Source organism: Haliotis rubra, unplaced genomic scaffold (genome assembly GCF_003918875.1).
Source record: "Haliotis rubra isolate DU_JTF1 unplaced genomic scaffold, ASM391887v1 Scf915, whole genome shotgun sequence".
Lineage (NCBI taxonomy): Eukaryota > Metazoa > Mollusca > Gastropoda > Lepetellida > Haliotidae > Haliotis > Haliotis rubra.
Genome location: NW_025767652.1, coordinates 926 through 128,420, shown reverse-complemented (window position 1 = coordinate 128,420; position 127,495 = coordinate 926). Strand labels below are relative to the sequence as shown.

Genomic DNA, 127,495 nt, shown 5'->3' with positions numbered 1-127,495 from the left:
AACAAGAAGAGTTGCCTGTATTCTGTATTCAGTGTCCTAAGTACTTCAGTAAAACTGCGTATGAGACGCTTCATACTGGCATCATGGATCAAGGGACCCGTGAAGGTTTTCAGTAGCCCATGCTTGTCGTAAGAGGCGACTAACGGGATCGGGTGGTCAGGCTCGCTGACTTGATTTGACACATGTCATTATTGGTTCCCAATTGCACAGATTGATGCTAATGCTGTTGATCACTGGATTGTCTGGTCCAGACTCGATTATTTACAGACCGCCGCCATATAGCTGGAATAATTGCTGAGTGCGGCGTAAACAAAACTCACTCATGGAACAAGGCTTACCGATGTATAGTGAAGAAAGTGTCATAAAGGTCACATGCAACAAAAAAACAAAAACATAATTAAAACACAATTATCACTTATTCATATACATTGCTGATTATGAAAACGCAAATATACAAAATTATAAGCGTACAATCGCAAATCAAAAGGGCGATATTTTGTACCTGGGTTTACTTCCCTTGAAACGATGCACCCGGGATACCGAACCCAGTCAGAGCGGGTGGGTGTGCACTTAAGTGTAACGAAGACTTTCATTGACTGATTCATTTGCTGATACACTCAGGGCTCTTTGTGTATGTATAGAGATGTTGGGTTTTGTAAATACATGCTCATTTATTGTGTATAACATTTTGCAATCAACAGACATCATAACATGTCATGTGTACAAGAATCACACCTGCCTGTCTGTGTAATTACATAATGTGACAGACACAGAACTCGGGTGCACGAGCCATAAATCAATGCATTTTGTTTATGGTGTATAGACTGATAGGTGTTAAGTTGAAATTGCATGTGGTCAGTGATCGAAGTTGTGTATTGCATATTGTCATTAGCAGACAGGCAGGCAGACACATAGGTGTCAATAAAACAGACATTGAGTTTTGTCTGTGACAAAGGAACATCTATATCACGGTTAGACATTCTGACAATGCTAAATAATGACGTTGCTTTTAAGTATCGAACTGAGAAAATGACTCGGTAAGAAGAACATGTGGTGAAATAGTCAAATGAAATTATATAAACAGTTAAATTGGTAATCTACTGTCATAAAATAAAAAAAGCTCCTGCATGTGGGGGTGGTGGGGTAGCCTAATGGTTAAAGCGTTTGCTCGTCACGCCGAAGACCCGGGTTCGAATCCCCACATGGGTACAATGTGTGAAGACCATTTCTGGTGTCCCCCTCCGTGATGTTGCTGGAATATTGCTAAAAGCGGCGTAAAACCAAACTCAGTCAGTCAGTCAGTCCTGCATGTGGAATATCAACAAAACATTAGAAAAATAGCTGACATCAAATACAGCCGAAGGTTTCCCATTTTGAAATGTCGCCTTCCAAGCTGCGTGAACCTATTCACTGCGCATGAGCACAGTGCAGCGCAGCGCAGCACAGCTGTTGAAACCACTTTTCACCCAAGCTGTAAGTCCATACCGAAAGGTATCAGAATCTGCAAAGTTGTGTTTTACGTTGCACATGACCTTTAACAGCTTCATGTAATACATCCCAGACCTGGTGTATAATCTGGTCCAGCTAATATATATTTGAACCCAATTGAACCTTGTTCGTTATGCACATAATGTTGAAATGAAAGTGCTTTAGATCATGGCAATGTCATCTCTCCTCTCATTTCAGAAGAGATCCTTGCTTTGGGTACATATATGTATTTTCTGCTGCTGAAAATCTGTGTCAGTTGTAACAATGTTTTAATAAAAATATTGTACAAGTATAAAATCTATTTGTATTGGTTATAAGCACCCCATGATATCAGCCTCCACTCCGTGTTACCTCCCCTACTAAGGGTAGCCATAGGTACATTCTGAAGACAGTGCAGTATTAAATTTCTTAAATGTGATGTTATGATGTAGTTATTAAGCCTGGTTTGCATGTGGGGCATGTTTGACCTCCCCGCCAGTGTAACGTTAGTGTTTGACGTTTTCCTTGTGGTTCACCTTTTTGAAACTTGCGCCAAAGGTGTGCCAACTTTGTTTCAATTTGATAGTCTTAGTTTTGTCTAACTAGGTGGTATTTATAAAAAGAAACTGTGCGAAGTTGAAGGCTTATTTGGTCCAGGCAGTTGCCACTTCTGGGGTTTATGCAGGAGCCATGCCAATTAAAGAGATCTGCTGTGTTGCTATTTGCAGCAGGCCAAGCGCCTTCATCGTGTTCATTTGTCACTACCCATGTGACACACACATTCTCGGAATCATGCTCTGTTCAAACATGGGGGTGAGTTTTGATATTATGAATACAAAATATCTTACAATAGCGATGTTCATTGAAACAAAAGTAAATATCACTTTCTGATATCATTTGATCTACCTAAAGTAAGTTAATAACTTTCTTATTATACGACACAAACTACATGTAAATATAGTTAGATAAAACTACTGTGGTTTGCTTACAACCTTCTCATCTGTCATTGTATGGAAAGGGAAGCAACTCTGAATCAGTATCATCACAGGGACATAGTGAGGCCTACCTCGTACAGTTGCAACAAACACACAGTGTCCGGAGTTTATGTAATGGGTTTACCCTTCTAGTTTTAGGCAAGTGGGGTCTGCAGATTGTTATATTAACGTCATGAGGATCACACAGCGTTGTTTCAAGTGGTGCAAGTGCCAATCAAACAAATCACATGTGAAGAAATTGAGTAGTCATTTTAATGAATATTAATATGTACACATGTGAACACGACAGAATGGAAAGTGTAACTGATTGGACTAATTCATATGATGCCTACACATGAAACACTTCCCACCACAAATATGATGTTAACATACATATCAGAGCTACAGATAACTGTTTGGGTCATTGAGTTATGTACTCGCTTGTGTTCATCTCAATTGGGTATCCTGATTTTCATTTGAGTAACCAAATAAATTGTACCCACCTCACTCAAACTCAATTGGGTATTTTGCCATTTTCCATTAATTGTAAAAATATGATAAAGTTTAAATGTTGGTTTACATGTTTGTTATTTGTATTTGATCTGTAATATGATAAACAATAAGAAAGACTGCAACTTGCCAAGTTCATGTGCGGAAATAGAATCTCTCAATATACCTCAGTTATTTGATATGTCCTCGGTAATCTCTATCACATTTTTGTTTGTTCGCATGTAAGATCAAATTTATTGAGTATTTACAAAAGTTCAAGCGTACTTGTATGCAATAGACTTAACCCATTTATGCAAAGGGTCTTAGATTTTCATCAAATTTTGTGAGCTGGTTTGTTTTGGCAAGCAGTGAAAGGAATGAGGTGTCATTTTACCAGTAAATAATTTCTTCCATACTTTTTATGCCCCCGCCATATATGGCAGGGGCATATAGGGTTACCCTCGGTGTCCGTCCGAAACAGGGAATGTATTCTATCCACTTCTCCACCATAACCGCTCTGTGGAATTCAATGAACTTATACATGGGCTTTCTTGGGACTCTAATGGTGTGCATCTCATATTTTGTTTTTTTATTTTATTGTTTTTTGTAAGTTTAGAGACATTTGAACTTAGGTACATTTTGCTGAATTTCTCTATGATGATAGTGTAATAGGGGATGAAGTCTATCCACAAAAACTGCTCAACAGAATTGAATGAACTTCTACATGTCTTTTGTAGGGACTCTAAAGGTGTGCATTTCATAATTTTTTTATGCAATTTCTTACTTTTGTCACTTTTACAGATGTTTGAACTTAGTTGAATTTTGTTCTATTCAGCCAGTGTTCGTTCCATCCAACAGGGGGTGTAAGTTATCCACTTCTCAAAAACTACTTTATGGAATTCTTTTAGATTACACATGTGCTTTATAGGGACTCTAAAGGTGTGCATCTCATATTTTTATTTTAGATTTTCTTTATTTTTCCAATTTTAATGCCGTTTAAACTTGAATAAATTTTGTTGAATTTTTCTCTGAATATAGTGTTATAGGGGATGAAGTCTATCAACTTCTCCACAAAAACTGCTCAACAGAATTGATTAAGCTTATACATTTGTTTCATTGAGACTCGAAAGGTGTGCATGTCATAGTTGCATAGATGTTTATTGAACTTGTTCGTGAATTTTGTTCAATTATTGATCTTTATATGTCTTATGAATGTCAGCAGGGCATCCGTGTCCCTGGACACAATTTTTTCTTGTTTTACACTGCAATAGTGCATCCTAAAAATGGGACGATATGCAGATGACTGAACTTCAATTAGGTAATTTATAAGACTTAGGTGGGGAATTAATAGATCCTAAATCTTAAAATTGATTCTTTTCATTTGAAAGCCTTCATGGAATAAACCAAACTGATCAGGTTTCAGTAACAAATTGAAACCTGAACATTTCATGGGCATTCTTGATCCCATAAAATGTTTTCTGATGAACTAAACATCATAGCTGATGGACGTTTTTGGGACGGTACTTTGGCAGAACATTGAGTATGGAAAAAATGCAAACCATTTTCATTTCATTTATCTATTTGAACAACGAAGGTTTTAAACACATTCTAATGATCTTACATAGTTAAAATAGGGATCACTAAAAAATATCATCTTACCTCACACTTCGCCGAATTGGCGCGGGACCTGCCTTGCCACTGGAAGTGGCCATGCTTAAATAACTTAAACTCTACAAGTAATGTGAATGGTTCAATCACTAAACAATTTACTCAGCTTCTTTCACATCTAAACTGCAGATTTCTATCTTCAACAATAGGAGAGAAATGCTCTTTTGAAGTACCTGTCCCCGAAAAGGGACTATATGCATTAATGGGTTAATAGGAATTGAGTTTTCACATAAATATTTGCATTATTTACGCAGATGCTCAGCTTATCTGTACCTCCGCAAATGCAGAGATGATTGTCCACATATGACAATACTTACCCATAAGGTATCAGTGCAGTTATTTAAAGTTTTACAAACATCATGCTTAGGCAGTGATGCAATGTAGATGATGTGTCTTTGATTTAAGGAAAATATATTCCATGTTACCTGCATCCTCAATCAAAGATGCTACACTAATTCAGACATGATTGCCCAGTTGTCAACCAGGCTAACTCGTCAGTCCGCTCTGTAGAATGAGATCTGTGTCAGTGGATCCTGCTAGGTATGATGATATTCTATTTTGTCCTTCATCTGATCATCAAGGATAATTAAGATCTCAGACTCTTTTCTCCAAGAAAGTGAAGAGGCTTGGTTTGTTTTTTGGATCCTTACACCGGTATGCATCATTCTGTGGATCGGTCAACATCAGACAATGGCCATAGGGAATCAACAAATGACTGGAGAGGATCAAATTAGCAATCAAACTAGCTGTGATTGTTTCTTTTTGACATTATCAGGAGTGTCCGATAGGATCAGCGGATCTCATGAGAGAACTGAATAGTGAGGATTATTGTTTGGATTTGGTCTAATGGCACCTTAGGTCTGAGTATCATCTTCATTGTAGACATTACGATTTATTTCTCGTAAATGACTTTCTCTTGAAGGTTTCATACACGGAACTGTTCAGTGTTGTGGATTCTCGGTTCAAGCTGAAACAAATGGAAAGTTTCCACAGAGTCTAGGTTATCAAATATCATATTTCAAACATTGAAGCTACTGTATTTTTTCTGCAATGTGATTCCCTCTGTTATTTTCTACCCACAATGATCTCACTTGCTTCTCACACATAATGACCTTACAAAATCATGACACCATTTCAGGTGGATCTGACTGTACCTTGTTGTGCGTGCTGAATTTGGTAGTTTTAGGTTTATTTGTTTAAAAGATGCTGCTGACGTCATAAATCATTGTTACGATACTTACAAACTCAGGTTGGCCACAGTATTCAGTGTTCACCACAGTAAAGCTCATCCACATGCATGGCAGTACAGCTCCAACTTCAGAGTTCCCTCCCTTTGCCCTGAAGCTCAAACCTGATCACCATCTCAAATATAGTCAAATTGAAGAACACCAGGGTTTTAAGATGGGTTGACGATCAGCAATACATTGATTGGGCATGCCTGCAGAGCATAACTCACGGGACAGATGCATGTGTTTTACACTCTTCTCTGACCCTGTTGGTCAGTTAAAACTTACTGCAATAGCCACTCACATGCCCTTAGATTGTTGACAAACTGGCAACACAGAGCCTTTACTGAACAGGATTATGTAACATGCTTCTGTAGGAAAGGCACAGATTTAGCATCTTTTCCCCCTCTCCAGAAATACATTGTGTTTGACATGGTCAAGCGTTTGTACACCTGGACTTCGCTGCTGACAGATAAGGATTCTTAAGAACTAGATTTTTCTTTGTGGAGTCAGATATACAAAGTTTAGAAATCCTCTCCAATGCTCCAGAACATGATGCAGACAATCTGTCTTGATTCCTAAATGCACAGGATGAACCTTTCAGTGTTGAGGATAGAGCAGCACAGAGATTTCACAGCACTCCCAGCTATGTTGAAATCTGTACCCACCTCCTAGATGTGCTATTAATGCAATGTGTGAGATGAAATATGAATTTGTATAAGACATTCATACATTTTGAAACCTAATCTGTCTGTAATGTGTTACGCCCACCCAGCTGGCTCTGCCTCATATTCCATGCAATATTGCACTTAGCAGAGATTGACTAGATTAGTGAAGGCACATTACTCACCCGGAGGGTGCTGCTTGCTTGTAGAAGGGTGCATTATGAATGAGATGTGTCCAGGTCAGGTGTTACAAGGCTTGGAACATGAAGAATGCATATAGTTTGAGTGTTTGTTTCCTTTCAGTACAGAGAACAGTTAGCAGAAATGCAGTTCAGGAGATAAGTCTTTGAAATGTCAAATTTGTTAGAAATTCATTAATTTGTTATAACTATAAAGTATTGCATCGAATTCATGAAAGAAGTGTTACCTTTACAGACTGAGCAAGAAGGATGTTGCTGGGCAGCCAGACCATGGAGCTGTATATTACCAATCAAATAATAGATGTATTAACTAACATATGCTTATGTCCTTATTTGGGTCAAACTTTGCTACTGAAATATTCTTTAATAACAGGAACTGTGACGATCCGGGGTAGAATAGGTCTTCAGCAACCCATGCTTGCCACAAAAGGCGACCATGCTTGTTGTAAGAGGCGACTAACGGGATCGGGTGGTCAGGCTCGCCGACTTGGTTGACACATGTCATCGGTTCCCAATTGCGCAGATCAATGCTCATGCTGTTGATCACTGGATTGTCTGGTCGAGACTCGATTATTTACAGACCGCCGCCATGTAGCTGGAAGATTGCTGAGTGTGGCGTAAAACTAAACTCACTCACTTATTCTTTAATAACAGTAGATTTGCATAAATCAGAATTAAATTAAAAGCTTAAAAGACATTTGCAAGATAAACCTAATAATGACAATCCCACTTTTGATGTTTTCTGTGTTTTGATTGACATGAGACATTCATTGCTACATAGACCTTAGGGCTGCGCAATATAACCGGTTCAGACATGAAAACGATACGTATTTTCGATACGCTGATCGAAAACCGGTATTTTGTTATGCATTCGGAAAACTTCGTAACACTCGGAAATCTTCGGATATTTCCGTTTTTTTAATTGTTCTTTCCCTCTTTCATTAGTGCCAAATGTTACTTACGTTTTTATTTTGTCATGATTAAAAGTTTTTATAAAAGGTTAATCAATCATAGTGATTTTGTTGTGTTTTTGCTTTATAATCAAGCATTAACTCGATTATACGTAGTTTTGTTAAAAAAATAATCCTTGCAATATATTGCAATACATATCGCAATATATGCTTCCGCATCGCAATATATCGCAATATGAAAATTCTCTGCAATACCCACTCCTAATAGACCTAGAAATAGGTATCATGGATTCTTGGACAAGGCTCAGTGCTACTGAAGTGGGGTTTATCATTAATGTACAGTATTTTTGCATAAATCTGAATCAAATGGAAACTTAGTTGACAGGTGGATAAAACCTTGAAGTTCACCATGCATTGATTTACATGAGAGGATCCCTGTTACCATGGTTACATTGACCTTGAAATCATGTCATGGTTTCTTCGACAGGTTAAAAAATATCAAATTATCATGAAAGTCCTATCTGATAGGGTGTCATGTTGCGGTTCACCAATCTACTTTCCCATCATATAATTGCCTATTGAAAGGATAAAAAATACAATATCACAGGATTTAATGTAGTGGAGGCTCGATAAATTGAAATAATCGAAAATTGGTCGCAGTGACTAAATGACCAAGCAATTAAACATGTTTTCTCATAATCGAACACAAACAATCTTGGAACACTCAGATGTTTGTATCAACAACATTTTTCTCAAGGTTGGTTTTGTCTGTGTCATTAAATTGACATCAATAACAGATATTGGCATAAAATTGTTATTCAGAAATGATTTTGCATGTACAACCATTGTCCTAGTTTATAACATTTGCAAAATGTTATCTTGCTATCTGCATTCAGCAAGAAATGAATGTGTACATGTGCAAAAGTGCACCATTAGTGTAAATTATCACCTTCAAGCAGAAATAAGTTGAAAAGTGGTGCAGACATTTAATTTAACTGATCATGAGCCCTATCGCATTCCTCGATGCCACCTTAAGTGCTTCTACCTGACTGTATGTTTTGGTAAAGTTTTACATCAAATCCTGACAAGGAATGACCTGGGTCACATCAGTGGTATTTTGAAAGTTTGACAAATCCACAAAGCACATTGATTCTGATGTATGTGCCAATTTTGATTGACAGACTGCATCCATATAGTCAGTGCAGATGTGTATGGTAATAAATGTATGTGCAGCAGATCTTGTAAAACAATGATGTTTATGTATTAGAAATATTCCAGCGAACTGGAGCAAGTTTGTCAGATGTGAAAGTCCCCCACATGTCAATTAAAACTGATACTTTTTGGCTTGCCTTGTTGTAATCACTAAGCTCGTTATATAAGTTATATATCTATTCCCAAGTTGAAATAAAACTTAACCCAAATCTGAACATAAAAGAATTTGATGTGAAACCAAAAAAGGAAATGTTATTCAATTAAATAAGTTTACAAAACAATACAAATACAATAATACGCAGCAATACAAGAGAGAGTGGCACTACGAAGACAGTACTAGTGGCAATATGAAAACACTGATTATTAGCAATAAGACAATGGTGACAAGTCACTTCACGGCAAGAAAGCACATGGTTCTGATAGGTCTAGACTGGGTGAAACTTACATTCTTCACACAACTGCCAGTGTTCTTGTAATGCGAAGGGGCGGGGTGGTGGGGTAGCCTAGTGGTTAAAGCATTGGCTCGTCACGCCGAAGACCCGGTTCAATTCCCCACATGGGCACAATGTGTTAAGCCCATTTCTGGTGTCCCCCCGCCATGATATTGCTGGAATATTGCTAAAAGCGGCATAAAACTAAACTCAGTCAGTCAGTTGTAATGTGAGATCACCAAGAAAAGAGTGTGCACCCTTTATTCATGTATACAAAGATTGCAGAATTTTCTGTTCTAACTCCTTTGGTCAGTGTGCGCTGGAAAAATGTGTGTGCTTGAATAATGTGGATGTCTGCACTGCTGTAGAACCCCATTGTCCAACATCTACTCCCTGTCACAATGTAGCAACTGTTCTGGATGCCCCCAGTGTTGTAGAACCCCATTGTCCAGTATCTACTCCCTGTCACAATGTAGCAACTATTCTGGATGCCCCCAGTGTTGTAGAACCCCATTGTCCAACATCTACTCCCTGTCACAATGTAGCAACTGTTCTGGATGCCCCCAGTGTTGTAGAACCCCATTGTCCAACATCTACTCCCTGTCACAATGTAGCAACTATTCTGGATGCCCCCAGTGTTGTAGAACCCTCCCTGTCACAATGTCCAACATCTACTCCCTGTCACAATGTAGCAACTATTCTGATGCCCCCAGTGTTGTAGAACCCCATTGTCCAGTATCTACTCCCTGTCACAATGTATTACAACTGTTCTGGATCAGATTGCCCTAACATTTTACTGTTGGGAAACTTGCAGCCCACAATGTCACTTGGACACTAGATGACCAAGGTGCAAGATCTGTGTGGAACACCAACAAAATTATTTATGAATTTGAACTTATCTCCAAATTCAAAAGTTTCCATTTGTATAATATGCTCCCTGGATATAGATAACCTCCTTTTTAAAACAAACTATTCTGGATGAAAAGGCCAGCATTTGTCTTGCGGCTTGAAGATGTTCTGGGTATTTCTAGAACCATCCTCACTAGTTTCACCTTGTATCTCAATCCATCACATGGAAGGTACACAGATTTAATTCGAGGATGCTGTGCCTTTTGAATTTGATTCTTCCCCATTGAGAAGGCCCCGGGTGGTCAGGCTGCTGACTTGGTTGACACATGTCATCGTATCCCAATTCAGTAGATGCTCATGCTGTTGACCACTGGATTATCTGGTCCAGATTCTGACTTATTTAGAGACCGCCCTATATGGAATATTACTGAATCGGTGTAAACCCAAACTCACTCACTCACTCTTCATGCATGCTAGGTCCCTGCCATATGTTTTACTGTTAAGCAATTAGATAAAAGAGATACTCTAAACACACCAGTGTTTGCACAATAATCTTATATCAGGAATAAGAAAAAATACCTTTTTGTTTTAATTACAATTAAATCCTTAACCACATTTACAATTGGGCTGCTATGTGTGGACCCAAATCAGACAATGAAACAATACTTTTTTACAACATAACATTCAGGAGGAACCTTTCCCCAAGATTTTTGTTGATTTGTCTCTTCAAGACCAGAAACTGTATCTTCATGTCACCCAATGTAGCTTGTTAATTAAGAGTTGACAGATGAAAATGTAGAGGCAAGATTCCAGACCACTGGTGAGGATGTTGGTCCGATGGCAGTTAGATATGTTTACTTTGTATGCCCCACCCCCAAAGTGAGTTAGTTTTAGCAGATGTTAACAGACCCATTGAACCAGGGGAAATCTAGACTTGCTTTATTTAGGGCTTTAGCACTGCAGAGTGGGCTTGTAGGGAACTGTGAGACAGACTACTATTCTGGATGCCCCCAGTGTTGTAGAACCCCATTGTCCAACATCTACTCCCTGTCACAATGTAGCAACTGTTCTGGATGCCCCAGTGTTGTAGAACCCCATTGTCCAGTATCTACTCCCTGTCACAATGTAGCAACTGTTCTGGATGCCCCAGTGTTGTAGAACCCCATTGTCCAGTATCTACTCCCTGTCACAATGTAGCAACTATTCTGGATGCCCCCAGTGTTGTAGAACCCCATTGTCCAACATCTACTCCCTGTCACAATGTAGCAACTATTCTGGATGCCCCCAGTGTTGTAGAACCCCATTGTCCAGTATCTACTCCCTGTCACAATGTAGCAACTATTCTGGATGCCCCAGTGTTGTAGAACCCCATTGTCCAACATCTACTCCCTGTCACAATGTAGCAACTATTCTGGATGCCTCCAGTGTTGTAGAACCCCATTGTCCAGTATCTACTCCCTGTCACAATGTAGCAACTATTCTGGATGCCCCCAGTGTTGTAGAACCCCATTGTCCAGTATCTACTCCCTGTCACAATGTAGCAACTATTCTGGATGCCCCAGTGTTGTAGAACCCCATTGTCCAACATCTACTCCCTGTCACAATGTAGCAACTGTTCTGGATGCCTCCACTGTTGTAGAACCCCATTGTCCAACATCTACTCCCTGTCACAATGTAGCAACTGTTCTGGATGCCCCCAGTGTTGTAGAACCCCATTGTCCAGTATCTACTCCCTGTCACAATGTAGCAACTATTCTGGATGCCCCCAGTGTTGTAGAACCCCATTGTCCAGTATCTACTCCCTGTCACAATGTAGCAACTATTCTGGATGCCCCCAGTGTTGTAGAACCCCATTGTCCAACATCTACTCCCTGTCACAATGTAGCAACTGTTCTGGATGCCCCAGTGTTGTAGAACCCCATTGTCCAGTATCTACTCCCTGTCACAATGTAGCAACTGTTCTGGATGCCCCCAGTGTTGTAGAACCCCATTGTCCAGTATCTACTCCCTGTCACAATGTAGCAACTGTTCTGGATGCCCCCAGTGTTGTAGAACCCCATTGTCCAGTATCTACTCCCTGTCACAATGTAGCAACTGTTCTGGATGCCCCCAGTGTTGTAGAACCCCATTGTCCAGTATCTACTCCCTGTCACAATGTAGCAACTATTCTGGATGCCCCAGTGTTGTAGAACCCCATTGTTCAGTATCTACTCCCTGTCACAATGTAGCAACTATTCTGGATGCCCCCAGTGTTGTAGAACCCCATTGTCCAGTATCTACTCCCTGTCACAATGTAGCAACTATTCTGGATGCCCCCAGTGTTGTAGAACCCCATTGTCCAGTATCTACTCCCTGTCACAATGTAGCAACTATTCTGGATGCCCCCAGTGTTGTAGAACCCCATTGTCCAGTATCTACTCCCTGTCACAATGTAGCAACTGTTCTGGATGCCCCCAGTGTTGTAGAACCCCATTGTCCAGTATCTACTCCCTGTTACAATGTAGCAACTGTTCTGGATGCCCCCAGTGTTGTAGAACCCCATTGTCCAGTATCTACTCCCTGTCACAATGTAGCAACTATTCTGGATGCCCCCAGTGTTGTAGAACCCCATTGTCCAACATCTACTCCCTGTCACAATGTAGCAACTATTCTGGATGCCCCCAGTGTTGTAGAACCCCATTGTCCAACATCTACTCCCTGTCACAATGTAGCAACTGTTCTGGATGCCCCCAGTGTTGTAGAACCCCATTGTCCAACATCTATTCCCTGTTACTGAGCAACCAGCACACCACTTCCACAACTGGATCTCAAGAGAAACAATGTAACACAAATACAATACTGTTTTACAGTGAATAACACAGTGAAGAGTGTTCAGCCACTGTCCTCTCAGATAAAACAGACTAAACTTTTCATTTTGAAAAAAATCAAAATCAATCAGAGCAACATCTTAGAAAATGAAAGAATTAAGATGTGTCTTTTGTGGATTGATTATTGAACATTTTCACATGGTCTGTTTACAATCAATCTGATTTTTTCTACCGATGTAATAGCTTGGATAGAAATGAAATCATTGATAACTATTTTCTTCCTTATAATATATATCCATGCTGTTCAAGGACAGTCACTACCTCACAGAACCATCAGTAAGAACAGAAATACTGATAGTCCTTATGACGTGAACTTGACTGGAATCCATTGAATGTTTGGATCTCAGCAAAGATAATAAGGTAGCCATCATAAGTGTACCTTACAGTCATGCAAAGATTGGTTTATGCAAGTAGATTAACTCTGACATCAGGACAGATTGTAGAGGTGGTTGTAACTGAGGTTGTTTTGTACAAGTGGATCCTCATATCAGCATATGGTTGTCATTGTTACCTGTCTTTGGGATTAATTCTGAAAGAAAGATTCTGACAACAGCCAGAACATGTCGGCCTTTTTTTTCCTTTTTTTTTAAACATCTTTAAAAAGGTAGTTTAAAGCTGCCTTCTCAATTTGTTGTAACCTTTACGTGGCTACTTTGATTTACCTTCTCTTCAAAACACTCACCTGATATTTTAACACAAGACTCCAAGATAGCTACAGCCTCTCTGACACCGGAACTTTAACATATACACCTGTGGCATGACAAACCTCAGTGTTGGCGCCTGCGTGATCTGTGGGAGAAGTTATAGTTCAGCAGGTCTCTTGTGTTAATGTTTCATGTGAAGTCAACAAGATTACCTGTCCAGGCATATCTAAGCTGCATTCATATTGATCAGTTGAAACTTTCTGCCAACACTAATGAAAGTTGATATAAATGTCGGCCCCTTCAAGGAATTCCGCCCACTATTTGAGACAGACTTACAGTGGCGCAGTAATGTTAATTATTTATGGTTATAATATTGAGGTATGCTAAGTGTGTTTGCTAGGCAGTATATTACAGGTAATAATCGTAAACATGATCACCTAGAGATAATGGCTTTATGAGGGTTGAGGCACAGCCCACTGTGTTGCTGTGAGGAGACTTAATCGGCAGCCACCGTGCGAAACCTCTCGTCTGCTCATTGATCATGTTGACATGCATCATTGATTTTTAATCTTGCCAAGTTCTTGTGAATGGCGCGGCCGCTCAGGTGGTGTGTTATAATATTGTTCGTTTGCGGAAGATAGATATATTGGAACAGGCTCAAATTGTGCATGCAGTTCTATCTGTGCCCTGGAGTTGAGCAGTTCTATCTGTGCCCTGGAGTTGAGCAGTTCTATCTGTGCCCTGGAGTTGAGCAGTTCTATCTGTGCCCTGGAGTTGAGCAGTTCTATCTGTGCCCTGGAGTTGAGCAGTTCTATCTGTGCCCTGGAGTTGAGCAGTTCTATCTGTGCCCTGGAGTTGAGCAGTTCTATCTGTGCCCTGGAGTTGAGCAGTTCTATCTGTGCCCTGGAGTTGAGCAGTTCTCTTTGGAGATGTGTGCGTTCTCTACTGTCATGTGTTCTTGTCTGGGATGTGTCTTCTGTTACCGATGTGTGTTCTGTTACCAAGATATGTGTTCTTAACCAGAAGGTGTTCTGTTACCATGATACATGTTCTGTTACCAAGATCTGAGGTCTTTACCATGGTGTATGTTCTGTTAGCAAGATATGTGTTCTTCGCCAGAATGTGTTACATTATTGAGATGTGTTCTTTACCATGGTATATGAGAGGTGTATTCTTTAGTGAGATATGTGTTCTCTTACCAAGACATGTGTTCCTTACAGTATGTGTGTCTTTTGTGATGAGAACTATACAGGGATGTGTGTGAGCAATACAGGTATGTATGTGGGCAATACAGGGATGTGTGTTGGCAATACAGGTATGTGTGTGAGCAATACAGGTATGTGTGTGGGCAATACAGGTATGTGTGTGGGCAATACAGGGATATGTGATGGGACAATACAGGGATGTGTGTAGGGAACACAGGATGTTTGTAGGCAATACAGGGATGTTTGTAGGCAATAAAGGTATGTGTGTGGGAAATACAGTGATGTTTGTAGGCAATACAGGGATGTTTGTAGGCAATACAGTGATGTTTGTAGGCTATTGATGTGTGTAGGCAATACAGGAATGTGTGTGGGCAATACAGGAATATGTGTGGGCAATACAGTGATGTTTGTAGGCAATACAGGGATGGGTGTGGGCAATACAGGGATGGGTGTGGGCAATACAGGAATGTGTGTGGGCAATACAGGGATGGGTGTGGGCAATACAGGGATGGGTGTGGGCAATACAGGGATGGGTGTGGGCAATACAGGGATGGGTGTGGGCAATACAGGGATGTGTGTGGGTAATACAGGGATGTGTGTGGGCAATACGCGATGTTTGTAGGCAATACAGGGATGGGTGTTGGCAATACAGGGATGTGTACAGATAATATATACTGGTGTGTGTGTGGGCAATACAGGGATGTGTGTGGGCAATACAGGGGTGTGTGTGGGCGATGCAGAGATGTGTGTGGGCAATACAGGGATGTGTGTGGGCAATACAGGGATGTGTGTTGGTAATACAGGGATGTGTGTAGGCAATACAGGGATGTGTGTGGGCAATACAGGGATGTGTGGGTAATACAGGGAAGTGTGTAGTTAATACAGGGATGTGTGTAGGCAATACAGAGATGTGTGTGGGCAATGCAGTGATGTGTGTGGGCAATACAGGGATGTGTGTGGGCAATACAGGGATGTGTGTGGGCAATACAGGAATGGGTGTGGCCACTACAGGGATTGGTGTGGTCAATACAGTGATGTGTGTAGGTAATACAGGGATGTGTGTGGGCAATACAGGAATGTGTGTGGGCAATACAGGGATGTGTAGAGATAATGTATACTGGGTTTTGTGTGGGCAATACAGGGATGTTTGATGGCAATACAGAAATGTGTGTGGGCAATACAGGGAAGTGTGTAGGTAATACAAGGATGTGTGTACAAGGATGTGTGTGGTCAATACAGGGTTCTGTGTGGGCAATAAAGGATGTGTGTGGGCAATACAGTGATGTTTGTAGGCAATACAGTGATGTTTGTAGGTAATACAGGGACGTGTGTGGGCAATACAGAAATGTGTGTGGGCAATACAGGGATGTGTGTAGGTAATACAAGGATGCGTGTGGTCGATACAGGGATGTGTGTGGTCAATACAGGGTTCTGTGTGGGCAATAAAGGATGTGTCTGGGCAAAACAGGGATGTGTGTAGGTAATACAGGGATGGGTGTGGGTAATACAGGAATGGGTGTGGGCAATACAGGGATGTGTGTGGGCAATACAGGATTGGGTGTGGGCAATACAGGGATGTGTGTGGGCAATACAGGATTGGGTGTGGGCAATACAGGGATGTGTGTGGGCAATACAGGGATGTGTGTGTGGGCAATACAAGGATGGGTGTAGGCAATACAGGGATGTGTAGAGATAATATATACTGGGGTGTATGTAGGCAATACTGAGATGTGTGGAGATAATATATACTCTATCTCTCTCTCTGTGTGTGTGTGTGTGTGTGTGTGTGTGTGTGTGTGTGTGTAGGAAATACTGAGATGTGTAGAGATAATATATACTGGTGTGTGTGTGTAGGCAATACTGAGATGTGTAGGGATAAGATATACTGGGGTGTGTGTAGGCAATGCTGAGATGTGTGGAGATAATATATACTGGGGTTTGTATGTAAGCAATACTCTGATGTGTAGAGATAATATATGCTGGGGTGTATGTAGGCAATACTGCGATGTGTTGAGATAATATATACTGGGGTGTATGTGTAGGCAATACTGAGATGTGTGGAGATAATATATACTGGGGTGTGTGTGTATGCAATACTGAGATGTGTGGAGATAATATATACTGGGGTGTATGTGTAGGTAATACTGAGGTGTGTGGAGATAATATATACTGGGATGTTTGTAGGTAATACTGAGAGTGTGGAGATAATATATACTGAGATGTTTGTAGGTAATACTGAGAAGTGTGGAGAGAATATATACTGAGATGTTTGTAGGTAATACTGAGGGGTGTGGAGATAATATATACTGGGATGTGTGGAGATAATATATACTGGGGTATATGTAGGCAATACTGAGAGGTGTGGAGATAATATATACTGGGGTATATGTAGGTAATACTGAGAGGTGTGGAGATAATATATACTGGGATGTGTGGAGATAATATATACTGGGGTATATGTAGGTAATACTGAGAGGTGTGGAGATAATATATACTGGGGTATATGTAGGTAATACTGAGAGGTGTGGAGATAATATACTGAGGTATATGTAGGCAGTACTGAGAGGTGTGGAGATAATATATACTGGGATGTTTGTAGGTAATACTGAGAGGTGTGGAGATAATATATACTGGGGTATATGTAGGCAATACTGAGACTGGTGTGGAGATAATATATACTGAGGTATATGTAGGCAGTACTGAGAGATGTGGAGATAATATATACTGGGATGTTTGTAGGTAATACTGAGAAGTGTGGAGAGAATATATACTGAGATGTTTGTAGGTAATATACATAATATATACTGGGATGTGTGGAGATAATATATACTGAGAGGTGTAGAGATAATATATACTGAGGGGTGTGGAGATAATATATACTGGGATGTTTGTAGGTAATACTGAGAAATGTGGAGATAATATGTACTGAGATGTTTTGTAGGTAATACTGAGGATGTGTGGAGATAATATATACTGGGATTTTTGTAGGTAATACTGAGAAGTGTGGAGATAATATATACTGAGATGTTTGTAGGTAATACTGAGGGTGTGGAGATAATATATACAGTGAAGCCTCGTTAATCCGGACGGTTGCGTTTCTCAGCAAATTCGTCCGGATTGCGAATAGTCCAGACTACTGAATCAAGACCCAAGTTGCTTCCCTTACTATTACAAAAACGACACGAATCTGGATAAAACAAATAAGAATTTAATGTAAAGCTTATTGAATTCATCACATCAATAATTTTACCAGTGACATCCGCATGTTGATCCGACGTGTCTGATCACGTCCTTCCTTAACACAGGTGAGGTAATGGCTAACAAGCGATCTATTGTAGTATGCCTTGAATGTCCGAATTATTCCTGCATCCATCGGTTGAATATGATACGCGGTATTTGGTCACATTTCGCAAAGTTAGTGAAGCACACTTGTGACTTGCAGCGTTGTCGTAAAGCAAAAGTCCACGTGACCGCATCTGTCTGTCAAAGTACATTAACCAATCACAAAACAGCTCACTTGTCATCCACGCCTTTGTATTGTGGTGTCAATCAAAGTGTAAATGTACAGCATCTTCAGTCGGGAGCTTTTAATGTCTAATTAAAACAACAGCCCAGTTGGCCAGTTAATTAAGTAAACATCGCCGGGAAGTGTTGTTACGGTTCGTGAACACGACTTACAGCGTCCGGACTGTGAAGCAATTTACTGTTTATTTTACTGATTGGTGACAGCTACTTGCCGTCCGGTTCCGGAAACCGAATTTCCGGATTATCGAGGCAAATTATATAGGCATAGATTGGTAACAAGCTGAAATCGTCCGGGAGACGAGACATCCGGATTATCGGAGTCCGGACTAACGGGGCTTCACTGTACTGGGATGTTTTTAGGTAATACTGAGAAGTGTGGAGATAATATGTACTGGGATGTTTGTAGGTAATACTGAGAGGTGTGGAGATTATATATACTGGGATGTTTGTAGGTAATACTGAGAAGTGTGGAGATAATATCAACTGGGATGTTTGTAGGTAATACTGAGGGTGTGGAGATTATATATACTGGGATGTTTGTATGTAATACTGAGGGTGTGGAGATAATATATACTGAGATGTTTGTAGGTAATACTGAGAGGTGTGGAGATAATATATACTGAGGGGTGTGGAGATAATATATACTGAGATGTTTGTAGGTAATACTGAGAGGTGTGGAGATAATATATACTGAGATTTTTGTAGTTAATTCTGAGTGGTGTGGAGATAATATATACTGAGAGGTGTAGAGATAATATATACTGATAGATGTAGAGATAATATATACTGAGATGTTTGTAGGTAATACTGAGAGGTGTAGAGATAATATATACTGAGATGTTCGTAGGTAATCCTGAGGGGTGTGGAGATAATATATGCTGGAGATAATATATACTGAGAGGTGTAGAGATAATATATACTGAGAGGTGTAGAGATAATATATACTGAGGGGTGTGGAGATAATATATACTGGGGTATATGTAGGCAGTACTGAGAGGTGTGGAGATAATATATACTGAGAGGTGTGGAGATAATATATATTGAGATGTGTGGAGATATTATATACTGGGATGTTTGTATTTAATACTGAGATGTGTGGAGATAATATAAACTGGGATGTGTGGAGATAATATATACTGGGATGTGTGGAGATAATAATATATACTGGGATGTGTGGAGATAATATATACTGAGAGGTGTAGAGATAATATATACTGAGGGGTGTGGAGATAATATATACTGAGATGTTTGTAGTTAATACTGAGGGGTGTGGAGATAATATATACTGGGATGTGTGGAGATAATATATACTGGGGTATATGTAGGCAGTACTGAGAGGTGTGGAGATAATATATACTGGGATGTTTGTTGATCTAAGGCAATACTGAGAGGTGTGAAGATAATATATACTGAGGGATGTGGAGATAATATATACTGAGAGGTGTGGAGATAATATATACTGAGGGATGTGGAGATAATATATACTGAGAGGTGTAGAGATAATATATACTGAGAGGTGTAGAGATAATATATAAACTGAGGGGTGTGGAGATAATATATATATGAGAGGCAGTATGAGAGGTGTGGAGCAATATATATACTGAGAGGTGTGGAGATAATATATACTTGAGATGTGTGGAGATAATATATACTACTGAGATTTGTGGAGATAATATATACTGGGATGTGTGAGATAATATATATACTGAGGATGTGTGGAATAATATATACTGGGATGTGGATGTAATATAATACTGAGAGGTGTGGAGATAATATATACTGAGAGGTGTGGAGGTAATATATACTGAGATGTTTGTAGTTAATACTGAGGGGTGTGGAGATAATATATACTGGGATGTTTGTAGGCAATACTGAGAGGTGTGGAGATAATATATACTGGGATGTTTGTAGGCAGTACTGAGAGGTGTGGAGATAATATATACTGGGATGTTTGTAGGCAATACTGAGAGGTGTGGAGATAATATATACTGAGGGATGTGGAGATAATATATACTGAGAGGTGTGGAGATAATATATACTGAGGGATGTGGAGATGTGTTGCCAGGAAGTCAAGTCTCAGTCATGTTTTCTACATCATGTTCAGTGTGACTAATTATGACGGTCTAGTTTTTTGCCTAAACAGAATTTCACAAAGTGAATCCCAGAGAGAAAGTGAAAGCTGTTTAAAGTTCAATTTGCCTTAGTAATCTGGCTGTGATATTATCCAGTATTGGTTAGCTATGACTTGTACAATGACAGTCAAATACTATGAATAATCCAGAGGTTTGATGATTGAAATATTCCAGCTTTCTCCAGTGCAGGTGATACCTTCTGAACAATAACGTCTTTGTGTTCCAACAGCTCCAGCACTTCAGTAGCTATGATACTGTTTATCTCGTATTGACCGAGTTGCCTGGCAGTGTCAAGGTCTGCTTATTGATATTGTGGCCCATTGTATGATGATCATTGGTGTAGCGATAGATTCAACTCAGATGTCATCCTGTTCTCTCTAACATCACCAGAGAGACTGATTTACAATATCACCTTGACATATTAGAGACAAAAGGCATTCAGGCAGTTACAAGGTTTTTTTCCAAATGCCTCTGAGACATTCCAGTTTGTAGTCACCATTTTAATACTGGGCCACAAAGGTCTGACAGTGGCATCCCGAACTAAAGCTGTCAACATACATTTAGATATGCATCTGTTAGATTCCTCATAAAGTGAGAACCGTTTTCAGATGCGATCTTAAATGGTTTCTCGAGTCCTATTTATTGAAATTTGTTTATAATAGCTCAATATAACATGTGTGATTGCGAGCAGTATTTGTCAAATAGATCCATCTGACCATAACTATAAGTGTACGAAAGTGCATCACATTATTGTAGATATGCTCCTGAAACTTTGTGAGAGTTTGCACCACTGATTGCTATTTCGGGATTAGTTTATGAGAAAATACACGTCTCAGAGTATAAAACATTATGCTTATCAGAACAGGAAATAATAAATATGTCTTGTGATTTATCTCAAAATTTCTAATTCTTTTCGATCAAGTTTGTTGATTAATGTGTTTTGATCATTCATGAATTTGCTGAAGGGATATGATGTACAGGGCTCCAGATAATCTTTCAACATCAGGAGTACGTACTCCTTATATTTTCAACAGAGGAGTACTGAAAACCTTAAGTGAGTGAGTGAGTGAGTTTAGTTTTACGCCGCACTCAGCAATAATCCAGCTATATGGCGACGGTCTGTAAATAATCGAGTCTGGACCAGACAATCCAGTGATCAACAGCATGAGCATCGATCTGCGCAATTGGGAACGGATGACATGTGTCAGCCAAGTCAGCGAGGCTGACCACCCGATCCCGTTAGTCACCTCTTACGACAAGCATAGTCGCTTAAGAGTACATTTAGAGTGGAATGGACATGGAATTTAATGGAGTATCAGTAATCTTGTGTTTCGTTTATTATATGCACCCCAACATTGCTACACTTATGTAAACAGGTCAATAAACAATAAAATAATACTTTTTCAGATAAATGCATCTGTAAATTATTCTAAGACCGTACACCATTGCTGTGGTGCGTATCTGCTACGTTTTCTAAATTATTTCCTACCGTATAGCTAATTTTTTTATCCGTACATACATCTGGAGCCCTGATGTACATGGAAATATATTCTCGTTTAGCCATACCAAACCTTATAGTTATAAAGAGGGGAATGGTTGATCGAGTGATCCGCACTTCCTATGTCCTCAGGGCAACATATTCATGGTCATACTAATGTAAGTAAGACTTATTTTTATCAGGGACAAGGTGTTAAAATGTATTGTGCCATGTGGGATTAATTGCTCCATAAGTTGTTTTCAGTGCGCCATTTTATATTTCAATGTGTGTATAGGGCAGGGGCATGATCCAAAAGATTGTATCCTCAATCTGCCAACTCCATGTGTTGAGTTATGTGTGCCTGACCACAGTGGCAGTGTGTGTGGAGAACATCCTCAGATATGTCCCCGTAGGCTGAGACTGGTGAATGTTGCTGCTCTCTTTCAGTTATTGATATTAATTACTGTGCTCTTGTTAGCATAAGTTACCATAGCAACTGATTAAAGTCGACTGACGGACAGTACCTGTTCAACACATGGATCTGTTGTGTGTGATTCTTGCTTGAATGAGAACCAGAGGTTTTCTTTTGACCATTTTCTGTCGTGGTGACAATTTCCCAGCTTGTTTCGAATGGTGTATTGTACACCATTTGTTGTCTATGAAGATAGATCGAGGTTTGGTGTGTGCTTCCCTCACCCAAGAGAGAGAACTGCACTTACAAACCTTCAGTGAAGTCATTACATTGTTTAGTTTGGACCTTCATTTTGTTGATAAACCTTGAATGTTGACAAGATCCTGATATCCTTGGTGTTTGGATTTCAAACCGAATGTGCAGGTCGTGCCTCCGTTGGGTGCACGAACAACCAATGGAAACTCCCCCTGTGCAACTGAAGCCATGTTCAACCAATGGCCGAACTCCCCCTGTATTGCAACTGTCTAGCCATGTTCCAACTACAGCATGGCCGAGGTATCGGTCTCCCTCTGGGGTGACCACTGTAACATGTATAAATGGTTAATCTATGCATACTATGCATGATGAGTATTGAGGAGTAGAAGGAAAGAGGTCTTCCTTTGAGATCCTGCTTAGTTTAATGTCCTTGATTTGTCAATAAATGTCTTGGGAAGATTTTAAAATTTCATGATTCTCTAATTTATTTGCATAGTGGCCTTTCCAAATAACCCAGACTTTAGATTTTATCCTTTACAATAGAAGTATATGTTACTTGTAATATTGATGTGATAAAAATTACAATAAGACAAGAAATGTAGAGTCTTCATTCTGACAGCCAAATGAACAAAAAAGATTATCACAGATAAATATTTTTCAAAGCTGTGGACATGAAGGTCACTACAGCAAATTCTTTGACAAGATTGAATAATCTGGCAGAATCTTGATCTGAAGTTAGAATCAGAAAAAAATAGTATTTGCATATTTTTTTATCAGTTTTTATGTTGCTCATAGTATCTGCTCCACTACAAGCATCAGGGAGCGAATTCCAAAGATTTATCATGTCTCGAAGATAACGTTTAGTGTATATTGTTCTGCAATCGCTAGTTTGCAACTTCTTACTATTTATCTGAGGATGTAACTGATAGCTTCTGAAACCCACGGTTGTACAAAACTATTGCTCATTTATTTGAAGTTGTCAATTTTCATAAAAAGTAATTTGTCGATCTTGCAGATTCGTGCATCTTCTTTCACTTCTTTCAAGTTTGATTCTTGCTATATCTTGTTGTGACTAGTAAACTAGTAGCTCCACATATGAATCATAGGGCATCAAGATCTTGAAGTATTTGTTCCTTTGTCTCAAATACAGCCCCACCCACTTCCAACTGTCGGCAAGATAAAAGAAATATGGAGTCTCTAGTGTTTTCCTATTAGGTCCATACTGAAGACTACTAGTCAAGCAGTCTATCATCAGACTTGCTTTATTAATGACTTCTTTAACCTGTTCCATTAACAGTCACTTTGGTGTACACGGCCTGGATGTTGGTGTAACTGGACAGTAGAACATTCAAGTTGAGATCTTGTTTTTGAATGGGTGTTGTTCTTTACCATATCAAAAATAATCTGTTCTGTAAGGATTCACTTGCCACTTTCAGCTCAGGTCAATATTCTACTCAGATGATTGTATTCCTATATCTCATGTTTGACATGTTATGGTGTTACGAGGGTAGTATGGAATCCTGGTTTGACTAGTTATGATGGTGACATATCTCCTGTCTTGAATAGGCTTGGATTTGTTTGCACATTATGAGTTACACACCTTGTTTGAACTGTAGTTATCATATGTTTTGATATTGGTGTGCTGGTGATGGTGGGATATATCTTGTATTGACTATTTACAGTGTTGTGATGGTGAAATATTTTACTAGTTACATTATTATGTTGTAATGGTGGGATTATAATGATGGGATATATCTTGTATTGACTAGTTACAATATTGCGATGATGGGATATATCTTGTATTGACTAGTTACAATGTTGCGATGATAGGATATATCTTGTATTGACTAGTTACAATATTGCGATGATGGGATATATCTTGTATTGACTAGTTACATGTTGTGATGGTGGGATATATCTTGTATTGACTAGTTACAATATTGCAATGATGGGATATATCTTGTATTGACTAGTTACAATATTGCGATGATGGGATATATCTTGTATTGATTAGTTACAATGTTGCGATGATAGGATATATCTTGTATTGACTAGTTACAATATTGCGATGATGGGATATATCTTGTATTGACTAGTTACATGTTGTGATGGTGGGATATATCTTGTATTGACTAAGTTACAATGTTGCGATGATAGGATATATCTTGTATTGACTAGTTACAATATTGCGATGATGGGATATATCTTGTATTGACTAGTTACATGTTGTGATGGTGGGATATATCTTGTATTGACTAGTTACAATATTACGATGATGGGATATATCTTGTATTGACTAGTTACAATGTTGCGATGATGGGATATATCTTGTATTGACTAGTTACATGTTGTGATGGTGGGATATATCTTGTATTGACTAGTTACAATATTACGATGATGGGATATATCTTGTATTGACTAGTTACAATGTTGCGATGATGGGATATATCTTGTATTGACTAGTTCCATGTTGTGATGGTGGGATATATCTTGTATTGACTAGTTACAATATTGCGATGATGGGATATATCTTGTATTGACTAGTTACAATGTTGTGATGGTGGGATATATCTTGTATTGACTAGTTACAATGTTGTGATATAGCTTGTATTGACTAGTTTATGCAATGTTTGATGGTGAGATATATCTTGTATTGACTAGTTACAATGTTGTGATATAGCTTGTATTGACTAGTTTATGCAATGTTTGATGGTGGGATATATCTTGTATTGACTTGTTACAATGTTTTGATGGTGGGATATATCTTGTATTGACTAGTTACAATGTTGTGATGGTGGGATGTATCTTGTATTGACTTGTTACAATGTTTTGATGGTGGGATATATCTTGTATTGACTAGTTACAATGTTGTGATGGTGGGATGTATCTTGTATCGTCTGGTTATAATGTTATGATTGTGGGATACATCTTGTATTGACTAGTTACAATGTTATGGTAGTGGGATATATACATGTATCTTGTATTGACTAGTTACAATGTATTGATGGTAAAATATCTCCTTTTGTGACCAGTTACAATGATGCAATGGTGAGGTGATCTGTCTGCCAGAGTAGACCATGATGGCAGCTAAAGGTGACGAACATACCAGAACTTTGCACTTCAAGAATGAAAGCCACGATGATAGAATCAACAAAAACTCAACTAAATCCATTAAAGGGGATATAAATTACTCTGACACAAAACGCTTGAGTAGGTTGTTGTCATGGCGCTGTGTTCTGTCCCACCCAAGACCCGTCACTGGTGAGGTGAAGTTTGATGACTTAGTTCCGTTCTGTCTCAACCTGAAGAAGGTGGATGGAATTGTGAGCCCGGCGGCTGCAGCAGCGGTAAGTGGGACAACTGTCATCAGTTTAAGGTGTTGGCCATATCAGGACTGTAATGAGGCTTTGTTTAGAACCTGGAGTTGTGATCTTCACCACTGAGATCACAAGCAATGTTGGTGATTTGACTGTCGTACTCCATACTTATAACATAAAACAACATCAAGAAAGAAGGTGTGATTCTGTCAGTGTTAGTGTCATTGTTTGTTTTTGTTGCAGCTTGTGAACACCCGGGCAGAATACCAGCTGTCTGTCAGTCTCTACGATGTGGCGTTCCGGCAGTTCTGTGGCCGACAGTGGCTGGGACCCACAATGGCAGGGAGAGGGGGAGCCACCAGTCTGCCCAAGTTACAATATAACCAGGTACTCAGTCTGCCAAAGTTACAATATAACCAGGTACTCAGTCTGCCCAAGTTACAATATAACCAGGTACTCAGTCTGCCCAAGTTACAATATAACCAGGTGGATGGTCTGCCCAAGTTACAATATAACCAGGTCATTGGTTTGCCCAAGTTTCAAACTAAACAGGTCATTCGGTTGCCCAAGTTACAATCTAGCCAGGTCATTGGTTTGCCCAAGTTTCAATCAATAAAGGTCATTGGTTTGCCCAAGTTACAATATAACCAGGTCATTGGTTTGCCCAAGTTACAATATAACCAGGGCATTGGTTTGCCCAAGTTTCAAACTAAACAGGTCATTCGGTCGCCCAAGTTTCAAACTAAACAGGTCATTCGCTTTTGCCAGGTACTCAGCCAGTACTGCTGCCAAGTTACAATATAACCAGGTACTCAGTCTGCCCAAGTTACAATATAACCAGGTACTCAGTCTGCCCAAGTTACAACATAACCAGGTGGATGGTCTGCCCAAGTTACAATATCACCAGGTCATTCGGTTGCCCAAGTTACAATCTAGCCAGGTCATTGGTTTGCCCAAGTTTCAATCAATAAAGGTCATTGGTTTGCCCAAGTTACAATATAACCAGGTCATTGGTTTGCCCAAGTTACAATATAACCAGGTCATTGGTTTGCCCAAGTTTCAAACTAAACAGGTCATTCGGTTGCCCAAGTTACAATCTAGCCAGGTCATTGGTTTGCCCAAGTTTCAATCAATAAAGGTCATTGGTTTGCCCAAGTTTCAATCTACAAAGGTCATTGGTTTGCCCAAGTTACAATATAACCAGGGCATTGGTTTGCCCAAGTTACAATATAACCAGGGCATTGGTTTGCCCAAGTTACAATATAACCAGGGCATTGGTTTGCCCAAGTTACAATATAACCAGGGCATTGGTTTGCCCAAGTTACAATATAACCAGGGCATTGGTTTGCCCAAGTTACAATATAACCAGGGCATTGGTTTGCCCAAGTTACAATATAACCAGGGCATTGGTTTGCCCAAGTTTCAATATAACCAGGGCATTGGTTTGCCCAAGTTTCAATATAACCAGGGCATTGGTTTGCCCAAGTTTCAATATAACCAGGTCATTGGTTTGCCCAAGTTACAATATAACCAGGTCATTATTTGCCCAAGTTTGCCCAGGGCATTGGTTTGCCCAAGTTACAATATAACCAGGGCATTGGTTTGCCCAAGTTTCAATCTAAAAAGGGCATTGGTTACCCCAAGTTCCAATCTAATCAGGTCATTGTACAATTATTGTACAACACAGAAGTTGATCATCCTTGTCATTCCGTTTGCTCACATCTTCTAGAATGCCTCTCAAACAGCACAAATAACGGACAATTAAATGGGATTCCATGTGCTAAATATTTTTACTATGAATGTTATTTGAATAATGTTGTAACTATGGAGCAAGAAGGTACACACTCTAGTTTAATAAGGACCACATATTTTGGTCCCACAAGATGTATGAAGACCAAAGAAAGTGAAAAGTAAAGTGTGTGTTGCTCCGCTCTGTGTCAGAATATAGTCAGTGCATGTGGAGAGACTGCCACAGTATTCTCATGTGCTTTCAGCAAGGCATACATGATGCTTCCACAGGAAGTGTTCTTGCAACAGGTCATGCAGCAATTTTTCCACCACCTCTTTTCAACAGGTAGTGTCTGCAAAAGTGTGCAACAGTATGTGAAGTGATTTAGATTTGTCACTGTAAGTTTGCATTGTTTTACAGTGAATTCTATGACACTACAGTAGATTCAGTGTGTTACAGTTTGTTACAACTTGTTGCCTGTTACATTGAATGAGCTTTGTTTCAGCACGTCTACTTTCACACATGTATCACCAACATCAGCCTGGTTGCGGTGGTTGAGATTATCGCTCACACGTACGATGACTCGGGACAGCGCCAGGCTGTGGCATGTGGCTGGGGCTTCATCAGGCCCTTCAAGAACAATGATGAGCTGCCAGACTCAGCACGGAACATCCAGCTGACAACCCAGCAAAAGCACCCACATCGTTGTTTATGAAACTTCGATTCTAATGATTGTGAATTAAAATTCATGATTGGATATGGTTCATTTCCTACAGTGAGGTTTTTCACAAGGACCTGACTTATAACCAGCTTTTTCTGTACAGTGATGAATTCATTCCATATCAATCTAAGATGTAGGTTCAAATACCAAGTGATCGCCTCAGTATGTTCCGTGAAATTCAGCACCAAGTTTTCATTGCACAGTGGTAGTATGTTAGGTCAGCACCTGCAGTTGTAGGGGACTCTGTTGCAGCTTTTCTCACACATCAATCTGACTTTTGCTGACAAGCTGATTTAACTGTTAGAACCTACACCTGTAATTAGGAAGCTGTTCATCCATATATTGTTTAGATTCCTTTCGGATTTAACTGAAGTAGTGTTCAAAGCATAGACAAATGGTATAAGGGCTGCTTCTGTTTAGGCCGTGCATTTTATTTGACTGATTGTAGTTGTGGGCGTCTGTAGCATGGACTGAGGATGTACATAAGAGTGTTATGTTGCAGGATTGAGATGTATTACGGATCACCCAGAGCCCTGCTGTTCATGGACGACCCGCTGGAGAGTAAGTGTCTTTCAGTATTCTCCAACCTTTCCCAGTACTTCCCCATATTTCCCATTAATATTCCTTACATTTGCCTACATATACAGAACCACTAAAGAAATGTCGCACTGATAGCGGTTTCTTACAGAAACACACGTTAATTAACTCTAATTAACAATCAAAACAGAGGATTTAGTTCAAACTTGACAATTCTGATTACATGTGATTCCTGAAAATGTGTTAGAGTTCACACAAACAAAATCACCAAAAATGGTACCATTAAGATACCCCAAAATCAGTATTGTGTGTGGCCTCCATGAAAGTGTTGCAATGTCTGTACATAGCATGAATTAGCCGGTTGATGAAGGCCATAGTCCCTTGGATCCATACTGTGTGAAATGCCTGATCGAGGCCAGCCGCAGTTGTCGGCCTTGGATGGAGGTGATTCAGTCTTCTTTGAATCTAGTCCCAAAGGTGTTCTATTGGACTAAAATCTGGACTGAGAGCAGGCTATTGTAGGGTTTTGATGCCATGTTGTCTTCGAAAGTCTAATCTTACTCTGGCAATGTGGGATGAGCATTGTCTTGCTAGAAGATGTGATTTCTGTAACGACCAAAACGTGGTACAGCATGGGGTCAGTATAGCGAGCAGCTGCCATTTCCTCATCCTGGACCGTGGTTCTGGAACACCACGGTGTCAACTAACTGGTTTGGACCGATTGCATCCCACACCATGATGCTTGGACCATTCCACGAGTCTCTTTCAACAATACACTCATTGGAAAACAGTTCCCCACACGCTTCACTATACTCTCACTCTGCCCACAACTGTTGAAACACAATATTGGCTTTCATGAGGTAAAAGCACAGTTCTCCATTGTCGATGGCGCGAAATTTTCGATGCTGAGTTGCCCATTGCCCATTGTTTTGGCGGTTATGAGAGTTGAGGACAGGACAATGATATGGTCTGTGACAGCAGAGGCTTCTTCTGCACAGACGTTGATGCACTGTATCGGCACTGATGGGTCTGTTGTGAGTCCCAGTGGTCTGGCATGCCGTTTCCATCACTCTAGGGAAGCGATCCTTCAGATGGTTACTCAGAATCTGTCTGTCTTGACGTTATGATGTTACTGAAGGTCCATGCACCATGTCTGCCTTGTTCGGTGCGTTTGGTCGATATGGTTTTTCATCAGAAAACACACTGATGTTGGTAATAACTGTCAGTTTGGATTGAAAAACATTTTAACAAAATAGTACAATCATAATGCAAACACCACCAAAAACAAAATTTTGCATTTGGTTTTGCAAGGCGACGTTTCTTTTGTGGTTCAGTATACTTTCCCCTCATAGTCCATGATTTCACTGTTCATATCCCCTATACTCCTCCATAACTTTGCACCTGAATATCTCCATATATTCTTAATTGTATATCTCCTTACATTCTCACAGGGTCTGTATTCCTCACATTTACATCCACGCTTCTATATTTTGAAATATTCTCACCTGTGTTTTTTCCCATAATTTCACCTGTATTTCTCTCTTTACCTCACTTGTATTTCTTCATTTATTGTATCATTGTAACAGAGGTATTCGTATACACTGTATGTTGGTTCAATGAAGACGAACACTTGTGTGGGGTTTCAGGGATTTATTCGGTGCTGGTGACGGGGATAAGGAGATCCCCAGTTTACTGAACAGTAACACAAAACGCCCTGAATAATAAAATATCCATCAATTTATACATGTCTCTTGTAATGAAATGCGTATCATGTTATACATTCAATATGGTTACCACTATGCTATTAATACATCTGATAACTGTCAATCATCCAGACTCTTGCTTGACAATGGTACAAGAATCTGTATTGAAACGTCGCACTCATGAAATAAAGAAGTTGTTATCCATAAAAACTTGTTCCACATCCAGATTTAAGGAAAGACATGTACTCTGATTATTACTTACATATATAACAATTATAATTACTAATAGCTACAATCACATTCTGAAAACAATACCTCACCTCGTCTCGGGACGCAGGCAGAATAGTCCAACAGCTAATTAAACATCTGATTCTCAGTGAACCTAAATAAACAAAGTATTGCCTAAGTATACTGCTAGTATATACAGATATACATGATAAATGACATTAGCATACACATAAATAGTTATTTACCCTAATACATACATAAATATGCATATAGAAATTAAACCTTATAATAAACATGCATGATACACATTACTGTATCATGCCAATCATGAAATAGCTAATACATATACTTATACATACTACATATGCATGGTACAAATTACAGCATCATGGTAGTATAAAATACCCTACTGTTCAGTATACTAGTGTACTGGTACACAATACATCATATATTTGCCTAAATACTAAGCAAGCACATATTTATAGACAAGCACCTAACATACACTAAATATGATAAAACACTATTCCTTAAAACATGTAATCTAATACACTAAATCCTAATAGCCCTACTATACATGTAATACTAAAAGATCTAACTTAACTTACCCCATAATGTGCTGGTGCTGTGCAGGTATTGTGGTCTCAAGGAGAAAATGTATACTGCCACAAATGAAAGGCAGTAGAAGGCTTTAAATATGACGAGAAGGTGAAATCTATGAAACAAAAGGAACCTTGACAACAGGCCAATGTAGAGATTGAACCTGACACAGATCACTTAACCTTAACAATAGACCCCAAGCTAGCTTACCAGTGAGTTAGTTAAACAGTGCAGGTGTTAGTGTTAACACAGGCCAGTTTGGTAATGATTAAGTTTTATACCTAAGTTTAAAATAATGAAGTTTAACACATTAAAATGACATTTATTTACACACTGTTACATCATTCTGTCCAGTGTTACATGGAGTTGACTGTGGTGTTGTAACATTTTCCTGTGTTACATGGAGTTGGCTGTGGTGTTGTAGCATTCTCCCATGTTACATGGAGTTGACTGTGGTGTTGTAACATTTTCCTGTGTTACATGGAGTTGACTGTGGTGTTGTAACATTCTCCCGTGTTACATGGAGTTGACTGTGGTGTTGTAACATTTCCCCAAAAGCATTCTCCTGTGTTGTAACATGGATGGTGTTGACTGTGGTGTTGTAACATTCTCCCGTGTTACATGGAGTTGACTGTGGTGTTGTAACATTCTCCCTCGTTAATGTTACATGGAGTTGACTGTGGTGTTGTAACATTCTCCCGTGTTACATGGAGTTGACTGTGGTGTTGTAACATTCTCCCGTGTTACATGGAGTTGACTGTGTTGTAACATTCTCCCATGGAGTTGACTGTGGTGTTGTAACATTCTCCCGTGTTACATGGAGTTGACTGTGGTGTTGTAACATTTTCCCGTGTTACATGGAGTTGACTGTGGTGTTGTAACATTCTCCCGTTGTTACATGGAGTTGACTGTGTTGTTGTAACATTCTTCTGTGTTACATGGAGTTGACTGTGGTGTTGTAACATTCTCCCATGTTACATGGAGTTGACTGTGTTGTTGTAACATTCTTCCTGTGTTACATGGAGTTGACTGTGGTGTTGTAACATTCTCCCGTGTTACATGGAGTTGACTGTGTTGTTGTAACATTCTCCCGTGTTACATGGAGTTGACTGTGTTGTTGTAACATTCTCCCGTGTTACATGGAGTTGACTGTGATGTTGACTGTCCCCGTGTTGTAACATTTTCCTGTGTTACATGGAGTTGACTGTGGTGTTGTAACATTCTCCCGTGTTGACTGTGGTGTTGTAACATGGAGTTGACTGTGGTGTTGTAACATTCTCCCGTGTTACATGGAGTTGACTGTGGTGTTGTAACATTCTCCCGTGTTACATGGAGTTGACTGTGGTGTTGTAACATTCTCCCATGTTACATGGAGTTGACTGTGGTGTTGTAACATTCTCCCATGTTACATGGAGTTGACTACATGGAACATTCTCCGTGTTACATGGAGTTGACTGTGTTGTTGTAACATTCTCCCATGTTACATGGAGTTGACTGTGGTGTTGTAACATTCTCCCGTGTTACATGGAGTTGACTGTGGTGTTGTAACATTCTCCCGTGTTACATGGAGTTGACTGTGGTGTTGTAACATTCTCCCTTACATGGAGTACATGGAGTTGACTGTGGAGTTGACTGTGGTGTTGTAACATTCTCCCTTGTTACATGGAGTTGAATGTGGTGTTGTAATATTCTCCCGTGTTACATGGAGTTGACTGTGTTGTTGTAACATTCTTCCGTGTTACATTGAGTTGACTGTGGTGTTGTAACATTCTCCCATGTTACATGGAGTTGACTGTGTTGTTGTAACATTCTTCCGTGTTACATTGAATTGACTGTGTTGTTGTAACATTCTTCCGTGTTACATGGAGTTGACTGTGGTGTTGTAACATTCTCCCATGTTACATGGAGTTGACTGTGTTGTTGTAACATTCTCCGTGTTACATGGAGTTGACTGTGGTGTTGTAACATTCTGGAGTCGACTTTGTGTTGTAACATCCTGTGTTACATGTGTTGTGTTGTTTTAACATTCCCCCATTTAACTGTGAATTTACTGTTGTGTTTTAACATTCCCCAAGTTAACTGTGAATTATCTGTGGTGTTTTAACATTCCCCCATTTAACTGTGAATTATCTGTGGTGTTTTAACATTCCCCCATTTAACTGTGAATTAACTGTGGTGTTTTAACATTCCCCCCATTTAACTGTGAATTAACTGTGGTGTTTTAGCATTCCCCCATTTAACTGTGGATTAACTGTAGTGTTTTAACATTCCCCAATTTAACTGTGAATGAACTGTTGTGTTAAAGCATTCCCCATGTGATGTGGAGTTAACTATTTCAGGCAACCAGTTGCTGAAGCCGATCACAGGATGTCAGCTGAGCTGCACTGTTGCGACCCACAAGTCCATGCTGAGAGTCATGAACCTGATCCCAGAGAATGTCATTGTTAGCGGGAAGGATGTCATCCCTGGAGTGGTGGATGACCAAACTGCAGGTGGGATGTGGACAGTAATTCTTACAAATACGTCCCTCTAATGCTTGATTGCCTTTTTCCCTGAAAAGTGTTTCTGAATCCACAGGTTGGCTTAAATAGATTGTCCTAGGATTGTGTTGTCATTTTTCCATCATAGGTGCGAGGAAACCTCATATTCTTTTTCAGGTTTGTTTTCTGTCTCACATTCTTACTTTCTTCTAAGGTTTGGCAATTTGGTTCTCTGTCAAAGTGAGTACATTTAAAGGCACAAGCTTGTGCTGGCTGTGGCAAACTTATATCTTCCCATTATCTACATTCAAACTGTTGGAAATGCATGCCCATGTCATGTTCTTTTGTATCTCATTGTGACAACGCTTGTGTCAGACACTTTCTCCTGAAGCTTTTGATAAACATGCTATGGTCATTTAAACATTTCAAGAGGAAAAGTTCTTAAAGATTCCCCAGACTCATTCCCCTTGGAGCCACATCATTGTAATGTCATCATCTAGTCAATCGATTTATCGTTGACTGAAAGTGACGTTATGTGATGACTAATTTTAGAGTATTTTTACTACAACCAATCACAGTTTGTTTTCTGATCTGTCAAAACTTAGTCACTGTCATTTGTTGTTGTCTTCCATGCTTATGTTGGGGGTACTCTTAGCCCACCAAGCCTTACATGGGAATCGGTAGTCAAATGTTAGATAAGGATTATTAAATAATACTTAGTATACTGCCTCTAACACTGGAGGCCACCTGTCCATCCCCCTGGGGTCCTGAGTACCTTACACCTATGGTACCTGAGGAAAATTGTTAGAGGTAGTAGATTCTAGTACCTTACAAGTTGAACCTGGTTAAAGGCAGTATGTTTGTGGTAGTAGTGATCTGCTGTAAGAGTGAGTGAAGTGTAGTTAGTTCTTCCATTATCCTAAGCCTGTGTTATTGTATGGGACCTACTATCATGTCAGCTCTACCACTGACCAGTTGTCTGATGATGTTCAGGGGCAGACAAGTTGAAGCGGCCAAAGATGTTGCGCACTGTGCCGATGCAACTAGAGGGTGTGTTTGTGCACCTGCAGCCAAATATGGACATGTTCGAGACAGAACTGTGTACCCTGCTGCAGGATGATCGGGCAATCCGAGAGAAGAAGACGCTGGAAGATGCACCCCCTGTCACAGTCATAGAGAGGCGATTACAGGTAGGTGCTCTTAAAGACAAAGGTACACAACATGGCTGGTGGTGATTTGTGATGAAATATGAAAAATTCATAGAGAAAAGTAAAGGTGTCTATTGGCCATGGTTACCGTACACCTAGTTGATTATTATAGGTGTACACTACTCATGATTGTTTACCCTATAAACACCTATACCCTATATTGCAGGTTGGTGTTCACAATGGCTGGTGTTACGTGGAAAAGCCTCAGACCTTCCATCTAGAGAGTCTCAGCAGCTCATCACGGAAACCCACAGCCAGCCCTAGCTTCCGCAGCAGTAGCATGTTTACACACAGAAGAACTGGCTCTACAGGGTCAAGGTCAGTAACATAATCACACACAGGATGAATGGCCCTATAGGGTCAAGGTCAGTAGCATGTTCACACACAAGAGCAGCTCTACAGGGTCAAGGGCAGTAGCATTTACACACAGAGAAGAACTGGCTCTACATGGTCATGGTCAGTAGCATGTTCACACACAAGAGCAGCTCTACAGGGTCAAGGTCAGTAGCATGTTCACACACAGGAGCAGCTCTACAGGGTCATGGTCAGTAGCATGTTCACACACAAGAGCAGCTCTAAGGGTCAGGGTCATGGTCAGTCAGCATGTTCACACACACAGGAGCAGCTCTACAGGGTCATGGTCAGTAGCATGTTCACACACACAGGAGCAGTAGCCTCTACAGGGTCATGGTCAGTAGCATGTTCACACACAAGAGCAGCTCTACAGGGTCATGGTCAGTAGCATGTTCACACACAGGAGCAGCTCTACAGGGTCATGGTCAGTAGCATGTTCACACACAGAGCACCTCTACAGGGTCATGGTCAGTAGCATGTTCACACACACAGGGTCATGGTCAGCATCTTCACACACAAGAGGTCATGGTCAGTAGCATGTTCACACACAAGAGCAGCTCTACAGGGTCATGGTCAGTGGCATGGTCACACAGCATGTCTCACACACAGGAGCAGCTCTTCACAGGGTCACAGGTCTACAGGGTCATGGTCAGTAGCATGTTCACACACAAGAGCAGCTCTACAGGGTCATGGTCAGTAGCATGTTCACACACAGGAGCAGCTCTACAGGGTCATGGTCAGTAGCATGTTCACACACAGGAGCAGCTCTACAGGGTCATGGTCAGTAGCATGTTCACACACAGGAGAGCAGCCTCTACAGGGTCATGGTCAGTAGCATGTTCACACACAAGAGCAGCCTCTACAGGGTCATGGTCAGTAGCATGTTCACACACAGGAGAGCACCTCTACAGGGTCATGGTCAGTAGCATGTTCACACACAGGAGCAGCTCTACAGGGTCATGGTCAGTAGCATGTTCACACACAAGAGCAGCTCTACAGGGTCATGGTCAGTAGCATGTTAAGCACACACACAGGAGCACCTCTACAGGGTCATCTACATGTTCACACAGGGCTCACAGGGTCATGGTCAGTAGCATGTTCACACACAAGAGCAGCTCTACAGGGTCAAGGTCAGTAGCATGTTCACACACAGGAGCACCTCTACAGGGTCATGGTCAGTAGCATGTTCACACACAAGAGCAGCTCTACAGGGTCATGGTCAGTAGCATGTTCACACACAGGAGCACCTCTGGTCAGTAGCATGTACAGGGTCACAGGTCAGTAGCATGTTCACACACACAGGGTCATGGTCAGTAGCATGTTCTCTACAGGGTCATGGGTCATGGTCAGTAGCATGTTCACACACAAGAGCAGCTCTACAGGGTCAAGGTCAGTAGCATGTTCACACACAGGAGCACCTCTACAGGGTCATGGTCAGTAGCATGTTCACACACAAGAGCACCTCTACAGGGTCAAGGTCAGTAGCATGTTCACACACAAGAGCAGCTCTACAGGGTCATGGTCAGTAGCATGTTCACACACAGAAGCACCTCTACAGGGTCATGGTCAGTAGCATGTTCACACACAGGAGCAGCCTCTACAGGGTCATGGTCAGTAGCATGTTCACACACAGGAGCACCTCTACAGGGTCAAGGTCAGTAGCATGTTCACACACAGGAGCACCTCTACAGGGTCAAGGTCAGTAGCATGTTCACACACAGGAGCAGCTCTACAGGGTCATGGTCAGTAGCATGTTCACACACAAGAGCACCTCTACAGGGTCATGGTCAGTAGCATGTTCACACACAAGAGCACCTCTACAGGGTCAAGGTCAGTAGCATGTTCACACACAAGAGCACCTCTACAGGGTCAAGGTCAGTAGCATGTTCACAAAAATGAGTTATTGCTGTGCAGGGTCAAGGTAAGCCACATGTTTGCACACTGGAAGACAAGCTCTGCATAATATGTTGTGATACTTATTGTTTAACATTTTGTTTCAAGAAAGTTTTACTTTAAGGTTTTGTTTACAGATGTCCTTGAGCTTTGCCCGTGCACACACCCGAACTGTGTCTGTCAGATGGGCAGCAGTTAGCCCATTTCAACACCCTAACAAGCGAGACATTACAATTTCTCTAATTGGAGGACCTCACCGATCACCTGATGAAGGCTTTGTCTACAAGATGCCATCAACAGACATGCAGGACAATGAAGCTGCTAGGTTAGCTGGAGGGTACATCTTCCTGCAGTGGTCCACTGATGCAAAGGTAAGTGAATGATTATTAGGTTGGTGGGGGTAACATCATCCTGTAGTGGTCCACTGGAGCCACTTTGTTAGTGAAGGTTACATCTTCCTGTAGTGGTCTATTGGAGCCACTAGGTGGGTGGGGTTACATCTGCCTGTATTGGTCTACTGGAGCCAGTAGGTGGGTGGGGTTACATCTTCCTGCAGTGGTCCACTGGAGCCACTTTGTTGGTGAACGTTACATCTTCCTGTATTGGTCTATTGGAGCCACTAGGTGGTGGGGGGTTACATCTTCCTGTATTGGTCTATTGGAGCCACTAGGTGGTTGGGGGTTACATCTTCCTGCAGTGGTCCACTGGAGCCACTAGGTGGTTTGGGGTTACATCTTCCTGTAGTGGTCCACTGGAGCCACTAGGTGGTTTGGGGTTACATCTTCCTGTAGTGGTCCACTAGAGCCACTAGGTGGTTTGGGGTTACATCTTCCTGTAGTGGTCCACTGGAGCCACTAGGTGGTTGGGGGTTACATCTTCCTGTAGTGGTCTATTGGAGCCACTAGTGGGTGGAGGTTACATCTTCCTGCAGTGGTCCACTGGAGCCACTAGGTGGTTGGGGGTTACATCTTCCTGTAGTGGTCTATTGGAGCCACTAGTGGGTGGAGGTTACATCATCCTGCAGTGGTCCCCTGGAGCCACTAGGTGGTTGGGGGTTACATCTTCCTGTAGTGGTCTATTGGAGCCACTAGGTGGATGGGGGTTACATCCCCTGGTGCCACTTTGTTGGTGGGGGTTACATCTTCCTGCAGTGGTCCACTGGTGCCATTTTGTTGGTGGGGGTTACATCTTCCTCAAGTGGTCCACTGGTGCCACTAGGTGGGTGAAGGTTACATCTTCCTGTATTGGTCCACTGGAGCCACTAGGTGGGTGGGGGTTACATCTTCCTGGTGTAGTCCACTGGAGCCCCTTTGTTGGTGGGGGTTACATCTTCCTCCAGTGGTCCACTGGAGCCACTAGGTGGGTGGAGGTTACATCTTCCTGGTGTAGTCCACTGGAGCCCCTTTGTTGGTGGGGGTTACGTCTTCCTCCAGTGGTCCACTGTAGCCACTAGGTGGGTGGGGGTTACATCTTCCTGTAGTGGTCCACTGGTGCCCCTTTGTTGGTGGGGGTTACGTCTTCCTCCAGTGGTCCACTGTAGCCACTAGGTGGGTGGGGGTTACATCTTCCTGTAATGGTCCACTGGTGCCCCTTTGTTGGTGGGAGTTACGTCTTCCTCCAGTGGTCCACTGGAGCCACTAGGTGGGTGGGGGTTACATATTCCTGTAGTGGTCCACTGGTGCCCCTTTGTTGGTGGGGGTTACGTCTTCCTCCAGTGGTCCACTGGAGCCACTAGGTGGGTGGGGGTTACATCTTCCTGGTATAGTCCACTGGAGCCCCTTTGTTGGTGGGGGTTACGTCTTCCTCCAGTGGTCCACTGTAGCCACTAGGTGGGTGGGGGTTACATATTCCTGGTGTAGTCCACTGGTGGCCCTTTGTTGGTGGGGGTTACGTCTTCCTCCAGTGGTCCACTGTAGCCACTAGGTGGGTGGGGGTTATATCTTCCTGTAGTGGTCCACTGGAGCCACTAGGTGGGTGGAGGTTACATCTTCCTGTAGTGGTCCACTGGTGCCCCTTTGTTGGTGGGGGTTACGTCTTCCTCCAGTGGTCCACTGTAGCCACTAGGTTGGTGGGGGTTACATCTTCCTGAAGTGGTCTACTGGAGCCACTAGGTGGGTGGAGGTTACATATTCCTGTAGTGGTCCACTAGTGCCACTTTGTTGGTGAAGGTTACATCTTCCTGGTGTAGTCCACTGGAGCCCCTTTGTTGGTGGGGGTTACGTCTTCCTCCAGTGGTCCACTGTAGCCACTAGGTGGGTGGGGGTTACATCTTCCTGGTGTAGTTCACTGGAGCCCCTTTGTTGGTGGGGGTTACGTCTTCCTCCAGTGGTCCACTGTAGCCACTAGGTGGGTGGGGGTTACATCTTCCTGGTGTAGTCCACTGGAGCCCCTTTGTTGGTGGGGGTTATGTCTTCCTCCAGTGGTCCACTGTAGCCACTAGGTGGGTGGGGGTTACATCTTCCTGGTGTAGTCCACTGGTGCCCCTTTGTTGGTGGGTGGGGTTACGTCTTCCTCCAGTGGTCCACTGTAGCCACTAGGTGGGTGGGGGTTACATCTTCCTGTAGTGGTCCACTGGAGCCACTAGGTGGGTGGGGGTTACATCTTCCTGCAGTGGTCCACTGGAGCCACTAGATGGGTGGGCAGAGGCCCAGATAAGCTGCGTATCCGGGTAAAATACGCATAGAAAATTCCCAATTACGCAATAAAATTCCCAATTACGCAAAAATAATTATTACGTACTAATTACGCATTTAAAATGTTAGATACGCAAAAAGTTTAAAACAAATGCGTACGGAATATATTTATAAAAATCGCTTGCGTAATGAAAAAGAAATCGATTGCTATTAAGTTGTACTGTTAGTAAAGGACAAGTGTTGTACTGTCAGTATAGGATGAGTGATTTTTTATGAAATCATTTCCATTATATTTAAGTTGGTTTTGATTAGGTATGACATAAGGCAGAACATACTTGCTTAGTAAACTTACTCAATGACATAATACTTAGGTGAGTAAAATGACTGAAATACGCACATATTTGAAAGCAGTGGGTAACGGAAAATGAAATACCCACTCAACATTCATAATACCCACTCCAAAAAAATACAGTGGGCACAGTACCCACATGAGCTAAATCTTATCTGGAGCTCTGGGTGGGGGTTACATCTTCCTGCAGTGGTCCACTGGTGCCTCTTTGTTGGTGGGGGTTACGTCTTCCTCCAGTGGTCCACTGGAGCCACTAGGTGGGTGGGGGTTACATATTCCTGCAGTGGTCCACTGGAGCCACTAGGTGGGTGGAGGTTACATATTCCTGGTGTAGTCCACTGGTGCCACTAGGTGGTTGGGGGTTACATATTCCTGTAGTGGTCCACTGGTGTCACTTTGTTGGTGGAGGTTACATCTTCCTGGTGTAGTCCACTTGTGCCCCTTTGTTGGTGGGGGTTACGTCTTCCTGCAGTGGTCCACTGGAGCCACTAAGTTGGTGGGGGGTTACATATTCCTGCAGTGGTCCACCAATGCCTCCTGTTTGATCTTACCTTGCAGGACATGTTGATGCTGCCGACAGGTTCTCCACGAGGTATGAGTCTTCCCCTAGGCTCCATGCCATCAGTCCGTAGCCAGGACAGTGGAGGAGAGCTGGACCTGGCCTGGAAGCCGCCCACAGGGAGATCCAAGTAAGACAAGTATTGATGTTTGTGTCATCAACAAAGGAGTGCCCTATTTCGATCATTCCCACGCGTTCACTTAACTGAGTACTTATTACAGGAACCAAGTAACAGGATTAGACTTACATTGCAGCTTGATGAATGAATTTGTTTTGTGAATTTAATCTTGTTCTAATGTTGAAGTGTTTTTGTTGTTTAATCCATGTCATTAGTTTCTGATCATGATGGAATTTGTCAATACATTCCATGACCTGCATCTGTAATGTGTTGAGGGATTTCACAAAATGTGCCCAGATGTTTCAAGATATGGTACTCATTGTTATTTCAGGGATGGGTAGGGATTTGAACAGAATGTAACTGTACCAGCCATTGGCAATGCATTTGTACCTTATGTACTTTTGATGCCACTGAGAACTTGTATCGTGATTCTTGCAACGGTATCATCAGTATTACAGAATAGTGTTTCCTTAGTATGCCTGTTTCCAATCTCTGTAGTAAGAAAGGGATACGCACATGTTTATAAGTAAGGTAAACAGTTGGTGCTCTTGTGTCTGCTGCCTAACATCCCTGCTTGAAAATTCGCCAGTCCCTCATTCTCTCACGCCACATTCTCTACCACCACCTGTAGTTCCCAGGGGTATGCGAGCCAGACAGCAGGATACCAGGTGTTGCCGGGGGGACCACGCTCCTTCCCACCCAGTGAACCGGGGGCTCAACATGCAGCCCTGCCCAGAGATCATTTGCCTTATACGTAAGACATGTGTCATGCACTAACACATGTGTCTGTGTCCCCTGCCTTTGACCACTTTATATGTGTCCTGAATTAACACATTTCTGTCACAGCATGCACACCCACCCCATGTGTGTCCTACACTAACTTGTGTCTTTGTCCTCCATCCCACCACATGTTAACTTTGTGCTTGTATTGACCTCTCAGCCCTCTTGGGTCAGTTTATTCTTTTCTCTTCCTAATACCTGACATGTGTTATCCTGTTAAATGGCATCTGTTGTAGCAGCAGTTATCTGTTGGTGGATGACAAGTCAATATGGTCAGATGCAAAGAGCAAATGTGTACTCATGTGCATGTAATGCCACCTGACACCTGACACCTCTGTTAGAGGATGTGGTCAAGAGTTTGGTGCTTGTTTGTATCTAACCAGTGTTTAATGTATCCCCAGATTGTGGATTGTGTGTCTGTGACTGCTGAGTGGATTCCCAGATTGTGGATTGTGTGTCTGTGACTGCTGAGTGTATTCCCCAGATTGTGGATTGTGTGTCTGTGACTGCTGAGTGTATCCCCAGATTGTGGATTGTGTGTCTGTCACTGCTGAGTGTATCCCCAGATTGTGGATTGTGTGTCTGTCACTGCTGAGTGTATTCCCAGATTGTGGATTGTGTGTCTGTCACTGCTGAGTGTATCCCCAGATTGTGTGGATTGTGTGTCTTGTGGATTGTGTGTCTCACTGCTGAGTGTATCCCCAGATTGTGGATTGTGTGTCTGTCACTACTGAGTGTATCCCCAGATTGTGGATTGTGTGTCTGTCACTGCTGAGTGTATTCCCAGATTGTGGATTGTGTGTCTGTCACTGCTGAGTGTATCCCCAGATTGTGGATTGTGTGTCTGTCACTGCTGAGTGTATCCCCAGATTGTGGATTGTGTGTCTGTCACTACTGAGTGTATCCCCAGATTGTGGATTGTGTGTCTGTCACTGCTGAGTGTATTCCCAGATTGTTGATTGTGTGTCTGTCACTGCTGAGTGTATCCCCAGATTGTGGATTGTGTGTCTGTCACTGCTGAGTGTATCCCCAGATTGTGGATTGTGTGTCTGTCACTGCTGAGTGTATCCCCAGATTGTGGATTGTGTGTCTGTCACTGCTGAGTGTATTCCCCGATTGTGTTAACTATTGCAACCTGACTCAAGTGTTTCTTTGTTTCTGACCATTCTCAGTGTGTTTGCTTTACTGATTGTGGACATTATTGCACAGAGAGGAACAAAAGTCTTCTCTATTACATTATTGAAGAAGTAAAAATAATTTGAATATGATTTGTGAAGTAGATACAAGGGGGTTAACACCTTGGTGTCATATATTGTTGCCTATATACTGGTGCTCTGTGTACCCAATGTCATATACAGGTCTTCTATGTACTTATTGCCCTCATCCTCTGTATTCTGCAGGGACCAGACACATATCTCCTTCCAGCCCCAGCCTCAGATCCTACCCCAGCAGGCAGGGTACTCCCATGCCCAGCCCCCTGGTATGGGCGCTGTGTACTCCAACATGGCCCTGGGTCCTGGGTCAATATACGGAATGCCCATGTACCCTACTAACATCATGCAGATGACAGACGTAAGTTCATTCTTTTTCATTACAAAAAACATGCTATCTGAGAGGCAAGTTACGGTCTTCTAGAACTGCATATATCAGTCAGCTGTCCTGTCTAGACAACATCAGAGTCAGTCAACAAGTTAGTTGTTCATTTGAAATTTGAAATTTGTAAATGGCTATTTTTTCTTATCCTGACTCCTGATTATTGCTTATCTCCCTTCTCCTTCAACGGTCAAGTGGAAACCTTGAATCCTATTCAAATTCACTGAAGCGTCCGTACAATCACTCACCCTGAGTTACCTCCCTTGTTCCCACCAAAACTGGTCCGTCAGTGAGGGCGGTGAAGGAGAGAGTGATAAGAGCTAGTCTCGAGTCACGTTGGACCAGTTTTGGCGGGAACAAGGAAGGTAACTCAGGGTGAGTGATTGTACAGACGCTTCAGTGAATTTGAATAGGATTCAAGGTTTCCACTTGACCGTAGAAGGAGAAGGGAGATAAGCAATAATCAGGAGTCAGGATAAGTATAAAAATAATAATTTTATCATAAAAATTAAATTTTTAACTAATACCTGCACTACTTACTTCCTGCACTTATTGCTTCACGGCTCGAAAAGCGTGGCTTGCCAGACGATGTCAAAAAGACGTAGAACTGCAATCACTTCCTGGTCTCGGCTGCTTACTCGTCTGCGCATGCGTCACCGGAAGGTGGCGTCAGCCACCTCAGATTATTGCTTTTACGCGCCTCGTTAGGCGTGTTGTTTGCCAGCTCAACTTGTATCCTCACGGGTTATATTTTGTGAAGCATTAATAAAGACTGACTTTGTGTGTATTTTGTTTTGTACCTCTACGAGAAGTGTAGGTATTATCTTTCACTTTCTTTTTGTCATTCAGTAGTTCTGTGTAGTGATGTCGTTCGTTTATACGGGTCCGTCATCACACTTTCACTTCGCCATTAAAACACTTTGCATTATTTGATGCGTCGTTGTGTTTCATTTGGTTCAGGCTTATATACTATACCATATAATAGTGGTATATTTATTGTGCCTGTATTATGGTCTCTTAAACTTTCAGTTATTTTGAGACTTTTGTTCTCAACTTTGCTGTTATATTCATTACTTTGTAATGCGTTTACTGGGTTTTCTGCTTCATTGCAGATCTATGTACAGCGCCAGTTGTATACATTGTAGGGTGGGAAGTCTCGTAAAGACCCTCATCCCGATGTTTGAATGTACTACTCAATGTACCCTGGCCATAAATGTGCCAGCTGCTGTGCTATCACCCAAGAGTTTCTCCGTTTATCTACAGGTTGTTAAGAAGCGCCTGGGACAACAGAGGCGGAAGAGTATGTCTACTACTTGACACTGGTCTTGGCGACCACTCGTCTACATCAAGTGTTGCGGCGTCAACTGTGTCAGCGAGTCGCCTGTCACCAGCATTCAGATTATGTCTTAGCGCTTATGTCACGGGTGTTACAGCGTTTGGCGCCCTTTGGTAGCTTCTCCGGTGCTTGCAGCTTTGTTGGCGCTTGGATCGGCGGCCTGGCGCCGGTAGCAGGCACTCCTCTCACCTCCTCGCTGTTGCGATGTCATCTCCCACAGCGACCCGATGGGCCAGCAGTTTCGCCCGTTATCAGACACCCCAGCCAGTGTTCCGGGGCAGGCCTTATGCGTATCAACCACATACGGGGTTTCCAATGCCTCAGGCGTCTATGATGCAAGCGCCATCGGCCACCAGCAGTTTGATGTATCCACGCTCAGCACTCTCTTGACTTTACTATCAGGTCAAGCCGGTACATCAGCGCCTATGCGTTTATGCCACCAGCTACATCGGCCTCTCCCCTCTGGCCTCCAGCGCCTTTGCCACCTTGCCACCTCCGGCGATTCGGCACCTCTGCCTCCTCCAGCATCGGTGCCTATCCTGTCAACTTTGTCTGCTCCTGTGCCCTCGCCAACGCGTCTCCCGTTGCGTCCGCGTCTTCGGCGAGGCGAACATAGGTCGAGACCTGCGTAGTAAAGGCGTCTTCTGCTAAGGCGTCGTCTGCGCGTAACCGTTCCCCTTGCCGTTTAGTTCACCGTCCTCTGAGAGGGACTTTGCCCCAGACTATGAGGAAGACCGCGGGCTCTAATCACCTTGGCTTTGATCCGTGTTTGACTGGATTGCTGATCGTTTAATAGCCTCAGTCCCTTCACCAGGCCCTGATGTTGCAAAGTCACTTACTATTTGGGACTTCGCCTTCCTTAATGTTACCAGCACATGAAGGCGGTCAGAGAGATTCTCTCTACCCTTGATGAAGATTTGCGGGGATGTCTCTCAACCCAACTATTAAAGCCTAGAGTGCGTCGCGTGATGACTATCCTATTCATGGCTTGGACTTTGCCCAGACAGTGACTAAGGTGGATGAGGAAATGAAGCGTGTGACAGGTTCTTCCTCTGTGTCCTCCTATAAAGTTCAGGATACAAGGGTGTGGCTTTGGACTTAGAGCTTAAGCGTATGCTCCGCCCTATATCGGCATTGGCGTCAGCGACTGATGCCATCACTCAGGATCTTAAGGAAATAAATCCGGATCGACTGGATCATCTCACAACTATGATGCTATGGCGGGGTAAAGTGATCACTGACCTGCGTGAACACCTGGAGGTAAACTTGCCAACAGCGTGCGTAATCCGTCGGCAAGGCTTCCTCTCCTTTTCTTCATGGGATTGAATTTCAGCGGAAATTATTCCACCAACCCTGGTCATCGTCGTCACTGTTTAGCGATGCCATTCATGATGTTTATCGGCAGGTGTGTGATTTTGCCAAAGGGGAGACTGCCTTGAAAGCGTTTCAAAGGGACAACGTCCTGCCTCCACGTCATCCAACACCTACCAGCCTCGGCGACCGTCTGTTCAAGCGTGCCAGAAACTCAGCGCCGTCTCATGGCGGGGGCGTGGTGCCAAGCCTAGATCAGACAGGGGTGGATATCAGCGTCGCCCGTGCTCCGCCAGAGCGACGAGGCGTGGGGCAAGTGAAGTGAGGGACCGCATGCGACTGGACACTCCACCTCCAGTCGTCCCAGTTTATCCTACACCCGGTAGGTGGGAGAATAGGGATCTTTTGGGAAAATTGGTCCATCCTAGAGGATCCATCGTCACCCGATATATTGAGGCAGGGTTTTGGCTCCCCTCTCTCTCCGATCCACCTCTGACAATGTTCCGCTCAGGCACAATCACTCTCAGGTTCAACACAACCTTCTAGCGGAGAACATAGCGATTTTGTTGGAGAAAGAGCCATCGAACTCCTCCGTATCCCATCATAACACCAGGGTTTTATTCTCCAATATTCTTAGTGCCAAAGAAAGGGTCCGCGAAAATGAGGATGATTCACAATCTGTCCTATTTCAGCGAGACTTTCCTGGAGCGTCCTCCGCACTTCGAATGGCGTCCCTCGAATACCTCAAATCTATGGTATCGTCAGCGACTTCCTCATCAGCCTGGACCTACAGGATGCATACCTCCATGTTCCAATACGCCCCAGCGACAGGAAGTACCTGCGCTTTATTTTCAACAATCAACATTTCCAATGGGCTGTCCTCCCATTTGGAATTTCAAGCGGCCCGTGGTTGTTCACACATATCACAACTCCTATTTCCGGTATCTGCATTTGAGGGGCATCAATTTCGACCCGTACCTGGACGATTGCCTTATGCACCTGTTAGACCGTCTACTTCTTATACAACAACGGGTTTCACCCTTAAGTCTGTTGCGCCAACTAGGGTGGCTGGTCAACTTGGACAAATCGGGCTTGTCGACTCACACTCTGACGTTCATCGGGAGGCCATTTCCAGGCGGACAAGAACCTAGTTCAGATTCCCTGGACAGGTGGGACAAGATTCAGTCTCTGATTCCGCGTGCGCTCTCCCAACCTCTGTCCCTCAGAGAGTGGCAGTCACTTCTGGGATTGTTGGCGTCGGCGCAGGATCTTACCAGCAGAGGGCGTCTTCAACCGTCCTCTGCAGCGTTTTCTTCAACCATACATTAAATCGGGCAGACGTTCATCAACGGTTTTGCCTTCCACCTCAGTTACATCGCTATCTTCTTTGGTGGACTCACCCATTGAGCGTCTTAGGAGGAGTCTCTTTGACAGAGCAGCCTCCGGATTGCCAACTGTTCGTGGGCGCCCCTGCAGGGTTGGGGCACTCACTTACCGCGACCAGACAGCCTCCGGCCTGTGGTCGGGTCAACACATCAACTGGCATATAAACAGTCTGGAGTTGGAGGCCGTGATCCTGCTATTCATCATTGGGCACATCGACTACGAGGAACTTGTCTTCTAGTGGCTACAGACAACACCCGCGGTGGTATGGTACATCACGAAGGCAAGGAGTCAACACACTCACATCTTCTCCTCGATCAGACCTTTCGGCTCTTTCAACTGGTCGGCGATCTCCACATTCTGTTGAGAGTTCGGCATATTCCTGGTGCGCAATATACTAGCAGATGCTCTCTCGAGACCGACAGAGTTGCTCCCCACGAGTGGATGCTACACAAGGGAGGCCTTCACTCTCTTAAGTCCGCACTGGGTTCTCCAAACACAGATCTGTTTGCCACCAGCCAAAACCATCAACTGCCAGTGTATGTGTCCCCAATCCCAGATCCAGCGGCTTGGGCGGTGGATGCTCTCAACCTATCATGGGAGGGACTTCCGCGGCATATCGCGTTCCGCCACCAGTTCTATTACCCAAAGTTCGCCAAAAGTCAAGGAGACAACTTGCTTCGACTAATTTTGGTGTGCGCCTTGGTGGCCAGCCAGGAACTGGTTTCCGTTCTACAAAGTCTAGTGGTAGGAGATCCGTCCCTCTACCCGTGGAGGAGCGTTCGTGCACCCTCACAGCCGTCTTCCGCATCCGGCTCCAGACCCGATTCAATCTGCATGGACCATTTGCAGAAAGCACTGAGTGCTAAGAGTTTTCGGCTAGAGCAGCCAAAGCCATTCGACGGCGCACAGAACTTCTACTAGACATTTGTATGGCGACAAGTGGCAGTCGTTTGAGCGTTTTGTGTTACCAAGAAGCAGGATCCGCTGACTGTGTCTCCTCAGTTCATAGCAGATTTCTTACTTTATCTCCGAGCGTCCAGGCGTCTGAAGGGAGGCACCATTGCCGCGTGTTTGCGGCAATTAGCTCTGTTTTAGCGATTCCCACTGACAGAAGGATTTCCAAAATCCCAGAATTACAGGCCATGCTTCGCTCATTCCGACTTGAAGACCAGAAGTTGAAGTCCGCCGGCATGGAATCTCAACACTGTTTTAGACCATCTCCGTGGTGCACCTTATGAACCTCTTGATAACGCTTCCCTCGCTGATTTATCCAGGAAGACGGCATTTCTGTTGTCATTAGCAACTGCGGCTAGAGTGAGTGAGGTTCACGCCCTTGACGTGACTAGGATCAAGTTTGAACGTCATCGTCATGGTTCTGTGCACTTAGGTCTGTGTTGGGATTTCATCGCTAAAAACCAACTACCAGGTCAACCTGATCTCCAGTTTTCCATCCGCCATTATCATCTATTGTTGGCTCTGAAGGCGATCGCGGAATTACTGTTATGTCGATTCGATGCGCTCAAAACTTACATTGATCGCACCAAAGGCGTTCGTGGTACAAGGAAACGGTTATTTCTTCCACTGTCCCGGGCGTCGCAGTCAGATGTCAGCAAAACACTATTGCCTTATGGTTAAGAACAACCATTCTTCAGGCGTATAAAGCGGCTGGGCTGGACCCTCCCACGTCCTCTCATCCCCACGAGATTCGAGCACTTGCTTCGACTATGGCACTTCACAGTAATTGCTCTGTGTCATCCATTATGCAAGGTTGTTTTGGCGGTCGGACACAGTGTTTGCCAGTCATTACTTGCGTGACATGGCTGTCAAGGGCGTTAATGATGTCCACAGCTTCGGACCATTGGTGGCTGCTCAGCAACTTCGCCATTCCCGAAGAAAGTGACCCTCCTGCCTTGTGTTTCCTTCCACGGACCACCATGTGGGGAATGAGTTGTTTTCTTCACAAAACAACTAGGTATGTCAGTTAAGGAGTTATCCTTGTTTTTCAAGTCCATGCTTTTGCTGCATTCCTTAAGCCGCCAGCTTTAAAATTAGTGGGTTCTTTTCATTTAAGATGCAGTCTTATTTGCGAATTACCGCTACCTGATCGTCACTTTCGCTAATTAAGCTCTCTGTTATGAAGCGTTATCAACGCTTTCGAAACGGGATTAGGGATTGAGCTGGCTGCTATTACGTAAGCAAAGGCGATCCCTCAGATGACACGCCCACCTTCCAGCCTGTCGGATAAAGTGCAGGAAGTAAGTAGTGCAGGATTAGTAAAAAATTTAGTAAAATCTAAATATTTTTATATTTGTATACTTATCCTGCACTACTTATGATAAGGGCCCACCCTGTGCTATCAGCTACCTCCCCGCTTAGTTTTGCTATCTGTGGGATTTCTAAGCAATAATCTGAGGTGGCTGACGTCACCTTCCGGTGACGCATGCGCAGACGAGTAAGCAGCCGAGACCAGGAAGTGATTGCAGTTCTACGTCTTTTTGACATCGTCTGGCAAGCCACGCTTTTCGAGCCGTAAGCAATAAGTGCAGGAAGTAAGTAGTGCAGGATAAGTATACAAATATAAAAAATATTTAGATTTTACTAATTCTCCAGGATGACTGTTGTGTGTACATGTTGTCTGATACCTTTTTCAGCCTGGCTCCGTACGCTTCACTGCACCTGACCTCCACGAGCTACCATTCACCCCAGTTCACGCTCCAGTCATGGCCCAGGGACCCCAGCCTAGAGGGTTAGTAGACATATGCCCGAGCCTCAAGTTTGTTAGACATGCCCAAATATTGGTGTGGGTAAACAGGTGCCCAAGCCATTAGTGTAAGTAATCAAGTGCCTTAGTCGAGATGTTAGGTAAGTAGTCAAGTGCCCCAGTCTAGATGTTAGGTAAGTAGTCAAGTGCCCCAGTCTAGATGTTAGGTAAGTAAACAAGTACCCCAGTCTAGATGTTAGGTAAGTAGTCAAGTGCCCCAGTCTAGATGTTAGGTAAGTAGTCAAGTACCCTAGTCTAGATGTTAGGTAAGTAGTCAAGTGCCCCAGTCTTGATGTTAGGTAAGTAGTCAAGTGCCCCAGTTGAGATGTTAGGTAAGTAGTCAAGTGCCCTAGTCTAGATAGTTGGATGTTAAGTAGTAAGTACCCTAGTCTAGATGTTGGGTAAGTAGTCAAGTGCCCCAGTCTTGATGTTAGGTAAGTAGTCAAGTGCCCCAGTCTAGATGTTAGGTGAAGTAGTCAAAAGTACCCTAGTCTAGATGTTAGGGTAAAGTAGTCAAGTGCCCCAGTCTTGATGTTAGGTAAGTAGTCAAGTGCCTCAGTCTAGATGTTAGGGTAAGTAGTCAAGTGCCCCAGTCTAGATGTTAGGTAAGTAGTCAAGTACCCTAGTCTAGATGTTAGGTAAGTAGTCAAGTGCCCCAGTCTTGATGTTAGGTAAGTAGTCAAGTGCCCCAGTCTAGATGTTAGGTAAGTAGTCAAGTGCCCTAGTCTAGATGTTAGGTAAGTAGTCAAGTGCCCCACTTGATGTTAGGTAAGTAGTCAAGTGCCCCAGTCTAGATGTTAGGTAAGTAGTCAAGTGCCCCAGTCTAGATGTTAGGTAAGTAAACAAGTACCCTAGTCAAGATGTTAGGTAAGTAATCAAGTGTCCCAGTCTAGATGTTAGGTAAGTATTCAGGTGTCCTAGTCTAGATGTTAAGTAAGGAGTCAAGTGCCCCAGTCTAGATGTTAGGTAAGTAGTCAAGTGCCCTAGTCTAGATGTTAGGTAACTAATCAAGTGTCCCAGTCTAGATGTTAGGTAAGTAGTCAAGTGTCCCAGTCTAGATGTTAGGTAAGTAATCAAGTGCCCCAGTCTAGATGTTAGGTAAGTAGTCAAGTGCCCCAGTCTAGATGTTAAGTAAGTAGTCAAGTGCCCCAGTCTAGATGTTAGGTAAGTAAGTAGTCAAGTGCCCCAGTCTAGATGTTAGGTAAGTAATCAAGTGCCCCAGTCTAGATGTTAAGTAAAGCAAACAAGTACCCAAGTCTAGATGTTAAGTAAGTAATCAAGTGCCCCAGTCTAGATGTTAGGTAAGTAGTCAAGTGCCCCAGTCTAGATGTTAGGTAAGTAATCAAGTGCCCCAGTCTAGATGTTAGGTAAGTAAACAAGTACCCCAGTCTAGATGTTAGGTAAGTATCATGCCCCAGTCTAGATGTTAGGCAAGTAAACAAGTACCCAGTCTAGATGTTAGGTAAGTAGTCAAGTACCCCCAGTCTAGATGTTAAGTAAGTAGTCAAGTGCCCCAGTCTAGATGTTAGGTAAGTAGTCAAGTGCCCTAGTCTAGGTAAGTGTTACCCCAGTCTAGATGTAGTCAAGTAATCAAGTGCCCCAGTCTAGATGTTAGGTAAGTAAACAAGTACCCCAGTCTAGATGTTAGGTAAGTCAAGGCGCCCTAGTCTAGATGTTAGGTAAGTAGTCAAGTACCCAGTCTAGATGTTAGGTAAGGTGCCCTAGTCTAGATGTTAGGTAAGTAATCAAGTGCCCCAGTCTTGATGTTAGGTAAGTAATCAAGTGCCCCAGTCTAGATGTTAGGTAAGTAAACAAGTACCCCAGTCTAGATGTTAGGTAAGTAGTCAAGTGCCCCAGTCTTGATGTTAGGTAAGTAGTCAAGTGCCCTAGTCTAGATGTTAGGTAAGTAGTCAAGTGTCCCAGTCTAGATGTTAGGTAAGTAGTCAAGTGCCCCAGTCTAGATGTTAGGTAAGTAATCAAGTGCCCCAGTCTAGATGTTAGGTAAGTAAACAAGTACCCCAGTCTAGATGTTAGGTAAGTAGTCAAGTGCCCTAGTCTAGATGTTAAGTAAGGAGTCAAGTGCCCCAGTCTAGATGTTAGGTAAGTAGTCAAGTGCCCTAGTCTAGATGTTAAGTAAGTAATCAAGTGTCCCAGTCTAGATGTTAAGTAAGGAGTCAAGTGCCCCAGTCTAGATGTTAGGTAAGTAATCAAGTGCCCCAGTCTAGATGTTAGGTAAGGAGTCAAGTGCCCTAGTCTAGATGTTAAGTAAGTAAACAAGTGCCCCAGTCTAGATGTTAGGTAAGTAATCAAGTGCCCCAGTCTAGATGTTAGGTAAGTAATCAAGTGTCCCAGTCTAGATGTTAAGTAAGGAGTCAAGTACCCCAGTCTAGATGTTAGGTAAGTAGTCAAGTGCCCTAGTCTAGATGTTAAGTAAGGAGTCAAGTGCCCCAGTCTAGATGTAGGTAAGTAGTCAAGTGCCCCAGTCTAGATGTTAGGTAAGTAAACAAGTACCCCAGTCTAGATGTTAGGTAAGTAAACAAGTACCCCAGTCTAGATGTTAGGTAAGTAGTCAAGTGCCCCAGTCTAGATGTTAGGTAAGTAAACAAGTACTACAGTCTAGATGTTAGGAAAGTAATCAAGTGTCCCAGTCTAGATGTTAGGGAAGTATTCAAGTGTCCTAGTCTAGATGTTAGGTAAGTAAACAAGTACCCCAGTCTAGATGTTAGGTAAGTAGTCAAGTGCCCCAGTCTAGATGTTAGGTAAGTAGTCAAGTGCCCCAGTCTAGATGTTAGGTAAGTAAACAATGTACCCCAGTCTAGATGTTAGTGTAAGTAGTCAAGGTGTAGATGTTAGGTAAGTAAGTAAACAAGTACCCCAGTCTAGATGTTAGGTAAGTAAAGCAATCAAGTGCCCCAGTCTAGATGTTAGGTAAGTAAACAAGTACTCCCAGTCTAGATGTTAGGTAAGTAATCAAGTGTCCCAGTCTAGATGTTAGGGTAAGTAGTCAAGTGCCCCAGTCTAGATGTTAGGTAAGTAGTCAAGTGCCCCATAGTCTAGATGTTAGGTAGATGTTAGGTAAAGTAGTCAAGTGCCCCAGTCTAGATGTTAGGTAAGTAGTCAAGTGCCCCAGTCTAGATGTTAGGTAAGTAGTCAAGTGCCCCAGTCTAGATGTTAGGTAAGTAGTCAAGTGCCCCAGTCTAGATGTTAGGTAAGTAGTAGTCAAGTGCCCCAGTCTAGATGTTAGGTAAGTAGTCAAGTGCCCCAGTCTAGATGTTAGGTAAGTAAACAAGCAATTCCCAGTCTAGATGTTAGGTAAGTAGTCGTCCCCAGTCTAGATGTTAGGTAAGTAAACAAGTACCCCAGTCTAGATGTTAGGTAAGTAGTCAAGTGCCCCAGTCTAGATGCGCCCCAGTCTAGATAGGTAAGTAGTCAAGTGCCCCAGTCTAGATGTTAGGTAAGTAGTCAAGTGCCCCAGTCTAGATGTTAGGTAAGTAATCAAGTACCCCAGTCTAGATGTTAGGTAAGTAATCAAGTGCCCCAGTCTAGATGTTAGGTAAGTAAACAAGTACCCCAGTCTAGATGTTAGGTAAGTAATCAAGTGCCCCAGTCTAGATGTTAGGTAAGTAATCAAGTGCCCCAGTCTAGATGTTAGGTGTAGTAGTCAAGTTAGCCCCAGTCAAGTGCCCTAATCAAGGTGCCCCAGTCTAGATGTTAGGTAAGTAAACAAGTGCCCCAGTCTAGATGTTAGGTAAGTAGTCAAGTGCCCCAGTCTAGATGTTAGGTAAGTAAACAAGTACCCCAGTCTAGATGTTAGGTAAGTAGTCAAGTGCCCCAGTCTAGATGTTAGGTAAGTAGTCAAGTGCACCCTAGTCTAGATGTTAGGTAAGTAGTCAAGTGCCCCAGTCTAGATGTTAGGTAAGTAGTCAAGTGCCCTAGTCTAGATGTTAGGTAAGTAGTCAAGTGCCCCAGTCTAGATGTTAGGTAAGTAGTCAAGTGCCCCAGTCTAGATGTTAGGTAAGTAGTCAAGTGCCCTAGTCTAGATGTTAGGTAAGTAGTCAGTGAGTGCCCCAGTCTAGATGTTAGGTAAGTAGTCAAGTGCCCTAGTCTAGATGTTAGGTAAGTAATCAAGTGCCCCAGTCTAGATGTTAGGTAAGTAGTCAAGTGCCCTAGTCTAGATGTTAGGTAAGTAGTCAAGTGCCCTAGTCTAGATGTTAGGTAAGTAGTCAAGTGCCCCTTGTATCATTGTATCAATAGCTGAAATGTCAACACCCTGATTTCCTCTTGTCATTTGTATATTTCCCTTACATCAACAGGGCAGTTGCTGTTATGTTCATGTAACTCCATGAGTGTGATAATAGTGTACCTGACATGTCATGGAGACAAAGGAGCACCAGCACAGTTTGTTGTACCTTTTGTGAAGTTGACCTCCAATCAACAGAGAACAACACCATCTTCTGTCTTCAGGGAACCAGATGGACCCTTCTGTTTGTCATCTTGAACATTGAAGGATGTTCGTATATGACTGTACACATTCTTCTTCAGGGGAGTTGGTTTGTCCAGATCAGCCTATGCTCGACTCTACTCTGCTGGCTTTCCACCTGTCGTGGACCGTAATGGCGATCCCCCAGATGTTATTGACCCTGGCTCGACAGTCACAGTCAATGTGGCGAAGGAGCTGGCAGATCCTTTGCAATGTAACGAGATTGTCTTCCAGTTCTTAGCTTTTGCCAAGTAAGTCACAAAACATTTTACTCATTCTGCAAAAATAAATCATGTACAGGCATTTCATATTGTGGTGTTGTTCAACAAAGTGTCCTCTATGTTTACATGAGAGATATCTAGCCAGTACAGGCATTTCATATTGTGGTGGTGTTCAACAAAGTGTCCTCTATGTTTACATGAGAGATATCTAGCCAGTTTTCAGGCATCTACATTGGTGTTCAAGCAGTGATCACTCTATAGGTGGTAGGCAATCTAGCCAGTACAGGCATTTATATTCACAGGAGTAAATCTAGCCAGTTTAGATCACTCTATATTCACATGGGAGGCAATCTAGCCAGTTTAGATCACTCTTCACATGGAGGTGTTCAACAAGTTTAGATCACTCTACATTTACATAGAGCAATCTAGCCAGTTTAGATCACTCTACATTCACATAGGAGGTAATCTAGCCAGTTTAGATCACTCTATATTCACATAGGAGGTAATCTAGCCAGTTTAGATCACTCTACATTCACATAGGAGGTAATCTAGCCAGTTTAGATCACTCTACATTCACATAGGAGGTAATCTAGCCAGTTTAGATCACTCTACATTCACATAGGAGGTAATCTAGCCAGTTTAGATCACTCTACATTCACATAGGAGGTAAATCTAGGCAGCTCTAAACTCAGTTCTGAGTTCAGAATGATCTTGTCCATAAGAAGTCATTACCTAATTCTTAGCTAATTCTTGACACTATTTCATAATATAATATGATAATAGTGAAAGGAACACTGTGAAGAAGAGGTGCTTATTTCTTTGTTTCCCTAAGTGTATGTGGTGATGTGTGGTCCTGTGATAGAGTCACAAGTCAGTTAAGTTAAGCAATGTTGGGCGTGGACAGTCCTTGGATGGGGGACTGTGTTTGGCAGCTTGAACCCTGAGAGTTTCCAGGACTTCTGTCCTGCCCCACAAGGAAGCATATGTGACACATGTGGTCCTAAGGCACCTTAGGCAAAGGAGTTTGTTCATGAATTCACCCAGCAGTAAATGGGTACCCAGTGGGATAAGTCATATGACTGTTAACCTTCTATAAATGGCCATATTTATTCCCAGATTTTCACCCACGATGCAATACAATCCTTGTGAAGAAGCACATACGTTTATGAGTTACCATATTTGATTTCCTGTTTTTAAAGTATTGTTGTGTTCATGAATTTTTTTTCTCATGCAGGTTTTCCAATCAGCCCAATGGTTCCTCAAAATCTGCTGGCTCTGTGTTTTTCACATTCCAGTTCTACAGGTTCCCACAGATCACTTCAGAGAGGTAGGTAGTGTCAGAGGTCACATGAGATAGGTAGGTAGTGTAAGATCAGAGAGGTAGGTAGTGTCAGATCAGAGAGCTAGGTAGTGTCAGAGGTCACATGAGATAGGTAGGTAGTGTCAGATCAGAGAGGTAGGTAGTGTCAACAAGAGTTAACAAGATGTTATTGCAGGTTACAATGAATCCTGTGTGTAACAGAGGTATCCGTAAATGGTAGCTCAATGAAGACGAATACTTGTGTCGGTTTTCAGGGATTTATTCCGGAACTGGTAGTGTGGGATATGGAGATCCCCAGTTGGCTGAACTAAAACAAAACGCCCTGAATGATAAAATATACATCAATTAATACATGTCTCTGATATATGCAATACATATATACATTCAGTATGGCTACCACAGTACTAATCTAATAACTGCCAATCATCCAGCTTTAAGCAAAGACATGTACTCTGATTCTCACTCACATATATGACAACTATAATTACTAATATTTTGAAACATCACATTCTAACAACAATACCTCAGAATAAGCCAACAACTAGTGTAAACATGATTCTCAGTGAACCTAAATAAACAAAACATTGCCTAAGTATACTGCTAGTATATGCAGATATATATCATAAACAGCATTAGGGTATACATTAATTAGTAATCTTATTGACCCTAATATACACATAAATATGCATATAGAAACTAAACTGTATAATAAACCGCATAATGCACAATACTGTATCACACCAATCATAAAATAGCTAACACATATACATGATACATGCTAATATACATGATACAAGTTACAGCATCATAAAATAGCTAACACATATACATGATACATGCTAATATACATGATACAAATTACAGCATCATAAAATAGTGGGGCGGTGGGGTAGCCTAGTGGTTAAAGCGTTGGCTCGTCACGCCGAAGACCCGGGTTCGATTCCCCACATGGGCACAATGTGTTAAGCCCATTTCTGGTGTCCCCAGCCGTGATATTGCTGGAATATTGCTAAAAGCGGCGTAAAACCAAACTCAGTCAGTCAGTCATAAAATAGCTAACACATATACATGATACATGCTAATATACATGATACAAATTACAGCATCATAAAATAGCTAACACATATACATGATACATGCTAATATACATGATACAAATTACAGCATCATAAAATAGCTAATACATATACATGATACATGCTAATATACATGATACAAATTACAGCATCATAAAATAGCTAACACATATACATGATACATGCTAATATACATGATACAAATTACAGCATCATAAAATAGCTACCACATATACATGATACATGCTAATATACATGATACAAATTACAGCATCATAAAATAGCTAACACATATACATGATACATGCTAATATACATGATACAAATTGCAGCATCATAAAATAGCTAACACATATACATGATACATGCTAATATACATGATACAAATTACAGCATCATAAAATAGCTAACACATATACATGATACATGCTAATATACATGATACTAATTACAGCATCATAAAATAGCTAATATATATACATGATACATGCTAATATACATGATACAAATTACAGCATCATAAAATAGCTAATATATATACATGATACATGCTAATATACATGATACAAATTACAGCATCATAAAATAGCTACTACATATACATGATACATGCTAATATACATGATACAAATTACAGCATCATAAAATAGCTACCACATATACATGATACATGCTAATATACATGATACAAATTACAGCATCATAAAATAGCTAACACATATACATGATACATGCTAATATACATGATACAAATTACAGCATCATAAAATAGCTAATATATATACATGATACATGCTAATATACATGATACAAATTACAGCATCATAAAATAGCTAACACATATACATGATACATGCTATATACATGATGCTAGCATCATAAAATAGCTAACACATATACATGATACATGCTAATATACATGATACAAATTACAGCATCATAAAATAGCTAACACATATACATGATACATGCTAATATACATGATACAAATTACAGCATCATAAAATGGCTAACACATATACATGATACATGCTAATATACATGATACAAATTGCAGTATCATGGTGGTATAACTCTACATATAAACTCGTACCAGTATACTAATGTACTTGTACACAATACATCATACATATGTCTAAAATACTAGGTATGCATATGTTTGTAGACAAATACCTAACATACACTAAATGTAATAAAACACTAGTCCTTAAAACATGTAATCTAACACACTAAATCCTAATAGCCCTACTATACATATAATGCTAAAAGATCTAACTGAACTTACCCCATATAATGTGCTGGTGTTGTGCTGTGATAGTGCTCAAGGAGAAAGGTGTATACTGCCACAGGTGAAAGGCAGTGGAAAGCTTTAAATATGACAAGAAGCTATGAAACAATGCAAACAAACCTTGACAACAGACCAATGTAGAACTTGAACCTGACACAGATCACTTAACCTTAACAATAGACCCCAAACTAGCTGACCCGTGAATTAGTTAAACAGTGTTAGTGTTAACTCAGGCCAGATTGATAATGATAAAGTTTTATACCTAATTTTATAATAATGAAGTTTAACACATTAAAATGACACGTTTATTTACACACTGTTATTTTCTCCTCTCCCAACGAAAATATTGTCTCAATATTTACAGTCAGTCCATAGAGCCAGTCACAAGATCTAGCATGGCTCTGTAGGCATCTTTCGGCAGGTTTTGTAGGAGTCCATCTTCTGCCAAGTTCTTAAAAATATCTGGCTGTTGCCAGTCATCTCCTACTGATGTTGTTGGAACTTGGCTCATACAATACTCTCCGCTGGTCTGCCAAGATGGAGGCTGATGCCGTCTTCCTGAACATCTAGGCGGTGGAGTAGGTAGAACTCTCCCGGGACGTCGACGTGGGCGATGTTCTGTTCCTCATGTTCTTCATGTTCCTCAATCGCTGGTTGGGAACTTTCATCAGCTGTGGGCTCACCTCCTGTTCCCCCCTCCTGAACCATGGTATCAGTGGAATCTTCTCATTCTTCTGGTCCATTGGGAACTTCATCTTCAGGCGGTGGATCAGCATCTGTTAGAACACTGGTCACTGAAGATTCTGTGGTGAGTTCAACAGGCTGCATCTTGACCTCAATAGAATAGATCTCGGGCTCGCTGTCAGGCTCAGATAAGGTTGACTCATCAGGTTGCTCAGCGATCCAATCTTCCTTCTGTTTCTTTCCTGGTAGTGGAACAGGTGGAACATCATTTAGCTTCTCTGGTGTCTATTACATGTGCATTCTCAGAAGGCATGGGTCGGGTATGACTGGATGGCTTATTTAGCCAACTGTATGATAAGGGAATAACGGGGTCAACTAAGGAGAATAGTACAACTCTCCAATACCTCCATGAAATCATCTGTATGGTCTGAAGGATTAAGGTCTGATGTATTCTCCATAAGTCAAGAAGTGGGTCAAGGAAGGGTAATGCATGCCTGGCTTTTCATATTGTATATCAACAACCTTCTATATGAATTTGGGAACTAAGATTCTGGTTTAACCCAGGGTTCTTCTTGCCACTACTTGATGAGAGCAAGAGTGCAATGTCTAAACTTTTCACTGTGTACTCATCAACACTAATTATAACAGTGGATTGTGCTTTGGTGGTCTTATCCCCATACCTGGGAGTGGGGTGTCAGTGTCACGGGTTGGCTACCTGTGTCTTATCCCCATACCTGGGAGTGGGGTGTCAGTGTCACGGGTTGGCTACCTGTGTTTATCCCCATACCTGGGAGTGGGGTGTCAGTGTCACGGGTTGGCTACCTGTGTCTTATCCCCATACCTGGGAGTGGGGTGTCAGTGTCACGGGTTGGCTACCTGTTTAACCTAGGTCTTATCCCCATACCTGGGATTGGGGTGTCAGTGTCACGGGTTGGCTACCTGTTTAACCTAGGTCTTATCCCCATACCTGGGAGTGGGATGTCAGTGTCACGGGTTGGCTACCTGTTTAACCTAGGTCTTATCCCCATACCTGGGAGTGGGGTGTCAGTGTCACAGGTTGGCTACCTGTTTAACCTAGGGTAGCTACACAGGTGCACTCTGCCTTCTAGGAAAGCTGTGTAAGGACAAGAATATTGCTGTGTTTATTCAAGACTTAGTTTGTCAGGATACAGCAGTATAAGATCAAGGAACGAATACTGTTGTAACTAGCTGTGAAGAAGTATGACCAGTTACCCTCCACTTCCGGTCTTGTTGAAGTGTGTTTAACACTGTATGTAATGTGCTGTGGGATTTCCTGTCCATGTGAGCAGTATTTTTCCTACATAAAGGAAGCACAGTGTATGGGTGTTTGCATACCAGGAGATCTGGAGATACTGGTACAAATTACAGACTAAAGTTAAAAGGATAACAAAACACAAACCTCACATATCTTTAATTAAACAGTTTACTCGATGTTTACATCGTAGTTTCAACTGAATTACCGTTCAGGTACAGGTACCGAATTACCTGAAATACTTTTGGCTAGTATTTATATCTTTAATAATCACATGAGTAAGCCCCACTAGCCATATAATTTCTATAAACCTGTTTGGCCTACGAATCTTCAATCCTTTGTTTAACTTGTATTTTAGATGAATTGTAGTGTTCCTTGTCATCTGATTCAAAATCAAGTCAATCAGATTTAATGTGCTTAGTTAGGGCCCTTCAAAGCATTTGTTGGGCCCCTTCATGTGGACTTCATACTTTCAAGAAATTGAAAGGAGTTGAAATTACTCTGAGACAACTCCCATCTCCTCTATTCCTGAGTTAATGGCCGAAGCCTGAACTTGGTTTTGGTTTGTTCCAGATTACTTCTGTCAAAGTCCCAGAATGATTTGACCTCAGATCCACAGTCCATGCCCATTCATCCTTCACAAAATGGAAAAGGATGGGTCAGTTCAAGAGGGACAGCCACCAGGGTTTGAGGTAAAGGCTGGGGAGGGATTGAAGGATGGGTCAGTTCAAGAGGGACAGCTACCAGGGTTTGAGGTGAGGGCTGAGGAGGGATTGATGGATGGGTCAGTTCAAGAGGGACAGCTACCAGGGTTTGTGGTGAGGGCTGGGGAGGGATTGAAGGATGGGTCAGTTCAAGAGGGACAGCTACCAGGGTTTGAGGTGAGGGCTGGGGAGGGATTGAAGGATGGGTCAGTTCAAGAGGGACAGCTACCAGGGTTTGAGGTGAGGGTCTGGGGAGGGATTGAAGGATGGGTCAGTTCAAGAGGGACAGCCACCAGGGTTTGAGGTGAGGGCTGGGGAGGGATTGAAGGATGGGTCAGTTCAAGAGGGACAGCTACCAGGGTTTGAGGTGAGGGCTAGGGAGGGATTGAAGGATGGGTCAGTTCAAGAGGGACAGCCACCAGGGTTTGAGGTGAGGAGGGCTAGGGAGGGATTCAAGGATGGGTCAGTTCAAGAGGGACAGCTACCAGGGTTTGAGGTGAGGGCTGGGAGGGATTGAAGGATGGGTCAGTTCAAGAGGGACAGCCACCAGGGTTTGAGGTGAGGGCTGCTGGGAGGGATTGAAGGATGGGTCAGTTCAAGAGGGACAGCCACCAGGGTTTGAGGTGAGGGCTGGGAGGGATTGAAGGATGGGTCAGTTCAAGAGGGACAGCCACCAGGGTTTGAGGTGAGGGCTGGGAGGGATTGAAGGATGGGTCAGTTCAAGAGGGACAGCCACCAGGGTTTGAGGTGAGGGCTGGGAGGGATTGAAGGATGGGTCAGTTCAAGAGGGACAGCCACCAGGGTTTGAGGTGAGGGCTGGGAGGGATTGAAGGATGGGTCAGTTCAAGAGGGACAGCCACCAGGGTTTGAGGTGAGGGCTGGGAGGGATTGAAGGATGGGTCAGTTCAAGAGGGACAGCCACCAGGGTTTGAGGTGAGGGCTGGGAGGGATTGAAGGATGGGTCAGTTCAAGAGGGACAGCCACCAGGGTTTGAGGTGAGGGCTGGCTGAGGGAGGGATTGGATGGGTCAGTTCAAGAGGGACAGCCACCAGGGTTTGAGGTGAGGGCTGAGGAGGGATTGATGGATGGGTCAGTTCAAGAGGGACAGCTACCAGGGTTTGTGGTGAGGGCTGGGGAGGGATTGAAGGATGGGTCAGTTCAAGAGGGACAGCCACCAGGGTTTGAGGTGAGGGGCTGGGAGGGATTGAAGGATGGGTCAGTTCAAGAGGGACAGCCACCAGGGTTTGAGGTGAGGGCTGGGGAGGGATTGAAGGATGGGTCAGTTCAAGAGGGACAGCCACCAGGGTTTGAGGTGAGGGGGCTGGGGAGGGATTGAAGGATGGGTCAGTTCAAGAGGGACAGCTACCAGGGTTTGAGGTGAGGGCTAGGGAGGGATTGAAGGATGGGTCAGTTCAAGAGGGACAGCCACCAGGGTTTGAGGTGAGGGCTAGGGAGGGATTGAAGGATGGGTCAGTTCAAGAGGGACAGCTACCAGGGTTTGAGGTGAGGGCTGGGGAGGGATTGAAGGATGGGTCAGTTCAAGAGGGACAGCCACCAGGGTTTGAGGTGAGGGCTGGGAGGGATTGAAGGATGGGTCAGTTCAAGAGGGACAGCCACCAGGGTTTGAGGTGAGGGCTGGGAGGGATTGAAGGATGGGTCAGTTCAAGAGGGACAGCCACCAGGGTTTGAGGTGAGGGCTGGGAGGGATTGAAGGATGGGTCAGTTCAAGAGGGACAGCCACCAGGGTTTGAGGTGAGGGCTGGGGAGGGATTGATGGATGGGTCAGTTCAAGAGGGACAGCCACCAGGGTTTGAGGTGAGGGCTGGGAGGGATTGAAGGATGGGTCAGTTCAAGAGGGACAGCCACCAGGGTTTGAGGTGAGGGCTGGGAGGGATTGAAGGATGGGTCAGTTCAAGAGGGACAGCCACCAGGGTTTGAGGTGAGGGCTGGGGAGGGATTGAAGGATGGGTCAGTTCAAGAGGGACAGCCACCAGGGTTTGAGGTGAGGGTTGGGGAGGGATTGATGGATGGGTCAGTTCAAGAGGGACAGCCACCAGGGTTTGAGGTGAGGGCTAGGGAGGGATTGAAGGATAGGTTAGTTCAAGAGGGACAGCCACCAGGGTTTGAGGTGAGGGCTAGGGAGGGATTGAAGGATGGGTCAGTTCAAGAGGGACAGCCACCAGGGTTTGAGGTGAGGGCTGGGAGGGATTGAAGGATGGGTCAGTTCAAGAGCGACAGCCACCAGGGTTTGAGGTGAGGGCTGGGGAGGGATTGATGGATGGGACACACCGAAGACAGACACAAGGGTTACTTGCGTCACATGTGTACTTGCTCAAACCAATATAACTTCTTTTGAAGTTACCAAACAACTACAGCTATGCACATAAGTACCTTGATTTAAATCCAAAGCCAAAAATGTTTATGAAAAACTGGTTATCATAGCAATTGTGATAGTGTGTGGAATTGTCTTGTGTCTCTTTCTATGACGCCTGCTACACCTGACAGTTGTTACACGTGACACTTGTTACACATGATGACACTTGCTACACATGTCACTTGCTACACATGACAATTTTTACATGTGACACTTTTTACATGTGACACTTGCTACACGTGACGCTTGCTCCACGAGACACTTGCTACGCATGACACTTGCTACACATGACATTTGCTACACGTGACACTTGCTACACATGACATTTGCTACACATGACACTCGTTACACATGACACTTGTTACACGTGACACTTGTTACACGTGACACATGCTACACATGATGACACTTGCTACACATGTCACTTGCTACACATGACACTTGCTACACATGACACTTTTTACATGTGACACTTGCTACACGTGACACTTGCTACACATGATACTTGCTACACGTGACACTTGCTACACATGACACTTGTTACATGTTACACATGCTACACATGACACTATACATGATACTTGTTACACATGACACTTGCTACACGTGACACTATACATGACATTAGCTATATATGACACTTGCTGCTCATGACACTTACTATACATGACATTAGCTACACATGACACTTGCTACACATGACACTTGCTACACGTGACACTCGCAAACTACTTATGCCATTCACGTGAATTGAGTTTTTTCTGGCACACTGTGACATGCTGTTGTTACACATGACACTTGCTATGTATGACATTAGCTTCACATGACACTTGCTACACATGACACTTACTATACATGACATTAGCTACACATGACACTTGCTACACGTGACACTCGCAAACTACTTATGCCATTCACGTGAATTGAGTTTTTTCTGGCACACTGTGACATGCTGTTGTTACACATGACACTTGCTACACGTGACACTCGCAAACTACTTATGCCATTCACGTGAATTGAGGTTTTTCTGGCACACTGTGACATGCTGTTTCAAATGATGTTAACTATAATTACTTATTTTTGCTGCAGGTAAAATACTTCTTGGACCCAACATTCCTGAAGCCAGGAGAAAGCAGTCTGTTTTACCAGCATCTCTCTCGTCAGTCCCTCCACATTGATGTCTGGGATGGAGACTCCCTCCTCCTCATTGGATCGTCGGCTCTTGACCTCAAGGTAAGTTACAGATTAACTCTTATGTCAAGGTACCCAATAGACTAAGGCTTAGTCTCTGAATATATATAATTTTGATAGTAACAAACAAGCCCATTTATATTGAAAAGGAGCCCTAAGGAGACCAGAGATTCAGAGACCAAGAACATCTGCTTTGGGGCTACACATGCTGGGGTCATTACCAATTAGAAGTCACATCATACAACCATCAGATAACGCTATAAGTGAAAGGCATATTTATTGGCCCTCCTGTTAAGCCCTGTCCTATCTCCATGCTGTCATCACCTCATGTGGGCCGGGTCAAGTGCCCCTACTGCCTAACATTTTACTGTTGGGAAACTTGCAGCCCACAATGTCACTTGGACACTAGATGACCAAGGTGCAAGATCTGTGATTCAGGAGGAACCTTTTCCCAAGATTTTGCTTGATTTGTCTCTTCAAGATCAGAAATTGTACACAAGGCCTCCACTATAGCTTCATGTAACCCAGTGTGCTTGTTAATTAAGAGTTGACAGATGAAAATGTGAGGCAAGATTTCAGACCACTGGTGAGGATGTTGGTCCGGCCAGCCATGGTAGTTAGATATGTTTACTTTGTAACCCGACCCCCAAAGTGAGTTAGTTTGCTTGCAGATGTTAACATACCCTGAACCTGAGGAAATCTAGACTTGCTATATTTAGGGCTTTAGCATTGCAGAGAGGGCTTGGCAGTAGGGGAAATAATGTGGTTCAGGGACTGTGAGACAGACTAGGTGCCCAACTATGGCTAGGCAAAAATTAAGGTGACACCACTCACATGTTGCTGGCTTTGAGTTAGATAACCATCTGACCTGGGTATAGACCTTGACAACCACCTGTCTCTGACCTGGGTATAGACCATGGCAAACATCTGTCTCTGACCTGGGTATAGACCTTGACAACCACCTGTCTCTGACCTGGGTATAGACCATGACAAACATCTGTCTCTGACCTGGGTATAGACCTTGACAACCACCTGTCTCTGACCTGGGTATTGACCTTGACAGATATCTGTCTCTGACCTGGGTATAGACCATGACAAACATCTGTCTCTGACCTGGGTATAGACCTTGACAACCACCTGTCTCTGACCTGGGTATTGACCTTGACAGATATCTGTCTCTGACCTGGGTATAGACCATGACAAACATCTGTCTCTGACCTGGGTATAGACCTTGACAAACATCACTCTCTGACCTACAAATAGACCATGACAAACATCTGTCTCTGACCTGGGTATAGACCTTGACAAACATCACTCTCTGACCTACAAATAGACCATGACAAACATCTGTCTCTGACCTGGGTATAGACCTTGACAAACATCAGTCTCTGACCTGGGTATTGACCTTGACAGATATCTGTCTCTGACCTGGGTATAGACCATGACAAACATCTGTCTCTGACCTGGGTATAGACCTTAACAAACATCTGTCTCTGACCTGGGTATAGACCATGACAAACATCTGTCTCTGACCTGGGTATAGACCATGACAAACATCTGTCTCTGACCTGGGTATAGACCATGACAAACATCTGTCTCTGACCTGGGTATAGACCTTGACAAACATCAGTCTCTGACCTGGGTATAGACCTTGACAAACATCTGTCTCTGACCTGGGTATAGACCTTGACAAACATCTGTCTCTGACCTGGGTATAGACCTTAACAAACATCTGTCTCTGACCTGAGTATAGACCTTGACAAACATCTGTCTCTGACCTGGGTATAGACCTTAACAAACATCTGTCTCTGACCTGGGTACAGACCTTGACAAACATCTGTCTCTGACCGACATCAACACGACACTTGCATCATGCTTCACTCATTGTTTCAGTACCTGTGCCGTAACGGGAATGAAGCTGTCCAGACAACGTTTGAGCTGGACGTTGTGACAAGTGAGTACCACGAGGACACAATGTCAGGTGACAACAAACACTCTGAAGTCCGTGCTGCCAGCGTGAAGCCTCTACGCCGCGGGAAGTTACATCTGAGAATGGCCAACATCGGACATCAAGGAGAAGTGAAGAGAATAGGGCATAGAACAGGTGAAAACAGCTTAGTCCTACAGGATGTAATGTAGCTGAAACACTCATGTGTACTGCCTGGTACCGATGTGTACAGCCTGATACTGATGTGTACAGCCTGATACCGATGAGTACAGCCTGATACCGATGTGTACAGCCTGATACCGATGTGTACAGCCTGATACCGATGTGTACAGCCTGATACCGATGTGTACAGCCTGATACCGATGTGTACAGCCTGATACCGATGTGTACAGCCTGATACCGATGTGTACAGCCTGATACCGATGTGTACAGCCTGATACCGATGTGTACAGCCTGATACCGATGTGTACAGCCTGATACCGATGTGTACAGCCTGATACCGATGTGTACAGCCTGATACCGATATGTACTGATACCAATATGTACAGCCTGATACCGTATGTACAGCCTGATACCGATGTGTACAGCCTGATACCGATGTGTACTGCCTGATACATATGTGCACTGCCTGATACTGATGTGTACAGCCTGATACATATGTGTACGGCCTGATACTGATGTGTACAGCCTGATACCGATGTGTACAGCCTGATACCGATGTGTACAGCCTGATACCGATGTGTACAGCCTGATACCGATGTGTACTGCCTGATACATATGTGTACTGCCTGATACATGTGTACTGCCTGATACTGATGTGTACAGCCTGATACCGATGTGTACAGCCTGATACCGGATGTGTGTACGGCCTGATACTGATGTGTACAGCCTGATACTGATGTGTACAGCCTGATACTGATGTGTACAGCCTGATACTGATGCGTACGGCCTGATACTGATGTGTACAGCCTGATACCGATGTGTACAGCCTGATACCGATGTGTACGGCCTGATACCGATGTGTACAGCCTGATACCAATGTGTACGGCCTGATACATATGATGTGTACGGCCTGATACTGATGTGTACAGCTGATACATATGTGATGATACTGATGTGTACGGCCTGATACTGATGTGTACAGCCTGATACTGATGTGTACAGCCTGATACCGATATGTATATTATATGCTATTATTCAGGGCTTGTGTCTGTCTGGTGAAGATCAGGATGATGATTGCTTTGTTTTTTATGGTGGCCTTAACGTCCAGCATTTTATTAGGTAGCCTCCATTTTAACATAGTTTTCTGTTTTCAGAAACTATTCCGTTACCTAGCAAGACACAGGTGATTATCTCCCAGACAGCAGGGAATTCCTCCTACAAGGGTGGGAGTCTGATTAGAGGAGAGAATGGTACGTGAAACCCTGCCTGTACCTACCTACATAGTGAATCCCTGTCTGTCCCTACCTACATAGTGAAACCCTGCCTTTACCTACCTACATAGTGAAACCCTGCCTGTACCTACCTACATAATGAAACCCTGTCTGTACCTACCTACATAGTGAAACCCTGTCTGTCCCTACCTATATAGTGAAACCCTGTCTGTACCTACCTCCATAGTGAAACCCTGCCTGTACCTACCTACATAATGAAACCCTGCCTGTACCTACCTACATAATGAAACCCTGTCTGTACCTACCTACATAGTGAAACCCTGTCTGTCCCTACCTACATAGTGAAACCCTGTCTGTACCTACCTCCATAGTGAAACCCTGCCTGTACCTACCTACATAGTGAAACCCTGCCTGTACCTACCTACATAGTGAAACCCTGCCTGTACCTACCTACATAGTGAAACCCTGCCTGTACCTACCTACATAGTGAAACCCTGCCTGTACCTACCTACGAGTGAAACCCCTGCCTGTACCCTACCTATGTAGTGAAACCTGCCTGTACCTACCTACATAGTGAAAGCCTGCCTGTACCTGTGAAACCCTGCCTGTACCTACCTACATAGTGAAACCCTTGTCTGTACCCCTTACATGCCTGCCTGTACCTACCTACATAGTGAAACCCTGCCTGTACCTACCTACATAGTGAAACCCTGCCTGTACCTACCTACATAGTGAAACCCTGCCTTTACCTACCTACATAGTGAAACCCTGCCTGTACCTACCTACATAGTGAAACCCTGCCTTTACCTACCTACATAGTGAAACCTTGTCTGCACCTACCTACATAGTGAAACCCTGCCTGTACCTACCTACATAGTGAAACCCTGCCTGTACCTACCTATGTAGTGAAACCCTGCCTGCCTGTGACCTACCTACCTATGTGATGCCTGTAAACCCTGCCTGTACCTACCTACATAGGTGAAACCCTGCCTGTACCTACCTGTGACCCTACATGTGAAAGCCTGCCTGTACCTACCTACATAGTGAAACCCTGCCTGTACCTACCTACATAGTGAAACCTTGTCTGTACCTACCTACATAGTGAAACCCTGCCTGTACCTACCTACATAGTGAAACCCTGCCTGTACCTACCTACATGGTGAAACCCTGCCTATACCTACCTACATAGTGAAACCCTGCCTTTACCTACCTACATAGTGAAACCCTGCCTGTACCTACCTACATAGTGAAACCCTGCCTTTACCTACCTACATAGTGAAACCTTGTCTGCACCTACCTACATAGTGAAACCCTGCCTGTACCTACCTACATAGTGAAACCCTGCCTGTACCTACCTATGTAGTGAAACCCTGCCTTTACCTACCTACATAGTGAAACCCTGCCTGTACCCACCTACATAGTGAAAGCCTGCCTGTACCTACCTACATAGTGAAACCCTGTCTGTACCTACCTACATAGTGAAACCCTGCCTGTACCTACCCATGTAGTGAAACCCTGCCTGTACCTACCTACATTGTGAAACCCTGTCTATAACTACCTATGGAGTGAAACCCTGCCTGTACTGTAGTGAAAATCTACCTGTAGCTACATATGTAGTGAGAGCCCATCTGCACCACAGGCCCTCATGTCTTTGCAAAGATTAAAAACAAAAATTTTTCCTTATCCTGACTCATGCTTATTGCTTGTCTTCTTCTTCTTGCGAACATAGTGGAACACGTGTATCTCCCAATCGAAGTTCCCTTCAATAAAAAAATCACTAATTAGTACTCACGAGTTACCTCCCTTCCACAAGCGCGGGGACGAGGGCGCCACCTCAACCCATGTGCCTCACTCTCTCCTTCTTCGCCCAGTGAGCTGGACGCGAGAGCACCTGTGTCTCCCGACACACTATATCCTTTATTTATATTTAGTTTAGTACCTCTTATATTCATTTATAGAGGTGTTACTAGTATCCTTTTTCAACTTGCATTGATTATTAGTCGTGTTTCTGCTGTTTTATTCACGGTTCGCCGTGTTTGTTCAGCAGTTTACGTTCATGAGAATCTGCACAGGTTGTAAACTACGTTATTCAGCTACCGATCCACATTTAAAATGCCCTAGTTGCATTACTCCATGTTCTATTGTTTCTCGTTGTAAATTATGTATTAATTTACCAATTTCTGCCTTTGATAAATATCTATGTTCCGTTTTGAGACGGAAGGCAGATAAATCTCGCAAACAATCTTCAGTCATGGCTAATAGATCGGAAGCTAATATACCATGTCAACTTTTGACTGACGACCAGCCGCCACCGGCTGGTGGCATGCCTGAGTTTCCCTCGGGGGATAAGCGTGGGACACAGTCCGCTATGTCCAAGAAGCGACCTGCATCTCAAGACTTTACGTCTTCCCAGTCTAAGACTAGGAAAGCATCCACATCATCTCAACGTACGCTGCGTACCCTCAGGTCTACAGCTTCGTCAAAAGGGAAATCTACAAAAGCTACAAATAATTCTGCCTCCGATATTCTACCTGTCTCAGAATTATGTTTGTATGATGACGACATTCCGATTATCATTCCAGATGTACGTCATAAGAAACGTCCAGTATCTGCTACAGTCACCACAGCGCAGATCAATACGCAACCAGAGATGCCTATGCTGACGCCGGAGATTATGATTGAGGGTCCCGTCACTTTAACAGAGAGGCCACCCTCAACGTCAGCGCAGACTGTCCCAGACGACCTGGTCAACCAAATCATGAGACTGATGGAGGACCGTTACGGTTTACAGAGGCCCCAGAGCCACGGGCCCCAGAGCCCAACCCATAATAAGTCATACAGGGCCCCAGAGCCCGCCTTGGCTTCGCGTAGGGCCCCAGAGCCCACAAACGCGCCTCCGCGAAGGGCAACCCAGCCCGTAGCGATCACTTCGCAAAGGAAGTCCCAGGCCGCCTCCGCGAAGGAGCTAGAGCCTCACCAGTTGCGAGGGACGTCGCGGAGAAGGAGCGCTTCGCCGAGCCCACACCCTGTTGAACACAGAGGTCGTTCGCGAAGCAAGCGCTCATATGTTGATTACGGACACTGACTCGATACATTCGCGAAGGTCGCGAAGGCTAAGTGGCTCCAAATCTACCTCACCCAGAAGATTTAGAAGAGCTTCGCGAAGTCCCCAGCGTTCGCCAAGGATGTCTCCTCCAAGGTCTCCTTACACTAGCCACTCGTCAGTCCGTTCATCACAGTCCTCTCATAGATCTTCCTATAGATCTAGGACTCCGACATGTGACCCTACATCAGAAGAGGAGGAAGGTATCACTTTCTCAGATGCTGAGATTAGATACTGGATGGTGAATGAGTTACAACTTGCTTTCCCATCGAAGAACGAGAATTCAACTCAGACTTACCTCATGAAGGATGATGATGTAGATAATTTCACCTTACCTCCTATTGACCCGATTGCAGCAGTACCAGCTAATCTGGATACAGCCTGTTCCAAATCCTCGAAAGCCCATACGCAGATCTGCAGACAATTCAATTACGGAATTGAACAGCAGCCTTGTTACAGCGAGTAAAACTCTTAATCATCAACGATTTCCTGAGAAGAAATATGTACAACAAGTTCAGCTTTAATTCTACAATTATGACAATACATTCATGTATACAGTCTACAAGCTGACAACTTCCAAGTTTTATTGAACATTTATATAAGGAAGTCGGAATTATCTTCAAGACTGAAGTTACTTTCACGACAGCCAGGAAAATAACCTACCCATCATTAATATTACAGAGCGAGGTATTTCGCGCCGGAGGTTTCGCGCGTTTACCATTAACCCTTGTAACACGTGGTCACTCGGGTAACTTCGGGAAGCTACGGTGAAGACCGACGATTGTTCTAATATCAACGACGGCACTATATTATACAAGGTTCCTTTTCCTGCTACACCGGTGACATCACAGCGCGGGTACTCTACAGAATCAAAAAGCCTTGTTCTGATTGGACCATGATGGACAACGCCCTACGCAGAGGTCGAGCATAGTTCACAGTTCAAGACATAGGTTGCAAGTGACAACATTATATCAGTGAACGAGCAAGCCTCCTTACAGTCCAGCTAATCTGAACCTTCATGATTGGCCTGCCTTCTTGAGGTTAGAGACCTCCCCTGTCAAGTATGGACGAGGGCACGGCAGTCAGGCGATTTTTTACATAAAGTTCAACAATGGCAGTCACCCTTGGTTGTGCACCTACATCGTCAAGGACTTCGCAGCGAATTTACCTCGATGATGGGATACAAGTGGATCCAAATCCACAGCGTCTCAAACTACAGTTGAATTTCATCATCAAGACCAAGAGATTGAATGTTTGCGCAGGCGTCTCCCTAGTAGAGCCGGAATCGGAAACACATCTCTACGTAGACGCGTCACTACAAGGTTGGGGAGCCCTGCCTGTGCCTACCTACATTGTGAGCCCTGTCTATAACTACCTATGGAGTGAAACCCTGCCTGTACTGTAGTGAAAATCTACCTGTAGCTACATATGTAGTGAGAGCCCATCTGCACCACAGGCCCTCATGTCTTTGCAAAGATTAAAACAAAATTTTCCTTATCCTGACTCATGCTTATTGCTTGTCTTCTTCTTCTTGCGAACATAGTGGAACACGTGTATCTCCCAATTGAAGTTCCCTTCAATAAAAAAATCACTAATTAGTACTCACGAGTTACCTCCCTTCCACAAGCGCGGGAACGAGGGCGCCACCTCAACCCATGTGCCTCACTCTCTCCTTCTTCGCCCAGTGAGCTGGACGCGAGAGCACCTGTGTCTCCCGACACACTATATCCTTTATTTATATTTAGTTTAGTACCTCTTATATTCATTTATAGAGGTGTTACTAGTATCCTTATTCAACTTGCATTGATTATTAGTCGTGTTTCTGCTGTTTTATTCACGGTTCGCCGTGTTTGTTCAGCAGTTTACGTTCATGAGAATCTGCACAGGTTGTAAACTACGTTATTCAGCTACCGATCCACATTTAAAATGCCCTAGTTGCATTACTCCATGTTCTATTGTTTCTCGTTGTAAATTATGTATTAATTTACCAATTTCTGCCTTTGATAAATATCTATGTTCCGTTTTGAGACGGAAGGCAGATAAATCTCACAAACAATCTTCAGTCATGGCTAATAGATCGGAAGCTAATATACCATGTCAACTTTTGACTGACGACCATCCACCGGCTGGTGGCATGCCTGAGTTTCCCTCGGGGGATAAGCGTGGGACGCAGTCCGCTATGTCCAAGAAGCGACCTGCATCTCAAGACTTTACGTCTTCCCAGTCTAAGACTAGGAAAGCATCCACATCATCTCAACGTACGCTGCGTACCCCCAGGTCTACAGCTTCGTCAAAAGGGAAATCTACAAAAGCTACAAATAATTTTGCCTCCGATATTCTACCTGTCTCAGAATTATGTTTGTATGATGACGACATTCCGATTATCATTCCAGATGTGCGTCATAAAGAAGCGTCCAGTATCTGCTACAGTCACCACAGCGCGAGATCAATGCATAACCAGAGATGCCTATGCTGGCGCCGGAGATTATGATTGAGGGTCCGTCACTTTAACAGAGGGCCACCCTCAGCGTCAGCGCAGACCGTCCCAGACGACCTGGTCAACCAAATCATGAGACTGATGGAGGACCGTTACGGTTTACAGAGGCCCCAGAGCCACGGGCCCCAGAGCCCAACCCATAATAAGTCATACAGGGCCCCAGAGCCCGCCTTGGCTTCGCGTAGGGCCCCAGAGCCCACAAAGCGCCCTCCGCGAGAAGAAACCCAGCCCGTAGCGATCGCCGCCAAAGGAAGTCCCAGGCGTCTCTCCTCGAAGGAGCTAGAGCCTCACCAGTTGCGAGGGACATCGCGGAGAAGGAGCGCTTCGCCGAGCCCACACCCTGTTGAACACAGAGGTCGTTCGCGAAGCAAGCGCTCATATGTCGATACGGACACTGACTCGATACATTCGCGAAGGTCGCGAAGGCTAAGTGGCTCCAAATCTACCTCACCCAGAAGATTTAGAAGAGCTTCGCGAAGTCCCCAGCGTTCGCCGAGGATGTCTCCTCCAAGGTCTCCTTACACTAGCCACTCGTCAGTCCGTTCATCACAGTCCTCTCATAGATCTTCCTATAGATCTAGGACTCCGACATGTGACCCTACATCAGAAGAGGAGGAAGGTATCACTTTCTCAGATGCTGAGATTAGATACTGGATGGTGAATGAGTTACAACTTGCTTTCCCATCGAAGAACGAGAATTCAACTCAGACTTACCTCATGAAGGATGATGATGTAGATAATTTCACCTTACCTCCTATTGACCCGATTGCAGCAGTACCAGCTAATCTGGATACAGCCTGTTCCAAATCCTCGAAAGCCCATACGCAGATCTGCAGACAATTCAATTACGGAATTGAACAGCAGCCTTGTTACAGCGAGTAAAACTCTTAATCGTCAACGATTTCCTGAGAAGAAATATGTACAACAAGTTCAGCTTTAATTCTACAATTATGACGATACATTCATGTATACAGTCTACAAGCTGACAACTTCAAGTTTTATTGAACATTTATATAAGGAAGTCGAATTATCTTCAAGACTGAAGTTACTTTCCACGACAGCCAGGAAAATAACCTACCCATCATTAATATTACAGAGCGAGGTATTTGGCGCGGAGGAGTTTCAGCGGCGTTTACCATTAACCCTCGTAACCGTGGTCACTTTCGGGTAACCGGGGAAGCTTCGGTGAAGACCGGCGATTGTTCTAATATCAACAACGGCACTATATTATACAAGGTTCCTTTTCCTGCTACACGGTGACATCACAGCGCGGGTACTCTACAGAATCAAAAGCCTTGTTCTGATTGGACCATGATGGACAGCGCCCTCGCAGAGGTCGAGCATAGTTCACAGTTCAAGACATAGGTTGCAAGTGACAACATTATATCAGTGAACGAGCAAGCCTCCTTACAGTCCAGCTAATCTGAACCTTCATGATTGGCCTGCCTTCTTGAGGTTAGAGACCTCCCCTGTCAAGTATGGGACGAGGGCACGGCAGTCAGGCGATTTTTACATAAAAGTTCAACAATGGCAGTCACCCTTGGTTGTGCACCTACATCGTCAAAAGGACTTCTAAGCGAATTTACCTCGACGATGGGATACAAGTGGATCCAAATCCACAGCGTCTCAAACTACAGTTGAATTTCATCATCAAGACCAAGAGATTGAATGTTTGCGCAGGCGCGTCTCCTTAGTAGAGCCGGAATCGAAAACACATCTCTCACGTAGGCCAGCGTCACTACAAGGTTGGGGAGCCCACCTTGCCGGCAGGACAGCGTCAGGTCTATGGAGCAATCAAGAGAGCAAATGTCACATAATCTGCTAGAGATGCAAGCAGTCATAAACGCCATAAGTCACTGGAGCAACCTACTACAGAACACTCAGTTGATGGTTCACACAGACAATTCAACAGTGACGGTTTATGTGAACAAACAAGGTTCAACAAGGTCACAGAACCTAGTGACTCGATGTTTCAGACTGTTCGATTTAATCGACAATCTAAACATACACATCAGAGCTTGCCACATTCCAGGAGCAAAGAATGTATTAGCAGACGCTCTCTCTCGGCCACATCAACCGTCGCCGACAGAATGGATGCTCCACACAGAGATATTCAATCAAATAATCATGGAAATAGGATCTCCTCTGATAGACCTATTCGCCACTCGATTCAACAAGCAACTGACAACATTCGTATCGCCAGTGCCAGACCCACTAGCATGGGCAACGGACGCACTAAGCATATCGTGGGAGGGACTCAACGCGTACGCTTTCCCGCCTCCAGCATTAATCCCACAAGTTTTACAGAAAATCAGTCAAACGCAGAGCCTCCATCTGATTTGGTTGCGCCCTACTGGCCAGCGAGAACTTGGTTTCCAGATCTCGTACAAGAAATCGGAAAACCAATTCTTCAGCTCCCACAACGCACCAATCTATTGATACATCCGCACACCAAACAAGTGCACGAAACACCAGAAGCATTCCAACTTCACGTATGGATTGTATCAAGGCATGTCTGAATAAGAGAGGTTATTCTGCCAGAGCGGCTAAAGCGGTCACGCTTGCACTACGTAACTCAACTCGTAACTTATACGATGACAAATGGCACAGTTTTGTCAATTACGCTGCTAAGAAAGGATTTACAGCCAGATATGCTACACATCCTCAAGTGGCAGATTTCTTATGTTATCTACGGCAAACTAAGAATCTAAAAGGCTCAACCTTGTCCACTTATCTTGCAGCTATAAGTTCTGTCATAACTATGAGAACGGGCGTCAAGTTGACAAAAACACCAGAGTTACTTGCTTTGTTACGAGCGTTCCGATTGGAGGATCAGAAACGGAAGTTTCACGCTCCAGCCTGGGATCTAAATATAGTGCTCCAACACCTCACTAGTGAGGCTTATGAACCATTGCTATCTACTTCGTTTGAATCACTGACCCACAAAACCTTGTTCCTGTTAGCACTAGCTACGGCCACCAGGATGTCAGAGATTCACGCACTGGATTACGAGAGAACATGCTTTGATGATATTCATTACATAGCTCATCTGGGACTTCGCTGGGATTTTATAGCGAAAAACCAACTGCCAGGTCAACCAGACAGATTATTCCACGTCCCAGCTCTCTCATCCATACTTGGACCACATGATACGATGGATCTATCACTATGCCCAGTTCGAGCACTGAAAATATATCTCCAACGATCCAAACAGAGCAGAGGGATATTCAAGAGATTATTTATCCCTATATTTACAGCTACGCAGACGGAAGTCTCACGTACTACTATCTCTATCTGGATCAGAACTGTCATACTGCGTGCCTACAAGGCTGCAGGACTCGACCCTCCAAGAGCTTCTAATCCTCACGAAATTAGAGCGCTAGCCTCAACTCTCGCTCTACATGGGAATTGCTCGTTGAATACCATAATGGAGGGATGTTTCTGGAGATCCGATATGGTGTTTGCCAACCACTATCTGAGAGATATCACCACCAAGGATGTCTCAGGTATCCACCATTTCGGTCCCATGGTCCTCGCTCAACAGTTGACAGTTCCACGGAGAAGATAAGTCTATCTTACAGATTTTATACTTATCTGATAACAGTACTAATTTAATTTATTATCTTAAGCTCAGTACTATGGTTTTTATATCATACTATATATAAGCTAACAACTCTACGGAGTTGTTATTATATATTTAGCTTAAGTTAATCATATCTTAAGCTCAGTTCTATGGTTACATTATAAATGTATTAGCTAACAAACTCTACAGAGTTTTTGCTATTATCAATGTAGCTTAAGTTTATTCATATCTTAAGCTCAGTACTATGTTTATATCATATAAGTATATTAGCTAACAAACTCTGAAGAGTTTTTTGCTATTATATATTTAGCTTAAGTTTCATCACATCTTAAGCATTATGGTTACATTATAAAATGTATTAGCTAACAAACTCTACGGAGTTTTTTTTTGGCTATTTAGGTAGCTTAAGTTAATTATATCTTAAGCACAGTACTATACTCATATCATAAAATATATTAGCTAACAAACTCTACGAAGTTTTGCTATTATATATATATAGCTTAAGTTTTATTCATATCTTAAGCTTATGGTTCGCTAGTACTATGTTTACTTCATAAAAGTATATTAGCTAATAAACTCTAAGGAGTTTTTGCTATTATATATTTAGCTTAAGTTTAATCATATCTTAAGCTCAGTACTATGTTTATATCATAAAAGTATTTTAGCTAACAAACTCTAATGAGTTTATGCTATCATATTAACAAGCTTAAGTCTATTAGTCTTAAGCATTGTATTAATGTTATATATACTTTTATCATAATAAGTAAATTGTAATAACCTTTATATGGCAGCTGATAAGTTAGCAGCAGGAATTCATCAGTTCAGTGCCTTTATGAAGTTCCCATAGGGTTATTACAATCTTCACAGTTCAAATCACTAATTATTAAAATCCAAAGTATTATATATTCCCACCTCCTTTTCCGTCGGATTCTACAAGCAATAAGCTTGAGTTAGGATAAGGAAAAATATGTAATTTTTGGAGTAAAATTGATATTTTATACTTATCCTGACTCATGAGGTAAGCCCTCCCATCCTCCCCACATAACACTTTGGATTTCCCTGGAAATTCAAGTGTTGGGCTCAGTATATGAGGAGAGAGTGAGGCACATGGGTTGAGGTGGCGCCCTCGTTCCCGCGCTTGTGGAAGGGAGGTAACTCGTGAGTACTAATTAGTGATTTTTTTATTGAAGGGAACTTCAATTGGGAGATACACGTGTTCCACTATGTTCGCAAGAAGAAGAAGACAAGCAATAAGCATGAGTCAGGATAAGTATAAAATATCAATTTTACTCTAAAAATTACATTTTTGAGATGACCCCGACTCGAAATGCTACACAGTACAATACATTATGACAAGGCTGGACACTTCGGTGTACCTACCCGCCTGCTTGCCGATCGCTACGGGTACCAAATCTTTATTGTTATTTCTGCAAGTCGATTGAAACACGATTTTGACCCCCAACGAAACGATCATGACACAAATCGACGATATATCCGCACACAAGGGGGATGTGGTCGAAGCAAGCCCTCTGGTTGGTTGATGCTTGATAAGGTGACATTTTCAACTGATGCTTTCTTTTGAGAAGCCATTGCTCGAAAAATATTCTAACATTGGGCAATCGATGAAAGTAAAAATTCGCCCGAATTTATAAAGAATGTGCTGATGTGCAAGCATTGACCAACCAGAGGGCTTGCTTTGACCACACCCCAGTTGTGTCAGACACATCGTCATCCATTTGTGTCAAGATCGTTTAGTTGAGGGTCAAAATCGAGTTTAAACGATGAATCCAACTCAAGTTTACAACTATTTCTTGATTGCACATTATCCTGCACACTTTAAACATTGTCCTGGGCTGCATTTGGATTATATTAATTTTCTAGATACTTTTAACTACTAACTAGGTCCTAGTCGACAGAGCATAGCTCCTGACTGCCATCTGGAACATGGGTGTGTTTAAAGCTCAGCGACCCAAACACAATAGAAATTTGGTATCTCATTAACATATCTGCTATATGACAATTGATGGTTAATGTTGGTTTCTTGTCATGCAGGTTTGAAGAAGCTGGGCGTCTCTAGAGCTCAGCCACTGACAGATAATCGTGAAGTGGCCTCCATGATGTTCTCCAAGGAAAGACTGATTGACAAGGAAGAAACGCAAAGGGGGGGCGACTCTGAGAGGCAAAGGAAGCTTTCACGGATGAACGCAGTCCGCCAGCAAAGTGGAGAGCAGGAGAATGAAAAAACAACAACCATTATAGTAGGCAGACTTAACTGATCACTCCTCTAACTAACTTTCTCTCTAGTTTATGGTGTGTTGCCGGTGTCAGTGAATCAGTCCACTGGTTGTGTTGCCGGTGTCAGTGAATCTGTCCACTGGTTGTGTTGCTGGTGTCAGTGAATCAGTCCACTGGTTGTGTTGCTGGTGTCAGTGAATCAGTCCATGTTGTGTTGCTGGTGTCAGTGAATCAGTCCACTGGTTGTGTTGCTGGTGTCAGTGAATCAGTCCACTGGTTGTGTTGCCAGTGTCAGTGAATCAGTCCACTGATTGTGTTGCTGGTGTCAGTGAATCAGTCCACTGGTTGTGTTGCTGGTGTCAGTGAATCAGTCCACTGGTTGTGTTGCTGGTGTCAGTGAATCAGTCCACTAGTTGTGTTGCCGGTTTCAGTGAATCAGTCCACTGGTTGTGTTGCTGGTGTCAGTGAATCAGTCCACTAGTTGTGTTGCCGGTTTTGGTGAATCAGTCCACTGGTTGTGTTGCTGGTGTCAGTGAATCAGTCCACTAGTTGTGTTGCTGGTGTCAGTGAATCAGTCCATGTTGTGTTGCCGGTGTCAGTGAATCAGTCCACTGGTTGTGTTGCTGGTGTCAGTGAATCAGTCCACTGGTTGTGTTGCCAGTGTCAGTGAATCAGTCCACTGATTGTGTTGCTGGTGCCAGTGAATCAGTCCACTGGTTGTGTTGCTGGTGTCAGTGAATCAGTCCACTGGTTGTGTTGGTGTCAGTGAATCAGTCCACTAGTTGTGTTGCCGGTTTCAGTGAATCAGTCCACTGGTTGTGTTGCTGGTGTCAGTGAATCAGTCCACTAGTTGTGTTGCCGGTTTTGGTGAATCAGTCCACTGGTTGTGTTGCTGGTGTCATTGAATCTGTCCATTGGTTGTGTTGCCAGTGTCAGTTAATCAGTCCACTGGTTGTGTTGCCGGTTTCAGTGAATCAGTCCATGTTGTGTTGCCGGTGTCAGTGAATCAGTCCACTGGTTGTGTTGCCGGTGTCAGTGAATCAGTCCACTGGTTGTGTTGCTGGTGTCAGTGAATCAGTCCACTGGTTGTGTTGCGGTTTCAGTGAATCAGTCCATGTTGTGTTGCCGGTGTCAGTGAATCAGTCCACTGGTTGTGTTGCCGGTGTCAGTGAATCAGTCCACTGGTTGTGTTGCTGGTGTCAGTGAATCAGTCCACTGGTTGTGTTGCCGGTTTCAGTGAATCAGTCCATGTTGTGTTGCCGGTGTCAGTGAATCAGTCCACTGGTTGTGTTGCCGGTGTCAGTGAATCAGTCCACTGGTTGTGTTGCTGGTGTCAGTGAATCAGTCCACTGGTTGTGTTGCCGGTTTCAGTGAATCAGTCCACTGGTTGTGTTGCCGATGTCAGTGAATCAGTCCACTGGTTGTGTTGCCGGTGTCAGTGAATCAGTCCATGTTGTGTTGCCGGTTTCAGTGAATCAGTCCATGTTGTGTTGCCGGTGTCAGTGAATCAGTCCACTGGTTGTGTTGCCGGTGTCAGTGAATCAGTCCACTGGTTGTGTTGCCGGTTTCAGTGAATCAGTCCACTGGTTGTGTTGCCGATGTCAGTGAATCAGTCCACTGGTTGTGTTGCCGGTGTCAGTGAATCAGTCCATGTTGTGTTGCCGGTTTCAGTGAATCAGTCCACTGGTTGTGTTGCCGGTGTCAGTGAATCTGTCCACTGGTTGTGTTGCCGGTGTCAGTAAATCAGTCCACTAGTTGTGTTGCCGATGTCAGTGAATCAGTCCACTGGTTGTGTTGCAGGGTTATCGAAAGGAAAAGGCAGAGAGGACGAGAGACATAAAGACGATGGAGATCTACCGAATGCAGACCAAGCGAGAAGGCATCCTCACCATGCTCAGCAACACCATCACCACCGAACACACCATTTATCCTACCTTTGCCACCGCCGAATTCTTTGAGTTCGTCCTGAAGAACCCCTACAACGTCCAGCAGTCCATTTCAATGGAATGTTCTGACCCAGCTGTTGGGTAAGTATTGGGGGCAACTGTGATGTGTGTGGAATGTTCAGACCCAGCCATAGGGTAAGTATTGGGGGCAACTGTGATGTCTGTGGAATGTTTGGACCCAGCTCTAGGGAGTATTGGAGGCAACTGTGATGTGTGTGGAATGTTCGGACCCAGCTGTTGGGAGTATTGGAGGCAACTGTGATGTGAGTGGAATGTTTGGACCCAGCTGTTGGGTAAGTATTGGGGGCAACTGTGATGTCTGTGGAATGTTTGGACCTAACTGTTGGGAGTATTGGAGGCAACTGTGATGTGTGTGGAATGTTCGGACCTAGCTGTTGGGTAATTATTGGAGGCAACTGTGATGTGTGTGGAATGTTCGGACCCAGCTGTTGGGAGTATTGGAGGCAACTGTGATGTCTGTGGAATGTTCGGACCCAGCTGTTGGGAGTATTGGAGGCAACTGTGATGTCTGTGGAATGTTCGGACCCAGCTGTTGGGAGTATTGGAGGCAACTGTGATGTCTGTGTGTTCGAATGTTTGGAGGCCTGTGATGTCTGTGGAATGCCTGCTGTGGGTAAATATTGGGGGCAACTGTGATGTCTGTGGAATGTTTGGACCCAGCTGGTGATGTCTGTGGAGTTTGGACCCAGCTGCAACTGTGATGTCTGTGGAATGTTTGGACCCAGCTGTTGGGTAAGTATTGGAGGCAACTGTGATGTCTGTGGAATGTTCGGACCCAGCTGTTGGGTAGTATTGGAGGCAACTGTGATGTCTGTGGAATGTTTGGACCCAGCTGTAGGGAGTATTGGAGGCAACTGTGATGTCTGTGGAATGTTCGGACCCAGCTGTTGGGAGTATTGGAGGCAACTGTGATGTCTGTGGAATGTTCGGACCCAGCTGTTGGGAGTATTGTGATGGTGGAATGTTAGGACCCAGCTGTTGGGAGTATTGGAGGCAACTGTGATGTCTGTGGAATGTTCGGACCCAGCTGTGGGGAACTGTTCCCCCAGCTGGGGATGTATTGGAGGCAACTGTGATGTGATGTCCAGCTGTTGGGTAAGTATTGGAGGCAACTGTGATGTCTGTGGAATGTTCGGACCCAGCTGTATGGGAGTATTGGAGGCAACTGTGATGTCTGTGGAATGTTCGGACCCAGCTGTTGGGAGTATTGGAGGCAACTGTGATGTCTGTGGAATGTTCGGGACCCTGTTGGGCTGTGATGTCTGTGGAATGTATTGGAGGAGGCAACTGTGATGTCTGTGGAATGTTCGGACCCAGCTGTTGGGAGTATTGGAGGCAACTGTGATGTCTGTGGAATGTTGGGACCCAGCTGTTGGGAGGCAACTGTGTATTGTGGAATGTTGCAAGCTGTTGATGTCTGTGATGTGAGGAAATGTTGGGATGTTTGGAGGCACCCATGTCTGTGGAATGTTAGGACCCAGCTGTTGGGAGTATTGGAGGCAACTGTGATGTCTGTGGAATGTTCGACCCAGCTGTTGGGAGTATTGGACCTGTGATGTGCTGTTGTTAGGACCCTTGGAGCAACTGTGATGTCTGGTAAGATGTATTGGAGGCAACTGTGATGTGTGGAGGTAACTGTGGAATGTTCGGACCCAGCTGTTGGGAGTATTGGAGGCAACTGTGATGTGTGTGGAATGTTCGGACCCAGCTGTTGGGAGTATTGGAGGCAACTGTGATGTCTGTGGAATGTTTGGACCCAGCTGTTGGGAGTATATGGAGGCAACTGTGATGTCTGTGGAATGTTCTGTGATGTCTGTGGAATGTTCGGACCCAGCTGTTGGGAGTATTGGAGGCAACTGTGATGTCTGTGGAATGTTCGGACCCAGCTGTTGGGTAATTATTGGAGGCAACTGTGATGTCTGTGGAATGTTTGGACCCAGCTGTTCGGTAAGTACTGGAGGCAACTGTGATGTCTGTGGAATGTTCTGACCCAGCTGTTGGGAGTATTGGAGAGCAAGTAATGTTCGGACCCAGCTGGAGGCAACTGTGATGTCTGTGGAATGTTCGGACCCAGCTGTAGGGTAAGTATTTGAGACAACTGTGATGTCTGTGGAATTTTCAGACCCAGCTGTTGGGTGAGTGCTGTTGACAGTTGTCACATCTCCGGAAAGTTCCAACCTGGCATTAGGGTGAATTCTGTGGGTAGATTGTACATTCTGCTGTCCTATCCTAGTACCTGGTGAAGTTGTTTCTTATTGGTTTGAATCAAATTTGCTTGTTCAACCAAAGTACCCCCTTTGACAAGAGCATTGTTTCCTCAGAGTGATCACAGATGCACGGGAGTGGCGGCACTTCAAGCAGATAAATAACATCAACACACATGTGGAGGAGGGCATGTTCAGCAAGGAGAGCAAATCCAATGGGCCAGAGATCTTCCTGCGGCCAAAGGAAACAGTCAACATACCACTCAAGTATCAGAGCTTCCATGCCGACCAATCTGTTCAACCACAGGTGCTTGTTTAGTTTGTTAATCAAAAGTGCATATTTAGTTCAGTTGTGTTGTTCTTGTGTTCAATCTGTCCAACTAGTACATGTTTACTCCTGTCTTCTGTAATGGCAGAAAACAGATTCACTCTTTAAGAATTGAAGCTGATTGTCAAGGAACCCCTGTGACTAACAAGTCTGTTCTAAACAGGGCCCTGTTAACCCCTTCCGGAAGAAGGAGGTCAGCCACAAGCAGGGGCAGGAGGAAAGCAACATCCTCCACAGTCGCAGTGTGCGGGTGAGTATCAGAGACAAGGCCAGGGGATGGTGCCGGGGGAGGGGCAGGGAATGGTGTCGGGGGAGGGGGAGGAGATCGGTGATGAGGGCGGGTAAAGGGGAAGTGGATGGTGTTGGGGCCAGGTAAATGGGATGGTGTTGGGAGCAGGAAAAGGTGAAGGTGTTGGGGGAAGGCTAAAGGGATGGTGGAAAGGTCAGAGGAAGGGGATGATGTGGGGGACAGGTAAATGGGATGATGTTGGAGCCAAAGGGAAGGGGATGGTGTTGGGGGCAAGTAAATGGGATGGTGTTGGGGCCAAGGGTAGGGGATGGTGTTGGGGCAGGTAAATGGGATGGTGTTAAGGGCATGTAAAGATGGTGTTTGGGACAGGTAAATGGGATGCTGTTGGGCCCAAAGGGAAGGGATGGTGTTGGGGCAAAAAGGGGATGGTGTTTTTGGATGGTGTTGGGGCCAGGGAAGAGGGATGGTGTTTGGGGGCAGGTAAAGGAGATGGTGTTGGGGCAGGTAAAAACTGGATGGTGTTAGGGGCAGGTAAAGGGGGATGGTGTTTGGGGCAGGTAAATTGGGTGTTGGGGCAATAAATTGGATGGTGTTGGGGACCAGGGAAGGGATGGTGTTTGGGGCAGGTAAAGGGAGATGGTGTTGGGGCAGGTAAACTGGATGGTGTTGGGGGCAGGTAAAGGGATGGTGTTTGGGGCAGGTAAAGGGAATGGTGTTGGGGACAGGTAAAGGGGATGGTGTTAGGGCCAAAGGAAGGGGATGGTGTTGGGGAAAGTAAAGGGGATGGTGTTGGAGGCAGGTAAAGGGAATGGTGTTGGGGGCAGGTAAAGGGGATGGTGTTGGGGGCAGGTAAAGGGGATGGTGTTGGGGGCAGGTAAACTGGATGGAGATTGTCAGCTGCATGGGGAGGATATTGAGGACATGCGTAGGAGAGGTTTTCAGGCGCATGGGGAGGATGTCGAAGACAGGTGCTGGAGAGGTTGTTGGGTGCATGGGGAGGATGTCAAAGACAGGTGCTGGAGAGATTGTTGGATGCATGTAGAGAATGTTGAGGACATGCGCAGGAGAGGTTGTTGGGCACATGGGGAGGATGTTGAGCACAGATGCTGGAGAGGTTGTCGGTTGCATGGGGAGGATGTTGAAGACAGATGCTGGAGAGGTTGTCGGGTGCATGGTGAGGATGTTGAGCACAGGTGCTGGAGAGGTTGTCTGGTGCATGGTGAGGATGTCGAAGACAGATGCTGGAGAGATTGTCGGGTGCATGGCGAGGATGTTGAAGACAGATGCTGGAGAGGATGTTGAGGACATGCGCAGGAGAGGTTGTCTGGTGCATGGTGAGGATGTCGAAGACAGATGCTGGAGAGGATGTTGAGGACATGCGCAGGAGAGGTTGTCGGGTGCATGGGGAGGATGTCGGGGACAGGTGCTGGAGAGATTGTCAGGTGCATGGGGAGGATGTCGGGGACATGCGCAGGAGAGGTTGTCGGTTGCATGGGGAAGATGTTGAAGACAGGTGCTGGAGAGGTTGTCGGGTGCATTGTGAGGTGCAGGGCAAGCTGTCAGGGGCAGAATGGGGTATATGGGACAGGGGCTGGGGAGAGTGAGTGCTATGTGTTATGAAGAGTGGGTGTCAGGAAATGTTACTGTTGGGGATAGGGGAAGGTTTATTTGTTCAGGAACTAGACCAAATGTGCATAGATTATTACAATGCCACCACACAGGTTCACAGACAGTCTCTCTTCAAAAGAAAAGTTTGGTTTGAAAGTCCATTGCAGCCAGTGAACCATTGCCAGTGAACTATAACTTAACCGTTTCTTTAGACAGTTGTCACACTGGGACTGGCAAGTGCCAAGGTCATGATGCATCTGAAAATGAATACAGTGAAACCTGCCAACACCGGCACCTGTCAAAACTGTCATGAAAGTTTGGTCCCGCCATTTTACAACGATATTATGATCATTAAAGTATTGTCTAATCCGGCACCTGTCTATTCCGTATTCCAGCACGACTATGCGGCCCAACAAGCAATTTGAACTGTAATTAACACTGTCTAAACCGGCCTGGGTATGAGCAGTCCAATTAAGCACCCGTAATCCAATACACTAATTAATCCTCTTGGCACGCTAGATAATCAGGAAGTAGTGATTGCGCGGTGAATCAAAGCTCTAAGCCGGCATGGGTATGAGCAGTCCACTCAGCGTCCCTTAATCCAATACACTCCTCTTGGCACTCTAGATTGAGAGATTGACGAGTGTAAATGGCAGCCATGTTGGAAAATAATCGTCACTGTCTAATCCAGCACCCTGTCTAAAGCGGCATTTTATTTCAGTCCCGTGGTGTGCCGGTTTAGACAGGTTTCACTGTATTTAGATTTAGATATCCTGTTTTAGTCCTAAGGGGTGTATTCTATACAATTTTTCAGATTATTTTCAAATCAGAGGATGGAAAACCTATTGCTGTCTTGCACCTAAAGGTGGAACCTCAGCCTCATGTTGTTGACCAGACATTCCGCTTCTTCCACCCGGAACAGTCCTTCCTGAAGAAATCCATCCGACTGCAGGATCTCCATGCCCTGCCAGGTGAGTGATGCATGTTGTGTCTGTGTCACCATGTCCATATTACCTCACTCTCATAACTGGTTAGTGGTTAGTTGCCTATGCTACTCATCCACAGGCCCAGTATATGAGCACATATATCATTAGAGAGGGAGTCTAGCCTAGCAGAATAACATGTGTGATTAGAGAGGGAGTCTAGCTTAGCAGAATAACGTGTGTCATTAGAGAGGGAGTCTAGCCTAGCAGAATAACATGTGTCATTAGAGAGGGAGTCTAGCCTAGCAGAATAACGTGTGTCATTAGAGAGGGAGTCTAGCCTAGCAGAATACCATGTGTCATTAGAGAGGGAGTCTAGCCTAGCAGAATAACGTGTGTCATTAGAGAGGTAGTCTAGCCTAGCAGAATAACATGTGTCATTAGAGAGGGAGTCTAGCCTAGCAGAATAACATGTGTCATTTCAGAGGGAGTCTAGCCTAGCAGAATAACGTGTGTCATTAGAGAGGGAGTCTAGCCTTGCAGAATAACGTGTGTCATTAGAGAGGGAGTCTAGCCTAGCAGAATAACGTGTGTCATTAGAGAGGGAGTCTAGCCTAGCAGAATAACATATGTCATTTCAGAGGGAGTCTAGCCTAGCAGAATAACGTGTGTCATTAGAGAGGGAGTCTAGCCTAGCAGAATAACATGTGTCATTAGAGAGGGAGTCTAGCCTAGCAGAAAAACGTGTATCATTAGAGATGGAGTCCGCCTAGCACAATAATATCTGGGGTCATTAGATTGGGAGTCGATGTATATTCACTTGCTTTGCTGTGTGCAGTTTCCTGACTCTTTACTGATAATTTACAGCCAATCAGATAGGGGGGAGTGGTGTCAGCAAGGTGTATGTCCGCTGCAGTGACACCAACGTGGTCTGCGACAGTCGTGCTACACAGCCAGGGGAACCACATGATGTGTTTGTCAAGGTGAGTTGTAGATGTGAGACGTATGTCCAGGTGAGTTGTAGTTGTGAGACGTATGTCCAGGTGAGATGTAGTTGTGAGACATATGTCAAGGTGAGATGTAGTTGTGAGACGTATGTCAAGGTGAGATGTAGTTGTGAGACATATGTCAAGGTGAGATGTAGTTGTGAGACATTTGTCAAGGTGAGATGTAGTTGTGAGACATATGTCAAGGTGAGATGTAGTTGTGAGGCGTTTGTCAAGGTGAGATGTAGTTATGAAACATATGTCAAGGTGAGATGTAGTTGTGAGACGTATGTAAGGTGAGATGTAGTTGTGAGACATATGTCAAGGTGAGATGTAGTTGTGAGGCGTTTGTCAAGGTGAGATGTAGTTATGAAACATATGTCAAGGTGAGATGTAGTTGTGAGACACATGTCAAGGCGAGATGTAGTTGTGAGACATTTGTCAAGGTGACATGTAGTTGTGAGATGTATGTCAAGGTGAGATGTAGTTGTGAGACATATGTCCAGGTGAGATGTAGTTGTGAGACATATGTCCAGGTGAGATGTAGTTGTGAGACATATGTCAAGGTGAGATGTAGTTGTGAGACGTATGTCAAGGTGAGATGTAGTTGTTAGACATTTGTCCAGGTGAGATGTAGTTGTGAGACGTATGTAAGGTGAGATGTAGTTGTGAGACATATGTCAAGGTGAGATGTAGTTGTGAGACGTATGTCCAGGTGAGATGTAGTTGTGAGACGTATGTCAAAGTGAGATGTAGTTGTGAGACATTTGTCAAGGTGAGATGTAGTTGTGAGACATATGTCCAGGTGAGATGTAGTTGTGAGACGTATGTCCAGGTGAGATGTAGTTGTGAGACATATGTCAAGGTGAGATGTAGTTGTGAGACGTATGTCAAGGTGAGATGTAGTTGTGAGACGTTTGTCAAGGTGAGATGTAGTTGTGAGACGTATGTCGAGGTGAGATGTAGTTGTGAGACGTATGTCCAGGTGAGATGTAGTTGTGAGACATATGTCAAGGTGAGATGTAGTTGTGAGACGTATGTCCAGGTGAGATGTAGTTGTGAGACGTATGTCCAGGTGAGATGTAGTTGTGAGACGTTTGTCAAGGTGAGATGTAGTTGTGAGACGTTTGTCAAGGTGAGATGTAGTTGTGGGATGTAGTTGATGTAGTTTTAAGTGTTTATCAAGGTGGGATGTTGTTGGTTGACATGTCTATTTTAATGCAATATTCCTATGAAAGATGTCAAGATTCTGGTGTGTGTCCTGCAGTGTCCCTTAGGTCCATCGCCCCAGGTGAAGCGCTTCCACATGGCAGTCTACATCGACCCCTACCTGTCCCGACCCACCCAGGTGTGGCAGTTCTTCGTGCACGCCCTGCAGAGAGTGGACGTGTCCTGTATCGATGGCCAGACCAGCAGATTTGCCCTCATCCTCAGGTACAACTCAGCTAGCCTCATGTTGTTGGCAGAACTAAGTGTGTTGCCTTGGTTATTGACTAAATGCATCGTTATGTGGTTATTGAAGCACTTCATCAATATAGGTATCCGATATTTAGTATGTGGGAGATGTCTGTCTGCATACTTCCTGTCGGTGCAGCACAGCTAACGTGTGGGAGATGTCTGTCTGCATACTTCCTGGTGGTGCAGCACAGATAACGTGTGGGAGATGTGTGTCTGGATACTTCCTGGTTGTGCAGCACAGATAACGTGTGGGAGATGTCTCTCTGCATACTTCCTGGTGGTGCAGCACAGATGACGTGTGGGAGATGTATGTCTGGATACTTCCTGGTGGTGCAGCACAGCTGACATGTGTTAAGACCTGTCAGTACTTGTACCTGTAGATGTTGAAACCTTCATGTGTCACTTGCTGTTTCAGGGGGACTCAGTCCAACCGCCTGTGTTGCTGTTTCTCATCTCACCCAAATGAAATGCAACTGTCTCCCGATGACCAGTTCCTGTTAACTGCTGGAGCTGTTCATGAACTTAATGTTGCTGTCCGCCCCATGAAGACTGGCAACAGGTTCTACTATCTAAATGTGGTAGATATCGAGTACCACCAACTTATTCGTACCTGGCTTATCTGTGTCAACTGTCGGGCACCAATGGTTTCACGGGCTTTTGAGCTTTCACTGCCTGTGGGTGGAGGCAAGGGTTGCAGCAAGCGGATCAGCTACACCAACCCATACGCGGCCCAGAAGGAGTTCCATCTCAGCTGTGACCGTGACGACTTGCTCCAATTCAAGGAGAGCAAGCTGACCATCAACGGTGGGGAGCAGCACGTGATTGGGCTTCGGTTCAACCCTGTTTCCCAGCCTGGCATTGCTGAAATAATGGTCTTCATCAATGATGAGGACGATAAGAATGAAGAGACCTTCAGAATCACTGCCAACTATAAGTATCCAGGTGCATAGGAAATTAGTGTATCTCTTAGAGAATGTACATTTAATGTAGAACACTTATGTTGTATCTTCCCGAACAGAACTAAGTTTTGTCGACTCCACTGAAGACCAGCAAGGGGAGAAAGCCAGGAGATAAATTCTTCCTGGCTACGCTGAGTCTGTTGAACACCATTTGAGCAGCTCCACATGCCAGTGAGTGTCTGTTCAGGAAGAGGGGGTAGTTCTGTGTAGAGAGTGTCAAAACAGTCACATGGTGCCTCGATTCATGTCTCCTAGATCAGGATCTGTGTTACATGTCGTCCTCTGAGTCCTCATTGTAGACATTTACATCAACTTGACTACACAAGCAAATGTATTTAGGGCTGTTTGTCTTTGATACTTTGCCTATTTTAAACTTTATTGTTATGATATTGATAGCGTTCTGTGATATTACGTGCATTGTATGTCAATGCATAGTCCAAGGAATCTTAAATCTTGTCCGTCCTCTCTCGTTTCATAGTGTTGTAATTCTGTAAATGTATTGTGACAGCACACAGCTGTATACAGAAGGTATAGTGTCCTACACACTGTATACACGTCATACACACTGTATACACGTCATACACACTGTATACACGTCATACACACTCTGTACACGTCATACAGACTACATACATGTCATGTACACTATACATGTCATACACATCATATACACAGTATACATGTCATACACACTGTAGGGGCAGCGGGGTAGCCTGATGGTTAAAGCGTTCGCCCGTCACGCCGAAGACCCGGGTTCGATTCCCCACATGGGTACAATGTGTGAAGCTCATTTCTGGTGTCGCCCGCTGTGATATTGCTGGAATATTGCTAAAAGCGGCGTTAAACCAAACTCACTCACTCACTCACTCATACACACTGTATACACATCATGCACACGTTATACACATACAAACTGTATACACATCATACACACTATACATTATACAAACTGTATACATGTCATACACACTTTATACATTATACAAACTATACATGTCATACACACTTTATACATGTCATACACACTATACACTTCATACACACTGTGCATGTCATACAATTGCTGTACATAAAGTGTACACATCATATATTACATATCATACACTCTGTGTACGCATCATACACACTACATACACGTCATATACGCTGTTATTTTGGCTAAATAAACTATTTATTCCCACTGTGTTGTTCTGTCCATGTTATCATTCCGTTATTTTGACTAGTTTTAAATGTAAGTGGAATATATGCAATTTAATTATTATTATTTAATTGTCCTTTTATATTGGGCTAAATCCACACCGACTGCATGCTCATAGCACAGACAGTTCGTTATTACCCCAGATAACCCAAGCTGCCTGTGAGACGCCGGAAGGATATATATAGTCACATGACTTATCCCACTGGCTACCCATTTTCTACTGGGTGAACAGAGACAATTTTGAATAAAGTCACTTGCCTAAGGTGAGACAACATGTATCATATGTGCTTTGTTCTGGAGCTGGGGCTCCTTTCATGAAGCAACCTTTATTAAGGTTAACCTTAACTCCCATTCTTTAACATTCCACTAAGGTTCACTTAGTGACTTACGATCACCATAGTGCTTTGTGAAAGGAGGCCCAGGACAGAAGTCCTAGAAACTCTCAGGAATCAAGCTGCCAAACACGGTCACCCATCCAAGGACTCTCCACGTCCAGCATTGCTTAACTTCAACTGATTTGTGACCTGAGCTCTATGCACAGGACCACACACCACCAATAAGATGCTGAAGTATAAACATAACCATTATTTTGACTATTATTACATGTAAGTGGAATATATGGTATAAGGTATAATAGGCTGAAGTATAAACATAACCATTATTTTGACTATTATTACATGTAAGTGGAATATATGGTATAAGGTATAATAGGCTGAAGTATAAACATAACCATTATTTTGACTATTATTACATGTAAGTGGAATATATGGTATAAGGTATAATAGGCTGAAGTATAAACATAACCATTATTTTGACTATTATTACATGTAAGTGGAATATATGGTATAAGGTATAATAGGCTGAAGTATAAACATAACCATTATTTTGACTATTATTACATGTAAGTGGAATATATGGTATAAGGTATAATAGGCTGAAGTATAAACATAACCATTATTTTTTGACTATTATTACATGTAAGTGGAATATATGGTATAAGGTATAATAGGCTGAAGTATAAACATAACCATTATTTTGACTATTATTACATGTAAGTGGAATATATGGTATAAGGTATAATAGGCTGAAGTATAAACATAACCATTATTTTGACTATTATTACATGTAAGTGGAATATATGGTATAAGGTATAATAGGCTGAAGTATAAACATAACCATTATTTTGACTATTATTACATGTAAAGTGGAATATATGGTATAAGGTATAATAGGCTGAGTATAAACATAACCATTATTTTGACTATTATTACATGTAAGTGGAATATATGGTATAAGGTATAATAGGCTGAAGTATAAACATAACCATTATTTTGACTATTATTACATGTAAAGTGGAATATATGGTATAAGGTATAATAGGCTGAAGTATAAACATAACCATTATTTTGACTATTATTACATGTAAATTGGAATATATGGTATAAGGTATAATAGGCTGAGTATAAACATAACCATTATTTTGACTATTATTACATGTAAGTGGAATATATGGTATAAGGTATAATAGGCTGAAGTATAAACATAACCATTATTTTGACTATTATTACATGTAAGTGGAATATATGGTATAAGGTATAATAGGCTGAAGTATAAACATAACCATTATTTTGACTATTATTACATGTAAGTGGAATATATGGTATAAGGTATAATAGGCTGAAGTATAAACATAACCATTATTTTGACTATTATTACATGTAAGTGGAATATATGGTATAAGGTATAATAGGCTGAAGTATAAACATAACCATTATTTTGACTATTATTACATGTAAGTGGAATATATGGTATAAGGTATAATAGGCTGAAGTATAAACATAACCATTATTTTGACTATTATTACATGTAAGTGGAATATATGGTATAAGGAATAATAGGCTGAAGTATAAACATAACCATTATTTTGACTATTATTACATGTAAGTGGAATATATGGTATAAGGTATAATAGGCTGAAGTATAAACATAACCATTATTTTGACTATTATTACATGTAAATTGGAATATATGGTATATAAAATATAATAGGTTGAAGTATAAACATAACCATTATTTTGACTATTATGTATAATAGGCTGTATAATAGTGAAGTATAAACATAACCATTATTTTGACTATTATTACATGTAAGTGGAATATATGGTATAAGGTATAATAGGCTGAAGTATAAACATAACCATTATTTTGACTATTATTACATGTAAGTGGAATATATGGTATAAGGTATAATAGGCTGAAGTATAAACATAACCATTATTACTAAGTTTTAAATGTAAGTGTAAAGGTACTTAGCTAGGTAATCTTATGGCAATACAGTGACAAACCTTCCTAATTGATACTAACTCATGTTAATTAGAACCTGTATACATATTGCTATGGCAACTATAGTACTGTCGGAAATAGAAAAAAACTGTTTTTAGGCTGTTACTCTGTAGCCCTAAAATTTACACAATTGCAAATAGCATATGTCGAAATAACCCACTTCGGCCTAACTGGGCGTTCAGTGGGATGCGTAATACGATGTCCAGAAAAGCATGTTTACTCGTAAAATCGGGCAAAACTTAGAAAAAATATGAATAGCTGCTGAAAACATTAGATCAGACTATAGATGGCAATTAGGTCACTCAGCCAGGTATGACGACGGACCGTCGACTCACCTGGCATGAAATGCACTTGCTGCCTACAGCCACAAGGGGTCATCTCAAAGATATTTTGTGCTTTGTCCATGTGTGTTGACTATGTCTCATCTACTGATTAACATCTTACGTGTCTTTCTTTCATAAAGTTTATGTTGATATGTAAGAGAGTATGATACCCGAAAACCATAGAAACGCATCGTAGTATATAGGTGGCATGACCATCCGAAGATCGACAGGACTGGATATTATTTGTAAATTGTTATGACGTGCCGTGTACCTCCCCAGTATAATTGCCCTAAAGGAAGGATTATCTTATCTTAGCTGATATCTCTATCCCCAAGCCCAACCCCAGGTTTTGCTTTTGAGGCGACCCCTCCTATCTGTTTCTTTTTATAGTGACAGTGAGACTGCATGGTAGCTACATCCTTAATAGTTTCGGCATAAAAGTTATTATTTTTGACGTCAGCTATCGTTTATAATGAATCTACGTCTAATTTCAAATTGGGCATTTAAAAAGTGTCCTTTGTAATACAATATCGTCGCACACTAATTTGCATAAAGCCATGGTCTGTTTCAAATACGTCTTTTTGGACTTAGAAAAAAACCGCATTGCTCATTTCTGCACTAATTTCCCCTCAGTAAAGTCCTTTTTCTCTACCACTGAGACTGTAGTTAGGCCGAACTTAGTTTAACAGATATTTCAAACTTTCACATATCAAGTACATAATTTGTAGAGATAAATGAGAAAATACAGTTTTTTTCTATTTCCGACAGTACTATAAGATTAAATATGTAACAAACTCAAATGTCCGAGTGACCATGTCTGAAGTCAATAATTGAGTCTGGACCAGACAATCCAGTGATCAACAGCATGAGTATCAATCTACGCAATTAGGATACGATAACATGTCAACGAAGTCAGCAAGCCTGACCACCCTTTCCTGTTAGTTACTTTTTACGACACGCATGGGATCTTCACGTTTTTCAGAAGTCAGATGATCACATGAAGAATTCACTGGGATTATGAAGATAAGATGGAGCCTTCCTTCAGTGTAATCTGGCTATGATTTAATAGAGGTACACTACTGCTTAGAAGTTAATTCCCCTTGAACACATGGGCCATGCATAAAGAAACCTATCTGCATTGTGTTGGTCATTCATGTGGAATCCGTCCACCCTGCATATGACACCCGTGACATTTTGGGGGGAATGCACTTTTAAACTTGAATTCTAGGCAGTAGAAATGCAACTTGTTTTGTAGAAACACATTATTTTGTGTACTGCCTCTTTGAAGAAGTGATTGTGGAGTTGTGATCAGTCAGATCCATCTTATCTATACAACCAGCTTCTGGTTTTGTGATGATTTTACCAGGGAAAATGTTTTTGTCCTCGTAAAGTGTGATTTATGTGGGGCGTGATGGGCGAGCTGGCTAAGGTGCCAGGCTAGTGATCCAGCGAGCATGAGGTGCCGGGATCGAGCCCACCTGTGACCGGGTGTAAAATCCTTGGAGTCAACTTTGTGTGCGGACTCTTTCACTGTTGTCAGAACCCCTAGTGTACAGTACACAACCCTGTGCACTTAAAAGAACCCACAAATCCGTTGGTATATGACCAGATGGTGGCCACATGAATACGTGCAAACACCTAGTTGCGGGTACAGCAACGTGCAGTAAACTTGGACAAAGTACTGTGACTATGTGTCCCAGTCCACCCAGCTGTGAATTGGTTACCTCGTAAGGATGGGAAAGCCACAATAACTCGGTGCGCCTTGTGGCAGCAAGAGTTGTATGATCCCCAGGCAGTTGAGATGGATAATAAGATGTGCCGTTGAGATTGACGTCCAAGGATCGAGGGAAAAAATACCAGCACCTTGAGCATGCACTAGTGCATGGATATGTGTGCTATATAAATATCCTATAACGATAACAATTTATTATGAAACATCTGTATGAAGATGTCTGGTTATTGCATTAGGTTTGGAAAGGAACTATGGCCTTGGCCTCTTTGTCCCAGCTCCACGACTGGGAAAGGAACTATTCTGAAAGGGCCCTAAATGCTTCATTATGGCCTTGGCTTCTTTGTCCCAGCTCCACGACTGGGAAAGGAACTATTCTGAAAGGGCCCTAAATACTTCATTATGGCCTTGGCCTCTTTGTCTCAGCTCCATGACTGGGAAAGGAACTAGGATTTGTGATCTTATAACCATTGGGTTTGAACATGTAAACAGGATTTCATCAAGAAATGTGATTTTGACAACTGCTATGATTACTGTAATTTCAGTGAGCTGAATGTGCATTGTAAAAACTGTTATTTGTCAAAAAGCGTTATTTAGCTGCTTGTAATCAAAATCACATCTTCAAAGGGATGCTGTTTTGGCGAGAATACCCATGCGTTCAAAAGTTACTGTGATGAGAAAAGAGCCAAACTCTGACCAAACTCTGACCGTGTCTACTCTGACCGTGTCTACTCTGACCGTGTCTACTCTGACTGTGTCTACTCTGACAGCAGCAATCTCCCATACAGAATGCAGGAACTAGTGCTACTTTCCACCATCACAGATACAGGAAGGATTAAACATTCCAAAAGATATTCCATGTACATGTTTTGAATATTCACTACCAATATGTCCTGTCAACTATCACCTTTGGTGTCCCCAACATGAATACTCTGGTTGTAGATTGACCAACTGCAAAACTCACAAACCCTGAAGAGATTCTATATACGGTAGATGTCACACTTTGATTGTTCAGATAAGAAAATATTGTACATTATTTCATCTTTTGAATGTTTTAAGAAACCAAAAAGTGGGGTGTGGGAAATTGTCCTAGTTTGAGTTGGGGAACTGTACAGTGGGGGATATAAGCGAAATTCAGGGACTCCAATTCACTGCTGATTTAGTGGGTAGACCCATTTTGAATCATTCATGCATACAAGAAGAGTGACTGAACACCAGTTTATGATCTGTTGAACACAGGTAAATTGACACTCATTAACTCAAGATATGCATCTTGTAGTTTTCTTTTTAGCTGGGGGACGTTGGGGTAGCCTAGTGGTTTAAGTGTTTGCTTGTCACATCGAAGACCTGGGTTCGATTTCCTCCATGGGTACAATGTGTGAAGCCCATTTCTGGTGTCCCTGCCATGAGATTGCTGGAATATTGCTAACAGCTGTGTAAAGCCAAACTCAATCAGTCTGTTTAGCTGAATATTCACGTGATCTATTTGTCAAATTCAAGTGAAAACACCTGTTAAATGTACATGTGCTGGTCACCCGTTGTGCACCTGTGCTGGTCACCCGTTGTGCACCTGTGTTGGTCACCCGTTGTGCACCTGTGCTGGTCACCCGTTGTGCACCTGTGCTGGTCACCCGTTGTGCACCTGTGCTGGTCACCCGTTGTGCACCTGTGCACCCGTTGTGCACCTGTGTTGGTCACCCGTTGTGCACCTGTGTTGGTCACCCGTTATGCACCTGTGTTGGTCACCCGTTGTGCACCTGTGTTGGTCACCCGTTGTGCACCTGTGCTGGTCACCCGTTGCACCTGTGCTGGTCACCCGTTGTGCACCTGTGCTGGTCACCCGTTGTGCACCTGTGCTGGTCACCCGTTGTGCACCTGTGCTGGTCACCCGTTGTGCACCTGTGCTGGTCACCCGTTGTGCACCTGTGTTGGTCACCCGTTGTGCACCTGTGCTGGTCACCCGTTGTGCACCTGTGCTGGTCACCGTTGTTGCACCTGTGCTGGTCACCACAGTTGCACCTGTGCTGGTCACCCGTTGTGCACCTGTGCTGGTCACCCGTTGTGCACCTGTGCACCCGTTGTGCACCTGTGCTGGTCACCCGTTGTGCACCTGTGCTGGTCACCTGTGCTGGTCACCCGTTGTTGCACCTGTGTTGGTCACCCGTTGTGCACCTGTGCTGGTCACCCGTTGTGCACCTGTGCTGGTCACCCGTTGTGCACCTGTGCTGGTCACCCGTTGTGCACCTGTGTTGGTCACCCGTTGTGCACCTGTGCTGGTCACCCGTTGTGCACCTGTGCTGGTCACCCGTTGTGCACCTGTGCTGGTCACCCGTTGTGCACCTGTGCTGGTCACCCGTTGTGCACCTGTGCTGGTCACCCGTTGTGCACCTGTGCTGGTCACCCGTTGTGCACCTGTGCTGGTCACCCGTTGTGCACCTGTGCTGGTCACCCGTTGTGCACCTGTGTTAAGTTGTGTTATGCAGTATTCTTTATGGGAAATGAACTGGATCCTGGGCAACATTGTTGAGTATTTAGGAAGAGTCTAACAACAGTTCTCTCTGCCTTGTCATAAGAGATGACTAATCGGATTTTGTGCTCAGACTTGCTGACTTAGTTGAAATATCATCGTATCCCAATTCTGTAGATCAATGGACTCTCTGGTCCAGGCTTGATTATTTCCAGGCTGTTGCCATATAGCCATTCTCTTCCCATAGCTGGCAGGTGAGCAAATGAGGCAAATTAACATTTCATAGTCCAGCAATGAAATCCGGTAAACAAAAAAACGCACAGTCGACAAAATTTAAGTGGTAAATTTATTTGTATTGAATTCTACACATTCCCTCTAGTCATCGCTTCAGTAGAATGTGAATTAGAAGAGTTTGGCCACATTCTGATGCAGCACTCCAAGCTTGTGATACATTCCAGTCCTCCTCCTCCACCTCGAGGTGTAACACAGTCCGGCAACACAGTCCGGCTGTACAAACAATTAATATAGTTACTTGATGGGTAAATGTCAACCCATTCTGTTAATAGGATCTATCGTCAGGCAGCCATGCTGCTCCCCCCAGAACAGTGAGGTCCATATCACAGACATATATCTTAACACAACTATGTACAACAGTGGTCGTCTTGTGGTTACTTCTTGCCATCCTTCTTCTGCTGTTTCTGGGCCTTCTCCCGGGCATTGGACAGGTCGTACTTGAAGCCCTCCTTCCTGGCAGCTGACTCCCGCTTCCGTACCGTCTTCATCACCCGATCCTGCAGCTCCACACGGGTCATAGGTCGCATCTCATCATCATCAGCCTCACTTCCTTCACTCTCGTATTCATCACTACAAGAAGACAGGAAATACAAATGATCATCATAGTCTTCCAGCACCCACTGTAGCACATCTTAATTTGCTATGCTCTCTTAGCGCTAAGATAGTCGTAAGTGCCATACATTAACATTAACAACTATCTTAGCTAAAGAGCTTCGAAAATCTAGGCCCTGGCCCTTAGCAAACAATAACTGCATTTCAGGTTTGCAAGAAGAAAGACTACACTTCTGATATGAAGCTTTATTTGTGAAGCGGTCCAGGTAACGGAAGGGAGATCCCGTTCCCTCAATCACGGAGGATGATTAAGGATATTTGTGTTGGTTAGCTAACACACTTGTGTATATTATAATAACACTAATATGACAACATCTACCGACCCCAACTCAACTGACATTTTGAATATTCCCCCCGTGTTATAACATCTACTGACCCCAACTCAAACTGACATTATGAATATTCCCCCGTGTTATAACATCTACTGACCCCAATTCAACTGACATTATGAATATTCCCCCCGTGTTATAACATCTACTGACCCCAACTCAACTGACATTTTGAATATTCCCCCCGTGTTATAACATCTACTGACCCCAACTCAACTGACATTTTGAATATTCACCCCGTGTTATAACATCTACTGACCCCAACTCAACTGACATTTTGAATATTCACCCCGTGTTATAACATCTACTGACCCCAACTCAAACTGACATTATGAATATTCCCACATGTTATAACATCTACTGACCCCAATTCAAACTGACATTATGAATATTCTGACCCCAACTCAAATTCAACTGACATTATGAATATTCCCCGTGTTATAACATCTACTGACCCCAATTCAACTGACATTATGAATATTCTGACATTCTACTGAATAATTCAAACTGACATTATGAATATTCCCCCATGTTATAACATCTACTGACCCCAATTCAAACTGACATTATGAATATTCCCCATGTTATAACATCTACTGACCCCAATTCAACTGACATGAATATTCCCCCGTGTTATAACATCTACTGACCCCAATTCAACTGACATTATGAATATTCCCCGTGTTATAACATCTACTGACCCCAACTCAACTGACATTTTGAATATTCCCCCCGTGTTATAACATCTACTGACCCCAACTCAAACTGACATTATGAATATTCCTGCATGTTATAACATTTACTGACCCCAATTCAAACTGACATTATGAATATTCCCCCCGTGTTATAACATCTACTGACCCCAACTCAACTGACATTTTGAATATTCCCCCCGTGTTATAACATCTACTGACCCCAACTCAAACTGACATTATGAATATTCCTGCATGTTATAACATTTACTGACCCGACAGTGGGGGGCATGACAGGAAGTTGTTGCTGTGGCGCTGCTGGTCCCTCGCCCAGCAATCCGTGACCCTTGGTTTCATATCTGTCCTGGACCTGCAAACAGTGTCACATGTCACACTAAATGTATCACACACACACACACGTTTCTGTTTCCATGGTCTCAAGCAGTGTCACATGTCACACTAAATGTATCACACACACACGTTTCTGTTTCCATGGTCTCAAGCAGTGTCACATGTCACACTAAATGTATCACACACACACGTTTCTGTTTCCATGGTATCAATCAGTGTCACATGTCACACTAAATGTATCACACACACACACGTTTCTGTTTCCATGGTGTCAAACAGTGTCACATGTCACACTAAATGTATCAAACACACACGCACGTTTCTGTTTCCATGGTGTCAAGCAGTGTCACATGTCACACTAAATGTATCACACACACGTTTCTGTTTCCATGGTGTCAAGCACTGTCACATGTCACACTAAATGTATCACACACACACGTTTCTGTTTCCATGGTGTCAAACAGTGTCTCCTGTTATCTGATATCACAGATTGTCTGAGTTCCAGGAATGAAACTGTAGATCACTCAGACAGGTCAAATGTAAAACTGAACTGACAGGCTGGCTCACTGATTTTATCCATTTGGGATAGACAAAGACAAAGCCTGGAGAAAAAGAATATCTATGTTCTTAGCCTCAAGTATGAATCATATTTCTGAATTTAGATATGTAAACACTGTTCTTTACATTCCCTGAAAACAACATCTATCACTGAACTCCCAGACGGTCCTACATCACCTGAAGCCACAGACGGTTAATGTCACCACTCACTGATAAACTCACCTTTGTGCTGTTATAGGCCTGAACTGCCAACAGTTCATTTGTTCTCTGTTCAATGATGCCTAGGTACTGTATCATGTTGCCCTCCGTCACCCCTGTCGCCGCACCTAGCATGTCATCAATAGCTGACCTCTCACAGTTGATCTTATTGAAGAGTGAGTCGATACCTGCAAGAAGCAAGGGTGACTGTAAGAGGTGCTATGGTGTGATTAAAACCTGCACAGTGAACCAAGTGAACACACAAAACAATTCATTCAAATGGGTTCAGGTTATTGGCTGAACAAAAATTAAAGTGTCATAAACAAAATCTGCACTGCATCTCTCCTTTAGACAAAGGAGGTGGTCACCAAATTTGAAAACAATCCAACCAAACGTTTTTCAACTTATTGGTTCACTCAGAACAAATGTTTTCAGACTGACAGATGGAATTCTTGGATTAACTTTACCCCACCTTTTCAGGTTGGGGTAAAACAAATCATCACCAACCATATTCTTCGTATATTCAGAGTTGGAATATTGTTAACAGCAATATAAAAACGGAAGACTCCTCGTAACCCATGTGTCACCTGCTTTCAGTTGGTCCAGGATTTTAGACACCTCCTTGTACTTCTGCTCATTGTCATCCGCATCTTGAGAGGCTTCATTCTGTTTTTCTTCCAAGTTCTTCAGGATGTGTTTCCTCTGTGTCTCAAGGTCAATACCCTCGGCCTTGAACTTCTCAATTTCATCTTTGATCTGTAGACAGGCAGAACAGGAACTTGCAAAGACAGGCTTTAACACAGCTGATGTAAGAATGTAATTAAAACATTCCTTGTGTATAAGGATCACTTATATGTAACGCACACACCCATTTTGGGGTAGAAAGGTCATAATAAGGTGAGTGCAACAGGACATTGATAGACCCAACAGTAATTTAAGAGGACTAACTTGAGTACTTCAGTTCGAACTTGTTGACATGCTATGTCTGGTGTTACATGCACAGGCTAATATCACGGCATTGGCAGAAATAATCAAACCTCATTGTTGGTACTCAGTATGCTCACACACCTCCTCCCAGTTTGAATTAAGTTTTATAAAGGGGTAAACTACTGTCTGCATACAAAAAAGTACACTAAAACAGAAATTCCCCGAAAGCATCAATATTTAGTCTAATGATCTACTCTAAATGAGTGAATTATAACTTAGGTACTGACAATTTCACTGTCATCGTTCAGGTACTTACTAGCTGAATGTCATCGTTCAATTTCTCAATCTCATTGTTTTGTTCATTGACATAGTTGAAGAGAGCAAAGTTACGGTCTTCAATTTCAATGAATCTGTTGACGAGAAGGTCCAGGTCATCCTCCTGTGTCATCTCCTTGATGAGTTCGAAGGCTTGCTCATACGTCTCCACGGAGTCTTCCTGACTCTCTTTCTTACGCTCAGCCTCCAGCGCCTCTGTCAACACAACATTGCCACATGACGTAAGACATGTAGCCGTATTAGTTGTAGGGCTCCACAATGTTCAGGAAGGAATCACCATACACATTTCCAGGGCAGTTAACATGTATTTCTGGTATAAAATCATGGGCAAAATTATAACACTGAATATTTTCTGGGACAATATTTCACAAAACCAATTCCTGTTCAAGAAAACCTAAAGTCTAATACCAAGCTATGGGACATCATTCTAGCCATGCTGTTATAACGCAGATATAAGCTGACCTTTCTTCTGTCTCCATGCAACAAGCTGAGGATCTTCCTGTCTTTCCTGGCCCTTGATGCCCATGAATTCCTTCAGCTTGCGGTCATGGTCGATGATGCGGACCAGCTCCTTCATCTCTGCATTGTGCGTGCTGCATGTCTTTATCTGCCTTGTCCTTCAATACAAGCATCTTGGCCTGGGCGTCATCCCTGGTGAAACATACAACATTAGCATCAGCATCTTGGCCTGGGCGTCATCCCTGGTGAAACATACAACATTAGCATCAGCATCTTGGCCTGGGCGTCATCCCTGGTGAAACATACAACATTAGCATCAGCATCTTGGCCTGGGCGTCATCCCTGGTGAAACATACAACATTAGCATCAGCATCTTGGCCTGGGCGTCATCCCTGGTGAAACATACAACATTAGCATCAGCATCTTGGCCTGGGCGTCATCCCTGGTGAAACATACAACATTAGCATCAGCATCTTGGCCTGGGCGTCATCCCTGGTGAAACATACAACATTAGCATCAGCATCTTGGCCAAGGCATCATCCCTGGTGAAACATACAACATTAGCATCAGCATCTTGGCATCTTGGCCTGGGCGTCATCCCTGGTGAAACATACAACATTAGCATCAGCATCTTGGCCTAAGCATCCCTGGCATAACATGAAAGTCAGCATCATCCTGGTCCCTGGTGAAACATACAACATTAGCATCAGCATCTTGGCCTGGGCGTCATCCCTGGTGAAACATACAACATTAGCATCAGCATCTTGGCCTGGGCGTCATCCTGGTGAAACATACAACATTAGCATCAGCATCTTGGCCTGGGCGTCATCCCTGGTGAAACATACAACATTAGCATCAGCATCTTGGCCTGGTGAAACGTCATCCCCTGGTGAAACATACAACATTAGCATCAGCATCTTGGCCTGGGCGTCATCCCTGGTGAAACATACAACATTAGCATCAGCATCTTGGCCTGGGCGTCATCCCTGGTGAAACATACAACATTAGCATCAGCATCTTGGCCTGGGCGTCATCCCTGGTGAAACATACAACATTAGCATCAGCATCTTGGCCTGGGCGTCATCCCTGGTGAAACATACAACATTAGCATCAGCATCTTGGCCTGGGCAACATCATCTTAGCATCAGCATCTTGGCCCAAGGCCATCCCTGGTGTGGCCTGGCCAAACATACAACATTAGCATCAGCATCTTGGCCTGGGCGCCATCCCTGGTGAAACATACAACATTAGCATCAGCATCTTGGCCTGGGCGTCATCCCTGGTGAAACATACATTAGCATCAGCATCTTGGCCATCCCTGGTGAAACATACATTAGCATCAGCATCTTGGCCTGGGCGCCATCCCTGGTGAAACATACAACATTAGCATCACATTTGGCTCAAGGCCATCCCTGGTGAAACATACATTAGCATCAGCATCTTGGCCTGGGCGTCATCCTGGTGGTACAACATTAGCATCAGCATCTTGGCCTGGAAGGCCATCAAACATCATCAGCATCTTGGCCTGGGCGTCATCCCTGGTGAAACATACAACATTAGCATCAGCATCTTGGCCTGCATCTCATGGCAAATAACATTAGCATCAGCATCTTGGCCTGCGTCATCCCTGGTGAAACATACAACATTAGCATCAGCATCTTGGCCTGGGCGTCATCCCTGGTGAAACAAACAACATTAGCATCAGCATCTTGGCCTCCCTGGTGAAACATACAACATTAGCATCAGCATCTTGTCATCCCTGGTGAAACATACAACATTAGCATCAGCATCTTGGCCTGGGTGTCATCCCTGGTGAAACATACAACATTAGCATCAGCATCTTGGCCTCACTGGTGAAACAAACAAGGCATCATCCCTCCCTGTGAAACATACAACATTAGCATCAGCATCTTGGCCTGGGCGTCATCCCTGGTGAAACATACAACATTAGCATCAACATCTTGGCCTGGGCGTCATCACTGGTGAAACATACATTAGCATCAGCATCTTGGCCTGGGCGTCATCCCTGGTGAAACATACAATATTAGCATCTTGGCCTGGGCGTCATCCCTGGTGAAATATACAACATTACCATCAGCATCTTGGCCTTGTCATTGTGCCTGGTAACAAACATTACATTAACATCTAAGTATCTAGGCATCCTGATCTCACCTGGTATCGTAGGCCTCTGTGGAAGTCTGGATCCCCTCCCATTTCCCGCCGCAGTTGGCGCAGCTCCTTCTCTAGTTTCTTGTAGAGATTCTCAAACCTTTTGTGTTCCGTCCTCAGTCCCTGGATTTCATCCCGCAGTTTGGCGTTGTCAGACAGGGAATCATTGAATCGCTTCTTGGACTGAAGTATGAAATCAACATTCAACTCAAGTAACCTGTATATGAATCTTCACATACATCTTTCATAGGTACTGACACACTCAAGTTTCACCTTGACCTAGTTTTACCTGATTGCATACATGAAGTTATAATGAGGTTTGATGCTATGAGTCTCACCTGGTCCAATCTGTTCTCCAGCACGCGGACTGTCTTCTGTGTCTGTGTGGTGTGCTGGGCACTCATGTGAACACCCCCCATGTTCTTATGCTGGTTGCGAATCTTTTTTTCCCATTCTCGGATCTTAGCATCAAGTTCAACGTGATTTTGCTTCTCCTCCTTGATTTCTACATCACAGTCATCTGCCAGAATAAATCTAAGTCTAAAGATTATAGTTCAATACTTTCATGAAACACATCATCAGTATGTCTTACACACAATCAGTAGATCTAGCTCACTAGCACAATAAATCTTAAACATGATGGACAAGTGTTATACACCATGAATAAGTGTTATCCTCCATCGGTAAGTGTTATACACCATCAATAAGTGTTATACACCATCGGTAAGTGTTATACACCATCGGTAAGTGTTATACACCATCGGTAAGTGTTATACACCATCACTAAGTGTTATACACCATCGGTAAGTGTGCTATACACCATCACTAAGTGTTATACACCATCACTAAGTGTTATACACCATCGGTAAGTGTTATACACCATCGGTAAGTGTTATACACCATCACTAAGTGTTATACACCATCGGTAAGTGTTATACACCATCACTAAGTGTTATACACCATCACTAAGTGTTATACACCATCACTAAGTGTTATACACCATCACTAAGTGTTATACACCATCACTAAGTGTTATACACCATCACTGTTATGTTATACACCATCACTAAGTGTTATACACCATCACCCATCTAAGTGTTATACACCATCGGTAAGTGTTATACACCATCACTAAGTGTTATACACCATCACCATCAATAAGTGTTATACACCATCACCATCATCCAGGTAAGTGTTATACACCATCACTAAGTGTTATGTTATACACCATACACCATCACTAAGTGTTATACACCATCGGTAAGTGTTATACACCATCACTAAGTGTTATACACCATCACTAAGTGTTATACACCATCACTAAGTGTTATACACCATCACTAAGTGTTATACACCATCACTAAGGTAACACCATCACTTATACACCATCACTAACACCATCGGTAAGTGTTATACACCATCACTAAGTGTTATACACCATCACTAAGTGTTATACACCATCGGTAAGTGTTATACACCATCACTAAGTGTTATACACCATCACTAAGTGTTATACACCATCGGTAAGTGTTATACACCATCACTAAGTGTTATACACCATCACTAAGTGTTATACACCATCACCATAAGTAAGTCGGTAAGTGTTATACACCATCGTTTATACACCATCACTAAGTGTTATACACCATCACTAAGTGTTAAACACCATCACTAAGTGTTATACACCATCGGTAAGTGTTATACACCATCACTAAGTGTTATACACCATCGGTAAGTGTTATACACCATCACTAAGTGTTATACACCATCGGTAAGTGTTATACACCATCACTAAGGTTAAACACCATGTTATACACCATACACACCATCGGTAAGTGTTATACACCATCGGTAAGTGTTATACACCATCACTAAGTGTTATACACCATCGTAAGTGTTATACACCATCACACCATCACCATCAATAAGTGTTACTCGCCATCGGTAAGTGTTAAACACCATCACTAAGTGTTATACACCATCAATAAGTGTTATACACCATCACTAAGTGTTATACACCATCACTAAGTGTTATACACCATCGGTAAGTGTTAAACACCATCACTAAGTGTTATACACCATCAATAAGTGTTACTCGCTCTCGGTAAATGTTATACACCATCGGTAAGTGTTATACACCATCACTAAGTGTTAAACACCATCGGTAAGTGTTACACACAATCCATAAGTGTTACACGGTCTCGATAAGTGTTATACACCATCACTAAGTGTTAAACACCATCGGTAAGTGTTACACACCATCAATAAGTGTTACACGCTCTCGATAAGTGTTATACACCATCGGTAAGTGCTAATATCTTTTCAGCATCATATCTACTACATGGCAATGGACAAGCCTGACAACACCCCCATCTGCCTGGTACATTGCTCCACTGTACATACCTTTAGCCTCCACCAAGGTCACCAGTGTGTCTGTATGCTCCTCATCACGGACTTGGTTACTTCGACTTTCAGCAAGACGAAGTTCCTTCAGCAGTTCCTGTTTTTCCTTTTCCAGTTGATTCATCTCTGCTCTGAAATAACATTTGAAATTCCATGTACATTCTAGTGGTGGACAATCTTCTATTAAGAAGGTTTGTTTGCTGGGTATGTGTGCAGGTCATAATGGCAGTTTGTACAAAGACCTTTTGTCTTATTATCCAAATATGACCTAAGCATCATTTTCAGTTAAGTTTAATGACAAATATGAACTACTAATAGTGATCTACACTTCGACTGGTACACTGGTACAGCTGACTGTGAACACCATGTGTATGGAACTACAGCTGACTGTGAACACCCTGTGTATGTAACTACAGCTGACTGTGAACATGCTGACTGTGTGTGTAGAACTACAGCTGACTGTGAACACCCTGTGTATGTAACTACAGCTGACTGTGAACACCCTGTGTGTAGAACTACAGCTGACTGTGAACACCATGTGTATAGAACTACAGCTGACTGTGAACACCCTGTGTATAGAACTACAGCTGACTGTGAACACCCTGTGTATGGAACTACAGCTGACTGAACATCATGTGTATAGAACTACAGCTGACTGTGAACACCATGTGTATAGAACTACAGCTGACTGTGAACACCATGTGTATAGAACTACAGCTGACTGTGAACACCATGTGTATAGAACTACAGCTGACTGAACACCCTGTGTATAGAACTACAGCTGACTGTGAACACCATGTGTATAGAACTACAGCTGACTGTGAACACCCTGTGTATAGAACTACAGCTGACTGTGAACACCATGTGTATAGAACTACAGCTGACTGTGAACACCCTGTGTATAGAACTACAGCTGACTGTGAACACCCTGTGTGTAGAACTACAGCTGACTGTGAACACCATGTGTATGTAACTACAGCTGACTGTGAACACCCTGTGTATAGAACTACAGCTGACTGAACATCATGTGTATAGAACTACAGCTGACTGTGAACACCCTGTGTATAGAACTACATCTCACTGTGAACACCCTGTGTATAGAACTACATCTCACTGTGAACACCCTGTGTATAGAACTACATCTCACTGTGAACACCATGTGTATAGAACTACAGCTGACTGTGAACACAATGTGTATAGAACTACAGCCGACTGTGAACACCCTGTGTATGCAACTACAGCTGACTCTGAAAACCATGTGTATAGAACTACAGCTGACTGTGAACACCCTGTGTGTAGAACTACAGCTGACTGTGAACACCCTGTGTGTAGAACTACAGCTGACTGTGAACACCCTGTGTATGTAACTACAGCTGACTGTGAACACCCTGTGTATAGAACTACAGCTGACTGTGAACACCCTGTGTATAGAACTACAGCTGACTGTGAACATGCTGTGTGTGGAAGTAATACTGAATGATTTTCTCAACATGTGTTGCTGTACAGAAGACTGTCTGGTTACCTTTGTTTCCGGATCATGTTGGTGGACTCCTCTGTGTAGGCCGCACGGTCACCTTCCATGATGCGGTACTGCCTCTGCAGCTTCAGTAGCTCCCCCTCCTGTAGACCCTCCATGTCAGGGTCACTCACATCTGACCGAGCTGATCGTGGGCGTGGCATTGTGGCACTTGATTAGTTCCTAAAGCATCAAGAATTAACAACTACGTAAAGCTGTGGTGCTTGCAGTAGAATGAACACATAATATACCATCAGTTATAGCAAACTGTTCAAGCGTCTGGTCTGCTGTACTAAATATTATCATATAAAATTCCTACGAGTGGCCAGTTATATATCACAAATTCCCAGCGACGTGATTATTGTAACTCTACTATTATTGATAAGTATTCCATGGCAACATAGATTTACTGTTTATATCTACACACACAAGCTTTACTGAAAATCATACCATGAAGGTTACCGTCCATTAATTCCCTCTACCACATTGGCGATATCTTTCTTGTGAAGCATGATATTTGATAAGCACTGGTTCTTAACATATATTCACAGAAATGAATAAGGGAACAATGAATGTACAAGTGTTCCTTTATTTATTTCCAGAATTTCACCCACAGTGCAATACATACCTTGTGAAGAAACTTGGAAAAAATAAAGAAACACTTGTACTTTCATGTGTTCCCTTATTTGTTTCCATGAGTATATTTGGGGTGGTGGGTTAGCCTAGTGGTTAAAGCGTTCGCTCGTCACCAGGTTCGATTCCCCACATGGGTACAATGTGTGAAGCCCATTTCTGGTGTCCCCTGTCATGATATTGCTGGAATATTGCTAAAGGTAAAACTCACCCAACTCACTCACTCTTAGTATATTTCATGATTTATGACATTTCAGTCACAATGCCTCTTAAATACCCTTCTGGCTTGTTGAGTATTTCTGAACTATGACTGTATGAACTGTCAAACTCAATAAACGTCAGCCACCAACATCAGCAATGAATCATATATATAATAATATACACTTATCTCCATATCACGACAGACTATATAGATCAGTGTCTGATACTGTTACTTCACACTGTGCGGGCAAGCATCAACATCATCACAGCTCACTGTTGCATTATTTATTGAGCGAATGAGGTTTATGGAACAAAATTGCTTGAACTATTTCGACTGATGCTGATAATATTTGCGTAGTAGTAATTATCCAATTATTATCAAAAACACCATGTATTTGAGAATGAAAATTGTCCACACCCTGGCCTGTAAATTTACACCTAGCAACAGAGAGTAACAAATTGTTTGACTGTTACAAATTACAGCTTGGAGAATCTGAATGGACATGCTATATTGTAATCCTTGCATTTTGATGCATATGTGATCCACAAAAACTCGGTTCCAGTGCGTTAAGTGACTAACTACAATTACAAAGGTTACATTAACATAACGTGTTACAAACTGATCAGCATACATGCCAAGGCTATTTATTTGGCAGTTTTGGTATACAAACATTTGCATATTCAGTTCTGGCTCTTGCTTCAGTGAAACCTATAAATGTGTGTGTTTTTTATACCTTTGATAATTTAGGGATGACTAGAATGCCACTCAAACAAATCATTTGATAATATAAGCTTGAAGCTGAGAATATTCTATAAAGAGAAACTATAAGTCCTGAAATTGTGTTCTCATTCTAACATTGATATAAAATAGGTTAATACTCACATACATACCGGTATATATACATCATTCTCAACATAAAAACAGGATAAGTGATAGAAATGAAGATGTTTGAGCCACTCGTTTAAGAAAAACAAAAACATATCACATACATGTATTTTCTTTAGGAATGATCTAGTCCAGCATATAACCAGACGATTCCGTAATAGAGTGTTTGCATGTTTATTATCAATTATGAGTTCAAGAGGTTGGTAGGAAATGTCACAGTTTTCTAGAACCCTAACAACTATACAAACTGATCTGATGATGCAAATACTGAAGTTTATATTTACCAAGACATATAAACGTCAGAAGGAATGAGAACATTAGCAAACCCTGGAGTAACCCTGGAGTTTTACCATTATTGATACAATATACCGGGTTATGTTATGGGTTTTGAAAAGCTTGAAGACGATCTGAAAAACGTAACATAAAAGACAAGGTTATTGTAAATGCAACCTGCCATTCAATTATTTACTATGTGTGTGTTTGCCAACACACCGCATTATACAAAACAAACCGAACAAACACTGCAGTCATAATGATTATTATCAACATTTTTGCTAAAATGGGTCGTACACTGTACATACCGTAATGTAATCTAATGACACTACCCATACTGATGATTATTGACCATGGCTTTGGGCAGCAAGCCTTTACATTTCACGGTATGATATACATATTGAAAGGCACCTGCGATATTATAAGTATGGCCATTAGATCTAGGCTACGTGTTTACAAGCCTTCCGCTTCGGCACCACCAAGGAAAGCAGCAGCAAGCATCTACCACAGCAACCGACACAATCATTAAGTGCTTGGGTTCATGATCGATAAATGATGAAGCAAAATGAAAACATTAATAAGAAATGTAACATACGTGGTAGTAAATCCCGTCCGCGGGTGGAGTTTAGGCCTGACTGACACCACCGTTCACAAGCACTTGCTATGATGGCGGAATTCGTTGACGATGGTTGCTAAGGGAAACACGTATTTCCCTTAAGGGGACGTAACTGTGGCTAAGCAAAGCTCTTTACAGCGAAATAACCTTCACCTCGTATCCGGCGTCGTTCCCGAGCTTTACAATCCATAGTTACGCTGGAGAAGGGACATAACAGTGAGGACCATACACGCAGTATGTCCGTCCCATGACACCCAAGATTATTTAATTACTTGCAGGGATTTGCACTTTATCACTTACCGGACACTCAGTTTACTCTTTATAGCTGTGAGTTTGTTTTGTAAACAAGAACTAGTCGGGTGTGTGTGTGTGTGTGTGAGTGTGTGTGTGTGAAAGGAGGGGGAAATAGGGTTGGTTGCTTTTTTGGGTGGTAACACCACTGTTTGAAAATTTCTATTTTATGTTCCCCCTGATTTCTTAATAAGTATACTACCCCGTTGCCGTGATACCTTAGTGCGACGTTAAATATAGCAAATAACAAGAAGTAATTATGTTTTATAGGTACTTGAGTTGCACAAAGACGTGAACAGATGTACATGCAGTGTGGAGACAAATACACAATCACGAAAGTGGAAGTCAGATATATATTTGTCGTTGTGCTAAAAAGCTGGCATTTTCAACAGTTCATAATTTATGGCTAGGTGTGTGTGTGTGTGTGTGTGGGGATGATTTTTTTATGGAGTAGCATGTACAATGTGAATGACCCCCCCTACAATTTATGTACAAAATAAGGGGCAAATGAATGGAATGACACGAATGCGTGCTTTCAACAGCGATATTGCAAGGACATTGGGTTGCACAAGACAAACCATAATTCGGCTGTTTAACCGTTTCAGTACGACAGGCCAGACATGTGATCGACCCAGAAGTGGACGTTCCAGAGTCACAACACCCCAAGAGGATCGCTATCTGCGGGTTATTCACCTACGCAACTGGATGTTGACGGTGACGTCATCAGCAGCCACATCATTAGGTCATCGCGTAAGCCGATTCACAGGGACAAGGCGACTTAGTCCTGCTGGCATGTATGGGCCAACCGACCGCTGCGTTGGTCATCACTACATCGCTGTTTACAATGTCATTTTGCTGATAAAACACGTGTATTGCAGTGTGCTTCAACATACATTTTCCATTTCATCAAAAGGTTTTGTCATTTTTATCTTATTGGAAGAAACACAACCTGTGAGAGAGAAATTATTAACGGTCCCTAAGCGGAAAAGATTGTCATAAGAACAACCTTGTACATGGCGGAAATGTACGTTACCATCAGATGGGAAATGAAAGAAAAAATGTCCAGTTGAAAAAACGGCTGCGTAACTGCCAACAACGGTCGCTCTCTAGTGTGGTAACGTACATTTCTGGTGTGGTAACGTATATTTCTGGTGTGGTAACGTACATTTCTGGTGTGGTAACGTATATTTCTAGTGTGGTAACGTACATTTCTGGTGTGGTAACGTACATTTCTAGTGTGGTAACGTACATTTCTAGTGTGGTAACGTATATTTCTAGTGTGGTAACGTACATTTCTGGTGTGGTAACGTACATTTCTAGTGTGGTAACGTACATTTCTAGTGTGGTAACGTACATTTCTGTCATGCTAGTGTACTTTACCATGTAATACATTGCAAAATAGAGAAGGTGAAGAATGGCTTACTTATGTTCCAGTCAATCAGCTGAATCGCAAAGAAAGGTAAAAGAGAAACAATGTTATCAGGGAAAGAGTAAAGAAACACCGGTAAAACAAGAGATAAACTGGTGGCTGTGAATCAAGATTGATAATCTGTCTGTGCCAAGGCTGATACATTTACCTAACAGCAGAAGCTGAGTATATCCTGACCAGTTTGTATTTGGACAATGGAAGAGAGTCGAAGTCAATGAAAATGGACGAAAAAAGAAGGCCATGAAGCTAATCGAATGTGTGTTGGAGAAGGCTATTAAGCAACAACATACATCCGGTCTCAGTGAAGAGACAGTGACTGTTGAACATTGAAAGAACACCTCATGCTTCAGATGGACTTCGCAGAATACTCATATACATGTGGGAATAATTAAGCAACACCAGATTCAGCCACCTATAATTTTGTGAATTTAGAAAAATGAGAATTTTTCTGAATGATTTCTTAACATTTTGCATCTTCCTGTATATCATGAATTCTTTAGGGATATTCAATGCACGCGCAACTACGGGCGATGCACGTGAAATGTCATGCCATCAACATTGTCGAAATCAAGTTCTTTACTGATAACATGACACACTCTCTGCTCTCAATTTGGATTGAATATTCAGTACCATGATTGTCATGGCATGTCGTAAATTGTCAGAGGCTACAAGGTGTCAAATTATTGCCCAGAGAAATGAAGGAATATCCCTCAGACAAATTGGACATCACGTTGGGCGCAATCCTTCCATACTTTCACGACTCTTCAACAAACACAGTGCTACCGATGACGTTTAAGATTTATCAAGACCTGGCAAACTCTGTAGGGCAACAATAAGAGAGTATTGTTGAGACTTGTTATGCGCCGTTCATAGGACTCAAGCACACCGTTAAGGCAACAGTGGGTACAAGGGAGAGCCATTTCCTGCAGGGCCGTCAAGAATCCGCTGAAAGCAGCAGGGCCAGATGACAGATCAAGCGTATAATATTGTCTCCAGCTCACATAGCTGCACGATTTGCCTGCTGTAATCAACGTGTTCGCTGGAACATTAGATCATGGCGGAGGGTTTACTTTTCCGACGATAGTCGTACAGGAGCCTGGGGACAAATTATTGAAAACAGCTATTGGGGGGAGGGGCCATCGTGGGCAACCTGAATAGATGCATCACTCAAAACCTGAAATTGATCCGCTTCACAATTTTTATGTTCTTGGAATCCACGAAAAGCGAACGCTTTTCCGTTGTAGAAAAAGACAGCATTACTTAGTCCTTCCGCCGAATCCAAAGAAAACACACTGGATTCCCACATTTTCCGTTCGTCCGCTTCTGTTAATGGGTCACAACGTCTCTTGTCAACGCCGACGCCTTTTGCCGTTAATTTCTTCATGTGCGCGTCCAATGTCTTACGAAATATGGCAAAAGTAGGATCGTGCTCCTTATAAAAGTTTATATCTGGTCTGCCACAGTCTTGTCGAAGGTACCTCTGTAACGCCGATACGATCTGTGTCAATGTGTTAGGGGGGATATGCCGATTTGTCCTTTCTCCGTGTTTCAAGAATGAAACGTTGCATGCAGAAATCAAGGTTGCGGTTATTCAACGCAGAAATATGCTCTGGAAGTACACCAAATTCTAGGAGAGTTGCATTGTGCTGATTTCGGTACTGCACCCAGTCTTTCCAAACATTTAGTGCCCACTGGTTGTTTTGTCGCGTTTTCTTCGGTATCGCTTCCTGACGTGTTTGATATCATAGGATGATAGAGGTGGGGCGAAACGACCGTCACTTTCCTCATGTTTTACAAAATCTTGAGATGGAATAAACAGCAACTGAAAAGTTCGTCGAACAACAAATAAAAATTCACGAAACCGGACTGCTCGTCCATGGCTCTCCACTTCGGCGCGCACATTTGAATTGTGAGGTAAAGAAATGACGTAGATCAGTGTATATGGCCTTGCTAGTGACGTCACTTCGCAACTGTCCATCAAAAGTAGGCGGAGTTCTAAGTCAGTTAGAATCTCCGCCCCTTCTTAACCACTAAGATTTCTCTACATAGATTCTAACTATTATTACATACGATTGTGTTTTCAACCCTCTGTATAAAAACCTGATTCCAATCTGCCAAGCCTGGTTCCACCACTTGGAATCATAATACAACCACACATATCTGCAGCTAAAATTGACCTTAATATCATAGCACCTTACCGGCTTCTGTCTTCGCCACCGTGGCAGATGGTGAAATCACAGGTCGATCTTACCCTCACCAAACTCAAAAAGTCCGAAACAAATCCTTTGGAGTTCCAGCAGGAATACAACCAGTTACGTTCCAAGTATGACACCCATATAGATCCATTTTCACAGATGGATCCAAGGATGATGGTCAAGTTGCCAGTGCTACAGTCATTGGATCCAAGAGTGTCTCCTCTAGGATTCCCGACAATAGTTCCATTTTCACTGATGAGGCCAAAGCTATCTTCACGGCTTTGACCTATTTTAAACAACAGAATCATTCCAAAATCTTTATCGTTTTTTACAGATTCATTAACTTGCCTTCAAGCACTTCAAAATGTTACTTCAAGTCACCCTATCATCCTGGACATTTTAGAATGATCTTTCTACTGGCCAATGCGACATCGTCCTCTGCTGGTTGCCGGGTCACGTCGGCATAGCAGGTAACACAAAGGCCGATGCTGCAGCAAAAGCAGCTCTTGACAAGCCCTTATTTCCACTGCTGATCCCGTACAGTGACTTCAACCCACTATCAAAGGTTATACTCGGGACCTCATGCAAAAAAAAGTGGGTCCCCAAGTAGGAAGAAATAAACATCATGAATTAAAGCCAAAAATGTGTTATACCTACTGCTGACACGGATGGGGATGGACCTCGCGCGTGTGTGCGTGCGTGCGTGCATGTGTGTGTTAAATAGAACTCATTTGGACCTTCGACCTAAAACGTTTATGAATGCACACTAGATCTCGTCACTATATGGTTGGAATAATGGCGATGCGAATTCCCAACTCAACTAATTCAACTAACATGTCAGATTTGAGAGTAGGCCAATTACTGTTCCTCTGCACACCTGAAACCTGTATAACAAAGAAAACGCCTTGCAATTTCAAATTTGGGCGTGCAAAATGTAGTGTGTGTTTTAGAACGAGAGTAACCGCAGCCAGAACGTAACTCAAGTGTTCTGGACAGAGCTAAACTCGCAGGAAGCGAGGCGTGGACCCGACGCAACACAGCTCACAGCCGCAGTACGGATGCACTGAATTATGACTCGGCGATCAGCTGATCGGTGCGAGTTTACCTGGCTGGAGGTTGTTCTTCCGATGCCCAGGCTTGCTGGCCAAATGCAGTGAGGTGAATATGTTTACGTTGCCATGTATTGGATGCTTTGTGGAGCCCTGACTGACTGACTGACTGAGTTTGGTTTTACGCCGCTTTTAGCAATATTCCAGCAACATCACGGCGGGGGACACCAGAAATGGGCTTCACACATTTTGCCCATGTTGGGATTCGAACCCGGGTCTTCGGCGTGACGAGCCAACGCTTTAACCATTAGGCTACATTGTAACTACAGTGAACATATCAAATTTCTACCACTGCAGCCGAAATGTCTTTCACTCGCAGGTATATAATAGGTGAGGTGAGGTGAAATTGGGTTTAACGTCGTACTTGAGAACATTTCGCTCATATGACGACGTGCATGCGTGTGTATGCGTATGTTCGGCTGCTTGTTCTAGCCCAGACTGAAGCTGGTTTTATAGTGCTAGCCCACTGAGATACCATGCCGCAGTGAAGCATGAATACCCCACTCAGACACATTATACTGACTCCGAGCCGACCAGTCCTTGTTGTACCCATTAATGCCGAGCGCCAGGCAGGGACCAACAAGTACCATATTTTAACGTCTTTTGGTATGACGCGGTCGGGGATCGAACCCGCGACCTTCCGCTCTCCGGGCGGACGCTCTAACCACTACACCAAGGAGGCGGTCCCGCAGGTATATAATAAATACATGTTCCTCTGGCATTCAGGGACCCGTGAAGATCCGGGTTAGAATTGGTCTTTAGCAACCGATGCTTGTCGTGAGAGGTGACTAACGGGATCGGGTGGTCAGGCGCGCTGATTTGGTTGACACATGTCATGGTATCCCAATTGCGTAGATTGATGCTCATGCTGTTGATCAATGGATTGTCTGGTCCAGACTCGATTATTTACAGACCGCCACCATATAGCTGGAGTGCGGCGTAAAACTAAACTCACTCACTCACTTAGCCACTCTGGCATTCAGGGAGTTAAGACATCCGTTATTTCAGTTCAGTTGATTTCATTCCACACCTCAGACACTGACGATGTCAGTCTGTATGTTCATGTCATGGAACTCACCGGTTCTTCTTTACTACATGTAGTTTTTACGAACGTGTTTGGCAGAAATTCTGGAAGTTTAGCTGTTAGTCTCTCACAGTAATATCGTGCAAGTCGGAAGGAAGGATAACGATATAAGAATCTACATCGAAGCGTGGCTTTATGCAATATGTGTTACGTCTTTCAGTGGAAATGGGCATACTCTGTGAATACATTCTACATTGAATTAATGGCACTTTGTGAAGACGATTTCAGAAAATCGGCACTATGATAAAGCAAGTATTTCTTTTGTCGTTAATGCTGAAAGGAAAATAGATATGAGGATGAAAAACAACTGTCCTTAGTTACAAAGAATCATTAGGTACAAAAACATACAGTAAATGGAGCAGTGTAGCAATGTAGTCCTGATGGAGTGCGCCAGTTCAACAAACGTCAACAAAATGTATTTGTTAGTCCCTCGATTATTGGCTTGTCATTGCTGTAGCTGACTACAGCTGATTGTCTCCAGTCACAGCTTAGGCTTTCTTCTTGTTTCCATGGTAGTGAAATGCTGCCTCATACACAACAAATACATTCGTCATCGTATCCCAAATACGTAGATCGATGCTCACGATGTTGATCACTGGATTGTCTGGTCCAGACTCGATTATTCACAGACCGCCGCTATATTGCTGGAATATTGCTGGGTACGGTTAAAATTAAGAAAAGGGAATTGCATCACACATTGTTTTCGTCTTTGAAACGACAATTTGTCTATCATTAAACATCTGCATCAGCTGTGCGCTGCGCTTAGATATTACAGCGTTGACTATTTAACATATCAGCAAGAGTCTCATTGGAAACTCTTGACTAGTGACGTCATGCATAATTTTGCATGTTCTTGAATTATCGTGTACATTTTATGAACACGGGGGTACTTGGGGGGCCTGTGACGTCACGCAAACATAGCATGTAGCATGAGTTGATATTGAGGTATTCGCTTCTTGTCCTATCACGTCATGCATCAATTCCCTTATCTGGGAGATACATCCATTTATTTATCACGTGCCACTTGGAACAGTCAAATAGTATTAGTAAACACACATTTGTGCCAATTGACAAATTTATAAGGTCAAAGTGACCATATTTGTCATTCATCAACTCAGCTCGGGTTACTACGGACTTTCCCCGTGCTGCTCGTGCATCATGAATTGCACTTAAGACCATTGTAGGTTTAAGGGCACAACACCTGTCGTCTGGTGCTCTTTCACTCTGGTGTTGATTGGCCTGGATGTTTCGCCAATATATGATTGTCCATAGTTACAGTCAATTTTGTAAACCACCCCCTTGTGATTGGATTTTTCGTTCTTGGGGTGGTTACGCCTGTTGGCCTGTAGACGGTTGTTGGGAGTTCGTGAGGTGGAGAATGTTGTGTCGATATCGCCTTGTTGCTTCACGAGTCTGCTGATCTGGTGTGAGGCATTTACAATGTAGGGGATGGAGATTTTTATCGGTACTGACTCGGGTCTTGGTAACTTAGTTGATGGTGAGAGGGTTGAAACAATTGTTCTGTTGACTAATTGGCGCGGATAATCATTGAGGTTAAAGATACTGACCGCAGACTGGCCCATGTCCACCAGGGAAGGTGGTCATTGACTATGCTACATTATATACACCCGTGCATTAATTAAGCACCACCCTATTTTGAAAATAAGATATGATGCTACAGAAAGGTTAGGGTATACCCATCAATTTAATCAACCTGTAGTTAAAGAAGCTTTATCCATTGACAGTTTTACAAATACCATAACCTTTTCTATTCTTTATGAAAGAATATTTTTATGAAAATATGATGGGACTGAATTTTTACCCAAAATAACTATTCCTCTCCTGCTCAAACTACACAATTAAATTAAGTTTTGACTAAAAATAACGATTCTGTTATATACCAAGATGGCATTTACACATCAAGTAAGCTTTAATTATGCATAATCAGGAAGAACCCGGCTGTCAAAGATTCAGACCTTTTTCCAACAATTCAGATTGCTAATTGACAAAAACTGAAAAAAATGCCACATTAATAAGATTTTGGAATACATTTCTTATGATTTTGAGTTTATTATAATGAATGAACAATTTTCCTTGCCGGATACTGATAATTACAGCTAAAATTTGTTTGTTTTGTTTTTAAAGCAACTTTTACTGCATTTTAAAATTTGCCTTTTTTTTAGTTTGACTTAACTTTTCTTATGTCATAGTTCACAAACTTTCATCCATTCACAATAAATAACGAATTCATTGGCCACACAACAATCAATTACTACTTTCACTTTTCAAACTAAGGTAACTTGTATTAGGACAGAAAAAACACCTGTTTTAAATATAGGCAATTATCCTAATTAAAGTACATGGTAATTTCAATGATGTTTTCGTTTTTGAAATGTTAAATGCTTGCTCTATCTGTGCCAATCTGTGACAAATACTCAGCACGTGAATATGCAATACATAGCTATTGAGTCATTGTGTAATACACGTGCTTTACATGTGCGTTCCTTTGGCTAGATTATGACCGCCTGTTAGCCCCAAATTTGAAAAATAATGCCTTAGGATTTAGGCGGTTGTAAATTAAGGCCCATGTGTATGAAACGATACGAATGACTTGTTTTGCGTAACGCAGGTCCCATCTTTAGACAGTGGTCGGTGATTTTATTGCCGTTTCTTTCGATTAAAAAGACTTGAGAAGACGTAGTCACGCCTGAGTGAGCTGACACGATAAAGATTGGTTTCTTTATGCAGCCTCTTCCAAATCCTGTCTTTGAAAGAGAATAAAAAATACTGAAAGTTAAATATACTTACATTGTTTCATATCATGAAGCACAAAAAGTTAGTTTCGGTTCCACCTCAGACTTTTTCTATTTCTTACTCAGCTGTAGTTTCCTCTAATTGCCAAACGTCGATCATTTGGGTGAATGATGATCAGATCATTCTGGATCAAGTTTCCTCTGTACCGGGCACATCAGTATCAGGGCCCTCCAAAACTTGCAAGTGCCTTCTCCTCCCTCAGCTCCTGCTACGGTTCAAAATCGATTTGAACCTTTAGACATGGAGGTCAGTCCTCCAGTCTGTACTCAAAGGAGTAGGCGATCATCACCACAGTCCAGTAGTTAATAGCATGAGCGTCGATCTTCGTAATTGAGTGAGTCAGTTAAGATTTTAAGTCACATCGGCAATATTTTAGCCATATCGTGGCTAAATCAAGTTATAGATTTATAATGATTAAAAGTAAATTATAAACGACTGTCAACGAAGGACAGGAAAATAATCAGAATATCACAGGTATAAATGTAAAACTAGTAATTAAGTCTAAAACTATGGACGACGACACTATATAAAAACAGGCTACAGATCGCCAACAACTGAAGGTAGATCACCATACTTACAGTACCTTTGCTACCTGCATGGACCCTAGTTGGATTTACACCTTTTTGTTTTTTTTTTTTTTTTTTTTTCTTTTTTATTCCATTTCAAGTCTAACATAAAATACATATGGCAAAGAGGACAACATCCAAATATATATGTATATAGCTTCAGTGATGTTTTGCAAGGTTACATATGACATAAAAGACAGTATTGCATACATATATACACACACACACACACATATACACATATACACATGCATATATACATATACATACATATGCACATACATACAAGCATGTTTACATATATACAAATATAACATCGTGAGATTACAACTTATATTTAGATACATATGATGTCATTAAAGTTTCTGTTGAGGGAATATCAAATTGGAGGGGTAAGGTTTGAATAGTATGGTTGTAGCGAGTAGGGTCTGGATGTCTCAGCTGATATTATAAGTAGAATTTAATGTTAAGCACATAGTAAGGTATATAAATGTTTCAAATTCCTAATAAAGGGATCTAAGCTATTGTTTTTCTTAGTTATATATTTTTCAGTTGTATATATATCTTTTAATAACTTAAGAAATCCCTCAAGGGAAAGTGTTTGTTGTTTTATACTTGAAACATAAATGAATCTTTTGGCAAGAAGTATAATATGGTTTAGTATTTTATTGTTTGAGAACATTCCAAACATCATAGTGAATTGTGTAAATGTGACATCACATTGGAGGTGGGAATTTAGAAATTGTTCTACATTTCGCCAAAAGTTTTTAACTAAATCACAGTAAAAAAATACATGCAATATGTCTTCTGAGGCATTTTTACAAAATGTACAAGTATCATTATCAACTAGCTTCATCTTCAATAGTTCTTTCTTTGTATAGATTATTCTGTAAATAAATCTGTACTGAAAATCTAACAGCTTACAATCATTTGTGCATTTCCTGTAATATCTGAATACATTACTCCACATTATATCCTGCTGAAAGACAGTTGTACAATACTCTAGTACTTTAGGGGTATCGTTGTTCTTAATCAATTTATCATAGAATATCCTTGATCCTTTAATATTTGAAATCATATCTAGGTAAACTCTATTAATGTTTAATTGATTTAACATTACAAGTTGTCTCCAGTTCATTGGAATGTTATTTAAGAAATGATGATAGTCTAAGAAGGTTCCGCTTATTTTGTACCTCTGTTTTACAGCTTCAAAACTGAGAAATCCATTTTCATTACAAATATCGCTGACATAATGTATACCGCATTTAAACCAATTTCTTATCATGTATGAAGATTTAAAGAAATGATTTAACCAGATTGGCTGAGCTAAGATTTGGTCTAAGTCATCGCTGTCAAAGGTGTGTTTTTGTACAAAATATTTTCCAAGCAGATAAAACATCTCTCCAATAGGGATTATCTTTGCCAGATAAGCAATCAACAGCATTAGAACCTAGAAAGTACAGTTGACTTAAGGGAAAAATGGTATTAAAGTTTGAAGTTTTCTTTAAGTGACATTTCAGTGATGATAATTTCGAAGCGTTAATGAAATGCCAATTCAATGCCAATCATTCTGAGGCCTCCATCTTCGTAAGTTCTATTGATATTAGACCTTTTAATCTTATCATTTTTATTATTCCATATGAATCTATAGATTATTTTATTGAGTTCATCGATGAATGTTTTTGGCGGGGTAGGAAGTGCTGAGAAAATATGTACTAGAGTAGAAATTGCTAGAGTTTTGATAACAGTGATTTTCCCGATTAGAGTCAGGTTTCTTCTTCGCCAACTAGCAAGTAATCTATTAATATATTCTAGGCGTTTTCTTGTGTTAATTACCCAAAGGTCTTTAAGAGAAGCAATAAGTGTTATTCCTAAGATTTCAAAGTTTCCACTGTGACAGTCAAGATAAAAGTCATTGGCTAAAGTTATATTACTATCTATCATTGAGCCTATCCAGATAGCTTTTGTCTTGTTTATGTTCATTTTGAGTCCAGACATTTGATAGAATTTATTCAGTGTTTCAATTGCAACACTGAGACTTGTTTCAGATCCATCTAGAAATAGCTGTGTATCGTCCGCATATTGTCCGAGTTTCTGTTCTGTATCATTAAGTGTTATACCCTTTATATTAGGATTCGACCTTATCCTAATACCTAATATTTCAACGGCAAGAATAAATAAATACGGTGGGACCGGATCTCCCTGTCTACACCCTCGTTCCTGGTGGAATAAGGAAGAGAAGTGCCCGTTTTGTATCACAGCTGCTGTATTATTACCGGTTAGAATTTGAATCCATTTGATAATATTGGGCCCAAACCCAAACCCATTACCTGTATTATAAATGTTTTGGAGATAGTGTCAAAGGCTTTTTCAAAATCTATTAGTAATAATAGGCCGGGTTTATTTAACCTTCTTGTTTCAAAGACAATATCATATAGAAGTCTTATATTTTCACTCATACATCTCCCAGGTATAAAACCTGTTTGATTTTCATGTACAATTGTATCTAATATTGATTTAAACCTGTTTGCAATACATGTGCTTATTATTTTGTAAAGGGAATTTAGTAATGAAATAGGTCGCCAGTTCTTTAGGAATTTTCTGTCTCTATTTGGTTTAGGTAAACAAGTAATAATTATTTGTAAAGGTTTCTTTTATAAATCTATAAACCCAAGGGCTTAAATCTTTCCAAAAGAACTTAAAGAATTCAATGGGGTAGCCATCAATTCCTGGTCTGTTATCATTCTTCATGGATCAAACAGCCTTATTTATTTCTTCTAAGCTAATTTCTTTTTCCAAATCCTCAAATTCTTTTTTTAGTTATCTTTGGAGTGTTAACAGAACTTAAATCAATATCATTTTGATCCTCATGTTGGTGAATATCTCTAAACAAATTACTGTAAAATTGTTTCAGTTCGTCTAAAATACCGCTACCATCAGTTATCAGATCGCTTTTATCTTTCATAACACTTCCTATGAGCTTACTGGTAAAATTTCTGTTTTCCAGATGACAAAAATAGCTGGTGGGTTTTTCTCCTTCTTCATACCATTTTGTTCTTTTTAGAAATTGAGTTCTTCTTACGTCTTCCTCATTAATATGCTCCAAAAGTGTTTTCTTCGTAGCTAATTCTGCTAAATATTCTTCATTTAAATTGTTAAAGTCGCTTCTTATATTTTCTTCAAGAATTTGTATTGAATCTTCAAGATCCTTTCTGTTTTTTTCTCTATTTTTCTTAATGTATGTAGAAAATGAAATTGTTTTTCCTCTCAAATTCATTAAGAAAGTTTCTAGAAATAAAGATTCAGATATTATCAATTCCTGCGTTCCGTCTTTTTTATAAAGTTGTTCGATTCGTCTTCATTGTCAATATTTTTTGCATATTCGAGTAGAGTATCATGTAATATATTTTTGACAATTTTTATATATTCTTCGTTGTGTAAGAGTGAGGTGTTAAATTTCCAATAACCACGGCCTCTTTCATTACTTAATTTATTTGAAAGTGATAGTATAATTGGGGAATGGCCTGACTTATAGCCTGGGACAATATCAGTTGAATAATTTAAAACCCAGGATAAACTGTTGATCTTGATACTAAACGGTGTGACAGACAAAATACAGCCTTGTTGAACACCCTGATCCTGATTGTAATGATCAGACAGGGTAGAACCCACGCGGACTTGAAATCGTCTGTCATTATATAAAGCTGGATATAAATTGAGGCAATCCAAGATGGCGGGTGTGACAAGACGTGTAAAATCGGTCTCGCTTGTGTGGATATATATACTGAGTCCAAAAAGAAACTTCACAAAATGTAATTTGAAAAATAATGAATATTTTTTTCTCTGATGATACATCTATGTATCCGAAATGGGATCCCTATCTTTCGACTCTAGAAAAACGTCAGCAAAACCCACTCAAACCCATCCATTCGTCGTGCAAATGACGTTAGTGCCAACTCAGGTTTTGCACGTGCAAGTCGATCACGTGATCTTCGCATCGAAGTTTTCTTCATATGCACGTGTTTGCATTGGCCTCAAGAATTGAATAAACACTTGTAAACCACAGTTCTAACGGTACTTGAAATTCCACGATTGTCAAATGTGCAACGTGAACGTGCCGTTGGCATGTTGCAAGCGGGAAGATCAGTTATTGACGTCGCAAGAGCAATGGGATGCAGCCGTCGTACTGTGTATGACTTGCGAGGTCGTCTACAACAAACTGGCACCACTTCTGATCGCCCAAGGTCGGGTCGTCCACGTGTGACGTCACGAGCAGAAGACCTACGTGACAGATTTCTGCCGGCTACACGAACCAGGGCTGAGATGTTTAGAGGTCGACTGTCCTCACGGACCATTCGAAATCGGTTGCGGGCTGCCAAATCTCCATTCTCGACGGGCCAATATTGACGCCATTTCATCAACGTCAACGTCTGCTGTGGGCCCAACGTCACCTCCGATGGACCCAGAGAGACTGGAATCGAGTCGTCTTTAGCGATGAATCCAGGTTTACACTCAGATTCGCAGACGGCAGGCATAGAGTCTGGAGACGACGACATGAACGGTATGCCCAATGTTGTGTACCGGAAGTCGACAGATTCGGGGGCGGAAGTTGCATGGTGTGGGGTGCTTTCTGTGGGAACAACCGTTCCCGACTTCTGGTCATCCGTAGAAACCTCACAGCTGCTGCTTACCGCGACCAGGTGCTCACCCCTGAACTTGTTCCTTTCATGGCGGCTCATGGCCCAGGTCTACAGTTCCAGCATGATAATGCTCGGCCGCATACCGCGATGTTGACACAAAATTTCCTTCAAAAAGCTGGAATCAACGTCATGGACTGGCCATTGAGGTCCCCTGACCGTAATCCAACAGAGCACGTTTGGGATGCACTTGGGAGAAGGCTTCGTGGTCTGAGGAACCAACCTCAGAATTTACAGGAACTTGGCGCTGCCTTGCAAGAGCAATGGCGCAGAATCCCCAACCACGTGTTCACAAGCATCAGGCAGTCGATGAGGAGACGGTGTTTGGCAGTGGTGAGGTGAATGCGCGGGGCGGCCATACACGATATTCAACTGAGAATTTTCGCATTTTAGTTCTTGTGACTTGACATTCTGGATACCCATGTTTGGGAACGGCGGTGTAGCCTAATGGAACTGATTATGGCACTGTCAGTGTATCGAGTACATCACACAGATCTCAGCAAAGAAATAATAACAATTAAACCATCTTCCCATCTCTTGTTCTTTGATAGTGCCCTGAAGAAAGAATGTGAAGTTTCTTTTTTGACTCAGTATATCTTCGTAAATTATCATCAGTGAGGCCTAGCATAGGCATATATTAGTGAAACAAACATCACGTCAACGTTTATTTCAGCAGAAATCTGATCATGTCGGCCAGACAAAGGAATTTTATAGCGAAATGGGAAGGCCTCGGCAGTGAGGAGTTCAAGTGAGAAACGCAAACCGTTAGGATTACCAACGGACTCACTGCAGACTACTCTATCTAACCTGTACGGCTGGGCCATGAATCAGTATCTCCCCACCGGGGGATTCGAATGTGTCTCCTCGCTCGAGATGATTGACATGAATAACATTTCGTCGGATTCGAACAAAGCTACATGTTCGAAGTGGACTTGGACTATCCAACAGAACTACACGAATCGAACAACAGCTATCCGCTAGCTCCCGAACGATTGACGGTGAACCCGGACTTGAATATGAACGAAGCTTGTTGGGGAAACAGCAAGCTGGCTAACGTCGAAAAGCTCGTGTCGAACTTGATGAACAAGTCAAAATACGTTGTTCACTATTGCAATGTGCAGTTGTTCTTGTCGCTGGGAATGAAACTCAGTACACAGGGCGCTTCAGTTCGATCAACTACGCCATCCCGAAACTCGCCAAAGCTGCTCGAGTCTCGGAAGAGAATGCCAAAGCCTGGCTTAAAAACAAGCCATCTGGCAAGTCTACCTTCAGCGCCTCGATACATCCCGAGAAGAAAATTCGACATTTCAAACGCAGAATCGCGTCCACCAAGCCGACCACAAAGCCGACCGCCGACGAAAGATTCGAATGAAGTCGCCAAAGCGTTTGAACGCATTTACAAACGCAGTCGCTTGATCTGGCCTACCATATTGCAAGTCAATCCCAGACGCGAGTTTATGGGAGCCGTGTCGCAGCTGCTGGCCAAGCACGACGTCCAGGTGAGGCGAGGTATAGCGGGAGCTCACCGTAGCCAAGCCAT

General features: G+C 42.8%; 2 protein-coding genes across 2 annotated transcripts; one reads left to right on the top strand and one right to left on the bottom strand.

The window, feature by feature from the left end:
• The first annotated feature begins 14,211 nt into the window (after positions 1-14,211).
• LOC124264234 (nephrocystin-4-like) lies at positions 14,212-91,437 on the top strand. The gene is given in 29 exon segments (XM_046698970.1): positions 14,212-14,536; positions 25,642-25,956; positions 26,170-26,313; positions 28,161-28,348; positions 28,879-28,937; positions 33,781-33,933; positions 34,915-35,111; positions 35,296-35,447; positions 37,398-37,404; positions 37,514-37,747; positions 40,917-41,047; positions 41,667-41,789; positions 43,216-43,387; positions 50,093-50,187; positions 54,745-54,933; positions 56,138-56,230; positions 61,119-61,170; positions 61,172-61,237; positions 64,713-64,856; positions 66,708-66,918; positions 68,079-68,174; positions 79,392-79,597; positions 81,375-81,601; positions 83,863-84,052; positions 84,237-84,323; positions 86,746-86,902; positions 87,722-87,837; positions 89,108-89,274; positions 89,714-91,437. Coding segments are annotated over 28 exon segments (4,461 nt in total). The 5' UTR covers positions 14,212-14,536; positions 25,642-25,686; the 3' UTR covers positions 90,249-91,437.
• Positions 91,438-98,649: 7,212 nt separating this feature from the next.
• Positions 98,650-111,859, bottom strand: LOC124264238 (coiled-coil domain-containing protein 63-like). Its single transcript, XM_046698974.1, is given in 13 exon segments — positions 98,650-99,181; positions 100,520-100,614; positions 101,376-101,539; positions 101,939-102,107; positions 102,595-102,809; positions 103,077-103,203; positions 103,205-103,265; positions 105,246-105,284; positions 105,286-105,425; positions 105,581-105,762; positions 107,646-107,776; positions 109,168-109,344; positions 111,750-111,859. Coding segments are annotated over 12 exon segments (1,677 nt in total). The 5' UTR covers positions 109,326-109,344; positions 111,750-111,859; the 3' UTR covers positions 98,650-98,985.
• Between the last annotated feature and the right edge of the window lie 15,636 nt (positions 111,860-127,495).